Here is a 123,890-nt window from a genome sequence, read left to right as displayed (position 1 = left end):
GATTTAGATGCTGATAAAAAATCATCTGACACAGAATCAGGTTAGAAATACAGGCAAGAGAGAGAAGTACCAGAGGAGAGAATTGAGCTGTGGATTGAGGCAGGATTCAAAGCAAAAGCAAAAGATGGGCCTTTGACAGGAGAATGGAGGGAACATCTTCCATCCATGCCTGAGGAAAGTGACAGGGTCATTTGGCAGAGCAAAGCGGGTCTGTGAGTTTTGTGGTCAGGTGAGGGTACTCATGTCTGGTTGTCCCTGGATTCTCTTTGAATGATGAGTAAGAGCATCTCCTAAGGGTGGGAGGGCTGCTGGTGAAGAGGGGAGAAGCCATAAGGGAGCAGCTTGGAGCCTCTTTTGTGCACCTTTCCCCCTATCTCCCCAAGGCCTCTGTGCCCAGTGCTCAGTGAGTTCTGCCAGAATCCAGGAGAACAGGAAGGAATGGGAACTGGTCTCTCCCAGAGACTTAACCAAGCTGAGGCTAAAGACCGAAGCAAGACAGCAAAGAATCAAGCCCAAGAGATAAAATGGGAAAATGCAATGAGACATAGCCACATACATAGCATGACACAGAAAACTGAGTCCACTAACTGAGAAGACTCTCAGACTGGCCTTCCCTAGAAGGATCCAAGTATGGAGATGATGGGTCAGGGATTGAAAGTCACACTGGAAGGAATAGAAATGAGATGTAAAAAGACTGGTTTTAATTGAAGGGTGGAGACAGGACATGAAATGAGGCAACCCTGGCTTGGCTGTGGGCAGAACTGAAACTGGAGCAATGGAATTCGAAAGGGAAGGGGTGGAGACAAAGAGACAGAGGCCAAGGGTGGAAACAGTCAGAAAAGAAATACAAAAGACAGAAGAGAGAAATAGGCGGATGAAACAGAAAGCGCTCTCTCTCTCTCTCTCTCTCTCTCTCCCTGTCTCACACACACACACACACATAGTTTATACACTTATTCTGTAAAGAGGGTTTTTCTTAACAGCAAACTCTCAAGAAACAAGAGTAACTAGAAATATGTGTGGAGGGATTGAAGTCTCTGAGTTGATCTACCAGAATTCCGTGCCTGCATTATAATCTTTCCTCACCCATGGAGGCAAATGCCAAGGCAAAGTTCAGTATGCATCATCACCCCCCTGCTTCCAGGCCTGCCTAATAGAGGTAGGGGCTCCAACTCCAGACCATCCCTTCCATGCAAAGGTCCCTTGAAAAGGTGCCTTCTGGCCCCTATGGTGGTCACCATATTCTCTTTTATACTTTGGTCAGTTCTAACAAAGTTAGCATATGGGGTTGGTAAGTTTAAAGGTCCTCTTGAGATCGACTCCATACAGCCATTTGGAAGTATCCATCTCTGCTATGAGAGGCTGCCTTTTCTCAACAGTACTCCCACATGGCCTTGGAGGAGAAGGAGAACTGCATTGTCCCCAGTGACTTGGCAACTGCTAGCAAGATGGCGGTCAGAAAAACAGGCAGGTTGGCAAAGTACATGCACAAATCAGAATGGGAAATATCAGAGCTAGAACATTTCAAAGTCCTCATATCATTGGTACAGCTATTTAAACTCAAAACAAATGAGTTAAAATGCATGGTAACTTTGGCACCTGTGTGCTGCTGGAACACCACCACTCCATCAGTCAGGGAGTTGATGTTGAGGAGAATAACTATAATGGCTCCCAGTGCTTTGACAAAACTTCAGATGTATACCCTTCTGGCCAAGCCTCTGCAATTCCATACTGTTAGAGCATTCATTGTATCCCTTTGGGGTTCCACTCTTTTTTAAGTTTGTTGTGCCTGAGCCACAAAAAGAAGCGTATATGGATTTCTACAGAAATTTTGATTCCATGAAAGATTTTGAGATGAAGAAGGCAGGTGTCTTTCAGAGTGCAAAATGATATTGGAATATAAAGGTTTTATTTGGATTGAGTTCCACAGAAGTTTGTCACTGACCTGTAATCCTTAACTATGAAATATGAATATTGTACACTAAGGAATCACTTCCCTTGATAAGTAATTAACAAATAAGAAAAGGCATGGCAAAATCAAAAACAATAATTAAAATGCTAAAATTAGAATGTGTTTCTTAACTAGCAGAAGAACCTTAAGAAAACACAATCAGACAAATAACCACATTATAAGGCCAAATAGAAGTTAAAAAAAGAAAATGGAAAGTGTAACAAAAATAAACAATAAAATGTTAGAGGGGTACCTGCGTGATTCAGTCAGTTAAGCACCTGTTGAAGCCCCATGTCAGGCTCTATGCAGACAGCTCAGAGCCTGGAGCCTACTTCAGATTCTGTGTCTCTCTTTGTCTATGACCTCCTCCGCTTGTGCTCTGTATGTCTGTCTCTCTCTCAAAAATAAACATCAAAAAATTAAAAATATAATAAAATGTTAGAAATTAACCCAAATAATAGTCTAGGTATGGGAATCCAAAAAATTCAAATGTGGGCAGTTGGATTTTCTAAATATTTAGGTATATGCTATTTACAAGAGATCCTCCTAAAACATAAAGATATGGAATTCTTGAAATCAAAAGAATGGAAAAAAGATATATAAGAATACACTTATCAAGGGAAATCTGGTGTAGCTATATTTATGGAATTCAAAAACTAGAAGAATTAAAGAGTATATTACTTAGTCAACCCATATATATTTGAAATAAACCATAATTTTTAAGCAAATGATGTTACACACAAATTCAGGTGAATAGTCACTTATCAGGGTGGGGCGGGAAGGCAATGAGATCTTGGGCATGAGCAATAGGTATATGTAAAGCAGCAGCGCTGGATCCAACCCATACCAGCTCTTGAAAGCCAGTTGGCAAATTTTCAGGAATTTTGAGAGCCAGTTGTTAAATTTTGAGAGCCAGTAGCTTGAAATCAACCATGATAGGAATATCTATACTATGGAAATTGATAACAAAACTAGGGTCACTTTTTTTAAGGGAGCTGGTTGTTAAACATTTACTAGCATACCACTGAATGATAATATGCTAATACTCATGATAATATTACCTATTATAATGTTCTAATTTTCATAGTAATAAATTCTATTATATATAATTCTATTTTAATAAATTCATATTCTAATATATTAATTCATAATACTGCTGTTGATAATGTTCTAATCCTTGGTTTGGGTTGTAGGTCCTGTTCATCATTTTAAAAAATTAATGAATGTTCTAGTTCTTGGTTTGGATAATAAGTCCTGTTCATTACATTATTTAAAAAATAATGAGTGCCTCTTCCGGGGACGGCGTCTGTAGGCATTCAGAATGGTCCAGCGTTTGACATACCATCGTAGGCTGTCCTGCAACACAGCCTCTAACAAAACTAGGCTGTCCTGAACCCCGGGTAACAGAATCGTTTACCTTTATACCAAGAAGGTTGGGAAAGCACCAAAATCTGCATGTGGCGTGTGCCCAGGCCGACTTCGAGGAGTTCGTGCTGTGAGACCTAAAGTTCTTATGAGGCTGTCCAAAACGAAAAAACATGTCAGCAGGGCCTACGGTGGTTCCATGTGTGCTGAGTGTGTTCGTGACAGGATCAAACGTGCATTCCTTATTGAGGAGCAGAAAATCGTTGTGAAAGTGTTGAAGGCACAAGCACAGAGTCAGAAAGCTAAATAAAGAAATGAAGCTTTTTTGAGTAATAAAACAATCAAAGGCAAAAAATAATAAAAAAATAAAAAATAATGAGTGAATGAATGAATGGAACTAAAAAAGCAGTTCATGAATGAACCCAAGTGTCATGAACCAAAGAGTATGATTATTACAATTCTGTATACCTGCGATAGAAAAAAGAGCACTAAGTTTCTGGAGGACATCAAGTATCAAAAGAACCTCCACTAATGAGTGTGGTCCATGGACACCTGAAAAGAACCACCTCACTTTAAAGCAACACACTAGATGCAAGAATGAGAAGATGGGCACATCTAGCCCAATGGAGGTGATTCTTCTTGGCTCCTTCACTGGGAGAGCCTCTCAAAGGTCAGCTCTGGGCTACAACACTGGCCCAGGCAGGGTAGACTTATGTCTCCTGTGATATTCACAGAAAGATCTGGGGCCACCCTAAAGTCTCCTTTCCTGAAGTTATAAGCAACAGCCATATGGTCATGGTTCTTGGGCCAGGCAAGACCCAGCCCCTAAGCGTAGCTTAGGCAAGAAGGGCAGAAAAGACCCACGGCTAATATCATCCTCAATGGGGAGAAACTGAGAGTTTTCCCCCTAAGGTCAGGGACACAACAGGGATGTCCACTCTCACCACTGTTGTTCAACACAGTGTTGGAAGTCCTAGGCTCAGCAATCAGACAACATAAAGAAATAAAAGTCATCCAAATTGGCAAAGAAGAAGTCAAACTTTCATTCTTCACCAATGACAGGATACTCTACGTGAAAAATCCAAAGGACTCCACCAAAAAACTGCTAGAACTGATCCATGAATTCAGCAAAGTCACAGGATATAAATATCAACATACAAAAATTGGTTGCATTTCTATACACCAATAATGAAGCAACAGAAAGAGAAATCAAAGAATCAATCCCATTTACAATGCACCACAAACCATAATATACCTAGGAATAAACCTAACCAAAGAGGTAAAAGATCTGTGCTCTGAAAACTATAGAATTCTTATGAAATAAATTGAAGAAGACACAAAGAAATGGAAAAACATGCCATGCTTGTGGATCAGAAGAACAAACATTGTTAAAATATCAATACTACCCAAAGCAATCTACACATTCAATGCAATTCCTATCAAAATAACACCAGAATTCTTCACAGAGCTGAAACAAACAATTCTAAAATTTGTATGGAATCAGAAAAGATCCCAAATAGCTAAAGCAATCCTGAAAAAGAAAACCAAAGCTGGAGGCATCACAGTTCCGGTCTTCAAGCTGTATTACAAAGTTTGAATCATCAAGACAGTATGGTACTGGCACAAAACCACATAGATGAAAGGAACAGAATAGAGAACCCAGAAATGGACCCACAAATGTATGGCCAACTAATCTTTGACAAAGTGGGAAAGTGTATCCAATGGAATAAAGACAGTCTCTTCAGCAAGTGGTGCTGGGAAAACTGGACAGCGACATGCAGAAGAATGAACCTGGACCACTTTCTTACACCATACACAAAAATAAACTCAAAATGGATGAAAGACCTAAATGTAGGACAGGAAGCCATCAAAATCCTAGAGGAGAAAACAGGCAGCAACCTTTTTTACCTCAGCTGTAGCAACTTCTTACTAGACATGTCTCCAGAAGCAAAATGAAACTATTGGGACTTCATCAAGGGAAACAAAAGCAAAAATGAACTATTGGGACTTCATCAAGATACAAATCATCTGGGGGCGCCTGGGTGGCTCAGTCGGTTAAGCGTCCGACTTCGGCTCAGGTCACGATCTCGCGGTCCGTGAGTTCGAGCCCCACGTCAGGCTCTGCGCTGATGGCTCAGAGCCTGGAGCCTGCTTCCCAGTCTGTGTCTCCCGCTCTCTCTCTGCTCCTCCCCTGCTCATGCTCTGTCTCTCTCTGCCTCAAAAATAAAAACATTAAAAAAAAAGATACAAATCATCTGCATAGCGAAGGAAATGATCAACAAAACTAAAAAGCAACCAACAGAATGGGAGAAGATATTTGCAAATGACATATCAGATAAAGGGTTAGTATACAAAATCTATAAAGAACTTATCAAACTCAGGGCACCTGGGTGGCTCAGTCAGTTAAGCGTCTGACTTCACCTCAGGTCGTGATCTCAAGGTTTGTGAATTCCAGGCCATCAGGCTCACTGCTGTCAGCTCAGAGCCCTCTTTGGATCCTCTGTTCCCCTCTCTCTGCCCCTCCCCTGCTCTCTCTCTCTCTGTCTTTCTCTCTCAAAAATAGATAAACATTTTTTTTAAAAAAGAACTTATCAAACTCAACACCAAAAAACAAATAATCCAGTGAAGAAATGAGCAAAAGACATGAACACTTTTCCAAAGAAGACATCCAGATGGCTAACAGACACATGAAAGGATGCTCAACATCACTCATCATCAGGGAAATACAAATTAAACCCACGAGATACCACCTTACACCTGTCAGAGTGGCTAAAATTAACAACTCAGGAAACAACAGATGTTGGTGAGGATGCAGAGAAAGGGAAACGCTTTTGCAGTGCTGGTAGGAATGCAAACTGGTGCAGCCACTCTGGAAAACAGTATGGCGGTTCCTCAAAAAGTTAAAAATAGAACTACCCTATGACCTGACAATTGCACTACTAGGAATTTATCCAAAGATACAAAAATGCTGATATGAAGAGGTACATGTCCCCCAGTGTTTATAGCAGCACTATCAGCAATAGACAAATTATGGAAACAGACCAAATGTTCATCAACTGATGAATGGATAAAGAAGAAGTGAAACACACACACACACACACACACACACACACACAGGAATTATTACTCAGCGATCAAAAAGAATTATTACTCAGCGATCAAAAAGAATAAAATCTTGTCATTTGCAATGACGTGGATGGAACTAAAATGTATTATGCTAAGCGAAATAAGTCCGTCAGAGAAAGATAAATATGATTTCACCCATATGTGGAATTTAAGAAACAAAACAGATAAACATAGGGGGAAGGGAAGAAAACTAAGATAAAAACAGGGAGGGAGGCAAACCACAAGAGACTCTTAAGTACAGAGAACAAACTGAGGGTTGCTGGAGGGGTGTTGGGTGGGGGAATGGGTTTAAATGCATGATAAGCATTCAGGAGGGCACTTGTTGGGATGAACACTAAGTGTCATATGTAAGTTATGAATCACTAAATTCTACTCCTGAAACCATTATTACACTATAATTTAAATAAAATCTAAATAAGATTTTTTTAAAGGGCAGAAAACACAAGCAACTCTCTGTGATTTTCTGCCCCCCACCTTGGCATGAAGTCAAGGGGGTTGGCCAGGCCCACTGCGACTAGAATCTGAAGAATCTGGAGAGGCAGAAATTAAGGATGAGCTGAGAATAGCAAGCCAGAGAAAGAAGCTCTAGTGACCAAAACCAGGTGGAGGGAGGGAAGACCAGAAGCAAGTGTAGAAATTAAGATATGGATATCAGAAAATCAGAGAACTAAGAAAATAGCATGCCTAGCCAAGTAGTCAAGAATGAACTGGAGACGGGCAAATCTCACGTGTGACGAGTTGCCTGATCAGGCGGGCTTTTGACAGGGTGGGTAACCAGTTGGTGGGGCCAGGTTCCCTCCAGAACAGAGAACATTTGCCATGCAGGGAGGCAGGTATGAGGCTTGAGGTCTGTGACACTGTTGCTTTCAAACTGTGGCCACTGCTCCTCACCACCTCAGTCTGAAAGGGCATCCAGGCAGAGAGCCTTAACTGTGTAGTAGTCTAGCATAGCAAAGGAGCATCCTGGCACTAGTGGGTGGAGCCTGCGTAAGGTGCACAACTTCCTGAAACCTGCTGGCAGTGAGCAGAGACAAACTGTGGGAGGCAGCCTACCAGCCTGCCTGTGCCAGGCCCAGTCTACAGAAGGACAGGTGGTCGGCCACCAAGGTATGGTTCCTGCACTGCCCTGCCTCAATAAGTCCCAAGTCATACCTGCAGCGCTGAGCGAGCTTCGGGCTCCCCCTTGCGGCCTTCCCGTAGTTGGAGCTGTAGTCAGACCTCCCTTCACTCCAGCCAGTCATCGAAGAGGTGGAATGGGTTTATCAAGCTACAGTCCCCAATTTTAACATGAGCCTGTAGCTATGACCTTCTTTTCAGGAAGGACTATCAAGCATATTCCTCAAGATGACCAGGATCCCAGGTGTGATGGTTAATTTTATGTGTCAATTTGACTAGGGCACAGGATCTCCAGATATTTGGTCAAACATTACTGTAGGTGTGTCTTTTGGATAGGTTTAACATTTAAATTGATAGGCTGAATTAAACAGAATGCGATCCCTAATGTTGCTGGACCTTGTCCAATCAGTGGAAGGCCTGCATAGAACAAAGAGCTGATCCCCACCCAGAGTAAGAGGGAACTTCATCTGCCTGAAGGCTTGAGCAGGACATTGGTCTTTTCTAGCCTTCAGATTCAAGCTGAAACATAGGCTCTGCTTGGGTCTTGAGTCGGCCTGCTTTTGGACTAGAACTACATATTGGCTCTCTTGGGTCTCCAGCTTGTTAAGTAAATATCTTAGGACTTCCTAGCCTCTACAATCACATGAGCCAATCCCTTATTTAAATATATGTATATATTTAGGGATGCCTAGGTGGCTCAGTTGGTTAACTGTTCGACTTTGGCTCAGGTCATGATCTCATGGTTTGGGTTCGGGCCCCGTGACAAGCTCTGTGCTAACAGCTCAGAGCCTGGAGCCTGCTTCAGATTCTGTGTCTCCTTCTCTCTCTGCGCCTTCCCCACTCACACTCTGTCTCTCTCTCTCAAAAATAAAACAGACATTTAAAAAATTATATATATATAATTTTAACATATATATTTATTTATATTTATACATATTTAAAATATATTATATATACATATAATATACATAGTATATTATATGTATATTATATATGTATGGCATGCCTGGGAGGCTCAGTTAGTTAAGTGTCCAACTTCTGCTCAGATCATGATCTCACAGTACATGAGTTCGAGCCCCACATTGGGCTCCCTGCTGTCAGTGCAGAGCCCGCTTCAGATCCTCTGTCCCTCTCTGTCTCTACCCCTCACCCATTCACTCTCTCTCTCAAAAATAAAAAAATAAAAAACATTATATATATCTATGTATACATATATATATCTATATATATACGTATATATATCTATATATATACACGTATATATATAGATATATATATGTATATATATCCTGACCAGTACGCCATGTGCACAACACAATTCCCATATTCAAGGGGACAGCTCGTTTTTCTCTCTCCCCATGCCTTCTGCCCTTTCATGATGAACCTAGGCCTCAGAGTTTCTATTCATAGGGTTCAGCCTGCCTGGATCCTTCAGTCAGTGATTGAAAAGTCAGCATCCTGGATGTATGTACTTCCTTATCCTAGCTGGTCAGCATTCCTAGGAAGGCCATGCCAATGATCTCTCCCTGCCTGCCTCTTAGCCATGTGACTGGAGAAAAATACAAAAGCTAACCAGATCCTTGAGGTCTCCAGGCTTAGCTGGGCTCTCTCATAATTGATCAATGCCTTTAATGACTCACTCTTGGCCCCTCTTCCACTGCCCAAAGACTGAGTCCCACCCTTGCACTTCCATTCTCAACAGATCACCATGGCTCCACTTCCCTGAGAAAACTATCACTTGACAGGAGGTCCTGCAACTTCCCTTCATTCCCCAATTCAAAGTGTCTGATTCTTTTTTAAAAAAATTTTTAATGTTTACTTATTTTTGAGAGAGAGAGAAAGAGCATGTGTAAGGCAAGGAAGGGGTAGAGACAGAAGAAGACACAGGATCCGAAGCAGGCTCTACACTGACAGCAGAGAGCCCAATGTAGGGCTTGAACTCACGAACAATGAGATCATGACCTGAGCTGAAGTTGGACTCTCAACCAACTGAGCCACCCAGGTGCCCCATGTCTGCTTCTTCATCTACCCCTTTCTCTTTTCCTTCCAGAGAGAAAGGTCTTCAGGACATTGACATCAAGGTAAAGTTCTTGGTGATGAAGTATCCACAACCAACTCAAATAAGTAGATAGAGGTCCCAAGGGTCAGTTCGGAGCAACAACACCTCTTCATCACAGGTGATTCTCTCCTCTGGCCTTCTTCCCATGGGATGATCTCAGGGGATCAGCCCTTGTAAGGCAGACCCACTAGCACCCATAAGGGAGGCCACAGCCTGGGGCAGCCTCTCTTGCATGTCCCTCACTCTATGCAAGAACATCTCTTTCATTTAGACTTCTCTATTCAGGTCCTCTTTCCTCCCTTCTTTCATTAGATGGTTCTTCTCACATGTATATTCAATCTTTCTCTTTCCTCTAGATCTTCACCCTTAGTTTAAAGTACACTTAAAACTCTTCCAGTTCAGGGGACTGAGAAGTGGCCCCTTCTCTAGTCCTATTGTTCCCCTCTGCTACTGCCTTAAATGTCTCCTCTCCTTTCCACCAATTCTCTTGAGAGAGCAGCCAGCACTCACTGCCATCAGTTCCCACTGACCATTCTCTCCCACCTGAATTCTGATTTCCATGCCCACCCCACCATCAATTCCTCAAATACTGTTCTGCTAGAGTTGTTAAAGATCCCAGTTACAAAATCCAAGCCTCGAGGAGCCTGGGTGGCTCAGTCAGTTGAGCGTCCGACTTCAGCTCAGGTCATGATCTCACAGTCGGTGAGTTCAAGCCCCGCATCGGGCTCTGTGCTGACAGCTCAGAGCCTGGAGCCTGCTTCAGATTCTGTGTCTCCCTCTCTCTCTGCCCCTCCCCCACTCATGCTCTGTCTCTCTCTGTCTCAAAAATAAATAAAGCATTAAAAAAAAATCCAAGTCTCTTTTCAATCCTCCTCTGATAGGCTGTTCACCTGTGTTTAGGGGAATTAAAAGAAAGAACATATGTCTGCCCAGAATATTGACAGGGGAGCTGGATCATATAAATTCTAATTATGGAACATAGTTCCAAAGAGAAAGCAGCTCTTGGACATGAGAGTAAGGGCTGAGAAGTCCAACCTCACCCACCCACCTTGCCAACTAGCTGCCAGGACTTGACCTAATTAAGGGAGTTGATTGGTTTCCTAACAGGCAGATATCATCATTCCCATTGTACTGAGAAGGAAACTAAGACTCAGAAAAAATTATAGATTGCCCAAAGTTACATAGTACACTAGAATCAGAGCTCCTCCCATTACATAGCAGTGATAATAGCTACCACTTAATAATAATAACTGCTGGGGGTGCCTGGGTGGCTCAGTCGGTTAAGCGTCTGACTTTGGTTCAGATCATGATCTCATGGTTCATGAGTTCGAGCCCCACATCAGGCTCCCTGCTGTCAGTGCAGAGCCTGGTTCTGATCCTCTGCCACCATCCCCCGCCCCTCCCCCACTTGTGTTTTGTCTCTCTCAAAATAAATAAACTTTAAAATAATAATAATAATAATAACCGCTGTATATCAGGCATATGCTGAGAGATTTACAGAGGGTTACTCATTTAACCCTCTCCCAAGTATCTCCACCTGATCACACTACAGTTCTGCTTGGATGTCTAATAAACATCTCAAGGATGACACCTCCCAAATTGAACTTGGGATCTTTTCCCAAAAAACTGCTCCACTTGTAGCTTTTACTATCTCAACTGATGACAACTTCTTCATACTAGTTGTTCAGCACACACACAAAAATGGAGTCATCCTTGACTCTTCTCTTTCATACCTCACATACAATTCCTCAGAAAATCCTGTTGTCTCTATCCTCAAAATATGTCCCTAGTCTACCAACCTGTCACCACTTCCACTGTTACTGGCCTAGTTCCCACCACCGTCACCTCTCACTTAGGCTACCTGCTAATCTCCTAAAAAGTCTTCTTGCTCTTTCTCTCTCACCCTCCTCTCCTCAACAACCACCTCTCCCTGGCCCATTCTATTCTTCTCAAAACATCCAGAATGATCCTTTTAAAACTAAGACTGATCATGGCCTTCCCCTGCTCCAAACCCTGCAATGGCTCCCCTCCTCTCTCAGAGTAAAAGTCAAAATCCTTATCATGGCTTAGTACGTCCTTAATGATCTGCTCCCCAACTCCTATTCAAAGGTCCATCTCTGCTATTCCCCATCATGATATGAACACACCAGCCACCAAATAGTCTTCTCACATACTCCAGGCCTGCTCCTGTCTTTAAAGCCTTTGCATTGCTGTTCCTTCGACCTGAAGGCTCTTCTCCCCAATTATAGCCACCCCCCTCACCTCCTTCAATCAACTCAAACCTTGCATTCTCATTGTGACCTACCCTAACTTCTGATTCCCCCTTACTCCCCGCTAATTTTCCCTTTTTCATGGTTCTCATTATCTTCTAACATATTATATAATGTACTTATTTGTCTCCCTCCACTAGATGGTGAATTTTGGGAGAACAACAATCCTTGTTTCATTCATTGATATATCCCAAGGGACTAAAACAGCATCTGCCACATATTAAAACTGCTGAATAGAATAAGCCACCGCATTGTCTTCTTATGACTCTGTCAAGAAGTGCCGTTAAAGGCATTTTACCATTCACTATCCTGGGGTGCTGGGTGGCTAAGTCAGTTGAGTTTCCAACTTCCACTTAGGTCGTGATCTCACGGTTGAAGAATTCGACCGCCTCCGCTCTGCGCTGACAGCTCAGAGCCTGGAGCCTGTTTGGATTCTGTGTCTCCCTCTCTCCCTCTCCCCTGCTCCTGCTCTCTCTCTCTCTCAAAAATGAATAAACATTAAAAAAAATTTTTTTTTTTAATTCACTGCCTTTTTGAAGTCTGAAAACAGGAATTACAACCCATTCTCCGCTCTCTGGGTCCATCTGGCGGCAGCTGCGCAGACTGAGCTGTTTCCCTTTCTCAGCGGGGGTCCCAAGTTTGCTCGGAACTATTTAGCTCGCCTCTCACTGAGTGCTCATGGGACAGAAATTAAAGAGCACAAACTCAGCAGGAAATTGTAGTGCCGTGAGAAACATCATCAGTGACCAATAGGCACAAAGATCTGGTTCACGTGGTGCATATTCAGCCTATCGTGCCCCTAATATTCTTCAACTCACTCCCTTCCGTTCCTGGCTCCTTCTTTCTCGACAAGATGGCCACACCGGTAGCACCGGCGAGTGCGTCTGCCGCTACTCCAGCTCCAGCCGCAGCTCCAGCCGCGGCCCCACCCTCGGTCCCAGTCCCGTCCCCAACCCCAGCCTCAGCGCCAGCCCCGTCTCCTGCTCCAGCGCCGGTTCCGGCTCCAACGCCGGCTCCAGCCTCATCCTCAGACGCGGCGGCTGCAGCGGTTACGACCGCGGCTCCGGGCCAGACCTCGGCCTCAGCGCCGGCCCCAGCGCAGACCCCTGCGCAGTCACTGCCCGGTCCTGCTCTTCCAGGCCCCTTCCCCGGCGGCCGTGTGGTCCGGCTGCACCCGGTCATTTTGGCCTCCATCGTGGACAGCTACGAGCGACGCAACGAGGGCGCTGCCCGAGTTATCGGCACCCTGCTGGGTGAGTGGTCAGACACAATCGTCTGAATCTTCTTCCTCCCACCTCCTTTTTCTCTTGTTCCCCTCCCTTCCCATCCCCATTGACCTCTTACCTATTCTTCCATGCCACCTTCCTGCCGCGACTTACCTCCTTAAGAAACTTGAACTTCCCTGCCACATTTCTGTCACTTCGGGTGGCATAAAATACGTAAGCAGTAGTTAGTTACTGAATAAAAACCGTATGCGGAATGATTTACATTTTATTTTTAATCTGCCCAGTAGCATTTCAGGCCAAGTATGACCAAAAATGAGTTCAGATGCTGAGTAGGAAGTCAGAAACATTTGACTCCCTAAACCCAATGACCACGTTTTCCCCCCTTTCCTACGGACTAAATTTCTTTACTTTCTAGGTGTTTACAAAGACATTTTTAACCACTTGAGAAAGGAGTGGGGAGATCTGTAAAAAGACATCCCTTTGAACAAGTAAACCGGTTTGTCAGAAACTCGTTTAGGGCTTCAATAATCCTCTGTTTTCCTAAAGGTTTAAGCCTGATCTTTTTAATTTATTTGTTTATTTTTATTTATCTTTTTAATTTACATCCAAGTTAGCATATAGTGCAACAATGATTACAGGAGTAGATTCCTTAATGCCCCTTACCCATTTAGCTCATCCTCCCTCCCGCAACCCCTCCAGTAACCATCTGTTTGTCTGCCATATTTAAGAGTCTCATATGTTTTCTCTCCCTGATGTTATACTATTTTTGCTTCCCTTCATTTATGTTCATCTCTTTTGTATCTTAAAGTCCTGATATGAGTGAAGTCATGTGATATTTGTCTTTCTCTGACTAATTTCACTTAGCATAATACCCTCCAGTTCCATCCATGTACTTGCATATGGTAAGATTTCATTCTTTTTGATTGCTGGGTAATACTCCATTGTATGTATATAGGGGTGTATACATCTTTATGCATTCATCCATTGATGGACATTTGGGCTCTTTCCATACTTTGGCTATTGTTGATAGTGCTGCTATAAACATTGGGGTACATGTGCCCCTTTGAAACAGCACACCTGTATCCTTTGGATAAATACCTAGTAGCACAGTTGCTGGGTCATAGGGTAGTTCTATTTTTAACTTTCTGAGGAACCTCCGTACTATTTTCCAGAGTTAAGCCTGATCTTCTGTCCATTAGTCTCCCTAATATGTTAAAGTAATTTGTAAAATGGAGAAGCACTAGAGAGAGGTTACTGATAATGTGCCTCTTTCTATGGGTACTGCTGATCCCATCAAATTCATTTTCATTCCATCTTTGTCCCCAATTTTAGATACCTTTGTGACATGTAATAGTTCTTCCACCATAGAAGACAATTGGTGTATTGCAAAGAAGACAAGATTGTAGGTAGATTGCACCAAATATTAACCATGTGCCTTGGAACAAATTACCTAAAGTCTAGTTCTGTCGGGGGCGGGGGGGGGGGGGGGGAGGGGGGGCTACTTAGACTTGGGCTTTGCAAGAGCAAAATTATTACCAAGAGCATCTAACTGCTGGGACACATGAGCTACAAAACAGCCATTAGTTGCCATCCTCCACATCAGGGCTCTACCCCTGCAACACACAAACATAGTCTCTCTTTACTTATTTTTGAAGGTTTAGCATTTTACAGGAAATTTAATTGATCCATTGTCTTCCAAACATTGCCAAAGTTTTTCTGAAACCAAGACTTTGTATTCTCTTTGCCACAAGTGCCTTCCCTGATCTACCTCATTTGTTCCAAGTTCCACTCATCTTCCAGGTTCCCAGGAAAAGTGTTAATTAAGTATCAGTCCTTCATCCCATACCGCCACCCTCACCCCCACTCCTGACTTCCCAAAGTATAATAGCTTTCTGTAACCATGTCCTGCTTTGAGCTTCTGTAACAAATGATTTTTGCAACATTAACTTGGCACTTGACAAAGACTACTCTTTCAGCTGCACTGCCAAATTTTCCAAACTCACATGCATGAGCTATTTAACTAAAGAAACAGTTCTCCACTGAGGGAGAGTATTAAGTACCCCAGATACTATAGTGACCTTATTTAGTGACCTGTAATCTACATCTTAAGATTCTCTTCTGGACTGGGACCATGGTACAATGCTAGGTGTTACAGGGATAGTACTTACTGAAAAATGAAACAGACTCTTCTTACTAGGAGCTTATATATTTACTCAGACATTAATTCATGAAACATTTAATTTGGCTAAAAGAAGTCAGTGGTATCTTTTAAGTACCATAAAATTGTTTTAAATATTTGTAATTTAAAGTTTGATAAAACAACATCTACTCTAACCTTCAATTCAAGATGAAGATCTACCCGTTCAAATAATTAGAATACAATATGATAAATGCTCTAATAGAAGGTTATTATAGCGGCATGGAAATATAGAAGACTCAAAACTGCTTCAGAAGTCTGAAATGGTCAAGTCTATTGAATGCTGATGAGAGGTCAAATAAGAGAAAAAGTATTTACCCACTGGGTTTGCGGACGTAGTTTCACCTAAGGGAGCAAAAACCATAGTGAAGTGGAATTAAACAGACACAGGCGTGGGCAGCATTGTGGTCACTAGTATAGAGGGCAGGGCTTGAAGCCTGGTATGGGCAGTGCCAGTAGATTAGAAAAAAATGGAGAACCCAAGGGACCAGCAGTCTTAGGTCAAGAAACAAACGTAATGGGAGTAAGGGTATCAAAACTAGAATAGGAGTTTGTGGTAAAAGACTGATACTCATGTTTAAGGTTCACAGGTAGAAGGTTTCTGGATGGTGATGGGGCTAAGGTTATGACCATGGGACTAGATGACTGAAGGGAGGTACAGGTGAAGCTCCCTAACACTGTGCTTTGGGACTAGGCTACTGTATGGGTGCCCTGTGTAGACATTATTAGAATTTTCCAGGTAGTTCTGCAGATTGAATTGTAGGGAGAAAGTCTAGAGGCTGAAAATGAAGGTCATAGAAAAAAGACCTGGAGTAGGACTGGTAGCAGGATGGAACAGATAAGCAGAAGACCACCTTGTGAAGGAAGAATAGACCCCATATGTTGATGGCTAAAGCAAAGAGAGATCGCTTCAGAGCTTCAGCTCTCTGGAGAATCCTGGTCCCACTGATGCATATGGCTAACTTAGAATTTACGAATTCAATTTGTTCATTGACTTTGAGGAGGCCTCTGAAAGCATTTGGAAAGTGGTCGGAGGCTGCCGAGTGCCCTAGGGTCTTGTAACACGTGGACAATTCTCTCTCACAGGCACCGTTGACAAGCATTCAGTGGAGGTCACTAACTGCTTTTCAGTGCCACACAACGAGTCAGAAGATGAGGTGAGTGGGAGCTTGAGCTGCCACTGTGTGGCCTATAACTGTTTGCTAGGCTCTCCTTAAGGCTTCTCCTGCACAATACGTTGTGCTTCTATAACTAAAAGTTCAACAAAGAACCTTCTTTCTATGGGTACATACTTCCTGGGCCTCTTGTCTGCTGGGGTGGGCTCTGGCCCTTTTCATCCATTTTTTCTATGGACTTCTAGCTTCTTAGCTTCCTTTTCTGCTTTTCTTCTAAGGTGGCTGTTGACATGGAATTCGCTAAGAACATGTATGAATTACACAAGAAAGTCTCTCCAAATGAGCTCATTCTGGGCTGGTAAGTTGGAGTTGGGGGAATGGAAAGTGTTCGTGATTGCCAAGGTTTTTTGCTACCAAGCTAGTTATTCTACTCCCTTTTGGAGACAGAGTATTGAAAGTGTATTACTTCAGGGATCTGTGAATTTAGAGTGTCTTGCTGGCAGTTCTAATCTCATGAGGCCAAGAATATTTACTTTGAATTGTAGCTTTTACTGAGCCAAGTATTTTTGCCTTGCTGATGACTTGTAATGTTTCAAGAGCTCTGAGTCAGCCTTTGATTTGAGTTAATACAGTTTTCAGTGTAGTCTTTTTGCGTTTAGGTTGCACTGGGGGTAATGCTACCTAGAGACATCCATTTTACCATTGTGTTTGGTATTAATGTTACATGTAGACTTGAATCCACAACTATGTTTCATTTTCCAGGTATGCTACAGGCCATGACATTACAGAGCATTCTGTGCTGATCCATGAGTACTATAGCCGGGAAGCCCCCAACCCCATTCACCTCACCGTGGACACGAGCCTCCAGAATGGCCGCATGAGCATCAAGGCCTATGTCAGGTGACCGGTGTCTTGGGGCACAAGGCCATAAAAGGCTGTCTGGTTCCTACCATGCCTGGATGACACCCACCTCCACCCCAAGCAGGTTTAATCCTTCAGTGTATAACTCATTGCCTCATAAGGAAACCCATTCCTCCCTCTCCACAGTTATCACTAGAAGGGTTTTACTCTGAAACAAAATTTGTCCCTCAAATATCCACTTGCTGATACCAGTTGTACCCCAGATTTCTACTTATTTCTTTTAACCAATTTCAGATGACAGACCTTTAGGTATTTGAGCAAACTGTCATGTTTTTCCTGTCATCGTTTCTATAAGCTAACTCTTCACGGTTCCTATAGCTGATCCTCACTGGTATTTTGGTTATGTTCACTGCTTTTCTGAGTAACCGTTTGTTAATCATTATTCCTGGATACACAGGACTCAGAGTCATACAGATTAAAGGATGGCTGTCCTTTGTGACTACATCTATTACCCCAGGGTCGAGTACAGTTTTGGTGACAATAACATTATAGCATTGACACGTTGAGCTTGCAGGCAGTTAAAATTCCTGTTGACAGGGGAGGCATGCTGAAGAAGGGGCTGCTGGGAGAGTTGGAAGGATTATCTTTTCTGGTTAGAATGAAGGCATTTCTTAGCGTATCTCTTACGCTGTTTGATTTGGTGCACTTTCTGCGTGTGACCTAATGTAACAGACTTTGGTCCAGGTGAAAATATATAGTTGACATAGTAAAGGCAGTCACCTTTAGTGAGATTTCTTAAAGCACCTAATCTAGTCTTGGTGGGCTGGAGTCAATTTGCTTTTTTCAGTGCTAATGAAGGGCACAGTCTCATAGAAGACCTACGGGTGGATATCTGGGCAGCCAGCTCCACAGGGAAATGCAGCGTCCTGTTTCATCACTGATATTGCAGTGAGTGAAACAGTCCTCTGAAGGGACCAAGTCAGATCTGCAGGCTGAGTCCCCTCTCGCAGGCCAGGCTTCATTGTGTGTGAAGTGAGCTAAAGGAAAAATGTGACTTGCTCCCATGAGACCTCAGGTTCAGGTGGTTTCAGCCTTGTCTCAGAACCTTGGAACCCATAACCTTGGTATGACTGCTTTCCCAGCCTGGACTAGACATGGAAGCCCTCTCCCAAGGCTATTTATTTACCTTGACTTCTCTCTCCCCAGCACTTTAATGGGTGTCCCTGGGAGGACCATGGGGGTCATGTTCACACCTCTGACCGTGAAATACGCGTATTATGACACTGAACGCATCGGAGGTGAGTAACCTTCCCATACCCTCTTTTGAGGTCTGACACTTTTCAGGGCACAGGGTAGCTGCTCTCTAACAAGAATGGAGGGCTTTGGGTAGGTTGAAGAGGAACCGTTGATCTAAAGTCTGTGATGATTAAAGTCACAATCGTTCTCCATTATAAACGAACTTCCAGGAATTATTTGTGCAATTAGAATGGGAAATTATCAGCACCACAGGCTACGTGGCCATTCATATAAGACCAAAACCAGTGATTAAGCTCTAGCAGGTGGAAGAGAAGCAGCTAAGAGCAGAGCAGGGTTTCAGAGAAGTTGGCTGTATCCAGAGGGAAGTGAGAAAGTTAGCAGAATGATTAGAGATAGTCTCTTCCCTGATGGAATGACTGAAATGTCTGTGCCTCTTCTATCCCCCAACCTGTTCCCACAGTTGACCTGATCATGAAGACCTGTTTTAGCCCCAACCGGGTGATCGGACTTTCAAGTGACTTGCAGCAAGTAGGAGGGGCATCGGCTCGCATCCAGGATGCCCTGAGCACAGTGTTGCAGTATGCAGAGGATGTGCTGGTGAGGAGGGGGAAGGCGAGAAAGGAGGAGGGCATAGATCTCCACTCCGAGATCTCTGAGAGGTGTACTGGTGAAGTGACAGTCCTTGGTGGTGAGAATTAACTGTGCCTCACTGAATCTTTGTTTGGTGCTTAGTCCGGAAAGGTGTCTGCTGACAATACTGTGGGCCGCTTCTTGATGAGTCTGGTTAACCAAGTACCCAAGATTGTTCCTGATGACTTTGAGACCATGCTCAATAGCAACATCAATGTAAGTGCCATCCCTGAGCTTCTGGGAGCTTGTGTCTTCCCCCACCTCAGCTCATGCACACAAATGTGAAGGGAGATGACCTAGAGGGGAACAGAGGAGAAAGGGCTTTGCCGTTGGCCCCTTGCAGTCCAGGTTGGGAGGAAGGAAGAGATGGTACATGTGTTTGGGGAGGTCTTCTGCCTTCTCTTCTTTGATTCCATTGTCTCAGGAACTGCTGATACTACTGTGACTTGCTATCTAGATTCATGGTCAAAAGAAATGCTAAATTCAGAGGTTAACGAAAATGCAATTTCTTATTTTCCCCATCTGGGTTCACAGACTTCCCGCTCCCCATATCTTACCCCAGATCTTGGCTAAAGCACCCCACGTTTATAAGTGTATCAGTAAAGAAGAGAAAGTGTTCTCAAACATTTCATTCTTATCTTCCACCTTTGAGTCTTGCTCAACCTCTTCTGAGCTGTTATTTATCCAGGACTGCCCTCTACCCGGTGTTCACCATGGAGCTGGCCAACCCCAGACTTTCTTCTCCCTTTCTGCCCAACCCCTCTCTTATTGTGGCTTCTTCCTCTTCCAGGACCTGCTGATGGTGACCTACCTGGCCAATCTCACGCAGTCACAGATTGCCCTCAATGAGAAACTTGTAAACCTGTGAATGGGCCCCAAGCAGCACTCCTGCCAATCTGGGCCACCCCAGGACTCAGAATGGAGGGTCGTAGGATGGTTTCCTTGTGGTTTGAGTCACACTGAGTCAGTCAACTGCTTGTGACTCTAAATAAACATAGCCTACCTTTTGTAAATGAATCCATCTTATATGAGTTTACTGCTGGGTGGAGGGAGAGCTCATGCAAAAACCAGGAAGTGAATACTTGGGTAGAAGTTGGTTGTGTGTTGGTGACTTGCCATCAGTAGTTGCACCCATAACCCAAGTCCAAGCCACTTTTCACCTGCCCCCAGACCAGACAGCCTTCTTTGCACAGTGGTTTCACAGAGGTACTTTCTTCCCGCTCTTTTGCCTATGGTTAGAGCAAACTGGACCTTCAAAAAAACATTTTTGTCACTTCTCTTCCATAGTGCCTCACATGAATGACAGTACAAAGTGTTGCCCTATGCACAATTAGGAGGACCTAGAGCATGTGTTGGTGGGTGAGTGGAGAGGAACAAAGGAGTGGGTACAAATCTCAGTCCTGGGACCCATGAGTACATGCTGGTGGGAAGAAAGTCTTCTCCTGAGGATTAACTGCATTTTACCAAATTTTTCTTTTGGCTTTCAGTCTGGAAAGGTGTCCACTGGCAATACTCTGAACCATTTTTTGATGGATCATGTGGGGTTTCCACAGGAAGTGAAAAGGAGAATCCATGCAGGGAAAATAATTAAGGGAATTCAATGCTTGATCTGAACTGAAAGAGTAAAGAGTGTGGTCAGGGTCATAAACTACTTGAATAGTAGAATGGAGCTATTTGCCACTATGGTTCGCGGAGGCAAGTTTAGGATCTATAGCTTAAATTTAAAGAGATATCCCCCAAACTGCAAACTCCTTCAGTACTATGTGTAACTTGAAAGCACCATCAGGCTGTGTTGAGCTCTGCCAATGGCTGAATCTAAGCAAAGACTAGATGATATTTCCCAGGGATTTTGTAGACTTTAAACAGCCCTTTCATCTGATTGCTGGAGTGTTCTGCCTGGCCACTGCGAAATACCTTAGGTTGAGAAGAAATGGGTCATTATTCAGGGACTTACGGTTATGTTACGTGTTGGAGTGGAAAGGTAAATGAAAGCAAGTGGGTATCAAAAAGGCCCAGATTGTAATTCTGTTTCTGAGACATGTGACAAGTTCTGGGGGTCATAAGCTATGAATAGTAATGATACATTTTTACACGTAGGCATGAAATGACAATAGTTACGCCAAATTGTGAGGTTAAAAATAGCATGCACAATGGGAAGAGGGTTGATCAGAGTTCAGAGTGTTTGTGTTCTATTTTTGGGGTGGGTGGTTAATACCAACTTCAGTTTTTTTAAATATGCATGATAAAATTCCAGGGTTACTCACTGGAAATAATCTCCAAATGAAAATGATGGGAAATAATAGAATAAGAAAAAGGAAAGAATTTTTTTTAATTGAGAAAGCATGGGAAAACTGGGTAAAGCAAATAAAGATGGCAGATGTACATCCAAATATAGTAACCACACTAAATGTAAAAAGGATTAAACTAATGAGAGAAAAAAAAGATTGAAGTTAAAAAACAAATCCCACCTATATTTTATGTGTGAGATACACCTAAAATATGGACACAAAATTGTCATGCAACTGTAAGCAGGACATCTTAAAACATTGAATGAAAAAGACTAGTCTCAGAAGACAATGCATACTATAGGGTCAGAATGCAGAATCTAATCCTTCCTCTTTCCTTCGAGGCTGCCCAGAGCCTGGTAGCTTTGACCCTCCTGAGAAGTAGAGGACAGGGGACAAAAGAAATACCATCTCTCAGGAGGCATGCGGTCTTCAAGCCAAGGGCAGCCAAAAGCATCCCTTGTGGAATTGAGAGTATAAACTGCTGCAGAAGCCCAGAAAAGTCACTGGAGAAGATTTTCACCGACGAGGTAAACCTAGAACCCTGGAATGGAGCTTAAAGGATGACCACAGCTGTCCCTGGGGTGAGAATAAGCTGAACGAGGCAGAGATAGACTGGCCTGGACACAGTGAAGAGACATGGTGTGGCGGGTCTGTGCAAAGGACAGCTAGCAAGAGATGGTTGATGAGGGCTTGTCACCACCAGAATAGCTAAGGGAGACCGCAAAAAAGTTTCTGAAAGAAGCAGGAGTGCCTTTCAGGATGATGCCATTGGTCATCAGAAAGGTAGCTGGAGTGGTCCAAGTGAGGACTGCAAGTAACCTGAATTAGAACCATAAGAGGCCCAGGAAATGAAGCAGAACGCATGGGAGACCATGGCCTGACATGCCTTGGTTCAGCACACATCGAGGATTTTTTACCACCTGCCCCCCTCACATTACCATTCCATACTGAGTGGGGAGTGGGAGCAGTGATTCCCAGCAGTTCTGAGGATCCCATGATTGGGAGAAGCAGCAACAAGCCATGGGGGACAGTTAAGAAGTTACGGCTAAGATGGGACTTGTACAGTCGAAGCAAAAACGGAACAAGCCTACACCAGTGAAGATAATGCTCCGCAACTGGCGAGTTACCCACCCCACCCGGCCATCCTGTCACAAGAGGTTCCCTGTTCAGGGCTCTTCAACAATCTTTAGCAGAAGTCTCCCTTCCCCTACTCCTCAAACAACTTTCCAAAGAACCCCCGCTAGCGAGTTCAAAGCGTTTCCAGACTGCAACCTTCAAATACTAATCCATCTTCTTTATCCCCCAAATCCTGTCCAAACATTCCACAGACCTTAGCCACCCAAACTGATTAGTCCTTTCAATCAATCCAACAAACTATGCAACCAACTAGCCCTACTAAAGTGATGGCCCCACCACCTCTCCATTTCTCACTTACTCCCTCTTCCCTGCAGAAGCTGGGCAACACCAGTTACCCAGTGTCCATGAGCTTCATTCTGATGGTTGGTTTGATAGCATTAGCTTCTTAGACATAAATGGCATATTCCTGTACCTCCCCTGATGGGCTTCAATGAACATTCTGACCTTTGGAGAGTCCTTATCAATGGATGGCCTAACCCTAAATAAAGTATCCTGAGCCCGGGGACATCTTGATCTTAGGAAGAGATAGATCCCACAGGAATGCATCCTCAGGCACACTGAGCCTCTGGAGCATCTAATCCAATTGGCAGACTGATGCCAAATGGCAGTGAGTCTCTGAAACTATGTCGACACTGATAGTGGATAGTAACCCCGTGTACACTAATACCATTTGCTCTATATTGTTGACTCAAGCATTAAGTGTTTAGTATTTGCCAAATAGTATGCTAGCACTAGGTCAGTAAGTGTGCACTCCATGCTACTGGCATTAAGGAGTTCACATTTTGATGGAGAAAACAGAAGAGTAAGTAGTTGCAAAATAGAAAATGAGTGTGGATCTAGCCCTCAATGAGCACCTGTTCTGTTTCGGTCAGTCTTCTCTTCATATCACAGAACAAGCTGGGGTTCAGAGAAGTGGAGTATGTTACTCGAGGTAGGCTACACAATTAGGAAGTGAAGAAATGGGGTTTTAATTCAGGTCTGGATTTTTCTTTTTTTTTCCTCTGTAGCCCTCTGCTTCACAGTTCAGTGACTCAGTAAGATAATATGGCAAAAATGAAACATTACAGGAGCATATTACAAAGGTTGACCAGGTCTGTCCTAGGGAGTCTGGGAAGATTCTACCCAGGACATAAATACCTGGGCTAGTCTTTTTTTACGAGGAACTTGGGAAAGGATAAACAGGGCAAAGGAAACATGCAAACACCTGTTCAAAAACCAAGGAGGCATATTCTGGGGGCAGACCATAAGAGCCCTCAAGACTATGGAGGTTGGACATTATCCTAGAATTTGGGGGAGGAGGAGGCTGCATAATTTAATCAGGCATTTCAGGAAGATCCCCTGCTAAGGGAGAGAAGCAGAAGACAGGAAGGTGAATTGGGGCCACTGTGACTGTTCAGAGGACACGACAGTGGCAACAAGGATGGCGACAAGACTATGATTGAAGAGGATGTTAAGAGGCAGTCTCAGGAGGGCTTGGAGACTGGTTGAACTTGAATGGTGAGATACGGGAATCTAAGACGTTACCTGGTATTTTATAAAGATGATTAAAGGGATGGTATATGGAAAAGCTGGCTACTCCAGAGTGGTGGAAGCTTACAGCATGTGGAAATGTGTCCAGAATTAAGGTTAGAGGGATAGGTTGGGACCTGTTTTAAAAAGCCCAAAGTGAAGTCATTTGCCCCCCAAGATTTAATTAGTTTCAGCTTATCCCAGGAATGTCACCTTTTAACAGCCAACTATGAAATTTTCTGACCAACACTAGTGAGGTAGTCTGCATGATAAAAACCTTGCCAGTAACTTGCCCTCCTCCTTTCCTATGAGACCTTACATTTTGTACAACTCCTGGGAGCATCTCTGCTTGGTAGATGGGATGTTGCCCAATTTATGAATTGTTTAGCAAAGCCAATTAGATCTTCAGATTTGCTCAGGTGAATTTTGTTCTTTAGCAGACCAAATGGTGAGGTCTTAAATGCAACTAAGTAATTGTGACTTATTTGATCAACTATGGGGCTACACCAAATCTTTTAAGGAAAGATTGAAGAATTTACTCAATGGAGTTAATGAAGTTATTCATTTATTCATGTAATACCAAATGGCAGCAAGGTGCTAAGCAAGAATCCTGCTTAGAACCTTTTGGAGGGGCAAACAAGTAAAAAGATGATTGCATTGGGAGTCACGAGACATTGGAGGTCATGGAAGTCTTCCATCTAGGAAGTAAGATCCAAGCTGGACTTGAAGAATGAAGAAGCAACAGACTGAAAAAGGAGAGGGAAATTGCATTGTAGACACAGAAAACTGCCAAAGGCTCAAAGACTGTCGACCATGTGGCTCTTTCGTTGCTGACTCTTGGCTAGGGAGGTGTTTGTAGGGAAAGAAATACCCTATGCCTAGGTTGACAGAAAATGGATGATACTGGAACTCTTTTTTTCCTTACAGCCTGTGCTAATGTGTGCACAAGTTTGTTTTTACTGTGAATGTGTGTTCACACATTCTCTTTGTGTGTGGTTGTGCATGTGCTAGAAACATTTCAGAAAGGGTCTCGGTGAGATCATATGTGTCGCTTAAGTTCTAAGACACCACAGTTCTCTTATTTTTTCCTGTTCCCCTTTTCTGTGCTTCTGCTTCATCCTTCCTCCTCTGACCCTCCCTTAAGGTTTCATTCCCCAGGCTTCCATCCTGGGTCCTTCTCACAGTCTACACACTGTGCTGGGAAGGTCTCATAGAAGCCTTTGACTGCGATTATTGCCAGTTTGTTAAAGGTGCCCAGTCTTCAGCTCTAGCTCTGGCCCATATTCAGAGCTGATCGCAGACTAGGTAAATGAACACTAGATTTCCCCTGGGTGTCTCAGAAGCATCTTAAATTCAACATGTTCAATATTGAGCTGATTGTCTCTTCCTCCTCCACAACACCTGAATTTCCCTTCTCAGGTGATGACACATCAGGTATTCTGTTGTCAAAACCAGAAACATGGATGAATCCTTGATTCTCCCCTCCATGCTTCAACTAGTTCATTACTACTCTGCCTTCAGTCTTGCCCTCTGTGATACTGTACTAAAAATACAGAAACACATATTTGGCTTTTCATCCAGGTTCCTGGAACACAGCTTTTAAACCCTTTGGAATTTGTTTAAGTGATAAGAGCTATAAATGGTGTAAAGAGTCTTTTGTTATTCCTAACCAGACCCTTTCAACCACACCGAGTTTATGTTAATGAAGTGATTTGAGTTTGGAATTTTCAGCTTGGGGGGAGGGGAGAGGGGCTGAAAGTCACCAATTGAATTAATCACCAATGGCCAATGATTTAATCAGTCATGCCTATGTAGTGGTGTTTCTGTCCAACAGAGTTTGGAGAGCTTCTGGGTTGGTGAATAAGAATGTATCTAGGAACAATTACATGCCAGGAAGGTAGTATACCCCCAGTCTTCAGAAACAGAAGCTCCTGTCCTTTATACCCTTCCAGACCTCACCCTGTGTATATTTTCATCTGGCTGTTCATTCGAATCCTTTAATGTTTTTTAGTAAATCGGTAATGGTAAGTAAACTGTTTTTCTGAATTCTGTGAGGTGCTGCAGTAAATTACTCAAACCCAAGAAGGAGGTCCAATTTATATCTGGTGTGTCAGAAGCACAGGTGACAACCTGGACTTGTGACATGTATCTGAAGGGGCAGGGGAAGGCAGTCTTGTAGTAGTGAGCCCCTAACCTTGGAATCTGATACTGTCTCCAGGTATTTGTAGTGTTATTGCAGGATATTTTTTTACCACAATACCTGGGATTCATTGTCTTGCAGCTTCCAAGAATGAAGAGGTGGGCACAAAATGAGCAGCAGACAAGTTTATTAGCATATAAGATTAGAAAGGAAGAATAGTAGAAAAGCTCTCTTTACAGAAGGGACATTCACAAATAAATGCCCCAGGACTATAGGCAAGGGTCCTTGTTTTACAAGGTTCTGGTCAGCCCACCCCCATCCCTTTCCCCTTGTACCTTTTCAGGTTCTACCATTATTGGCTTGATAGTTCCAGGTGCTGGGTTGTCCATTCCTGATTGGCTCCTTTCCGCTGTGTGAGGGGTTATCTGTGACCATACTTAGGTCTTTTGTCAAATTCCAGAGGGGAAATCTGAGGCGGGGGTTGGGGGGCGGGGGGTCTGTTACATCCTTAAGAGGAACCTTAATGCCTCTTGAGGTCAGACACGCCCAGCATCGTTCCAAAATAGGTGTTTTTCCCCCCACCCAGGGACCTCAGGCCCTAATCTTACCCTCCCTGCCTACTGAATCCTATCTTCTATCATAGTGTCAGAATTGAGTTAAACTGTAGGATACTCAGCTGATATCTGGGAATTGCTTGGTGTGGGAAAATTACCTGCACATCTGGTTGCAGAATTGTTTGATGTGAGTAGTAAGTGTAGAGAAAAACAGTTCCTCTTCACTCTCTTTGATCTATTCCCCTCACAGCCCAGGATAAAGTTCACACTTCTTACTACAGCCTGTAAAGCTCATCATGGCCTTGACTGATTTTCCACCTCCATAGCTGGGAGGGTCTCATGGAGTATCGTGCTTCCTCTGCATTTGCTCTGCCCTCTGCCTAAAATATATGCCCCTTTGGCTCACTTCTGCTCTTCCTTTAGGTTTTGGTCTAAACCGAAAACCTCCTCTTGGAAGGTGCTCCTGTACCATGATTACATCTTAGCATTCATCTCACCATTTTGGACTTGTGTGTTTACTCTTGTTAGAAAGCAGAATTCAAAGGGATGCCTGGCTGGCTCAGTCAGAAGAGCATGCAACTCTTGATTTCGGGCTTGTGAGTTCAAGCCCCACGTTGGGTGTAGAGATTACTAAAAATAAATAAATTCAGGGATGGGAGAGGAAAAAAGTTTCAACTGAGTAAGTTTTAAAGATCTTGTTTGCTTTATTCAGTGATTCAGAAATTGGGCAGCATCCCATCTAGCAGATAGAAGGGAGCTCTGAGGGGCTGTACAAAATGAAATATAGGCAGAAGGAGGTGAGAACAAGGAAGTTATATTAGCAAGCATTAGATTGGTTGTGGCAAGGTCACTTTCCTTTAGGAGATGGCAGGGATCTGTCGGATTACCTCACTAGTGCTGACCAGGTGCTTCGGTTTTGGAGTCTGTTTCTGGGAAAGGTAGAAACCATAACTGAGTCTTGGTTTGGTGACTAGCATATGCTAAATGGGCTTGTGTAAGAGACTCTATTTTGGCCACTTTTTTTTTTTTTTTTAAATGTTTATTTTTGAGAGAAAGAGACCGCATGAGTGGGGGAGGGTCAGAGAGAGGAGGAGACACAGAATCCGAAGCAAGCTCCAGGCGTTGAGCTGTCAGCCTACAGCTGGACTCGGGGCGTGTATGGAGTATCGTGCTTCAAAGGATACAGCAGCCAGGAGGTAAAATAAGGTAGCAATAACAGCCGCGAGACAGATTGTTGTCCTGCTCCTATGTACCTGCTTACAAGTCCTCCCAAAAGTCATGTGGGGTATCTTAGAAGTTCTTTGAACCTACAGTCAACTTTGTGTTTTAAAAGTTTAACTGAATTTTATAAAATAATTTTTAAACATTGTAAAATAATGTCCATGTCATTAAATCTTCAAAAACCTTATTTTGAATAGGTTCATAAGTTTTTATTACGTAGCCAAACTTATTTATACAATTCTTTAGTGTTGGACACGTGAGTTTCCAATTTTGTGCTAATACATCATTCCGTGGTGAACAGGTGTGTGTAGACACAAATGTCTGCATTTCTATTTCTTTAGAATAATTTGCATCCCCTACTCTGTGTCGCACATTCTCACCTGAGAAACCATCCAAACCACTGCATGGGAAGGAGGCCATTATGAAAGTACATCTCCAGCTTCTGCTTACCCTCTTTCTACTGTGGAGGGAGGGGGTGGGAAGCTGAGAGGGAACCAGAGAAAATCTGATCCTCTGCCTTCTGTGGGTCCATAAGTGCCACAGTCCTGTCTGCCTCCATCAGCCTAAACTAGAGCCCCTGTGAAAACTCTAAGTAGCTTTGGAGAGCAAAAGGATTCTAGGGATGTTGAAACCTGAATGTGGTTCCCTTTAATCAACCCCAACCTATCTGCTCTCCTGAGCCTATAGGCTGCTTGGGTGCAAGAGAGGCCCTGGGCTCTGCTGGAGTCCTGAGAGAGGATTGCTTTAGGACTTTGGCTGTGGTGGGCCAGGGAAGTCTTGGGAGGCTGGTACAGAGGGGTCTCTAGCAAGGATCTGGCTCCTGCGGAGAACATGCTCCAGTGATCTGTGGACCCTTGAGGGAAGCAGATGTGGGCTCTTAATGGATTCTTGCTCTGGACAAGAGTAGTTGAACAGGTAAACTGAGTCTTCCTGTTCCCCTGAGGCAGGGAGTATGAGACAAGGGCTTCAGCAGGGGATTGGCGTCTTGCTTGGTTCTACCTGGCCCATCCTGGATGGCAAGACCATTTCACCTCCCAACACCCACAGAATGGCTAACAATAGCCAGACTTAACTCCAAAAAGCTTCACTCAGTCCTCCTTGAGGAATCAAGGGATCCATTCATACTCCAGTTGACTTCACAGCTTATTGCTGTGATATCAGGTTCTAGCATATCTGATGAAAAAAGTAGCATTTCTCCTACATACTAGCCATGGTCAGCATTTCCAAGAATGTTCAAACAGTGCCAAACTGCTGGAACTGCATTGCTTCTCATTGCAATGCCTAGGAATCCATGCATGATCAGTAATGCAATTCTTTACAGGGCTAACAAAATTCCAGTTGTCCCCGGCTACACCAGTGTGTCTCCCAGATGGGAAGATAATTGTTTGGTGGTGATCTAGGCTGTAATTAGGGCTGCTTGTTTCCTGATCTGTCCAGGTCTGTCTTCTGCTTCATTGGGAATGCCAGCCCCATGCTTATGTTTCTGTCCCATGTTGGTGGTCATCAGTTTAATAATGGTCTCTCCCACCATGTTGGTCCTTCTGTCTATAATGGATGGGCCAATAGTCCCATATGGAGCCCAGCTCTATGCCTGAGGCCTGAGTCAGGCCACTAGAGGGCTCCCTTGCACCACTTAACAGCCTTTGGTTGCCAGCTCACACTCCTTGTTCCTGGGCAGCTTTCTAAGGGCCTGGTACAGAAAAAGCACTTCTTGCCATGGAAAGACTAGGTTGGTGCAAAATGAGTGACCAAAGCTCATAGAGATGCTTCGCCTCCAGAACCACCTTTGGTTACCTTTGATGTGGTTACAGAGTGAAGACACCGAACTATCTTACTGTAGCCCCACCACAAAATCACTATAAACACATACTAGTTTTCAAAACATGGTTTAGAAACACAGTTTTATTTATTTATTTATTTATTTATTTATTTTAAATTTTTTAACATTTATTCATTTTTGAGACAGAGAGAGACAGAGCATGAACGGGGGAAGGTCAGAGAGAGAGGGAGACACAGAATCCGAAACAGGCTCCAGGCTCTGAGCTGTCAGCACAGAGCCCAACGCGGGGCTCGAACTCACAGACCGCGAGATCATGACCTGAGCCGAAGTCGGACGTCCAACCGACTGAGCCACCCAGGCGCCCCTAGAAACACAGTTTTAAATGAAACTCATAGGGACCATTCCCTTTCTAATCAGATTATAATATACAAGCCCTTCTATACAAAAATTCTGGAGCTGCCACTTCCCAGGAGAAACCCTGGCCCAGGCCCTAACGATCAAGAAGGGGTTTCTGGGGCTTTCTATCCAGGGAAGGGATGGTGCCAGAGCTAGTGTATAGCCCTGGGACCCCTAAATAAGATGGCCATTCTGCATGGTACTAGTTTTTGGCAGGTGAATGAGGAACCCTCGACAACTCTGAAGGTTGGAAGAAGGTGCAAGGTGGTATCCTGTCCAAACCATCCCAGGTAAGACCACTCAGCTGATTGAGAGAGCAAGAGAAGGATTGAGGTAAGGGTTAGCTGAGGGTGGAAACCCCAAATCCAGATCTAAAATCTCAGCTGGAGGGGGGACATACTTAATTTGGGTCCCCTGAAAGCAGAGCATGTGACAGGGACTTGGGGGAAGAAGGTAGTTTATGTGGAAGGTGATCTGTATTAGAAAAATACCACAAACTTACTGTCTTATAACAATAGAAATTTATTCTCTTACAATTTATGGAGTCTGGAAGTCTGAAATCGAGGTGTTTGTGGGGCCATGCTCCCTCTGAAGCCTCTAGAAGAGGATCCTTCCTTGCCTTTCCTAAATGCTGGTAGCCCCAGATGTTCCTTGGCTTAGAGCTGCAGCGCTTCGTCTCTGCCTGTCACCATGTGGCACTCTCCTTGTGCATCTGTGTCCAAATTTGCCTCTTATAAGGACACCAGTCATATTGGATATGGCCCACCCTAATGTTCTCAACTTGATTACATCTGGAAAGACCCTGTTTCCATGTAAGGCCATATTCGCAAGAACCAAGGTTTGGGACTTCAGCATATCTTTTGGGGGGAGACAGTCAACCCATAATATGATCCAAGAAGCAGATGTGAAGACGAGGGAGGAAAATCAATACAATCTAAGGTATTAAACTGGTTATTTACGTGCCACCGAGAACCCTCTAGGAACTGTGTAAAATATCCCTCAGAATTCTGAAAGACCTGAAAGCTGGGACATTTAATCAGTTCTTCCACTGGTTGAAGAATGTCTTAGAAGGTTAACTTCCTCCTACTTGTAGACTGCATCCACAGGTGAACGACCTGTCGTTTCCTGGCCGATAAGGAGAACTTGAGATAAGAGTAATATGCATGAAACTGTCCACTATGACCAGGCAGAAGAAAGGAGGCCACGTGCTATGACACAGGGCACCAAAAGATTCTGCAGAGGTACACCCCTTGCATTGCTAAGATCTGCTCCTGCCCCACATAAGTCCACTCTGTCATTGACTCTTTTAAGGCAGTGGTCAGCTGCAAGCTCTTTAAAAAAAAAAACAACAAACTTTCAACAGGAGGGTTAGTGGAATAAACTATAGTTCCCCTCCTGCAGCTTCTCCTAAGCCACAATTAATATTCATCATCTCCTTTCCCCACAACCCTAACATCAAAGCTGGTCTGGATGGCTCATCCTGAGGGGGTGAGCCCTTGTCTACCTTGCCATTATCAGGCTTTGTTGGCCGTGATTGCCTAGTTAGCATCATCCCCAGGGCTGAAAGCGCAAAGAGACACTCCAGCACACAGTTCCAGATGACTCTCCACTGATCCCACTATTCAGCAGCATCCTTAGCTCCTCTGGACAGTCAGGGATGATTGCTCCCTTCAGTATAATAAAACTCTTTTTACTTGATGGTCCACTGCCTTGAGGGGCCCAAAGTGGAAAAATCCTGTGTTAACCAGTTGACAATGTCTCCCTGAGAATCAGGATCTCAAATCCAACAGAGCCAGTCACAGAAATGGGAAAATGTTTCTGTAAGGATCTCACCAGAGTGATGATGAAAGGGACTAATCCTATTTTCACCACTTGGTTACTTGGCCCTGTGTCATCTTTTTTTTTTTTTTTTTTTTTTTTTTTTTTTAATTTTATTTTTGAAAGAGCACTAGCGGGAGAGGTGCAGAGAGAGAGAGGGAGACACAGAATCCAAAGCAGGCTCCAGGCTCTGAGCTGTCTGCACAGACCCTAACACAGGGCTCAAACTCACGGAGTGTGAGATCATGACTTGAGCTGAAGTCGGACGCTCAACCAACTCAGCCACCCAGGCGCGCCCCACCCTGTGTCTTCTAACTACTGGGGACATAGCACTATATGTCAGCTGTTCCACAGGATGTCACTCCAAAGCTGGCTTCTTAGCTAAGCCTTTAATTTAAAAGGCCATTCCTGAGGTGTCTGGGTGGTTCAGTTGGTTAAGCGTCTGACTCTTGATTTTGGCTCAGGTCATGATCTCATGGTTCGTGAGATTGAGCCCTGTGTTGGGCTCTGTGCTGACAGCACAGAGCCAGTTTGGGATTCTCCTTCTCTGCCCCTCACCAACTTGTGCGTGTGTTCTCTCTCTTTAGCTCTCAATAAACAAACATTAAAAAAATAATAATACAAGGCCATCCCCACTTTCTACCATTTGTTTCCAGGCAATGAAGTATATGATAAGACCCCTTCTTTTACAAAACCATTGTCACATGTCCTTTACCATAAAATGTACCCTTCAACTGATACTTCACGATACAGAATCCCAGGTTGATAATTAGATGTTCAATAATCCACTAGAGAAGCACGACAGGCACGGAAGATAAATCCATATTCCAAAAAGATTTCAGTTCCGGTAAGAACACATTATTGCCTTCTGCAGGGTGGAAGGAGTCTGATGTAATCAAATTACCACCAAGTGCTGGGGCAATCTGCTCAAGAAATGACACCATAGTGAGGATCCAGCCCCTGAGACTGAGACTGCAGGCTGAGCATTGAGCGGCTGCAGTAGATAAATCAGCCTTGGTGAGAGGGAGCCCCTGGTGGTGAGACTCTGCAGCACCTCCCTCTTGGCTACACCCCCACTCCATTCATGGGCCCGTGCACTTTGCTGGTTGAAACAGAAACCAGCAGACCAGTCATTCTGTGTACCTAATTATTGATCCTTCCTCTGCAGCAGAAGCTTTCTGATGAGCATTGACATGACACGTAAAGATCTGCACAATCTGACATCTCTCCTGTGAGTCCATCCATGCACCTTTTCCCTAGGCTTCCTTCTCCAGTACTCCAATCTTGCTTCATACGGTTGAGTTATTCTCTGCTGTCCAGAAGTCCATGTACATTCTTGCCTCAGGCCATGCCTCCCTACATGCGAAGTTGATGGACAAGTGTACTGCTCAGTAGAAGGATTTCCCTCACCGCTCACCTTTAGGACTTGTCCTGAGTATGTGGTACGGCTGCAATTCATTTTTGTTTTGTACCATTGTATGAAGTCAACCCAAACAGACTCCAGGCTCCACATTTTTTCCTCCTGTAACAGTGGTCGTAAGGAACGCCCCCACAAGCATGAATGTGAGTTGTGGAGGCAGGTTGGTCAACAGGGCTGTACACATAGAGTCATCTTTCCATGCAGCTCACTTCTTGTTCTGTCTGGATCCAATCCCAAATGTACTATTCCCATCATACAATGAACTGCCCACTTATGACTGGTGAACTAGTCAACAGAAATTACCCAGTCTATGACTGGTGGCCCAGATTACAGCAGACATTTCTAGTCATATAGTGTCTTGATATCCCTGCTATCAGGTATTCACAGACTCTGCTTGAGCCCTGTAGCAAACCATGAGCTGCTTTTTCAAACATGAGTAATTCTGTGCTGTGGAAGGCAAGGCTTAGCTCTCAAGCCAGAAAGATCTCATAGTGGAACTTTCCACAGACCCCATACAGTGTTCTTGTCCAACGGAGACCTCTGGCACTAATGGACTGTCAAGTCCTAGAACTCAAGAGTTAGGCAGCTGGCACCTCCTTCTTTCCACTCATCATTTAGCCACCAGAGGACAACTGCCACTTTCCTAGTGCTTTACTATGCAGAACAATCGAGTTTCCTTGTTGCCACTCTTCTGTGTAAACTAACTGGGACCCTTCCTATCATAACCAAAAGGCCCCATTCATGAGCTTTCAAGGAAAAAGAACCAGCTCCTCTGAGATGAATTCTGCCTGTCTGGGTATCTTTGGTGTAAAACAACCGTTTCTATGTCCCCACTGATTTTCTGGGTGAGGGCAGGGCACTCAAGGGTGACTTATCTCTCCTCCATAATGTTTGGGGCCTCAGCTGGGAACACTCAAGCATCTGGAAATGACTCGAAGGACTAGGGGCTATAATCTGCTGAAGGCTTTTTTGCTTACATGTCTGGTGCTTGGGTGACCTGAAGACTGGGCTCAGCTGGGACTATCCACTGAAGCATCTACATATGACCTTCCTTTGTAGGTTGGGCTTCCTCACAGCATAGTGGCTACATGGTCGTGGGACTTTTTTACGTGGCGGCCTTTCCAGTAAACTAAAAGGCCATCTATTACTTAACCTCAGAAATCACATAGCATAGAGATTCATGGTAAGGTAACATAACCCTTCCGGCTCAATAGGAGGAATGTCAAAGATTCGGCGACTGTACTTTAAACCTGCCACTATCTCCCCCCAACAGAATGCTGACACATGACTTCTGGAATTGATAAGGGTCAAAGGTCCATTCTCTGGGGCTTTGGTAGGCTCTTCCATCTGCCTAGCTCAGGGCTCATGTCTGGGATGCAGCTTCTCCACAGCTCTCAGCCCAGGCCTAGGAAACCTGACTTTGGGCTTCTTATTTGTACCTAAGGGTGTCAGGATTTGGAGATGCAGGTCTGGGAATCCAGTACACCTGCTACTGACTCTTATAGCTATAGAACTCTTGTCTTGCACCAAATACTTGGTTCCCTAGTGATGTAGAATAGGTGTTTATTACCACTGGCCCCAGTGACCTCCAAGGCAGGCTGCAAGGAAGGGCCTGGCAGCCAGTGCCCAACGTCAGCCCCAGTGGGTCTCTGTGAGCATGTGTTGGAGTGGGGTGATGCTGCTGGAGCAGGACTCCTCTTGTTGAGGGAATATCCTTCTTAGGTTCTACTGCTCTTCCATCAGTGTTTTGGGGAAAGAACATCCTTGGATGCTTGTCTGATAACATATGGGGCAGGAGCTGTGGCTTCTGGTTCTGCAGTGTCTGTGGGAGGTCCCACAAACACCACACATTCTCCAGATAGGAGTGTTCTCCCCTCAACTTTACCCAAACAATGAAATAAGGCTTCCCGCACTTGTAACGAGTTGATTCTGGAGTCCCAATCCACCACTCCCGTGGCCAAGAGACTCACCATCAAGATGTGGTTCTGAAACAGTGGTTCTCTTTGGGAGTCAGTCCATGCATGTCAGTCTATAAACCCCACAGGGGAGTGACAGTGTCTGCTTGCTATTTACAGCATCTTGCTGATCCTTGGTAAATACTGCTTAATGATGCATTTGCACAACTCTGAGGGCTTCGGGGAAACCATTGGTTACAGAGAGGACTGTTGCCCAGGGTGGCAAACTCCAAAGCTACAGGGACCAGTTATGTAAGTGGAAGAAACTGGCTGGCTGGGGCCTGAGGCCCATAGGAGAACACATTCTCCCTGTAAGGAGAGCAGCCACTTCTCGGCTGTATGCCCGCCATGCGGAAGGCCGGCCCAAGGCTTGCCAGATTTTCTTAGTTTTCAAGAGAGGACAAAAGTTTCAATCTATTAAATCTCTCCATTAATTGTTGTCAGCTTAGTCAATGAAAACAAACACAACCACATTTGTGGGCTGGATGCAACAGGTGTGCTGTCCCTTGCAAGCCAGGAACCCACAGGGTTCACAGAAGGTCTGGTTTCACAGAGTTGCCCCTGATCCTTGGATTAGTGTAGCTCAAAGGCTACTGTCCTGCGCTCCTCCTCCCCACCGCTGGCGCCTCCACCCTGACCCGGGTCTCAGCATGTTATTGCTGTCACAACAGCTGCACTGAAAGGTCCTTCTTAGGCTTCCGTGACCTCTGCAAGAAGATTATACCTGTAAATCCCCGCAGCCGGCAGCCAGGGTGGGGCAAGGGAAGAGAAGGAGGGGGCAGTCTTCCCTCTCCACGTCTGCGCCCCTCTCCCCATAGCCTTCCCTGGGCCTTTTTCTGCCGGGTGTAGATGAAGAAGACACTCTCCGCTAGTTGAGCCAACAAGGCTGGATTTTTTTCCAAAGAATTTTTAGTAGTAATGAAGGGAAAGCATAAGGAAAATAAACAGACATGGCCTAGAAATGGGTGTGTTTACAGAGCCCGGTCCTCGGAACCTAAGGGGGCCACTGTATGTTGAATAGCGGGGCCAAGGGAATCCAGTGGGGGAAAGGGAGGAAGAAGTGGCTTTTCCTTCGGGTAAGGAGGGGGCTGAGTCTCGCCACTTTCAGGCGAGGAGGACTCCGGTAATTAAAAGACTTACTAGGGGAAAAGGGGCTGGGAGATGGCGGGAGTACTCAAAATTCGGGGGATGGGGATTTCCATTCCTGAGAAGGGGGTCAATCGAAGCGGAAGGTTGAGAGGAGTCAATGCATGACACTCCACGCCAGGAAGAAGGGGGCGGCTCTGCAGAGGGAGCCTGAGTACGGTGAGCAGGAGAGGAGACAGCCTCTTAGCAATCCTAGTCCCGGGAAGGTTTGAAAGCAGCGGTGCCCCAGTGACGCCGGAAAAGATGGAGCGGTTGCCATGGCGACACGGAGCACACATCGGAAATAAATAAATAAGCCGTGAGGGCTGCAGCAGCCGCGCCCCCGCGGGACTGGAGCGCGGGGGAGGGGGCCCCGCGGGCCCGGGTCCCCGCAGCCCGCGCGTCCCAGCCATTGGCAGAGCCGGAGGGGGGGGGGGTCACCCCCCCGGAGGGGGGGCGAATGGTACAGTCCTCCGCCCGCGCCCCGGCCGGGCCCGCAGCGAGCGAAAGGCGAGCCCAACGCAGCCGCTGCTGCCGCGGCGGAGCCGGAGGCGAGCCCGGAGGTGGTCATGGAGGGAGTCAGCAGCCACCGGACCCTGTCCTACAGCCGCTGGAGCTACGACAGGTAGGGCGGCCGCCTGCAGGGTGGGCTCGCGGGGCTCTCTGCGTGGCCCTGCGTGGGCGCCCTCCCCTGCGCCCACCCCGGCGGGAGGAGCAGAGTTCCCAGGGAGCGCGGCCGCCAGCGCTCAGACCCCCGGCTGCACCCGGACCCTCGAGCGTCCGGCTCGTCGGTGCCGGGAGCGGCGGATATGCGAAGCCGGAGCAGAGCGAGGGTGTCCTCACACCTACGGGGCAGAGCCGGCGGAGGAGGGCACCGGGTCCGACGAGCTGCCTCCCCACCTCGCACCCCGCCTCCATCCCAGCCCGGCTGCCCTGCGGTGTCCACCCGCGCCGCAACCGCACGAGGAAGCGTGGAGGGGCCGCGGGGCGGGCGGCGCCGCGCGGTGGGGCGAGGAGGGGCCCTGGGGCGGTGGGTGAGGACTGCCGGCCGGCCGGAGCGCCCCAGCTTGCTGCCGGGGACCTGCGGGTCGCCGCGGGCTGGGCGGAGCGGAAGGGCGGCCCGGGGCGGGCTGTCTCGGGGCGCCCGCAGTGTTGCCAGGCGCCCCGCCCGCCCCGCGGGCACCCGGAGAGGCTGCGGGCGTGGGCGGCCGGGAGTCGCGCTCCCCACGCACCCGTCCTGCCGGGAAGAATCATCCTTCCAGGTGAAATGAGAAAAATGAGGACAACAGAATGAGTCGGTCATCAAGCCGAGACTCATTCTGAAATTTTTGTCCTTTCTACCTATTTTTGGTGTGTTAAATGTCCCCTCTCTTTTAAAAATGAAACCATGACGATAGTAGACAGTAGATTGTTGCTGTTGTTAAAGTTCACAACCCCATGAGGATCTCTGGAGTTACATTTTCTGATCCATGGTCCTAATTGGGGAGGGCTGGAAGAGAAACTTCATTAACTGGGCTGCTCTCTTCTCCCTGAAGTCCTGCTTCCTGTGCTCTCCTTCCCTTCACTGCTAAAAGCCTTCCTGCATCTTTGACACCCCTACCTTCGGAGATTCAGAGAACAGGGTCCCCCTAGGACCCCTTTAACTCGCCCTCCAATTGATTCCATCTTTTTCCATTTTCACCATTAATTCTTAACTGGCGATCTCTCAGCCTGTAAACCTATTCAAGTTTGTGACGCCTCCCTCAAAGAGGGGTGCAACTGGTCCACCTCTCTGCTTTCATCGCCTTCTTTGGGAGAACATGTCAAAATTGGTTGATTCTGTTTCCTCACCAACCCTGCATTGCACAGTCCTAGCCGTCTGCTCGCTGTCCAGCTCACAACTGCAGCGAACGTGCCCTTTTTAAAAATAGTGTTTCCTATGGAGAGGAACTCTAAAATGATTGGAGTATTCAACTTAAAATAACAAACCCTCTGAGCTTGCCTTCAGAGCCCAAACCACACATGCATTTGCTTATTCTGCAAACATGTATTGACTGCAAACTGTGTGTGGGGCCCTGGAGATAAGGAGATAACAAGACATAATTCCTTCCTCCAGAGGAGCTCCCAGTCTAGATCCTAGTAGAAAGAAGTGGCAACATATGCCAAGGACCTAATACGTGTATAGGAGGGAATTTTTAAATTGAGACAATTCTATATAGTAACTAGACTTTTTTCCTGTAAAAACAAACAACAGCAAGACACTGGAATCAGACAGCCTGGGTTCAAATCCAGACTCCACCTAGCTCACTTGCAGCAAGTCATTTTCCCTTTCTAGGCTTCAGTTTTTTTCTTCTGTGAAATAGGAAGTAATATAAGAATTAGATGGGAACATAGTAATAAGTGGTATCTATCACTGTTGTATTAATAAATATTGTAAATGTCTCTGAGAACCCTGTCTTCCATAGATGCTTAGTTTGAAAAGCAGTGTTCTCCTTTTTAGACCCCTAAATAAAGACCTTTCCTGGGGTTCTACCCTCAGAACCTTTTTCTTCTCACCCACATCATCTCAACACCTGGGGAGCCATGGGAAGAAAATAGCTTCCCTGGTCCGTATCCAAACTAACTGAATCAGAATCTCCAGATGTGGAACTCAAGAATCCGTGATTCGGATACAGCTGGTTTGGCTTTTACTCTGGAACCATTGGTCTATATCACCTCCATTTTCCAGTTAGCGCTTAGTCTTTAAAACATAAGGATTGAATTATTTTAAAATTGCACAGTCCTCAGTAAACTTTTAAAAACACTACATAAGCTACACATATATGTAGTCCCCATATTAAAAGTGAAATTCTGTGATTGTGCTGTCCCTGTCCCCACCCCTAACCCCTAGAAGCAAACACAGTTAACAGTTAACACTTTCTGACTCTGTTCTTTCACTTCTGCCCCCACCACATCTCTGAACATTTGAACTCTCCTTCACACCCCCCTAGAAGTTGGCCTCTCTCCATTATATAGTGTGTTCTTTTTAATCTGTTCCCCTCTTTGCTTTTCAGGTCATGTATGTATCGGTCATCTATTGCTGTGTAACAAATTACTCTTAAGTTTAATGGCCTAAAATAATAGTTGTTCTAGTTAACTCGAGATTCTGTGTGTCAGCAATCTGGGCTGGGCTCGGTTGGGCAGTGTTTGTGGTCTGGCCTAGGCTTGGCTTCTCTTGGCCGTGCTTACTCACGTGTGTGGTGCCTCAGCTGTGAAAGCTAACACATCTGAAACTTCTCTCCCCAAAAAGAGAGAAATCCTTTCTCATCTTCCAGCAGGCTCACTCAGGTTTGTTCACATGCTGGTAGAAGTTTCCCAGTAAGAAAGCAGAAGGTACGAGGTCTCTTGAGGCCTAGGTTTAGGATGTGCACATCACCCTGTGGCACTGTATTGGTCAAAGTGAGTCAAAATGTCAGCGCATGTTCAGGATAGAGGAATAAGCTTCACCTCTTGAAGGGAGGAGCTGCAAAGAATTCATGGCCATTTTTGCAATCTACCACAATATGAGGCCTGCATTTCTTTAATTGCTCACTCCTCTTGGTCCCCACTGTCCCAACGTGAGCACATGCCAAAGCTCCCCTCTCTTCCGTTCTGCTGTGTTCCATTCTATTCTCAGGCTACACCCTGGTCCCAGTTATCACCTCAGTGCTTTTAACACGGAAATCAATATCTTCAACTCCACTCTTTTTGTCGAGCCCTAACCATGCCTCTAAATGCTTGTAAACATCTCCATGTGGGTATTCTGTAGATATTCCACCAACACCCCTAACTGAATGGGTTCAAAGCCAGATCCTTCACTGGTAACTCTGTATTCTCTATCCAGCATCCCTCTAGCCAATGAACTCCTCAAAATTCTGACAGTGATTTTGAACTCTCCAAGTGTAACCATTCTGTCTAATGTATATCACTGATTGTTATGAAGATAAAATGAACTGACTATGAAAGATGAGTGGCATGGAGTGCATATCATCAAGTCCCTGTGTTCTCAAGAGTTTGGCACTTGGTTAACCATCTTGCCTCCATTCAAGCTCTAGTCATTATCCCAAAGATTTCAGGGTTTATGTAAATTACCAACTAGCCCTCTTCACTCACAATTTCTGGACCTTCCCATTCTAGAAACTTCTCTTCAGCTATTCACAGAATACACTCCTACATGTTGGCTCCAGGGATCACCTCACCTCTGATATCATACACACTACTATCCCAATCTCTGGCCTCATGCGTCTCCCTCATATATTCTTCCCACCACATTATCGAGTTATCTAGTGCTTTCATGTCTGCTTTTTCTCCTGCCAGCCTTTTCCTGGCCTCTCTTCTTCCTTTCATATCATGGACCACCTGGCAGATTATCTGAACCACTCACTACCATCGCTTTCTGTTTCCTTGCATATGCTTGCCACAACTCCAGCCCCCTGTGGGCCAGCGTTAGGATCCCCACCCCCTCTCTTATCGGGGGCATCAGAACACTGCCACAAAAACTGCAGGACCGTGATGATCATCGCCATTTTCTGGGGCTTCATCTTGAGCCGTGCCATCAACAGTCTTTCCCTTCTCTGGCTTAGCATCACTCCCATCCCCCACAGCAGTTCTTCTGCATCACTCAGGGCCCCTCTTACTTGACCCTTACTCCACACCCCCAGGCCCTAAGCAAATGATATTGCCTCCTGCTCCTTTGAGAACTGTTCACATGGGGCTCAATCTTCTGTAACTTCCTGATTCCACATCACTGCCACGCCACCTCAGTCACACCCTTTGGGGGACTTTTTTGTCATCTCCAAATCTCTTGTTATAAATAATTCCACAGTAGACAACCTTATATACGTAACATTTTTTCCTCATATCTGGTTATTTGATTAGAATGAATTTCTTGAAGAGGGATTGCTAGTTTCAGATTTGGGTGACTGTTGCCAGATTATCCTCTAGAAGGAGTGGATTGATGTGTATTCTCACGCTCAGAGGCTCTAACTGCATTGTTTCATGGTGATCTCTTTGTTTTGAATCTGGCCCCCCAGACTCTGAGACAGTGTATACAACTTGCTTGGAACTTGGATTTTGGAGTCACAGTGACCTGACTTTGAAGCCCAGCTCCCTCAATAATTGGTTGTGTGACTTTAGACAAGCAACTTAACTTCTGCATACAGAAAGATGATAATAATGATACCTGCCTTTGAACGTGGTCCATTCACTCAATATGTATTTTCTGAGCACCTCCTAAATGCCAGGCAACATTATAGATGTTGGAGACAGAGCCGTGAACAAAACAAATTCCCTAGTCCCACAACTCTTACTGTCTAGTGGGGGGAGATAGACCCGGACAAAAACATGTATATAATATGTCAGTGCTAAGTGATTTACCTAATATGCTAAGTGCAAAGAAGAAAAATAGAGCTGAGCAAAAGGAAGAGAATCTCACTACATGGAGGTTGGGGTGGAGGTGAATATGTTGTATTATATTATCTGGTTGGGGAAACTCTTTCTGATAAGGTGATATTTCAGCAAAGACAGGTAAAAAACAAGGGAGTGAATGGGGAAGAATGTTCTATAGAAGGGAACAGCAGGTGTAAAGGTTTTAAGGTATAAGTGTGCCTAGTGTATTTCAGAACAGCAAAGAGGCCAGTGTATCCTTGTTTCCCTTTATAATACTTCCTTCCTCCTCCTCCGCCAAACCCTACCCTCCTCCTATCCTCAGGGAACCACTGATCTGATTTGTTTGCATATCCTAGAATTTTATATAATTGAAATCATTCAGTGTGTATTCTTTTTTTGTTTTTTGGGTTTTTTTTCTTTTGGTCTGGCTTCTTTCATGCATCCATAGTTATTTTGCTATTTCTCCATGTTGTTGCATGACTCGGTCATTCATTTCTTTTTACTGCTGATAGTACTCCATTATATGGAGATACCACAGTCTGTTTAGCCATTCCTCTGTTGGTAGACACTTGGGTTGTTTCCAGTTTTTGGCTATTACAAATATAACTTTTGTGATTGTTTATGTACAAGTCTTTGTATGGGCATATGTTTTTATTTCTTTTGGGTAAATATCTATGAGTGGGACGGCTGGATCACATGGTAGGCACATGTGTTTTCTTGGTAAGTATGCATTTAACTTTTTTAAAAAACTGCCACTTTTCCAAAGTGGTTGTACCGCTTTACATTCCCATGAGCAGTGTATGAGAGTTCCAATTCCTCCACATCTGTGGGACAACTTCGTATGTTCTGTCTTTTAAATTTTGGCCATTCTAATAGGTATGTAATCATGTGTCATTGTGAGTCTATTTGCATGTCCTCAATGATTAATGATATTGAGCATCATTTCATGTGCTTATTTGCCATCTATGTATCTTTTGGGGGGGAAGTATCTGTTAAAGTCTTTTCCCCAATTGTTACTGGGTTATATGCACCCTTATTATTGAGTTTTGAGAATTCTTTGCTTATTCTGGATCCATGTCCTTTATCGGATATGTGACCTGCAAATATTTTCTACAAGTCTGTGGCTTTCTTTTCAGTCTCATGTATTTTGAAGAGCAGAATTTTACATTTGGTGCAGTCTAATTTAACAGTTTGTTCTTTTATGGATTGTGCTTCTAGTGTCTCATCTAAGAAATCATGGCCTAACTCCAGGTGAAAAAGGTTTTCTCCTAGGGATTTTCTAATTTAGGCTTAATATTTTAGGTCTGTGCTTCAGTTGAATTAACTTTTGTATGTAGAATGAGGTTCACTTAAAAACAAAAGCTGTGGGGTGCCTGGGTGGCTCAGTCGGTTAAGCGTCCGACTTCGGCTCAGGTCATGATCTCGCGGTCTGTGAGTTCGAGCCCCGCGTCGGGCTCTGTGCTGACGGCTCAGAGCCTAGAACCCGTTTCAGATTCTGTGTCACCCTCTCCTGTTCATGCTCTGTCTCAAAAATAAATAAACATTAAAAAAATTTTTTTTTAAAAGTTTATCTAATTGTTCCAGCACCATTTGTTGAAAGGACTTTGCTTTTTTTGCACCTTTATCAAAACTGGATTGTCGTTGTATTTATTTCTATACTCTCTATTCTGTTCCACTGATCTATTTGCCTTTCTCAATGCCAACACCACACTATCTGGGTGACTATAGCTTTGCAAAGAGTCTTGAAATCAGGTAGCTTAGGATCCTCAACTCTGATGTTGTTGCTGTTCTCCTCCTCCTCCTCCTCCTTCTTCTTTTCAAATCCAGAGACCCACTTATTAACCTAGAATTGTGAAGATCTCTTTGTAGTTATTGCAATGTTGGCGGCCCTGCACAGGGCCCATCCCCAAGCCAGAATCAAGCTACTTGGCAAGTAAAATCCAAAGGTTTCTGGGTGAGTGTGGAGCCAAAACAAGACAAAAGAAATGCCTGGGAGAGGCTGTTTCATCCAAGCACTGGAGAAACCAGGATGGTCTTCAAAGCTGTTTGTCTCTTCTGGGTCCTTGTTAATTTCACATTCCTTTTATAATGAGATTTTCAAGTTCTGCAAAAACCAAAAAAGACAAAAGTCTGCTGGGATTTTGACTGGGATTGTGTTGAATCTATAGATCAATCTGGGGAAAGTTGACTCTTGGTAATGGTGGGCTTTCCAACCTATAAACATAATGTATCTTTGTGTTTATTTAGATCATCTTTCATTTCTCTCAAGCATATTTTGTAGTTTTCTGAGTATAAGTCTTTCACCTCTTTCATAAGATCTATCCTAGAGTATTGCATACTTTTCAATGATATTGTAAATGTAAATGTAAATTTAAATATCTTTAAATTCAGTTTCCAATAATTAATTGTCAATGTATAGCAATACAGTTTGTATCATTGTAGTAATATATATAACATAAAATTGGCCATGTTACTAATTGCTAAGTGTACATTCCGAATGTTGTGTGACCATCACCACTATTTCCAAAACTTTTTCATCACTCCAAACAAAAACTTCATACTTATCAAGAAATAACTCTTCATTGACCCCTCTCCCCAGCCCCTGATAACCTGTAATTTCCTTCCCATCTTTATGAAGTTGCCTATTCTAGATATATGCCTATAAGTGGAATCATACAATATTTTTGCCTTTTGCAAAATATTTAGCTATTTCACTTCCTGTGATGTTTTCAAGGTCTATCCATGTTGTAGTGTATATGAGTACGTCATTCCTTTTTGGACTGAATAATATATTACATGCATATACCACATTTTGTTTCTCCATTACTCTGTTGATGGACACTTGGGTTGTTTTCACCTTTTGGCCATAGTGAAAGTGCTACAGTGAACACTGGCGTACAAGCATCTGTTCCAGTCCCTGTTTTCAATTCTTTTACGTGGATCGTAGGAGTGAGATGGCTGGATCAGATACTAAGTCCACGTTTAGCTTTTTGAGGAACCACCCAACTGTTTTTCACAGCAACTGCACCATTTTATATTCCCAGGAGCAACACATGAGTTTCCCATTTCTCCACATCCTCGCCAACACCTGTTATTTTCTGGTTTTAAACCATCCTAGGGTGTGTGAAATGGTTTCTCACTGTGGTTTTGATTCACATTTCCCTAATGACTATTCATGTGCTTATTGGCCATTTGTGTATCTTCTTTGGATAAATGTCTGTTCAAGTCCTTTGCCCCCATTTTTTTTTTTAAAATAAACTCTTTATTGAAGTGTATGACCTCATATGAAAAAGCACACAAGTCATAAGTGAAGAATTTGGTGAATTTTCACAAAGTGAATACACTCTTATAATCAGAAACCATCCTATCTCTGCCCTCTAATTCGAGGGTTACCATCATCCTGACTTCTGTTAGGCTGACTTCGAATTGGAGAGGTTAGTTTTGCTGATTTTTAACTTAAGAGTACCAGGTGTACTCTTTTGTGTCTTCCTTCTTTTTAAAAAAATTGTTTTTAATGTTTATTTATTTTTGAGAGAGAGGGTGAGAGAGAGAGAGAGAGAGAGAGAGAGAGTCAGTCGGGGAGGGGCAGAGAGGGAGGCAGACACAGAATCTGAAGCAGGATCCAGGCTCCAAGCTGTCAGCACAGAGCCTGACACAAGGCTCAAACCCATGACTGTGAGATCCTGACCTGAGTCAAAGTCGGACACTAAACTGACTGAGCCACCCAGGTGCCCCTGTGTGTTCCTTCTTGAGTTTAACAGTGGAGTCATCTGTGTTTCTGCATCAAGTTGCAGTTAGTTCATTCTCACTGCTATGTAGAGTTCTGTATGGATTTACCACAATTCACCCATTCCACTACGATGCATGCTTGAGATGTTTCCCAGCTTTGGTTATTATTAACACTGGACATTTGAGTGCATGTCTTTCTTTTGGTTGGTATTTCTTGGTGGCTTTTTTTTCAGCTTCATTGAGGTATAATTAACACATAGGAATTTTGTATATATGTAAGCATATACACACATGTACATGTAAATATAGACTCTATAAATATATATATTTAAAGAGTACTACTTGATGTTTTGATACACATATACATTGTGAAATTATGGCCACAATCAAGTTCATGAGCATACCTATTACATCACAGTTACAATTTTCTTTCTTTCTTTCCTTTGTGTGCGCCTGCACGTGTGTGTGTGTGTGTGTGTGTGTGTGTGTGTGAGTGAGAAAACTTAAGATGTATCCTCATAGCAAATTTCAAGGATACAAATAGTATTGTTAACTATAGTCCCCATGCTGTACCTCTGATCTCCAGAACTCATCCGTCTAAGATAACCAAAACTTTGTACCCTCCGACCAACATCTTCCCATTTTCTCCATCTGCCCAGCCCCTGGAAACCACCATTCTATTCTACTCTTCACTCCTATGACTTTGACTAGTTTAAGATTCCACATAAAGTGATATCGTGCAGTATTTGTCTTTCTGTGTCTGGCATATTTCACTTAGCACAGTGTCCTCCAGGTTCATCCATGTTGTCCTACATAGCAATTTCCTTATTTCTTAAGGCTGAATAATATTTCAGCCATATATATATATATATATATATATATATATATATATATTACATTTTCTTTATCCATTCCTCTGTTGATGGACATTTAAGTTGTTTCCATATCTTGGTGTGAATAATGCTGCAGTGAACATGGAAATATCCCTTTGAGGTCCAGATTTCATTTGCTTTGGAAGTATGCCCTGAAGTGAGATTGCTAGATCATATGGTAGTTCTGTTTTTAGTTTTTAAGAAACCTATGCCATTTTCCATAGTTGTTGTACCAATTTACAGTCCCACCAACAGTGAACAAAGGTTCACTTTCTTGGTAATGCCCTTTAAGCACAAGTTTCTAATTTGGAGGAAGTCCAATTTATCTATTTTTTTCTTTCTTTTTTTTAAATGTTTATTTATTTACTTTTGAGAGAGAGAGCAGGGAAGGGGCAGAAAGAGAGGGAGACAGAGAATCTCAGGCAGGCTCCATGCCATTAGCGCAGAGCCTGACAGATGCAAGGCTTGAACTCACAAACCTTGAGATCACGACCTGAGCTGAAATCAGGAGTCAGACACTTAACCGACTGAGCCACCAGATTCCCCTCTATTTTTTTCTTTTGTTTATACTTTTGATGTAGTATTTACACATTCATTGCCAAATCCAACGATTTACCACTGTTTTCTCCTAAGTGATTTTAAGGTATATATTTAGGTCTTTGATCCATTTTAAATTCATTTTTGCGTGAGATGTGGGTCCAACTCTATTCCTTGGCATGTAGAAATCCAGTATCCAGCTGTCTCATTGCCATTTGTTGAAGAGACTATTGAATGGACTTAACACTCTTGTCAAGATTCAATTGTCCATAGATGTATGGATTTATTTCTGGACTTGCAATTCTACTCTATTGGTCTGTGCATCTATCCTTATACCAGCACCTCACTGTTTGATTAATTGCAGCTTTGTAATAAGTTTTGAATAGGAGAGATGGGCAAGGAAGCAAGACATGACCTGTATTAAACATGTCTAGGGAGGGCTGTGACTCCCAAGAGACTAGGTCGCCAAGATGGCACAGAGGGTGCAGTAGAAAGAGCTCAGGCTTTGTTATTAGTCAGACCTGGTTCAAATCCCAGCCCCACCTCTTATTAGCTGTGTACATGTAGCACAGTATGGGAAATCTTTATTGTTTTGGTTGATTATAAAAATCCTATGTGCCATTTGTAGACATAAAAGAAGCAAAGTCTAAACAGTTTAGAAGTGTGTCAAGTAGCAAGTTACTTAATGTCCTTTAGTCTCAATTCCCCTGTCTGTAAAATGGGGGTGATGATTTTCTTCTAGCGAAGGGTCATGGTGAGACTTGAATGAGATGATGTTTGTATACCCTTTCAGGTAGGCTGTGGATTAGAAACAGACCACACACATACCCACTCTAGGATTAGGTAAAATGAAGTTCCTAATTTAACTGGTCCAGAGCTTATTGGTGACCAGGGACCACACCGGCCAGGAGTCTCCACAGCACATCTTGCTGCGATTTTCTTTTGGCCCCTTGGTTCCCACCCAGGGCGTGCAGTGCTGGCCGACATTCTGTGCACAGGCAGGTTTCTGCCAAGTTGAGAGAGTACCCAAATCCTTATTGTAAAAGTAGCCCTTTGTACTTACGGCTTACTTCATCATTCTGAGAGTACTTGACCCTAACAAAATATATTCTGTTTTCAAAAGGTAGACTCTCTTGCCACTAGAAAAAAATGTCGAGGCTCTCCTGGTTCTTTAGAGCCAGCAGCTTGGTGTCAGCAGAGCCACCAACTTTTGGCCAGGACGAGGCTGAGGTGGAAGGGGAAGCGAGTCAGTGTCTGGACGTTCCCGAACAATGGCTCTGGCTTCTGTCCCCTAACGTTCCAGAAAGTTGTTCCTTCACAGTATTCAAATCACTTGCACAGTGTATGTGTGACCTTGGGAAAGCTATTTAACTGCCATGAGCCTCCATTTCCTCATCACTAAAATGGAAGTAATAGTATTAGAGGAAATAGTACCTACCGTTGTAGGGAGTAAATGACTTGATGTTTGTAAGGCTTGATAAATGTAGAGTGCCCGGGACAGTGCCCGCCACATGGTGAGTGCTATTTCTGTGCTGGCTGCTGTTATTACGAGCCAGCACAGAACGAGATTCCTCTACTAATATCGGCATTTTCCTGTCCAGTTGAATCTGAAAGTTAGGCCATTCCTAGATACAGGGATAGGTGCCATGGCCCAGGCAGGCTCTGCCCCAAGGTGGAGCTGTGTGAGGAGAGTGTAAGGGCAGGTAAGGGAAGGAGGCCGAGGTACCTAGGGAAGCGGTCCAGGGACTGAAGAGGCATGGCTGATGAAGACCAGCTGGGACCAGTTGGGTGAGAGGGGCATAGTTGCAGGACCCCCGGGCTAGGGATGAAAAGCGAAGTCAGATGAGAACTCGGGGGGTGGGGACCTTAGCCAGTGCCTGAAGTGTGGGTGACAAGGTCTAGCTTCCTCAAGGGGGCCAAGCATTTAGCCCCAGTGGAGAATTCACAAGCGGATCAGGACACTGAAACAGCCCCTTCCCTTAGCACTTGGACTCAGGCCACAGCTGTTGAGAGACTACACAGAGGGAACCATAGGGATAAGCCAACTAACTCCAGTCCCTACTGCTGGTGGGTCAGAACCAGCAGAGAGGCTGGGAGAGACAGGGCAGTAGCAGGGAAGATCAGGCTTGGGCACAGCCAGACTGACCACTGTGGTATGTAAGTTCACAAGCAGCTTCTTCTGAGACAAAGTGGTGATGCTTTTACTGTCTGTACACTGAGTTTTGTTTTTGTTTTTGTTTTTTTTTTAACATTTATTTATTTTTGAGACAGAGAGAGACAGAGCATGAACGGGGGAGGGGCAGAGAGAGAGGGAGACACAGAATCAGAAGCAGGCTCCAGGCTCTGAGCTATCAGCCCAGAGCCTGACGCAGGGCTCGAACTCACAGACCGTGAGATCGTGACCTGAGCTGAAGTCGGACGCTCAACCGACTGAGCCACCCAGGCGCCCCATGTACACTGAGTTTTATGAAGCAGGGAAAGATGTTGGGAAAAGCACTGTGCAGGGAGTTAGGAATCGAGGATCTCATTCTGGCTACTCCATTAATTTCCATTCTGGCTCTGGGCAAGTCACTTGCCTCTCTGGGCCTGTTTCCTCTGAAGTTGAAGAGGCTGGACTGGTTGACTGAGAACTCTTATAGTTCTGGTATTCTGTAAGTACATGACCCAGGGCCTTCTATGTGTTCTGTGATTGGAAAGGCCAAGGTGCAGGGATGTGAATAGGGCAGGCTGGGATTGGAGGTCCTGGCCAAGGCAGTGCCAGCTTCCAGGGTGCAGCGGGGTGGGGGGGGGGGTGCTGGGGTGGACACCAAAGCCAGGTGGTTGGAGGTCCTGCTTTGTTCCAGAACTTTTGGAATATAACTATCCTTTTGGCAGATTTATAGCAGTGTAGGACCAAAATGACTGTACTGGGAAGGCAGTCAAATGAGAGTGGTGGTCTAGGGTCAGTGAAGCAATAGTTCTGGGGGAGGGTGGAATGTGGGGGGTGGTCTGTCTCCCATGCAGTCGGCGTGGTTGGGGCTCAGGGTGATAAAGGATAGAGAGAAGAGCAAGTCATGGAGGTGAGACAAAGATTTCTCAAGTCTTTTGGGACTTGTCCACACTGAGGTTTGAAGTCATCAGGCAGTGTGGCTTCCCAGGTAGGATGACAGGATGCTTTTAAACAAAGGTAGAAAGACCCTGGAGCAGTGACATCATTTCTGTGACCAAAGGTGGAGAGAGGGGCACAGTGTGGAGGACAGTTGCTAAGCAGGAGCTCATAGGAACCCACTGATATCTGACTCCTTCGTTCTGAAAAATCCTGAGCCCTGATGATAGACAAATGCCGAGCCTGGCTCTCATCTGGGGCATTCTTACCCAGCATGTGCTTGGGAGAGACGCACACCTTTTTCCTCCATCCCGGGCAGTGTGGGCTGTGCTGCAGTTGGAGAAGTTAGATCTCCTAGCTCAGGTGTGTGTTCCCAATCAGCCTCACTCTGATATTTTGGGCATATGTTTTGGTCTCCTCTAATCTGAAGATTGACAGAGCAAATCCTAGGGTTCTGTGTATGTGTGTGGGTGGGGAGGGTCTGTTGATGAGTGCCAGGCCAGGCTGTGGGGAAGTTAGCAGGCGTTAGGGAATAGCTTGCCTGTGCTGTTGCCAGAGGAGGCAGACTTCTGCACGTGAACAACGTGAGAGAGCTGTGCCGGCTGATTGGAACCTAGCATCGGAATGAAGGGCCCAGAGTTCAGGCCAGGCAGATGAGGGCCTAGCATCTAAGAACCTTTGGAATCAGGCAGAGCCTGCATCAGGGTAAGAGGGACCCAGTATTATCTTCTTACAAGGTCACATTCCTCAGCAAAGATTTAATCCCAACCTGGCTTTGCCTCTGTGCCCTCTCCAGCACTGCAGACCAACTAATCGGGCCAGGAATTCCACAGTGCACCAGGAGGGCACTGTCCTTGCACCTGCCCCTCCCTCCACAGTCTGGTTTGCCCTGGGTAGGAGAGTCTGGGTGGCATTCCCTTCTCCCCATCACCAAATGTCAGAGAGCAGATGCAGTGACGGTTTGGGCTCCTCTGGGAGAGGGCTTCTGCCAGTGTGTTTTTCATGCAGCTGAGCGTGTGCACCAGTAATTGTGTATGTGGGCTGTAAACGTGTTGTGCCGGGGTGTGTATGCACCACTGAGCTTGTGCACCTTTGAGGGAGGTGCACATGTGCCAACAAGAGTGGCTATGTGGATGTGTGTGAGTGGCAGGTATTTGAATGAAAGCAGGTGAACTGGAGAGAAGTGACTGCAAGAGGCGGGAGGGAGAGACTGGCTTGCTCTCTCTGTCTTCTTCCCCTGCACCTTGGAAGTGGGGGTGGCGGGAGGACAGGTACACTGCCCTTCTCCCAGTGCGAGATAGGCGTGGTCAGGGTCATGAGCCTGCCCCACCCTGCCTGGGCAGTTTCTTCAGGGGTGGAGGGCTGCAGAAGCACCTCTGGAGAGTAGGAGGGGCCAGTTAGATCTCGGAGCTGATAGCTGTCTGTGTGACCCTGCATGATGAGCTGTGCGGGCAGAAGACCCTGCCCTACCCTCCTGGATCGCCCCAGAGGAGCTGGGAGCAGGATCCCCGCCTCTGCCACGAGGGGCTCCTGAGGCAATCCGGGGCCGCATCAATGTTGGATGAGCCCACGCCGCCTTCGCAGGGCCTCGATACCATCTTCCTCGGTCTCACTTTTAGTGTAACTGGAGAGCCCAGGGACCAGCCCCGGCCTGCGACCGCGATCTTCTCGTGACGGCGCCACCTGTGGGAAGACTACAGCTGGGGTGGGGAGGCCGGCGCCAGCTGGGGTAGACTGTCCCGGGACGGGGTTGGGGCCTGCTGGCCCGGCCTCTCCGGACAGGGCCGTTGGTTCCAGCCTGGCCTCTCCTAGGCCCCTGGATCCCAGTGCCGGGTTACACTTCCTCCCCCCTCGGGCCACGTCGCCCTCTCCGGGGTGTCATCTGTCTAGTGACCTGTCCTTGGGGCAGTTCAGTCCCATCCCCCCTCCCGGATTTGGGGGTTTCCTGCTCAGGAACGGGCTGGAGGGGCATCAGCTAGACGGACAGAGATCCCCTAGGGGAAAGAAGGGGAGTAGCGGCGACTGGGCAGAGCCTCCCGCTGCAGGTGAGTGTCGGGAGCCCTGAGTGCATGCTGGGAAAGGGAGAGGGCAGGACTGAGGTCTGGGGGTCCCGGCTGGCCATGCTTCTCACCACCTTGACCTCTTCTACTCCAGCCCCCACACCTTACCCCTTGTGACACCACACCCAGCCTGGCCCTGCGAGGCAGCGGTGGTCAAGTGGGCTGGTGGTCCTTAAGCATCTGGCACAAGTGGGCAGTCACTGGGCTGTGGCCTTGGGTGGTTGGGCCTGGGCAGCCATTCTGGTGGGTGGTGAGGTTGAATTAGATTAGCAGCCTGTTTCTGTACATAGTTTAACGGAACACAGGCCTGCCTGTTTGTTTACATACTGTCTTTGGCTGTTTTCGCACTACAACTCAGAGTGGAGTACAGCTCAGTTTGCAAGCCTAGAATATATACCGTCTGGCCCTTTAAGAAAATGTTTGCCCCCCCACCCCTCAGATATTCTCCAGTCCTTGCTTCTTTTCACCCTCTCCCTGAGCTGGTTCTTGCCTGCCTCCCTCTGCATGCCCCACACCGAGGGCTGGCCCAGGCTGAGTGCTCTCCACACCTGGGAACACAGACTTTGGGGACCGCTACCTCACATCTTGTCACTATCACTTTCTCTGGCAAGAAAGGAAAATAACTGGGGGCAGCAGGTATTCCCAAATCCAATAGGATATCTGAGAGCTGAGGGTGGAGCCCCTACAGCATCCTTGCCTGACCCCAGACTGAAAGTGAGCCCCTTCCTAGGTCACAGGAGCAAGGTGGGTTAGCTGATGGTGAGCACAGTTTTCCTGGGACCACTAAGTCTGGCACCTGAGAGGCTGAGCAGACCAGTTCTTGGTAGGGGCTTCCTGTTACCTCTCCCTGTGGGCCAGGAGCAGGTGACAGCTGAGGTCCCAGTGGAACGGTGGGGAGACAGTGCTGTGTGAACAGATAATTATAGGGCACCAGAATGCTCTGGAGGGAGCCAGGGAGCTCCGGATGCCGGGCCCCTCCCCTGCCTGCTGTCCTGTAGCTTCCAGACCCTGGGGCCCATTGTGCCCTCTTTAAGCCAAGCCTCAAGCCTTTGTGAACAAAACTGAATCCTTTTCCTGAGTTCCTGCACAGCTGAGTTGAGGGGAAGGAGAGGAGCAGAGGGAAACAAACCCCAGGGCCTGAAGACAGCTGCATTTCTGCTGCGCCATCACTAGGTGGCACCCTCGAGGTGCCAGCTCCAGCTGGGGAGGGCTGAGTGTTCTGACACTTGCCCAGTCTAATTACAGCCTGAAAGGCTGTGGTCCTCCACATTCTGAATCGCACCAGGCCTGACCAGCTCTGTCTGTCCACTGAGGCAGCTCATCGATACCTCCAGACTCTGTACTTCAGGTCATTTTTACCTAAGAGTCAGAAGGGATCATTAGGGATAACCTGCAGTCCTAATGATCTGTCATTATCAGCCTACTTATCCTCCTCCCCCACAGGGCTCCCTGGAGGCAGGGATTGTCTTATTCTCATTGTCACAGCAGAGAGGGTGTTTGGTGGTGAGTGATGTGAGCCGGACAGAGTGTTGCCATCACTGCTTCCTGCTGCAGTTCATCTAGTGAATGCTTTTTTAGTATCCAGCAGTCCTATCTGCTGGGAAGCTGGGGGTGTGTCGGGGGGAGGTACCCAGGCACATGTAGACCCTGGGAGGGGAGCTCGTTCAGACACAGGAGTAGCCTTTCCCCTCTGGCCTGGTTCTGCTGGTGCCAGCATTCTAGGGGGCCTCTAGAGAGGAGGAGGTGCCGAGGGACACAGGCTAGGGCTATAGGATGCTGCTTGTTTCTGGGGAGAATGTCCAGGCATACCTGGCCTTGTCTGGCACTGGGAGCAGGCACACGCTCGTCAAGAACAGAGACAGGGGCTGGGAAGGACTCTAGAACCTATGGTGGTCCTGCCCCTCTCGCCTGGCCACAGCTCATGCCATTCAGGAGCCTCCTGGTGTAACAGGGAGCAATTGTGTGGTCGTACGACCTAGGGTCCTGATGGGGATTTGGAGGGCTGCATCTGTTTTGGGGAAGAGAGCCACCCCCTCCCCGAGCAACTGCTTCTGATAGCCAGGGATGATGTCAGCAAGGGACCTCCACCCAGCCCAAGGACAGACGGACAGTGTGAGTGAGGTCTGAGGTCTGGACTTTGCCTAGAGACTATGGGTGATTGTTGAGCGTCCCTCACCCACTGTAGTTCCTAGGAAGAAGGGTGGAAACTGTCCCACTGAGTCAGTGGAGGCCAGGCCAGCCTGTGCTCTTGGGTGTGACCCTGGGAAGGGGCCCCTTGCAGAATCCTCTCCCTGATGGACTGACACTGACATGCAGGTGCCATTTCCCTGCCTGGAACAGGCTCCACAGTAAGACTGGCATCGTTCACTGGGGTAATTACTGGTTTGGGTTCGATTTCCATTCAAAACAGTAATCCCAGCCTGAACTGGGTGTCAGATCTGAAGGTTGATTATTAGTAACATTTATCAACAGCCTCTCTCAGCTTCAGGCAATTACAGCTAATCTGCCTTTCCTGCTCCCCACCGTGCAGAACTGCCAGCCTCTTCCCTGCCCGCCCCCTCTGTTCCCTCTTCCCGTCTCTTCTTCTCCCCTCCTCTCTCCTAAGCAGCCAGACTGAGGAAGGGCAGGAGATGGGAGCCACCTTCTGAGTCACCATCACCCCGATATGTAGGGGCCCGTGTGCACACTGGGAATCTGTGCTGCTCAACAGCAATCTTTGTGTTGCAGAGTCTTGTGAAATCTGAATCTGATTCTGTCAGAACTGAGAGGAATCCCTGCAGTTTGCAGACAGGAACTCATGTGTCCTGGCTCCTTGTCATATGATGTATTTTCAACTGCATGAGGGTCCCTCTTGCCCCCGATTCCATCTGTCCTCCCCTTCAGGCCTGAGACTAGGGTGAGGCAATTGAGGCATTTACCTCAGATACAAAATTTAAGGAACCACCAAAAAGCTCAGTAATTGATGTAACTAATATTTCAATGCAATACTCTTTTACATATTTATTTATTTTTGAGAGAGAGAGAGAGTGTGTGTGTGTGTGTGTGCATGAGCAGTGCAGGTGCAGAGAGAGCGGGGCAGAGAATCTGAAGCGGGCTCTGTGCTGACTGCAGGGAGCCCGACGCAGGGCTTGAACCCATGAAGCATGAGATCATGACCTGAGCCAAAGTCTGACGCTTAACCGACAGAGCCACCTAGGCACCCCTTCAATGCAATCCTTTTTAAAAATCAGAATCAATGCAAAAACATCCCTAATGAACAAAATCAAAACTTTAATAGAGGATCCAACCCTTGATTGCAGGATTTGGCCTCACTTGCCTTACTCTAATTCCAGTCTCACAGAACCTGTCTTTGTTTAAAATTTGAATGTTTTGCTTATCAAGAGTATTTTTACATTCAAGTTGACTTAAATGTTATCTTGATCACTGAGTTTTGGTACCTCCTTAAATTTGGCTCCTCATTCAACTCCCCCTCACTATTAATTGGGCGCTAACCCCTGCTCCCTCCATTTTAGCTTCTCTCTGAGCTGGGACCCCCACCAGAAGCTGGCCTTCCTGGGGCCCTTCCTCCACTGCATCCCTCTGGACTTGCTTCAGCCTTCAGATCCCTCTGAGAGGCCGCAGGTTGCCATGGTAACTGCTGCATTAATGGGCAGACAGAACGTGCAGGTCTTGCTTCTGTCCCAGATCGGGTCCAGCCAGGGCTGGATAAGCGCAGGCATGCCTGACAGAGTCCCTGATGCACGAATCTCAAAGGCAGCTAACACACTGCTGCCTGTGTATAGGGATGGAGAATGTCACATGTTTCCGAATCCCTCCCAGGGAGAGGACAGCAAGTCACTAAAGGAAGGCTGTGATGATCTGTTTGTGACAGGGAGGCAGAGGGAGCACTGAAGAGCTCCTGCAGAGCCTCCTGCAGAGGACAGGTCTAATTCCCGGCTTCTGTTTTGCTGAGCTGGACGTGAGCTCAGGTGAGCTGAGGCGCACCTTCACCAGAGGATGCCGCCCTCCCCTGTCCCTTCCCCCAGGCTGTGCTCGGCTTGTCGAAGGGCTAAACAGACATTTCAGGAAAATCAATGTGGAAGAGGTGCCCAGGATGCCAAATCGTATCCGGGACTTGGGGTGTTGTCACGTCAAGGTCCAGGCCTAGGGAGCCAGGCCACTCAGTGTCCAGTTGCTGTCACTGAGGGTCTTGGAGGTAATGTGTCAGAAGCGCCCCTGCCCTTGGTCCTCTGCTCCACGAGCTCTCTCCACAGCCCCACAGAGTCGGCACACTCTCCATCACCCAGACTGGCAGTCTGCCATCCAGTGCCCGCTCTGGGCCTCAGTTTCCTCTTCTGTGATATACCGATGACAGTGCCCTCCCTAGAGGGTTGTGCTCACCATTAAGAGCTAACATATGTAAAAGTGCTTTGAGCTGCAAAGCACCAGGACAGACAGACTAAAAAGTCACGTTCGGTGGGGCCCTGGAGGTCAGAACTGGAACCAAGGGGAAGTGTATTTGGGGTTGAAGTGAAGAAGAAATTGCCAGTCGCCAAGAAGGAGGGACCACTCTAGGAGTGAGCGCACTGATGCTGGAAGTGTGCACGGAGACGTTTCATAATCACCGGTCCATCCACTTTGCTTCCAAAGGACTTCCTGCCCCTGGCTGTGACCTTGACTGTGACCTTGACTGTGACCTCTCCCAGGGTGTCCTGAAGCTGCCCCACTCCACCCCAATCCCCATCACCCTGGAAATGAGGAAGCTGGCTTCTCTTACAGTGGATACGGCTTTTTCCTGTTCCATGTTCCCTGATTTAACGTATGGACCAGTGTATAAACCGGAGAACTTGGGCAGGCAGTCAAACGGGGGTGGGGGGGAGGGGGTGGGGGAGTGGGGGAGGACCTAGTGTTTGAGAAAGTGCTGACCTGAACATTGGTTTAAGATGCCCTTTGACTCTGACTGGAAAGTTCCATTCTGCCCGTAGTAGGACAGAAGACTTCTGAAAGACAAGTTATAAGAGATGGAGGGATGAGGTCTCTAGTTCCAGGTGGGCACCCACATATGCTCCCCTACCTGGAAACTGCCACCTGCAACACATCTGTGCATGAACCCTTTGTGCTGATGGCCCATGCTGGCTTTGGAGCTTTGTGGCACATGTCAAAGTGGAGAGAACCGCAGGCCAAGAGTTGGGAGACGTGGCTCAGACACTTCCTTCCCCTGAGCCCGATTTGCCCATCTGTGACATGAAGGGGAGGGGTTGAGGTGCCCTCCTCAGCTGATGGTCTGTGATTCTCTTGCCTTCTGGAGGCCATGAGATCTGCCTCTCCTCCACAGCTACTTACGGTGTTTCTACGAGTCTTTGTCTGTCTGCTTGGCACAGCTAGGGGCTGAGGTCTTCAGATCTAGTCCGAGTGGGGTCAGCAATGTGCGGTTTTTCATCTAGACATCATTGCCCTTCAGATATTTGAAATTACATCCCAAAGATTTCTAATTGTTGATCTAGGCACTCATTGGAAGTCTGGGTTCATTTTCGCAAGAACTTGGCCAGGGTTAGGCAAGAAAGGGGAAGAGGTGGGGTGGGAGTAGGGGGGAGAGAGGCAGAGGTGACATGATCCGGGAGTTCCAGTAGGCACCTGACCGCGGGGACACTGGAGGGGTTGTCAGGACTTGGCAGAGTACATTGGCTTAGCTTCTGTCCTGAGTCAGTGGGGAACTTCTGGAGGGTTCAAGCAGGGTCGGGAGACATGATCAGATTTGCATTTAGAATGCTCACTCTGACTCCAGTGGAGGAGGGCCCTTATGAGAGGAGCAAGTTGGAGGCAGACACCATCCTGATGCCAAGATCCAGGTGACAGGGACACCCTGCTGAGGATGTGGACCTAAGGAAGGGGGTAGAGTTGAGAGAGGCTTGCCAGCTGGCAGCAAAGGGCTTGATGATCGCCTGCCGGCCTTGGCAGGGGAAAGTGGACAGGAAGAGCTGGAAGCTATGCTGGCACCTTGGGGACCAGATGTGTCACTCATGGAGACAGAATGGAGAAGATAAGTGCTCAGACTCACAGGAAGTCTTAAGCTACATACCTCAGTGTGAGCTGCTGTAGGACATCTGGGGAGATGTGTCCAGAGAGCGGGTGGAGGGAGGGTTCTGGAGTTTGGAAGAGGGGTGGGCCCACAATGCAGGCAGTGTATGTTCTTGATAGAATTGTTGTGGGAGGTGAGGCCCTGTGAGGGGGAAGATCACTCACGTGCCCTTTAGGTGGAGTGAGAAGACAAGAGGCTGAGGACACAGACAAGGAAATCCTGGATCCCCCACTAGTCCCTCAAAGACACAAGGTGGGAGACCGCCAGCACAGAGACTGCTACCAACACAGGGCAGGCCACGGAGAGCAGCAGTGGATGTGTTTTCCGGCTGTGGTTCCTCCAGATGGGGACTTTGTCCTCAGTGCACCTGGCTCTGCTGGGGTTGCTATAGCAACCACAGAGGCAGGCACACTTGGTCTCTGTGTTGCCATGGAAACGAGCGGTTGGGTGTCCCTGAGTGGCAGGGCCATGGAGGCCTTGGGGAGTCAGTCTGGTCCCGAAGGGCTTGCAAGGGGGACTGTGACCAGCAGAAAGGGTTTCTGTGCCCTAGTGAATCAGTGACGGTGGTTGTTAGTGTGACTGTTGCCACAGTGATGGGGGGAGACACCGGTGCGAGCTTCAGTTCGGAGCTGAGTACTATAAGGAACTGCAACAGGCTCCAGGTCTTTGTGTGCCGCCTGAAGCAGCCCCAGCCTCCAGACTCACCCCATCGTCTGGCTGCCATGGAGGGAAGGACCCTCTCCTTTCTTTCTGGGTTTGCACTCTTTTGCCGAGACAGGGATTTTGTTCCCAGGAGGCACTCCCCGGCCCATGGGATCTCAGCATTCAAAGCAACACAGGATACCTGGGCCCCTGAAACGGGGCCACCGAAGAGATCGGTAAGCACTCAACACCCCTGCCTTTAGCCCGTGGACCCCACCCCCAGGTTCACCCCACCCACCTACCCTCACCGACCTCACCCCTTTGCAGTTCCAAGACCTTCTCTTCCCCATCACCATGCCGGGCCCCCACAGCCCTCCCAAAGCCTCAGGCGCTAGGCAGGTGAACAGGGAGGCTCTGCTCCTCCACCTGCCCCACATCAGAGGGGCTTCCTCCACCATGGGGGTGAGGCCTCTGCCCTTGGCAGCTCCACACTCCGGCTCTCTGCCTCTTTTGGTGGGCTTCTCCTCCTGGTCTGCATCTGGCCCCCTGTTTTGTCCCAGGTCTCATTACCGCCCCCATTCTGGGCTGCCTGCTTGCTGTCCCAGAGCTCTTCCACCCTGATCCTGTTGAGTCCCCATCTGAAGTGGCCAAGACCAAGGCCCTGAAAGAGGCCTGAAAGACCTGGTCTGGCCAGGCAAGGGGCAGGAATGATGAAGTTGAGGCAACAGGGCGTGGGGTCACACCTTCTTTTCCCCCCCCCCAGGAGAACAACCAGGAGGAAGTACTGGAAGGAAGGAAGGGAGATCGCTAGGTGAGCTGGCAGGGGAGGAGGGAGCGCTGGCTTCGAATGGGCCATTCACGGGAGACTGCAGGGAGGTGGTGGGAAGGACATGAGCAGCTCAGGGGCTATGGACCCCATATGTGCTGAGTGTGTGTGTGTGAAATGGGGTCCTGGGGAGGGGTGACCCCTCCAAAGGCTGCACTCACTATGGCTGTTGTGGCCTTGGTTTGTTCCTCTTAGATTCTTCTGGGGTCTTTTTGCCCTGACTCTAGCCAGCTGCCTAGAGGGCCCAGCTCCCCAGCCTATCCTGGGACTCTCAGCCAGGCCTTTCCCAGAGAGGAGGTGTCCTCAAGGTGTGGCCCAGGACCACTGAGGGAATTCCTTCCCACTGTCCACATCCCCAGACCCACATGCTACCTGCACCAGGCTGACATCCCAGGCCTGTCTTCTACAGTCACGAAATGGGTCTTTTCCAAGACTCTTGACAGGACCTCATTTGTTCTTCACTCATGACAGGAGCCCTAGGACATACTGTTGGTCCAAACGATAGGCAGAAATAGCTGCCTTGTGAAAGAGGGGGCTCAGTGCTGGGTGCCGATAGGCAACATCATGGGATCCCCTCACCAGCATCAGCACGGGGTGCTGAGGATCCCTGGGACCCGAGGAATCTGCCTGCCTCCCAGGGACCAGGCCAGACAAATACGGTAGCATCTGGAGCTCTCATGGATGTTGGTCCTGGATTTCTGATGGAGTTTGTGATGATGGTGCCCTAAGAGGGTAGAGAGCCAGTGGTCTCTGGTATGGCCCCATGGCTGGCCTCCTATGTTCTTCTTTTCAACACAGAGCTTCAAACCAGGTAGAGTTTTTAGCTTAAAGAAAATCTCATGAAGAGGAAGATGGGAGGCATGGAGGTGGTGGTATGTATCCCTTGAGCTTAATTCAGAGGCTCTCAGGAAGGAGGAAGAGGAGGATACAAGGAGTGAACCCTAGGGGGAGGACTATACAGTATGACTCTCATGAAGCTTGAAGACTTCAGCTCATTTGTTTTCTGCAGCTCATGCATCTTGAGCTCTGTGAGCTGATGAGCGTCTCCTTCCTGCACCCACAACCCACAGACCGTCAAGGCTGCAAGAAGCTTTGAGATCCCACAGCCAGTCCCTTGTTTCCCAGCAAACCGAGGCCTCAGGGCAGGGTCACACTGCAAGTTCATGGCAGAGTCAGGACTAGAACTCAGGCCCCCTACTCAAGGCTCTTTCTCTACACTGCAGGCCAGGGAGCCAGCCTCACTGTATGGGAGTCAAGGGGCTTACTGGGAGCATGTGGTCTTTTGGTTATGACCTTGCTTCATGTGAACAGAAGCTCTGAGCATACTGTGACCATCTATCTACAGCTGATGGCTAGCTAGCAGGGACTTCTGGTCATACGGGGTTTCTGGGATGGCTAATTTCTGGGATTTGGTGCCTCTACTTTATACAGGGCTCTCAGTACCACTCTGGCTCTTCCGTGTTTAAAGGCTCTGCCAGTATTTCTTAAAGCTGTGTAATTCAAGATGGTGCCAGCAAACATGATGTTTCACCCATGCTGACCAGTCCTGAAGGGCACACAAGGCTGTAACTAGATGAACAAGGGAGGTGAGGACCCAGGCAGCCTCAGGGATGAAGGCTGAGTTATAAGGACATATTTCTGCAGGTTGGGAGTAGTCATAATTAATGGCAAAGTTAGATGGTCCAGCCACCTAGGGACCCAGCCAAAGCAAAAGAATCTGGTCCCAGTGTTTATATGCTAGGTTCTACCATCCTACCAGGAGCTTCCATATCTGTGAAAACAGCTCTTCCAAACCCTGGTTCTGAGGTACTTGTCTTCAGCTCACTGACTGTCACCTCTATTTCAGTCATCCATTACCGTGATCTTGTCATCATTTGAAACCATTCCACCTCTGAAGTCTTAATCTCTGTGTCCCTCCTATGCTGTCTGTCTCCCTTGCCTCTACCATGACTGTTTACAGAGACCTTCAAGCTCCTGCCTCTTACTTTCTCCCCTCATCCTGAATCAGCTCTTGGTCCCCTCCAATCTGGATGTTATGACCTATAACTTGAACTGCTCACCATTCACTACCTGGCCCCTCAGCCTCCGACCTCACCCCTAGAACATGGTAACTGCCGTCCTTCTTTAGTCCGGGCTTATTATAGGGCTGAGGTGGTGGGTGGAAATCCCTTCGTGAATTGATGCTAGTGCAACTTCATGGTCCAGCTGAGCCCTCAGCAGTGCCAAGCAGTCCTGCTCCAAACTCCACCCCCCAGCCGTTTCAAAGCTCTCGCATAACCCTCTTCTTTTCCACACCACAGCTTCCTCACTCACTCTCAGCAGCCAACCCAGACTCTCTCTTTACAAGGAAAAGAAAATTTTATAAGGAAAATTCAGGAGGGAATTTCTTTAACCTCTGCCCTGGGTTCCAAATTTACCTGCATCCATGCCCATCCATGCCTCTGGGCCCCATTATACTGAGAGATAGGTGTCCCTCTTCCAGTCAACCTCTCCCCCAGAGATCTGGTAACCCTCCCCTTGACCCCTGCCTGACTACTTCCTTCTGTTGCTCATTCCTTGTCCCCTGTGTCTTCTATGACTCCACTCTCCTGGCTCCTTCCATTGTAACCCAGTTAAAATAAAAAATACCTTGACTTTACAACCTCCTCTCTCTCCTCCTTTTCTCAGCCAAGCCTATTGAAATCAAAACCAGTGCTTATGATCTCCATCTCCCAGGTCCTGCTGCTGAGTATGCAATCTGCTACAGGCTGGTTTCTGCTCCCACTACTCTACCCATGCTTCCCATGCCCATGTCCCCAATGATTCTAACTGTAAATCCTGGTGCAGCCTGTGAGGTCCTACTTTATCTGTGCAGCGTTTGATGTAGCTGAGCACACTCTGCCTTTCCAAGCATTCTTCCCTTGAGCTCCATGACCTCACACTCTCCTTTTCTGCCTCCTATTCTGATAGGTATTTCTCTGTTTTCTTCATGAGAGTTTTTTCTTCTGTTCACCCTGGTGATGCTGAACTGGTCCAGAATTCTGTCCTGATCTCTTTTCTCCCTTAGGCTTGTTTCTGCTGATCTACTTGATTGCTATGGCTTCAACCTCTATCTCGAAGCTGATGACTACAGCTGCTACCTAGACATTCGTCCTTTGTTTTATTTTTTCTTTTCAGGTCCGTTACCTTGTGCATCATGTGTATTGAAGCTCTGTTCTAGGTGCATAAACATTTAAGATTGTTATATCTTCTCAAGACCTTAACCCCTTCATTAATACGAAATGTTCTTCTTTATCCCTGGTAATATTTCCAGTTGGTTTGTGTAATCACTCTTGCTTTCTATTGACTAGTGTTTGCATGGCATATCTTTTTCTATCCTTATCTTTTTAACCTCTCTGATTTTATATTTAAAGAGGGTTTCTTGGGGCACCTGACTGCCTCAGTTGGAAGAGCATGCAACTCTTGATCTTGGGGTCATATGTTAGAGCCCCATGTTGGGCATAGAGATTACTTAAATAAAATTAAAAAAAAATAAAGAGGATTTCTTTTAGAAAGCATTTAATTGTGTCAGTTTTATCCAATATGCCATATTTGACTTTTTAATTGGAGTATTTAGACCATATACATTTAATGTTATTATCACTATGGTTGAGTTTAAGTCTATCATCTTGCCATTAGTAGTCTATTTGTCCTACTTGTTCTTTGTTCCTTTGTCTTCTCTTCTTTCTTTCTTTTAGATTGGGTGTTTTTATGGGTCTATTTTATCTCTATTCTTAGCTCATTAGTTGTAACTCTTTTTATGTTCATGTTTTATTTGTTTTTATTAGTCATTGCTCTGGAATTTACATGATATATCTTCACCTTTTAAATAATCTGATACCATTCATGAGTATCATAAGAACCTTACGATAGTATGATTCCATTCCTCCTTTCTGTCTTTTGAACTGTTGTCATGTATTTTGCTTTTATTTCTCATACAAACCCAACAATACATTATTATTTTTGTTGTTTTAAACAATTCAAAAAATTTTTTTAATGTTTATTTATTCTTGAGACAGAGAGAGACAGAGAATGAACAGGGGAGGAGCAGAGAGAGAGGGAGACACAGAATCCAAAGCAGGCTCCAGGCTCTGAGCTGTCAGCACAGAGCCCGATGCGGGGCTTGAACTCATGGACCGTGAGATCACAACCTGAGCTGAAGTGGGATGCTCAACCGACTGAGCCACACAGGCACCCCAGTTGTTTTTTTTTTAAAGTAACATCTTTATTGGAATGTAATTCATATACCATACAGTTCACCTATATATAGTGTTCCATTTAATGGGTTTTAAGTTGTGCAACCCACACTATAATCAATCTTAGAACATTTTTATTACCTATACCCCCCACCACCAAAAACTGCATACCCAGTAGCAATCACTCTCCTCTCTTTTACCTTCCCCCAGCCCTAGGCAACTGCTAACTTATTTTCTCTATAGATTTGCCTATTGTGGAAATTTCATATGAATGGAATCACATACTATATGGTTGTTTGTGGCTGGCTTCTTTCCTTAGCAGAATGTTTTCAGGGTCCATCTATGTTGTAGTATGTCTCAATGGTTTATTTCTTTTCATTGCCAAATAATATTACACTGTATGGACACACACATTTTGCTTATCTATTCATCAATTGATGAATATTTGGATTATTTTCACTCTATAGCTGTTATAAATGATGCTGCTGTGAAGATTTATGGACACATTTCATTTCTCATGGGTATATACCTAGCAGTAGAACTTCTGGGAAACTCTAATGTTCAGCCTTTTGAGGAACTGCCAGACTGTTTTCCAAAGTGGCCGCATCATTTCACATTCCCATCAGCAATGTATGAAGTTTCTAATTTCTCTACATCCTTGCCAATAAATGTTTTATCTGTGGTTTTTATTATAGCTATCCTAGTGTGTGTGAAGTGGCATCTCATTGTGGTTCTGACTTCTATTTCCCTGATGACTAATCATAACTAATGATGTGCCTATAGGCCATTTGTATATCTTCTTTGGAAAAATGGTTATTCAGATCCTTTGCCCATTTTTAAAATGGATCATTTGTCTTTTTATTATTGAGGTATAACCATTTGTTAGGTATTTAGATACAAGTCCTTTGTCAGATAATGACTTGCAAATATTTTATCGAATTCTGTGGCTTATCTTTTCACTTTCTTGACGATGTCCTTTGTAACACAAAAGTTTTAAATTTTGATGAAGTCTGATTTATCTATTTTTTCTTTTGCTGCTGGTGCTTTTGGTGTCCTAAGAAATCATTGCTTAATCCAAGGTCGTGAAGATTTGTGTCTCGGTGTTCTTCTAAGAGTTTTATGGTTTTAGTCCTTATGTTTAGGTCTTTGATTCATTTTGAGTCAATTTTTGTGTATAGTGTGAGGTAGAGGGTCCCAGGTCATTCTCATTTTAGATACTCAGTTGTCCCAGTACCATTTGCTGAACAAAACTATTCTCTCCTCTCCTACATGGTCTTGGCATTCTTGCTACAAATTGATTGATTTATACATGAGTTTACTCCCAGACTATAAATTTACTGCCTTGATTTACATGTCTGTCCTTATGCCAAGACCACACAGTCTTGATTATTATAGCTTTGTTGTAAGTTTTTGAATTCAGGAAGTGTGAGCTCTCCAAATTTGTTCTTTTTAAAGATTGTTTTGGCTATGCTGGGTGCTTGAATTTCCGTATGAATTTTAGGATCAGCTTGTCAATTTATGCTGAGAAACCAGCTGGTATTCTGATGGGGATTGTGTTGAATCTGTAGATCAACTTGGGGAATATTGCCATCTTAACAGTAGTTAAACTTCTGATCCATAAGAACAGGATGTCTTTTTATTTACTCAGGTCTTCTTTAATTTCTGTCAAAGAAATTTGTAGTTTTCATTGTAAAGTCTTACACTTCTTTTTAAAAATGTATTCCTAAATATTTTATTCCTTTTGATGCTCTTGAAAATTGAATTGTTTTCTTAATTTCATTTTTGGATCATTCACTGCAGGTGTATAGAAATATAACTGATTTTGTGCATAGATCTTGTATCCCATATGTTTGTGGAACTCATTTGTTAGCTCTAATAGTTCTTAGGGTAGATACCTTAGGTTTTCTTTATGCAAAATCCTGTCATCTATGAAGACAGATGGTTTTAATTTTTCCTTTTTAATCTGCATGTCTTTTATCTCATTGTCTTGCCTGATCACCTTGGCTAGAACCTCCAGTACAGTATTGAACAGATTTGTCAAGAGCAAGCATCCTTGTTTTGATCTTAGGGGTAGGTAATACATTCAGTTTTTCACTGTTAAGTATGATTTCACCTTTTGGTTTTCCACAGGTGCCCCTTATCAGGCTGAGGAAATCCCCTTCTATTCCTAGTTTGTTGAACGATTTTATCATGAAGAGGTATTAAATTTTTTCAAAGGCTTTTTCTTTATTGCCTAGACAATTATGGGATTTTTATACTTTATTCTTTTGATATTGTATATGATATTATTGATTTTTTAAAAATTTTTTAATGTTTATTTACTTTTAAGAGAGAGACAGAGTGCGAGAGGGGGAGGGGCAGAGAGAGACGGAGACAGAATTTGAAGCAGGCTCCAGGCTCTGAGCTGTCAGCACAAAGCCTGACATGGGGCTTGAACTCATAACTGTGAGACCATGACCTGAGCCAAAGTTGGACTGTTAACTGACTGAGCCAGCCAGGCGGCCCCCAAGATTCATTTTTAGATAAGCCAATTTTGCGTCCCTGGCATAAGTCCTCCTTGGTCAGATGTATAATCTTTTTTATATATTGCTGGATTCAGTGTTTTTTGTTTCTTTTTTTTGTGAGAAAAAAATTTTTCATGAGTACCTACATATTTACTTTTTCTTAGGCTCTTCATATGTGTATGTAAATTATCCTCTAGTATCATTTTCCTTTTCCTTGAAGGACTTGACATTCCTTATAGTGCGGATTTGCTGGTGATGCATTCTCTCAGATTTTATTTGTATGAAGCAGTCTTTATCTTGCTCTCATTTTTGAAATATACTTTGACCAGGAATAGAATTAAAATTGACAGGGCTCCCCACCTCCTCCCCCCCCCCCCCTCCGCCCTCCAGTACTGTAAAGGTGTTGCTGCACTGTCTTCTGGTTTGCATCATTTCATGAACAGTGTGCTGCCATTCTTTTCTTTGTTCCTGTTGGCAGTGTGCATTCCCTTCTCCTTTTCTGGCTGTTTTTTTTTCCATATAAAGTAAAATTTATTTATTTTTAACGTCAGTCCAAGTTAGTTAACATATAGTGTAATAATGATTTCAGGAGTAGAATTTAGTGATCCATCACTTACATACAACACCCAGTGCTCATCCCAACAAATGCCCCCTAATGCCCATCACCCATTTAGCCCATCCCCTACCCCAACATCCCTCCAGCAACCCTCAGTTTGTTCTCTGTATTTAAGAGTCTCTTACGGTTTGCCCTTTTCTGGCTGCTTTTAAGCTTTTTTTCCTTATCACTGGTTTTCAACAATTTGGTTATGAGGGATCTTGGCATAGTTTTCTCTATATTTCTCCTGCTTGAGGTCTTTTGAGGTTGTTGGACTTGTGGGTTTATAATTTTCATCCAGTTTGAAAAGATTTGGGGCATTATTTCTTCAAATATTTTTTTCTGCCTCCCTCCTATTTCCTTCTTTTTTTCCTGGAGCTCTATTTACGTGTATGTTGGATAGCTTGATATTCCACAGTTCACTGATACTTTGGGTTTTCTTTTTTCAGTACTTTTTTCCGAGTTTTATTTCGGAATATTTCTATTGCAGTGTCTTTGAATTCATAATCTTTTCTTCTGCAGTGTCTAATTCTATGCAGTGTACTTTTGTTTTAGGTATTGTGTTTCTCAACTCTGCAAGTTTGATTTGGATCTTAGTTACGTCTTCCATTTTTCTCCTCATTATAGGCATATTTTCTTCTACCTTCTTTGCTCTATGGAGTAAGTTTATAATAGCTCTTCTAACATTCTGGTCCACTAATACTATCATATTTGTCACTTCTACGTATGCTCCTTGTGATTGATTTTTCTTCTAACTATGTGTTCTAGTCTGCTTTTTTGCATGCCTGGTCATATTTTATTAAAGGATAGGTGCTGTGAATTTTACGTTTTTACATTGTTGGGTGCTGGACTCTGTTTGGGGCTTTGTTCTGACACAGTTAAATTATCTAGAATTTGGATCCTTTTGAGGTTTTCTTTTCATCTTTGTTAGGGTAGGTCCAGAGCAGCCTTTAGCCAGGGGCTAATTTAACCTCGCTACTAAAGCAGTATTCTTCTGAGGACTCTGCTTGATGTCCTACGTTTTAGGAGGTCCTTGCAGTCTGGCTGGTAGGAACACAAACTATTCCCAGCTTTCTGTGAGTTTCTGGGAATCTTTGGCCTGCTCCTCCCTGGTGATTCGTTACCCAGCCTCACATAGTCCCCTCACATGCATGAGCTGCTCAGCACGGAGCCAAATATTTGATCTCTTCCCCACCTGCACCAGTCCTGCAAACTCACATTCTGTCTTCCTTTTCAGGCCTGTACCTGTGGTTCCTTCCCCATCTTCACCTGGTAAACTTCCCATCATGCTGAAGGACTTAGTACCACCTCTGCTAGGAAGCTTACTCAGTTGTCCTAGTCACACACAGTGCTAAATTCTATCCTAAGTCTTACTCAACTTTAATCATGGGTTATATCCAAATATGCTACTTGGCTGTGACCTCTCTGAGGGTAAGGGCCTGTCTTGCTTGGCTCTGTACCGGTAGCAGAGGGCTATGCGTAGAGTAGGTGTTCTGTATAAGTGCGGGGAATGAATGAAAGCTGGGTATGGAGCCATGGCTGGTGGAAACAAGGAGACCCGAGACCAGCTGCCTTCCAATGATCTGGATGTCCCCAGGCTCTCTGGCCCAGAGCAGAAGGGCTCAGTGTAGGATAGCCTTCCTTCCAGAATTGGACAGTACTGGGCTTGAGGGCTTAGGCTATTTCCTTGCTCTGCCACACAGGGGCTAGACGTATGTGAGCATTCCAGTGGCTGCATTTGTACCTGCTTCAGAGGGAGCCCTGTGACATCATCCCAGCCAGTGTGGGTCCCAGGGAGGGTCTTGGGGTGGGCTGGACTTTTGGCTCCCCACCATCTCCTGCATGGTGGTCAGAAACTATGGCACAAGAAGCCTACTGTGTCACAGGAAATTCTTATTGAAAAGAGGTTTTGAATAGGGTGTGGGGCAGGGCTTTGATGACTGGGATGTGTGGCCATGCAGTGTAACTCTGTTGGGAAAGGTCCTGCTTGCTCAGCCACTTAAAAAAGTGTATACTGTGATTCGATTGTAACTTCCATGAAGGCAGGGGCCATGTCTGTCTTTTTCATTGTTGTGTCCTCAACTCACTGAGAACTCATAAATAATTGTCAAATGGATAATAACAGCTGAAATTTATTGAGGGCTTACAGCACATCACAGATGGTTCTAAGCCTTTTACATATATTAGCTCATATAATGGTAACAACCACCCTGCAAGGTACACACTATTATCATTCTCATTTTGCAAAAGGAGAAACTGGGACATGAGTGGATAAGTAAGTTGCCCAAGGTCACATTGTCACGTAAGTAGATCCTAAGGGCTTTGCCTAACTCCCTGTCCTGTAGTCTGGCTGAAGCAGGGCTACCTTGGGCTTTCCCAGCCCTACCAAGAGGGACTATGGGTGCCCCAGGGAGCCTTTCCCAGCCCCTGTCCAGCAGGGAGAGCTCTTCAGATACTGTGGCACATAGTCCCAGTACTTTAGAGCATGCGGGGTGCCATATTAGAGCCCATCCTAGATCAACTGAATCCAGATCTCTGGGAGCAGGGTCCTAGAAACAGAATTTTTAAAGAGCTCCCCAGGGAACTCTGATGTCCAGACAGATTTGGGAACTACTGGCCCAGACTCCGGAGAAAGGAAGTAGATACTCCTCAGGAAAAGAAGTGATAGCTTCTTACCCAGAACAACTTCACAACACCTTTTTTAGAAGCATGGTTGTATTATGTGGTGTGAACATATATTATAAAATAACATTAAAATATTTTAAGAAGTATTGTAGTAAATTTGGAATACGTGAACAATATAAGGAAGAAAAATTAAATTATCTATAATCCCAATATGTAAACATAACTCCTGTTAACTTTTTATTTCTATCTTTTAACCTTTCAAAGTATATATGGTATATATAAAAACACAAATTGGGGCGCCTGGCTGGCTCCTAATCTTGGGGTCATGAGTTTGAGCCCCACATTAGACCTAGAGCTTACTTAAAAATAATTTTTTTAAAGCACATATTTTAGGGGCACCTGAGTGGCTTAGTCGGTTAAGTGTCCAACTTCAGCTCAGGTCACGAACTTGTGGTTTGTGGGTTCGACACCCGCATCGGGCTCCGTGCTGACAGCTCAGAGCCTGGATCCTGCTTTGGATTCTGTGTCTCCCTCCCTCTCTCTCTCTGTTCCTACCCCACTTTTGCTCTGTATCTCTCTCTCTCAAAAATAAATAAAGATTAAAAAGAATAAAGCACATATTTTAGTGCACAGCTTATAATGCATTTCCACAGCTGAAAACAGTCATGTTCATAAAACCCAAACTAAGAAACAGAATGTTGCCAGCACCCTAGAAGTTTCCTTTGAGCTCCTTTTGGTGACTGCCCCCTCCAAAAGCTGTTTCCCTGACTCCTAATATCATAGATTGATTTCGCTTGTGCTCAGCATTTATATAAATGGAATAATTCCCTATATCCTGTTTGAATGTGTCTTGCTTTGCTCAATATTATATTTGGGAGATTCATCTGTGTTAGGTATATACTTACACGGTAGTTCATTTTTTGCTGCTATATAGAATTTAATTGTGTGACGATAGCACAATTTATATATTCACCTAACTGTTGATGGAATTTTGGAATTTTAAAGTATTTGGCAATCATCACATGGTGCTGCCAGGAACAGTCTCGTACACGTCCTTTGCACATGTGTGTGCATTTCTGTGGGGTATATACCCAGGAGTGAAATTGTAGAGTTTTGTGTTCACCTTTAGTAGATGCTGCCAGAGTTTGCCAAAGTGGTTCTATAGATACTCTTTCACCAGCAGTATGTGAGTCCCGGTCACTCCACATCCTCACCAAACTTTAGGTTTTTCTGTCTTTTTATCTTAGCTTATTCTGGTGAATGTGTGGTATTGATTGCGGTATTGGTATTGCATCTCCTTGGTGAATAATAAAGTTGAACATCTTTTCCTTCATGCATTTTTTCTTTTTTACCTTTTTTTTTTTTTTTTTTTTTTGTAGCGAGAGAGAAAGAGAGAAACAGCATGAGCAGGGGAGAGGAGCAGAGGGAGAGAGAGGGAGAATCCATGCTCAGCACAGAGCCTGCCATGGGGCTTGATCCAATGACTCTGGGATCACAACCTGAGCTGAAATCAAGTGTCAGATGCTCAACCAACAAAGCCACCCAGGTGTCCCCCACCCCAATGCTTTTTTAAAGATTTTCTTTTTAAGTAATCTCCACACCCAACATGGGGCTCAAACTTACAACCCCGAGATCAAGAGTCCCATGCTCTTCCAACTGAGCCATCCAGGCACCCCTCATGGATTTTTTAAAAAATCCTTTACGTATGTGCCCACCCTGGAAACCTCTAGTTCACTAGGAGGGGGTAGAAAAAGAAAAAGAAAAAGGAGAATGAGTAAGGTAAACCATAAAGCAGAAGCATCTGGGTAAAGTCGTATGCTCCTCTCCCTTTCAGTGGGCTTAAAGTAAGTTTAAGTAACTTACTTAAAAGTAAGTTCTGTCTAACTTAGACCTTAAAGAAAAGATCTGGTCTGCTCTTGTTCTGTCTCTTAGCTCTTTCTTCCTAATGGCTTTTCTCAGCCATTTAGTTTTTACTTGTTCTGCCAACAGCATCAGGATTGTTGGGGAGGAGGCGTTTTTATGAACTTTGCACAGATAGTCTTCAGAGAAAGGCTGCTGTCACAAAGGAGAAGCTTCCAGTCAGGGTCAGGAAGGGCGCCTCGGGTAGCTAATGCCCGGGTCTGGTCGCAGGTGCCAAGCTCCCTGAGTGGCAGGGAGCTTCCCAGAGCCGAGCTGTAAGCCTTGCAAGGTACATGGCAAGAGTGAGGTGGTTTAGTATTGTGTTGTTGCTGCAGCAAATTCTTCACTAAAAAAATTGGGTTTCAGTTCTGTCAAGGTACTATTTTGTTTTGTTTTGTTTTTTTACTTAAAAAAACTTTTTAACATTTATTCATTTTTGAGAGAGAAAGAGAGAGAGAGAGGGAGAGAGAGATTAGGGGAGGGGCAGAGAGAGAAGGAGACACAGAATTTGAAGCAGGCTCCAGGCTCTGAGCTGTCAGCACAGAGCCCGATGTGGGGCTCGAACTCACAGACCCCAAGATTATGACCTGAGCCGAAGTGCGGCGCTTAACCTAAGCGACTGAGCCACCCAGATACCCCAATATATCATTAAATATTGTTAGACGAATATTGTTTTGATGGCTGTATAATAGTTCTTTTTATAGACTTATCGAAATTTATTTAACCATTTTCCTGTTTGGATTATTTCAGTAATTTCAAAATCCTCAATGATGAACATCTTTGTACATAAATTTCCATGCTTACCTGCTTGCTTACTTAGACTAGCTTCAGGGAAGTGAAATTCATGGCTCAAAAGGCCTGAGTGCCTCAAAGATATTCAGTAAAGGTCTTTGATATGTTCCTAGGATCACATTTCCTTCCAGAAGGACTCCCCATGAGGACATCTCGCAGCAAGTGCCTGCAAAGTGCCTCCCTCAGTGCCGTCTGCCATCTTTACATTCAGTTCAGTTCATGGTGCCTCTTGCCATATAGGACACTGTTGCTCTTAGCTTAATAAATCTGTGTGGCTTCTGGATTTAGGAACATGCTTAGAAGAGCTCCTACACATGATTGGAGGAATATTCTCCAACATTTTCTACTTGTAGTCTTCTTGTTTTGTTTTGTTTTGTTTTGTTTTTGTTTTGTTTTCTTTACAAGAAGTCTTTAATCCATCTGTTAGGTGTTTTTGTGAGTCACATGAGGTAGGGGTATACTTTTGTCCCCCCAAGTGGATAGCAAGCTGATCTTGAAACCATATACTAAATAGTGTAACATTTCTTCAGAGTTTTGTGAGGCCAGCTTCATCATAACCCAATTTCTTCTGCAGACGTGGGTATGTTTACACATCATATGGGCCTGTTTGATCATTCTCGAGCTAGTGCTGCTGTTTGGGTCATTTCAGATTCATAGTACAGTTTCGTAGCCTGTATGGCAAGTCCTTATTCTTTTTCTCTTACTGCATTTTCTTGGTTATCTTGGAAAATTGACTTATTTGGAATAAATTTGTCCCATTGAAAACAGAAATCCTACTGCACTTATGTTTAGAATGGCAATTGAATCCATAAATTCATTTGATCAAATGACAATACCGTACAGGAACAGAGGGTGTGTCACTTTTTATCATGGGTGTTCATATAGGTAAGATCTCTAGTTTGATTTATTAGGATTTTAGTGTGCTTTCATATATATCTGAGATGTTTCTTCTGAAGCTTCCCAGGATATCTTATTTCTTCTGTTGCTTTTGTGGGTAAGATCTCTGGTTGTTTTCTTTTTAACTAGATGTTTCTGATATGTAGGAAAATTATTTAGAGTCAGTGTGTCAGAGATGAAAGGGCCAGAGTATAGTCTTACTCTCCCTGAGCCCCAGGGACACTGAGGCTAGAGGACTGGGGACTTGCTCCAGGCCAAAGATGAGTCATGGCCTAGCCAAGTCTGAAGCCCAGACCTAGATACATAGCCCGTGTCCCCTTGAAACCCCCCAAGCTAGGCAGAGGGAAAGACTTGTAACACATCAATCAGGGAACCAACTACTGTTGCCATGGAAACCTGAAGGCAGTGTCTTCTGGGAGGACCAGGATGCATTGTCCAGAGAGAACAGGCTGCACTAGGGTGGGCCAGTCTAGGGATGCCCTGTCTCTGGGCGTGTGTGTGTGTGTGTGTGTGTGTGTGTGTGTGTATGAGAGAGAGAGAGAGAGAGAGAGAGATCACATGGATGCAAGAGTGAAAATGAGTACATGCTTTCTAAAGAAGGAGGTGCTCACCCCATCTTTTAAGGCCTGCTCTGTTACTCCTATCAGTGCTGGGTGGTGCTGTAAGAAGAGGCACTGTGCCATTAAATGGCTTCCCTGTGTTCATCGGGGTCCAGTCTGAGGCTGCTCTCAGAGTCAGCTGGAAGAAGTCTGGGAGGTGTGCTGACATCTGCCCATCGTGTGCCCTGGAGCCCACCTGGCATCTGCTGGACACTGGCTTCTCTTCCTCTTCACCTGGGGTGTTCCAGGAGAGAGGACTTCACCCAGGCCATGTAGACACTGGGGTGATGGGACCCTTCACCCCAGGACTCCCCTCCGCTGCTGGTGGGCCAAGTGGCAAAGACAGTGCAGGAGTACAGGCTGATAGTCAGATGGACTGGACAGGCCCCAACCTTCAGATGGAGCTCAGAGTTGGGACAGCCAAGGACAGGATGTGCCTCTGCCACTACCTCAGTCTAGCAAGATATGAGAAGGGGACATGGCCTGGAGTCCTGAGAGTGTCAGCGGGGTTTGTAGTTGGGAGTCCTGACTTCCCTGTTTGTCTTCCTGCCAGCTGTCCCCCGCCCAGGATCCTGTGCCTCTTGCTTCCTGATCCCTCCCATGAGCCCAGGAGAGCCTGAGCACAGCCTCTGAACAAGGCCCACGTATCTCCATGGAAGCCTGCTGTTGCTGGGTGTGGGAGGAGCTTCCAGAAGCAGGTGGGGCATTTTTGTTTGGGAGTGGGGATGCTGGAGAGAGCAGCCAGGAGGTGGGCTGCTGGAGCCCCCCCATGGTGCCTGAGGCTGGGCCTAAAGGAAACCAAGGTGTTTAGCCGGCAGTCTTTGTCCCCTCCCTCCCACCTTACGCCCCTCTGCCTACCAGTCCTGTTACTTCCCCTGAATCTCAGACCAGAGCCTGACCCCCAGGAAAGCAAACTGTCACCCAGGGAAGCTCACCTCAGCTTTCCCAACTCCTGCTGCCTGGATTCCCCTCATGCTCCTTGATCCAGGGGGTAGGCTTAAGGGCTGGTGGGGGGGGTCTTCCGTCTTGGAACATGGAGGTGATATGGGGACGTGTTGAGTGTATGAGCTCAGCATATGGGGTGGCATGTGTGGGTGCCTGTGATATGTGAGTGTGGAGAGGAGTAGAGGTAGGTGATGGTATATATGCATGCATGGCGTGTGTGTATGTTTTGTGGAGGCTGAGAACTGTGTGTGGTAGGTCTGGAGTGATGGGGGCCGCGTGGTGGGTAAGGTGACATATCCATTGATACGTGAAATGCCCTGAATTGGGGGGTAATAGGTACTTGCTGGGGGGGTGTGCATGTTTGGAGCATGTGAAGGCATTTCAAGTACGTGCGCATGTATGAGTATTGTGTGGTGGTTTGGGCAGGTGGATACTGGGTGTGTATGAGACACAGCTGGAGGCAAATATGTATGCGGAGTGTCTGAGGTAATGGATGGGAGGCAGCTGTACACACGTAAACTTGTCTGCACGTGGCATAGGAAGGGCTGACATGTTAGTGTATGTGGTGTGGCTTGGAAGGGGGAGGGCAATGTGTGGGTTCAAGATATGTGCATGGTACGCCTGAGGCGATGTGTGTGTGTGTTGGGGGGGATGCAAATGAGTTAGTATGTGAGTGGGCACAGTGTGTGTGGAGAAGGGGAAGTGGGCGTATAACCCTCCCTACACCTCAAGAGTTGGTGGGCATGGTTTTCCCACTAAAAGTTGAAGAATCTGAGGCTCACACAGGGGACCCCATCTCTGGCAGCCCACAGCCTAGACTCTAGAGGGTGGGGGTTGGGCCTGGCCCCTCTGGTGGCCTGGTGGGTTATGGCAGGTCACGTTCAGTTCTTCAGGGTCACTGTCCTGCAGCTGGCCCGCGTACCTCCCCAGCCGTAAAGGAGAGTTTGTGCAAGCCAGTTGTTAAACGTAGCTGCTGTTAAGCTTAAACTATATAAACTTAAATAAGTGAAAATATAAAATTAAGATCTAAAACAAAGGTGACAGATACACAAAGCTCACCCCCCTTTTTTTTTTTTAAACTGCATTTGACTACATCTGTGCTCTTGAGGTGATTCGTGCCTGTTGTATCTGTGCAGTAGAAATAATCTGCCCAGCTCTGCCTTGTGTCACACAACTGGCCACAGAGGGTGTATTTACTCCATAGTAGTCAGGAAATGCTACAAATGAAGACCGGAGTTGTTTTGTTGATTATCTAGATCTACGAAAGAGATGGGGGGAGATGCTATGAGAGCAGATGAACTTCAAAGTGTATCTTGTCTGTGGCTGCTATATTGTCTTCACTTATATTGTAGTTTAGTAGTCTCTATACCCAGTGTGGGGCTCAAACTCACCACCCTGAGATCAAGAGTCACATGCCCTTCTGAGCCAGCCAGACATCCCTAGATCAGTAAAATTTATAGTAAACTTACATATGTATGCATGCAAACATGTTTTGGAGAGCTGAGTGTTAAACATCACCGTTGAAAGCTCTCAGTAGGTCCTAGTTACTCACAAGCCCCCAACAGGTCTCCTTTATCCTACAGGAGGTGAGGTGAAGGAGGGCAGGTGCAACTTGCAAAGGCATTGGAGCAGCTTCCAGAAAAGCTGTGGCTTGTCACCAGCTCATCTGTGACTTCGTCCTGGTCCTGGGCCAGGTGGTCAGAGCTCACCTACAGCACATTCATTCTGTGCTGGCTTCCTAAGCCCCCTCCCTGTGCCCGGTGCTGGGGATTCACGGGTAGGGGGAAGAAGTGCTCACTGCCTGCCTGGAGCCCATGGCCCGGGGGAGGACACACCGAGTCACAGCCAGTCATTCCCTGGAGAGTGTAGGGCAGGCAGGATATACCTCGCCCGGCTGGAGAAGGAAGGAGACTGGGACAGGTTAGTTGGGCTGGGAGTGTGCCACCTGGGGCAGTGGTCCTCGGCACTGAGTGTGTAAGGGTTCTCTGTTAAACATGCAGAGACTCTTTTGGCACGTCTAGACAGGGAGGTGCCCAGGAGTCTGCAGTATGCTAGGGCATGGTGAAGGAGGTGGCCCTTAGACCACATTTGGAGAAACATTGTTCCAGTGAACTGAGAGGATGAAGTTCCTTTGGGAGGTCGGGGTGGCTGGAGCAAACCAGAGGCTGGCCAGCCTGGTGGGAGGGCAGAGAGGAGTAGGCGACAGAGGCAGGCAGCAGGCCGCGTGAAGGGGGTTGGAGTCTATCCTGTAGAATGAGGGGCCGTCGAAGGATCCTTGTCAGCAGACATGTGATAGGCTCAGATTGACTTTGGAAGGTGTATGCTCTTAGAGAGGGCAGAACTGGAGGCAGGGAGCCTGGAAGAGGCTGGAGACACATGAGGCCTAAACCCAGAGGCATCAGAACAGGGGGAGGGGACCAAAAGAGGGCACCGTAGGTCCAATAAACTGGGCTAGAAGGAAGAGGAGGTAGGGTGAATCTGGGCTTCTGGGCTGGTGATTGAGTCGATGGCAGGGCTCATAATGTTGCTGGAAACAGCAGAAGAGCAGATCTGGGGTGAGAGACATTGCGGTTTGGACCTGGAGACTTAGTTGGTGGTTCTGGAGGAGCCCAGAGGCATTAGGAACTCAGAGGAGCCACCAGGAAGTAGATTTGGGAGCCCCTGCAGATAGGTGGTGGGGCTCTGGGAGTGGAAAGGTCGCCTGGGAGAACACAGAACGAGAAGTGTCTCAGAGAGCCATCCAGATTTGGTCTTGAAGGGCCAGGAACCCAGGTGTTTATCTTGGTCTCATTTCTGGAAGAAGGTGGGTGTTGGGGGGCAGTTACCAGTCCTCCATGCAGGAGAGCCGAAGAGTGGGCTGGAGAGGAGGAGGAGAAGTTCAGAACTGTGGGCAGGCAGCTGGCTGTCTTCTGTGAAGAGCTGGGAGCCATGATGGTTAGGAGTCACAGGGCCCCATTTTCAGCTCCAGTCCTGGCTCTGCTATCAACTTGCTGTGTGACCTTTGGCAAATCACTACTCACTCTCAGCCTCAGCTTCTCCATCTGCCAAAGAGAAGGTGGGACCAGACCAGTGACTTTCAAATGACATTTGGAGCTCCAGGGCCACCCAGAAGTATCCCCAGGGAAGTGCTGGGGGGAAGGGGAGCTCTCGGTGGGGCATTCCCACCCCTGCCCCACCCCCAGCTTCATCCAGAGCCACTTGCTTTTATGTTTTCTATGTTGGCTGCCGGCTGAAAACCACTGGGTCAGAGGATCCCAAGTCTGAAGCCTTGTCAACATAGACACTGATGGAGAATGAAGAGTAAATAAAACACAGTGAGGAAACCAAGTATCCTCCTACAGCACTGTGTGGGCCTCAGCACCCATTCGCCATGTAGCAAAGTCATGGTCATGCCTAGTCACATAGGACTCAGCCCTGCCTGCTTGTGGATGATTTCAGCTGTCAGTGCAGTTCAGTTTACTTTCTCCTCCTGGCTGGCAGGTCACCAGTCTCAGCCATTAGTGTGTCCCTAGAGGAATCTGTGTGACACCAGCCCTTCTCTACTGCTCCCAGGGCAAATGCAGTGTGAGGTTGGCTGTGAAGCAGCATGTCAGCTTCCCTGTCCCTTGATGTGCTCTGTCCATGGTCTCTACCTAGACAGAGCAAAGGTTTTTAGAACAGGACACAAAAAACACTTGGGCTGCTCCCAGAGCTTGGCTTCAGTGATGATGCCCACTGTTGTGCTGGAGGCCTCAGTGGGTATTGCTCTGACTTCCCTCCAGCCCCACCCGGCATCCCCCAAATGCCCTTGACAGCCAGGTACTATCAGCAAACTGGAGGCAAGGCTGGGTCCAGACTAGTGGGGCGGGGGGGCAATGAGAGGGGAGACCCTCAAATGGGAACAGGATGCCCTTCTAGTGCCTCCACGGGGGAAACAGGCCTGTGTGACTTCACATCCCCGAGAAGCCCAGGCATGGCTCCCCTCCCTCAGGGTAGGAGCTATGGAGGGGCAGCTGCCCCACACCTTGGTTTTGGCATCCTGCGGCAGGGGGTGCAGGATGGGGGGCAGCCAACTTAGAGGAGCCAGAGATCCCATGCCCCTTCAGCCCAAGCTCTTGTCCCAGCATATACGCCCCTCCCATTGCTGGGAAGGTGGTTCAGCCCCTGACCCTACCCCCTAAGGGAGGGGCTGTGGTCTGTCCCTCAAACTAGAGCACACGGGGTTCCAGGCTCAAACTGTGCCTTTGGGGTGCTCCAGGTTCTGGAGGCTCTTGCTACCTTAGGAACTGTTTGGGGGAAGAGCTCAGCAGAATGGCTTCCTCCCTGTGCTCTCCTTAGTATCCTAGATGGACTCAGAAAGTTTCTCCAAGGCTCCTGAGAAGAGCCCCCTCCAGCCCACCCTGGAGTCCCTCCCTGTTCTTGCCCATGTTCTCAGGGTTCCCCAGACCACAGGGTCCACTTCAACCAGTTCTCGCTTGGCAGGGTGGTTGCATGGGGGCAGGGGTGACGACTCTCGGTGTTTCCTGACAACAGGCTGGGGGACTCAAGCACCAATGTGAAGCTGAAGAGTGTCGTGGAGACAGGGGGCGGTGAGACGGAGTCTGCCCAGGCCACGCCCGTGGCTGGGGTGTGGCCCTGGGCCTGGGGAGGGTCGCTGTTTGAGAGGAGGACGCAGCTTTATAAAATGACTCCGTAAGTATGGCCTGGGCAGGCGGGGCCACAGGCCCCCACTGCCCCACTTGGGACATGGGCAGGGACCAGGAGCACCTGCTGCAGGCGACCCTGCAGCAGGGAGTGGGGGACCCTGGAGAGATGGGAGGCTGCTGGTGTCAAGGAAACACAAATCCTTGGGCCAAGGCAGAGGCTGGCTCTGGGCCTCTGGGGAATGGGGGAGGCCAGGTGCTCCCCAGTGTTCAAGACTGCCTGGCTGAGGTATTCCCTTGAGCATTGTGTGTGTGTGTGTGTGTGTGTGTGTGTGTGTGTGTGTTCACACACATGAGGGGCTGTGGTATCTGCTATGATTACTGACTCCATTGGCCCAAATTAAGAACCCTCTGAACTCAGAAGCCTAGGAAGGCAGGCCCATGACTTCTTTCTTAGACATCAAAGTCTCTAGAAAAGTGGTTTGTCTCATGTGAACCTATGAGAGGGTTTGAAAAATACATATCCCAGACCGTACCACCAGAGTGTCTACAATGCAGCCCAGGAATCTCCATTTTAACCCCCCGCCCCGGTGATGTTGATAGACTGCTGTAGCTGAGTGAGGAAACCATTGCTCTGGAGGGACGCCTACCCTGGGCCAGTCTTATTTTAGGTGTGTGGTGGCTCGGGCCTCTGCCTACAAAACCGTTAGACACTCATGCTTTGACCCTTACAGATGCTCTGACAATCCAGAATCTCACATGAGGGGAAGACCCCACGTGCTTTTCAGTACCCTCTTCCTGGAGCACAAGAAGAGAAAGCATGGTGAATGGGGCGGGCCCTTGAAGGAGAAGAAATTTCAGGAAGGACTGGTCTCAGGAGGAAGGACCCTTGCATCCCAGTGTCTAGGGCTACGTTCACGGACCGGTGGCTCAGAGCTCAGGGCACCCATGGGGCAACCCCTGCATGGTCCCCCATCCAGTCCTGTGGACGAGCCTGGCTCTTTTAGGACAGACACAACTAAGAATAGGGCTCAGAGAGTGGACTTCTAGAAGGTAGGCATGCCCAAGGATAGTTGTGGATTTTAGTTGGTGGAGTTGCTTTTTAACATGTTTAGTACATTAAAAAAAAAAAGGAATCCACTTAATTTAAAATGACCCTTAAAGCCCTCATCATTAACACGAAGTTTACTGACTTCACTGAATGGACATGAGGTAGCTTCCAGGACATTCGCATGGTGAAGCTGGAGTCGGAGTTGGTCTGAGCCCATTTCCTTCCTGTCCGGCCTGTCCAGGGGCATGCATTCACATCACCCCACGCTGCACACTTCCCGGCCTCCTGGCTGTGGAGCATCTGAGGTGCTCACTCGACCCAGTTTGCTGCATCAATCCCCAAGTGCTGAACCTCTGGGCTCCTTCCAGTTCCTTGCTATTATAAATATCACTGCTATGAATATCTCTGGGCAAATTACTTTCTTAGTATTTTACTGGGAAGCATTCCCCAAGTGGAATTACTAAGTCAAAGGGCACAAGCAATTTTATAGCTCTTGTCACATATTACTAGATGGTTCTCCAGAAATATTGAGCCTGTTTACCATGACACCGATTATGTATGGCTGTCCCTACAGCCCTCCAATATTAAGGTTCATTGTTTTTACTTGTTGGGAGCTGTATTACTTTGTTTTGATTTGTCCCCATTGTCATATTGGTCAGGAGTGGCGCTATAACCTTGTTTTCAGTGTGATGTTCCCTGGAGGACCCCGAGAACCTGATGGGCATCATTTGCTCTACAGGAATTACAGTGCGGTCATTTCAAAGAGCTGGCCCGGGGCCTGGAAACAAAGTTTTGGTTCTCCAGACTTAACTCGGTTCACAGCCCCCAGCAGGAGGCCAGCATGCACCCCGGGACCACTGTTCCAAACGCTCTGATGCTGGGTGCACTTTGGAAGCAGAAGCACTTGTCCTGGGGAGAAGACTGAAATGAAGGGAAGAGGGAAATCCCGTGGCCCTCTGCTTGTCGCTGGCCTGGCATGCTCTGCTGGGGGGAACTACACAGCCGCCTGCCTGGCCGTGGCCTCGTGGGTGCACAGATCGCCATGCTGTGCTTGCGGCTGTGGGCATGGAGATAAACCAGGTGTGGGGCTTTATAGCACACTCGCCTGTTGTCTTGATCCTGAAGATCATTGGGGAAGCTGCACCCAGAGTTTGTCCACTGCCTGTCAGACCAGGATGTTGACCAGAGGTCAGCTGGGTAAGACCAGGAGTGTTTATTGAGGTCTGGGCCCTTCGGTCTTGGCCGAGGTCCAAGCACGGGGAGTTTGGGACAAGATAGGCATTAGGGAACATTGCCTCATCTCAGCATCCCAGACTGTGGCCTGAAGGTAATGCAGACAGGGTCAATGCAATCATCATGCAATCAGGGACTCAAGCGAGGGACAGTGAGGTTCAGGGCACAATACCCAGTAAAGAAATCGGGATGCCACAGCTGTCACAGGCAGGGCCACGGTGCACCCTTTGATCTCGGAACAGGCCAGATGAGGGAGGAAGATAAGTCTGAGCAGATGTGGGTGGTGGGCAGTGGCAACTTGCATAGCACGTGAGGCTGAAGTCACAGTGTCAAAGGACTCAGAAAACCTGAGAACAGAGAGACAGATATGGACATTCCAGGGTATTCTGGGCAGACTGGAGCAGTAGCAGTAGGCAGTTTGTACAACCACGGGGGTTCAGTTTCTGTACTAAGGGCCTCTCCATGGGGAAGCAGGATGCTGGGGGAGGGTAGGACACAGGGTCAGTATACGGTACAGACAAGAGGGCCAAGCTTCTTAGAGGGGAATTGGCAGAAGCTGGCCAGGGGATCCACTTTCCAGCCCAACAGCTGTGTTTGGCCAGGGCTCCTGTCTGCAGAGGGCAAGCCCAGATTGTGGGCATCAGGCTGAAGGTAAGGCAAGCATCTCATTGGGTAACAGGGAGATCTCCTGGGTCCACCTAGGTCCTCCAGGCTTTGGGCAGTCAGCAAATCCCCTTTCCCTCTCATTCCTGGCCTGCTGCTCATGGGGCCAGCTTGGTGGGGCTGAGGCAGGTGCTAATGGCAGAGGAGACGTGCAGGTACCCCAGAATACCCAAGTGGCAACTAGACAGAGTTGAGAAATGCTTTGGTGCAGCAGAAGTATGGACTTCAGATTCAAATAAGTTGGTCTAATCCTGGTACTACACATGACTTCAGTTTAACATCTCTGAGCCTCTGTTTCCTCTTCTGTGAAATGGAGATACTCATTACAGCATGGTTGAAAAGATTAGATTAGCAAAGAATACATGAGGGTGCCTGGGTGGCTCAGTCGGTTGTGTGTCTGACTTTTGATTTCAGCTCAGGTCATGATCTTAGGGTCGTGGAATCGAGCCCTGCATCAGGCTCCACACTGAGCATAGACCTGCTTGGGATTCTCTCTTTCTCTCTTTCTCTCTCTCACCCTCTAAAAAAAAAATATATATATATATATACTAAAGTGCTCAGCACACATAGTTATTGCTCAACAAATGCCAGTTTCCTTCCTTTTGCCTCTTCACGTACCTAGAGCAGGTTGAATGTCTGCTAGGCCCAGGTACACCTCCTCCCTGGGCCAGGAGGTCCTCGGGTGGGGGAGTGAGGAAGCAGGGGGGCATGGTGGAAGGGGCAGCATGCTCCCTGCTAAGCTGGAATAGAACCTCAGCTTCCGGGTTAATTTGACCTGGGGCTCAGGTTGGGTGTACAACATGGGAAGCAGCAAGTTGGTGGGTTAAATGCTGGCAGGTTTCTGAGCCTCTATTTCCTTATTTGAAAACCGGGTATATTCACATCTCACTTCCCAGAGGTTGGGTGAAGAGTAGCCAGAATACATGTAACCACTCACTGGCACCACTCACGCACATAGCAGGGGCCCGTACTTTCGTGGCAGTGTGGTTTCTGTGGCTGCTGACACCTCTGTTGACTCCAGAATCATATCGACTTGGGGAGTTTCTCTCTGTGACCCCGAGCCCAGCTTGGGGTCTGACAGACATGGAACAGGGCACATGCATGGTGGTTAGTGTTCGCTCTGCCTGATCGTGTCATCCTAGAGGTGGCTGAGGAGGGAGGACCCAGGAGGAAGCTGCCCTGGAGTCCTTGGAACCTGTGGGGGCCCAGGGGACACTCAGCAGTTCTCTCTCACATAGGGGATTCTGACGGTGGCAAGTGCCAGCTAGTCTGCTCAGGCGCTGGGCCGAGATCTGGTTTGGCACCTGGTGGGACAGCCTTTTCCCTGCAGGAGCCGTTACCAGAGGCAGGCAGCAGAAAGGTGATGGATTTGGGGAGTGCCCAGCACAGGTCAGGAGTAGGTGAGGATAGGGCCACCTACTAGGTGCAGGTCCAAGTCCGTGCAGTCCAGAGGGAGCTGGCCCTGGGCTCTGTCTCTGGACGCATCATCTGCCAGTGCCCTGGGCCTGACCCCAGACCTGGTGCCTCACTGTGCACAGGGGTTGGACCTTACTCCTCTCTGGGGGCAGGAGGACCATGCAAAGGATGCAGATGTTTGGAGAGTCAGGCCCTGAAGCGGCTTCAGCCTTCCCCCAGGGCCACCTTGCTCTAGGCACCAGGGCTGTGGGGCAAGAGGATTCCAGGTTTCTGAATCCCATTCCGTCACCTGCAAGTTGGAGACCTGAGGCGATCTAGCCTGTCTGACTCTTTGAGTCCCTTTCTGGAAAATGCCCGCATGTGTCAGATGTTGTGCTTGTGCTGGGCGTGCAGCAGGGGGCAGAGCTGGACCTGGTCCCATGGAGTTTATGGTCTAGGAACTAGACTTCTTGTTACACCAATAATACCAGCAGTGTTCGGGACTTTGGCTGTGGTCACAAAACTACTCTGAAGGCATGTAAATCTGCCTGCACAAGCTCGGTCCCTGCTGGGTAGACAGACATGCACCTTGCAAATGGCCTCCTGTCTCCACCTCCTGGGAAGACCCAGGATCTTGTGGGCTCCCTGGATCCCCTGACAGCATGTGCACACCTGTACACACCTGTGCACAGCTATCCCCGTGGAAAGGTGGGCCTCCTTGCTCTCACTGTGTTGCTGACGTCCATTCTGAACCTGGAACCCCAGCAATCTCTTCTCCCACTTCCTCATCTGCTCCCCATTCGCCCAGCATCTGGTTCCAGGAAGACACTGGTGTGTAAGTCTGACACTAACTAGGTCCTTCTTCTTCAGCTCCTGCTTCTGGCTCCTTCCTCCACCAACAAGATCAGTAACACTCATTCTTTACTGAGCACTGGGGCTCTAGCACAGTGGGATTGTCAGCGAACTCTTTTCTCCCCAGATTCCTTCTTGCTCACCCGTGTCAAGGAGAGCACCTACAGGGATCACATGGCCCTGGGTTTGGACCCTGCTCTGCTCCTTACTAGCTGTGCCAGAACTTGGGCAAGTTGTATCACCTTCTGGAACCTGTTTCCTGATGTGTAAAATGGGAACCTTCTCTGTAGGGCTGCCATAAAGATTAAATGAGACCTTGCACATGCAGCTTTTTAGCATAGTGCCTAGCACATAGTAGGTGTCTAATACATGCTAGCTCCTGTTATCACTCTGTGCCTAAAATTTGGAGTGGGTGACTGGAACAGTTACGCTCACTTATTCACTCAGCAACTTTTTATCAATCTTCTACCTTGTTCCAGGCACTATCCCAGGTACAGGGGATACAGCGGGGAGCAAAACAGGGAAGATGCCTGCCCTCAGGGAGCTCCGATTCTTCTTGTTTCCACAGTTACAAACTCAAACCTCTGCCGTCAGCCCTCCCCAGCTCTCAGTCTGCACCTTCCCCCACGACTCCCTGAATTTCCATCTTCTGACCCCCCCCCCCCCACACTAAGCTCCGTGTCCTATAGGTGCTGGAACCTAGTACATCCAAACAGGGACTCAAACCTGCTCCTCCCACCACATTCCTGGAGAGGGTCCCCATGCACTCCAGCCCCATCTCAGATATGCAGCTGTCCCCTAATCATCACCATTATCAGGGCATCACCTCTTACAGAGCGCTTACTACGTCAGCATAATTCTGAAGGCTTTCTTTTTTTTACATTAATTTTTAAAAATTTACATCCAAGTTAGTTACCATATAGTGTAATAATGATTTCAGGAATAGAGGTTAGTGATGCATCACCTACATATAACCCCCAGTGCTCATCCCAACAAGTGTCCTCCCTAATGCCCCTTGCCCATTTAGCCCATCCCCCTACCCACAACCCCTCCAGCAGCCCTCAGTTCGGTCTCGGTATTTAAGAGTCTCGCGTGGTTTGTCCCCCTCCCTGTTTTTATCTTATTTTTGCTTCCCTTCCCTTATGTTCATCTGTTTTGTATTTTAAATTCCACATATGAGTTCACTCATACGATATTTGTCTTTCTCTATAAAATCATTTAATCTCCTGACATGCCTAAGAAATAGTTCCCATTATTTGCAGATGAGAAAACTGAGGCCAGGATGGTTAAATAAATAGACCAAGACGCCGTTAGTATAGGGCCAGGAAAAAAGCCCATGCAATCTGGCCTCAGAAATTGTCTCCAAAGGCTGTGATTTTCCTACCCCTGTGTAATCCTGCCTTGGTCCCGCGGGCTCACCTGGACCCTCCCCCCCCCCCCCCCCGCCCCCTTCTCTGCCACGGGCCAGGCCACTCTGGAGTGGTGAGCCCGCTCCCGGATCCCTGCTCCAAGGGCTGCTGTGAACTTCTCCCTCACAGAGCTAGACGATGTCATGTCCCCAGTGCTAGCAACCCCTGGGGTTTCCCATTGGTAAGAGATTCAAGGCCAAGCACTCAGCCTGGCCCCAAATAACCTCCCCTTTATCCTCCCCCTCAGTTCCTGCTCACGGGTTCCAGCCACACCACCCACCTCAACACCCTCCTGCCTCCTGTGTCTCCCCCTTTACCTTTATATTAAACTTCAGTCTGGGGGCATGTGGGTGTGGCTCAGTTGGTTGAGGGTCCGACTCCTAGTTTCAGCTCAGGTCATGATCTCACGGTTCATGAGTTTGAGCCCCGTGTCAGGCTTCTCACTGAGTGTGTATGGACCTTGCTTGGGAGTTTCTCTCTCTCCCTCTCCCTCTCCCTCTCCCTCTCCCTCTCCCTCTCCCTCTCCCTCTCCCTCTCCCTCACCCTCACCCTCTCCCTCACCCTCTCCCTCTCCCTCTCCCTCTCCCTCTCCCTTTCCCTCTCCATCTCCCTCCCTCTGCCCCCTTCCCTGCTTGTTCTCTTTCTCCCTACCATAAAAAAATAAAATAAAAAGAATACATTCTTAAAAACAAAAAAACAAACCAAACATAACTTCAATGCAGCCTCAAATGCCACCTCTGCTGCAAAGCCATGCCTGATACCCCCCACCCCGGCCAGACCCCACCGCCCTCTCCCCTGCGCCCCCACAGCTCTGGACCTTCACTGGCCCAGACCTCCGACTTCTGTCCACCTGGGATTATCCTCTGTTGTGTCTGCGTCCACCCGGGCCGTGTCCTCCACTGCCCTGTGGGCTTCACACACTGGCGCCGTGTCTCATTCATCTCTGGGTCCTGGTGACCGACAGGCTGGGTGCCGAGTGAGCCCCAACGCTGAATGAACAGAGCCAGCCTATGGCGTCACTTGGTGATTTGGGTCAGGAAAGGGCCAGACATCTTTCTGTTCTCCCATCGAGTCCTTCTGCAGAAACCAGAAATGGGAATGATTCCCACCTTGTCAGGTCCCAGAATGGCTGAGCTGGAAGGGCCAGTAGAGGTCATCTGCGTTAATCCTTTATCTTTGCAACGTTGGACTGAGGCCCAGAAAGGGGGCAAGCCCTGGAAGCTGGCAGCATTCAGAGCCCGGCCTCTGAGCCAGAGTCCTGGCTGTGTTGCTGAGCTGCTGTATTTTCTCTTTGCTCTTTCTCTACATCAGCCACCTGCCGTAGTAACAGCAGTTACCCGTCTCCTTAGAGCGGCAGCGTCCTCCCAGCTTTCCAGATAACTGCGTGCACATTCACCCCTTTGTTGTCACCACTGGGCGTTCTCATTATCTTATTGAGTGTCCTTTTTCGGGTAACTGGCGTTTAAATTAAGTTCTTGGGGAGAATGGGGTGTGTTTCTGGGTTACTTATTTTCTTCCCTTGAAGTTTGCTGTGTGATCTGTGTCTATCACCACACAGTTTGAGTCGTGGTAGCTTTAGCATGTATTTTACTATCTAGTGGAACTGGTCCTCCTCTCGTTAACTGTCATTATCAGAATTTCTTTGTTTTCTTACCTACTTTTGTTTTGGCTTCCAGAATATCTTCACCTGGGTTTTCTAGAGGAATTAAGGGCAGTGACTACTTTATCCCAGGCTGCCCTAATCTGGAGTATTGACATAGGTCAGTTGAATTGAGCACACTTTAATAATTTTTTAAATGTTTATTTATTTTTGTGGGAGGGGGCAGAGAGAGAGGGAGAGGGAGGATGCAAAGTGGGCTCCACGCCAAAGCAGAGAGCCAGACGCGGGGCTCAAACTACAAACCATGAGATCATGACCTGAGCTGAAGTCAGATGCTTAACTGACTGCACCACCCAGATGCCCCTGAATTGAGCACTCTTTTTTTTTTTTTAAGTTTAATGATTTAATTTGAGAGAGAGGGAGAGAGAGAGGAGAGAGAGAGAGAGAGAGAGAGAGAGAGAGAAAGTAGGGGAAGGGCAGAGAGAGAGGGAGAGACAGAATCCCAAGCAGGCTCCAAGCTGTCAGCACAGAGCCCAATGAGAGGCTCAAATTTACAAACCGTGAGCTGAAGTCGGACACTTAACTGACTGAGCCACCCCGGTGCCCCTGTATTGAGCACTCTTAGCTCATGTCTCTGAAAATGGAAGAGGCCCCTTGACTGGGTGAAACAGGCAAGCAAGGAAGTAGTGGCACCAGCTCTCTGACTACCCCCCTCCCCTCACCATCGTCCCCTGTTCTGCTATCCTGGGACTGTGGCTTTTCCTGAGACTAGGACCCCTTGGGCAGCCTCTTGTGTAGTGGGGAAGTCTAGGGAGCGGGCCTGGCTCACGGGAGCTCTGCACATGCACCGCTGTCTCTGGCCACATCCCCACCTCCCCGGGCCCGGGCCTGACTTCCTGATGAGTCTGTCTGCACCCCTCGATCCTTTTGCTTTGGTATGAGGCTCTGCCTCTCACTGCCCACTCTCCCAAAGGGCTGTTACCTTTCCTCTTAAGAGCCTGTTACTGCTAAAAACACTCAGTTGAGGTACAGAGTGGACACCTAATTATATCACCGACCCAACTGCTTTGTGAGACAAAATTTAGAAACACCGTTGAGTGACATTAGCAAGTCAAGGCGGGGTGGGGGGGTCCCTTGGCTTTCTTATCATAGAGCCCACGTTCACAAACCAGCTTGTTCAGCCACCTTTCTTTAGATCACCATCCAAGGGAACCTTAAGAAATCCCTGCACCTTATCAAGTTCCAGAATCCCCTTGGTATTTTGCTTGGAACTAAATGAAATGTAATTTAGGAAGAAGTACTGTCTTTAAAATGGTTTTCTAATCACATAGGAATATACTGAGAATCTCCATTATTTTGTCATTTTCTTCATATGAATCACAAATAAGTCTCATCAATATTGTTTTAAAACCCTTTACACACAGTCTTGTCTTCATTATCTCATCTTCATTATCATTCTGTTAAACTTTATTATTTTGTAATGATAACAGAAATGTTATTGGCTTTTATTTTTTATGTATTTTTTTAAAGTTTATTTATTTTGAGAGAGACAGAGAGACAGTGCAAGAGGGGGAGGGGCAGAGAGAGATCTGAAGCGGGCTGTGTGCTGACAGCAGAGAGTCCGTTGAGGGGCTTGAACTCACAAACCATGAGATCATTACTGGAGCCAAAGTCAGATGCTTAACTGACTGAGCCACCCAGGTGCCCCTTTTTGTCTTCTTATCTGGCAACTCTATTGAACTTTCTGATTCTAGAGATTTTCTCGATGATCCCCTTATGTTTTTTCAGGATCCCCATACAGCATATCACTTGTCATAACATAAATTATGACTCCTCCTTTCTAATATAGTAGACTAATGACTATTCATCAGTGTTGCCCTCAGGAACTTTTAAAAAATACATAACCACAACCTTGGGCTCAGCAACAGGGCCCAGGGCCCGGGAGCAGTGGGGTGAGAGGTAGATTCCAGACCAAGGAGATGGCACCTGCAGGCCTGGAAAGAGCATGAGCTTGGCTTGTCTGGAAGCAAGCCAGTATGGGGAACAGAAGCATGATCAGCCTGGTAACACTTTAAAATTTTTGGTCTGTGAGCAAGGAAGTCAGTAAGGATTTTAAGCAGCAGGTGCAATGGCAGATTTGCTCGGTGAAAAGATCACTCTTGCTGCCATGTGAGAACAGACTGCAGGGCGGCCAGAGGGAAAGGGGGTGCACAGCATTATGTAACAACAGCTAAGTCACACGTCTCCTCACTATGTGCCAGGCGCTGTTTGCGGTGGCTCATATATATTAACTATCAAGTTCCCAGGCACGCAGGTAGTTGGTGGTTCAGCCTGGTCTGGAACCAGCAGACCCGGCTCCAGGGTCCACTCTGAAGCACCACAGCTTGTCCCATCCACAGACAAAGTAGTTTGGATGATGGTGGTGGCATTGGTGGTGGTGAGAAGGGGACCAGCTAAAGAGATACTTAGTACTTAATATCAGCGGGACCTGGTGATGGATTGGATATCAGGATGGGGGAGATATCAAGTACCCATTCTACCACACGTTCGTGGCCATTTGGAGTTTCTCTGGGACATGGATGTTCACTTTTCCACTGGGTTGTTCACATGCACACTTCACCCCTACTTATTTTCATGGGGAGGGAGGGAAATCGGACTCACTTGCCAGGGTGCATTCTGCACCGTCCGTGTGTCTTCTGGGCATGTGACTGGATAAGGGATAGGTGTCTGCTCATCATACCTTTGGCTCGGGGGGTACGAGATCAAGGTGAGCCTGATCTGAGTGTTCTCTACTCTCCAAGGGCAATTGGAAATGTGTGTCCTTTTCATATAAATTGACTGTTGGGGCCCTAGATAATGGAACTCTAGTGATATTGAAGGCCCCGGACATTAATCTCACAAATTGATACATTGAGGCCAAGAAAACTGGGACGGGACTTGTCTGGTGTCATAGGAGGCCAGGGACTGAGCCCTGGAACTCCGGTTTCCCAACATCCAAGACATTAGTGGCATCTTCAGTGCTACTGAGGGAGCAGCAAGTGTCTGTCCTGGTGGGGGGCCAGAGGAGGATCCCGCAGTGTGTCACAGCCAAGAGGTGGGGGTGGGGCAAATCTGAGGACAGGTTGGTGGAGCCAGAGAAATGGGTACCAATAGCTCATGAAAACCAGACGGGCTGAGGTGTGGGTATGGGGAGCTGGGACACATTATAGAGACCTGGGGGATTTTGGAGCAGGTGGTCAGGAGGCTGGGGCAGAGCAGAGGGTGACTGGGTGTGTGATTGGGCACCTCTCAGGGTCCTGCCCACTGGGGAATGGAGACCTCTGAAGTTCATTTGGAGGGCAGGCCCAGCTTGTCTTCAGAGAGACACCTGAAGCCCTACAAATGTGAGAGCCAGGACAGGGCCGACTAACCTACGATGACCAGGTCAGAATCCAGGGTATACAATTGACCCTTGAAACAGCATGAGTTTGACCTGTGTGGGTCTAGTCATACACAGATTTTTTTCGGATATAGTATAGTACTGTAAATGTCATGTGTAATAATGCAAACGTATATGATTTTCTTGACATCTTTTTTCTCTAGTTTATTGTAAGAATACAGTATATAATACATATAACATACAAAACATGCATTGACTCCTTATCAGTAAGGCTCAACAGTAAGCTATTAGCAGTTAAGTTTTGGGGGGAATCAAAAGTTATATGTGAACCTTTGCCTGTGTGGAAGGTCAATGCCCCTAACCCCCCATTGTTCAAGAGTCAACTGTAAGGGTGCCTTGGTGGCTCAGTCGGTTAAGCATTCAACTTCGGCTTAGGTCGTGATCTCATAGTTTGTGGGGTCAACCTTGTGTCGGGCTCTGTGTTGACAGGAGTCTGCTTAGGATTCTCTCTCTTTGCCCTTCCCTCCCTCACTCTCTCTCTTTCTCTCAAATACAATTTTAAAAAGTCAACTGTAAAAAAAAACAAAACAAAAAAACTCCAAAAACGATGACGTACAATGACCAGGTCAGAATCCAGGGCCTCGTGCTGCTGAGTGGAACCCCTGTCTCCAGGGCCCCGCTCCCTGCCAGCCTCAATGTGGCAGGATCAGGAAGGCGCAGGCTCTCTGGCAGCAGGGAGGGTGGTGCCTGCAGAGGAGACGTGCAGGAAGGTAGGCTGTGGTGGGGACTAGGAATCAGGGAGAGATGAAGAGAGAGATCCGAAGCAGCCTGGAGTTGGAGAAAGGCAGCAATGGATCCTGCCCCGCCCAATGCCACCAGCTCTCCAGACTTCCCCTCATCGCCTGGAAGGGGCTACACATGGCCTCCTCCCTGCACCAGAGCTGGGCAGTGCCGGGGGGGGGGGGGGGGGGGGGGGGGGGGGGAGGGGGGGGGTAGGCGGCCCGGGCAAAGCAGCCGCCTCTGGGACTTCCTGTTCTCATCCTCAGCAAAGCCTGGCACGGGCCCTGAGGCATAGTTCTTTGGCCTGGACTGAGTAAATCCTCGCTGTTCTGAGGGCCCGGTGGCCCCTCGGGGTTGCTGTGAGCATCAGTAAGAGAATACAGTAACACTTAGCACAGTGCCAGTCCCAGGTGAGGGCTCAGCAAGCAGGAGCTCTAATTACTAACTGTTGGCACCTCTTCATGGTGCTTTGGACTTTCGACCCAGCGGTCACAGGCTCACACTCCTCTCAGTTCAGCCTCACACACCCTGTGCAGTATAAGACATGCACTTAACAGATGAAGAAACTGAGGCAAGTCTGGGCCCGTGGTCCCTAGCTACCCAGTGAGTTAGCACTACAGAGAGGACAAGAGTTTAGCTCTCCTAAGTCTAGCATATGTTCACTTTCTTCTATAAAATATAAGACTTTAATCCTTATTTCAGAGTAGAGCATAACCCTTTGTCTGCTACCAGTCCTCCTGTAAAGTCAAAATATCAGAGAAATTTAGTACCGGAAGGTAGCCTTCAAAATGGTTCTACCCACTGATTTTCATGAGGCACAGAGAGGCTACATACTCACTCAAGGTCACACAGCACAGAGCCAGCACTGGAACTTAAGGTGTTCTTTCCTCTATACTCGCTACTATTATAGGTCTTGGAACTTTTATCCCCATTTCAGAGATGGGAAAACTGAGCCATAGAGGTAAAACTATTGACTCCAGTCCCATAGCACTGCCTTTCAGGACACTGCTTCTTCAGTAACCTGGTGGCTCTAGTCTGATATTTGTGAACCATCTGCAGCAAAAGGGAAGGCCATGGAGTGAAATGTTGCTGTATTGGAAGTAAGATGCTTTGCAAATTGTTTAAATTGCATTTCAGGGTCTGATTCCTCTTGCTAGAGAGATTGGTTTATGAATTCAGAGTAGGATTGTTTAAAATGCATTTCACATTTTAAATAACCATGGTTTTCTTAGGTGAGAAAGAATAACAGGTCAAAAACGCACACTCATAGGCTTTTCTGAAAGGTTACAATATAAAATGTTCTTTGCTGGAGGATATGAAGGCACTGGCTCTCTGTTTGACAAAGGAGAGGGCTCTGCTAGATAAATCCTGCATTATGAACAAATGAGAACTGTGTCCCTCTCTTCCTGATCAGCTTAATTCCTTGTTGCTTATCTGCAAATCCAATAATGCCAGTAAAACAAACCCCTTGGGCAGGCTGAGCTCAGGGGCCTGGACGCTCCTCCTCAGAAGCCTTTTTGTGTTTATAACTTCAGTTCCTGCTCCCTGGAGAGCAGGGCTCAGAAGCCCTGTCAGAAAGTGGGCAGGAGAACTTGTCTGGGAGTGACAGTTTTCCCAAGATGGGTCTCCCGGCCCCCAGCCCCAGTCCGGGGCCCTCTGAGCAGGAAACTCTCTCCATTCTCAGGGCAGAGCCAGGGAACTGGGGACCGAGCAGGTATTAAGATCCAGCATCCTTCCCGCACATCCCCTGTGCCCCTGCAAGATAAACAACCTGGCCCCAAATTGCAGGCGTTTCTTGTGCCTGCATGCTTAGAGTGTGGTCACCTGGGTGTCATCTTGCTGCTATATCATACTCCACTAGGTGACTAAGGATATTTCAACTGCACAGCTTTTAAAATATTATTTATTTGTTTATGACATCCATGGTGCACTGACAGTATTTATTTACTGTTCATTTCCCCCAACGGGGGCAGGGGTATTTTCTGTGCTCTTTAGGGGTTACTAGGCGCTCATGGGAGCTGAAACCCAGACCTTATAGGAAACCCAGCACCTGGAAAGAGGAGCCACGTGTCAAAAGGTTGTGGTCCTAGGGTGGCCTAGCTGATGGCACTAGACTGTGTCTCTCTCACCCCGGGCAACTTTTTATGAGACCATTCATGTGTGTGCCAGCACGTGGAACTTCTTTATAGGACATTATTTCCTGCAATAGCGGATCCCATCCCATAAACCTGTTCCTCTGTCGTTAAAAACTCCCCATAAAGGGTGCTTAATGATCCCTCCTGTGAACACAGAATTCTTTACTTAACCGAGTCCCAACTGATAGACATTTTGTACCCCCAACTCCTGCCAATTTCTCCTATTAGAAATAAAGCTGTCATGACTATCTGTACATAAATGTAGCAGGATTCTTGCACAGAGTCGTGACACCAAGGCTTTTCTTTCCAGGGAGCAACTTTATTCGTGCCGACACCACTCAGTTGGGTTCGTCCCCGAAGAACTGAGCCCTGAATGCCACGTGGCATAGTTTTTTATACATTTTCTATTTTTTTGTCTCCCATATATGGTAACACACAAATATGCAGTCTGATTAAGTGGTCTCATGTTACAAGGTTGTGAGGAATGTTGTCACATACATGAATAGTCAGGTTGCCTTGAGGTTTTTTTTTTTTCTTCTTTCCTTAGGGAGGTGACCCTACCACACAAACTTTTGATTCCGTTGCATATTTCCCCTGGCTAGATTTCTAGAACAGGAATTAATGAGTCAAAGGGCTAAGGCTCTCATCATTTGGTTTTCTCTAGAGGATTGCAGTTAAGCCTGTGGCTCTAGAACTCTCTGGTGCCTGAGCTTGAATTTGAACTCTCCCACTTATTGTCTGTGTGACTTTGAGCAGGTTATGTAACCTCCTGTTTCTTCACCTGTAAAATGGGGATAATAATAGTACCTACCTCATAGTGTTGTTAGGATTCAATGAGAGGAACCATGTGTGTGAATAGGCATGACTCATGAGACGTCATCATAAAGCAAACTTTATTTTTGTCTCCCACGGTCTCTTTAATTTTATTCTATGGGGCTGCTCCCCCCTCCCGCCCCCCCGCAAACCTAGATGAAATTATTGAGGGTAAGTCCCATGACTTCTCTGGCCACTTTCAGGGAACCAAAAGTTGTCCTGTGAATAATTAATATGTCCTGTCTATTGCAATAAGCAAATCTTAAATTGCGGAGTTACCCATCATGATCTGCTGAAAGCCAGCTGCCTGCAGGAGAGGGTCCAGTTTGCAGCTCTGACTCTTTCTAGGGTCTAAAGTGAAGGGAAGGAGGGGAAGAAGAGAGGAGAGGGGCAGGAAAATTCTTCCTCCTCTCTCTCACGTGAGTGCCTTTTGAGGTTCTTGGAGACCATTCCATCGTTTGGGGTGTCTCCGTAAGCACAGCTTCCTCGATGTGAGTGATGCTTGCTCTCTATCCTCCATAGGACACTCTGGTTCCTTTCTCAGGCCCTGGGAAGCCCGGGCCTGTCCGCTCTGCCCACTGTCACCTCCTCCCACAAGGGGGGGGGGGTCCTCTTGACTGGGATCTAAGACAACCACATCTGGTCCTCTTGCTGGGACCCGCGTGGGCCCCCCGAAATACTCACATATCCTTTGCCCACAAACCTGACCCTGAGTCAGCAGAGCCCTCTTGGCCATCAGGGCAGCCACCCCCCACCTGCTCTCTGGATTTGTAGGCGTGAATCAGTTGCCTGTGCCCCATGGCCTCAGGACAATTATGGCCACATATGAAGCCATCCTGGGGGCGGGGGGTCTCCAAGCCCCACTCCCTGGACTTGAGGCAAAGGCCATGTACCCTGCTGTGCTCCCACTGAGAGTCCGCTGGACCCCGAGGCTCCTTCTAAAATTCCTCCTAGACCTCCAGCAACATTTTTTGCAGACTGGCATATTTTTTTATGTATTAGAGGCAGGTGATGGGCACCTGGTCACAGACCCAGGTTTTCACTGCCTCTCTTCCAAGTCCCATTTGGGGCTATCCCACCTCACTTTGGTATGTGGTATCTGTTAACGCGGAGCCTCGACTGGAGAGTTGCATTTCATCATTACCTACTGCCCTTATTTGCTTTTTATGGAACATGTGGAGAAGGGCCAGGCACATAGCATGTACTCAACAAGTGATGGTCTCGTGTGACCCCAGCTCACAGGCTCCCCACTTACGTTCATTTCATCACTATTCCTTTTGACTTTATCCCTATTACCTTGTTTTATGCTTTATTTTTCCTGTGGACTGTGCTGGTTGTGGTGATGTTGGTCGTGATTTTAATTTGCTATTATCTTCTGCAGTTATTTGGAAAAATATACGTATTGTTTTTATTTTTTCAAAGTTTATTTATTTTGAGAGAGAGAGAGAGAGAGGGAGTACAGGTGGGTGGAGTAGGGGCAGAGAGAGAGGGAAAGAGAGAGAGAATCCCAAGCAAGCTCCACACTTTCAGCATGAGCTCAATGTGGGGCTTGAACTCACAGACTGAGATCATGACTGGAGCCGAAATCAAAGAGTCAGACGCTTAACTGACTGAGCCACCCAGGCACCCCTACACATTTTGCTTTTAATTCTTCTAGTACTTACGCTGCATTTTTTCAAATATGTCAGTAAGCCTATCTGCCTCACTTTAATCGTGGAGAAATGGGGCAGTGGGCACTGTCCGGCTGTCCACATATGCTACCGTTTTGCCATGATGTCTACCCAATGGCTTTGAAAAGACACTGGGCTCTGGTCTAGCGTCCGCTCATTTCTGTCCTGGACTTTCCAAATAGCCCGCTAGCATTTGCCAATACCTCTGGCCTTGTCTCCCTCTGTCCGCCATTTTGCTCCCAGTTGTCTTTCTAAAAGTACATCTGGGAAGGTTACTCTTGGCTTCAAACCCTCAGTGATGCCTCATTAGCTCTAGAATAAAATCCACACTCCTCAGTCTGGTGTCTAGGGTGCCAGGGGATCTGGCCCTACCTTAACTTTCTAGGCCCTTCTCCTGCCACGTGGAACAGCTACCCTCCATGCCACCACACGGGTTTGCATTTTGGTTTTCAAGTGCATCGGTCACATATTCTCATATCCTGATGCCTTCGCTCACGTCATCTTCTCTGTCTGGAATGCCCTTTGGTCAGAGACCAGCACAGCACTGGGCCAGTTGTAAAATCTCAGTAACTGGTAAGCTTCCCCCTTCCTTTCTTATTAGTCTCTCAGAATCCTTCAAGGCCCGATTCCAATGTCATCTTTTTCACTCTCAGGACAGATTTGTCCTAACCTGACTTCCCCTCCCTCTGGTACCACTGGCTGCCCCTCCTCTGTGCCCCCAGTACTTTGTACACCTGTACTGTAACCCCAGCACCTTGGTGCTTTCAGTCCCTCCTGCCAGATGGAATGCTCCCCAAGAGCAGCACTGGACCAGCCTGACACCTGCCCAAGCCCTGCGTGGACCTGCGAGCCCGGTCGGGTCCAGTCGATATATGATTGATTCGAATTGCCTTCCTCACCCTGCAAGGATGCAACACCAAGCTACTACGCAGGGCACCTTGGGACTTAGTGCCCAATCTAAATAGGTATTCACTTATTATTCATATCCCTTTGTTTCTAAAATTGATTAGAGGTGAGCCACACTCAATAAAACTGTTAAATTAGAAACAGAAAATTTAAGACTTCACATGGAAGTAGCAAAGTGCCAGAAGAAGGTGCTAACTTTCTTCCCTGGCTGAATGAGTGTCGCTGAGAGCAGCTTGCACTGGGGTCCTTCGGCTGGGGTGGCAGATATAAGGGTCTCCTTGGGGCTAAACTCTTTCACTCCCCTCACAAACCATGGCCCTGTCTGAGAATGCCTGAAAGGCAACAAGGAGAATTTAAATTCACAGAAAATATCTCACCCTTGCAGGATTTGGACAGTGGTGAGGAGGCCGTTGGGGGTTGCTACATGGCAGCATTTCGATAGAGATCACCTTGTTCCGCGGGCTAAATTTGAAAAGCTTAGGCCCTTTCTCAAGGGTCATTGTATAGCAGTTGTATTTTAACCATGGCCTAGTACAGTATTCCTCATGTGGCTTTCTGGAGTGGCTTTTCGATGGAAGCCAAGGGCATACACATAAAATGTCAACCAGGGGAGCTATTTGAGCAGGAAAACCCATTGGCAGTTCTCAGTTGAGTGTGAACTCTCACATACCCCTTTTAACTCACAGAAGCACACACTTAGATCCTCCCCATGCACACACATCAACACACCATCCAACAAACATTCTTGTGCAGACCCATTCAGATGCAGGGACACCTTACCACACACACACACACACTCTGTCTCTCTCCCGCACACTCATACGTACATGGCACAGTCCCACTGGCTCCCACACATCCCATGGGCACACACAGCCTCTATAGGACATGGGGAGCTGTCTTATTTCTGCACCTCACTCTGCCTCCAGATTTTACTCCCTTAGGACAGAATCTACAGTATCTATTTAATAGATTCAATTACTTCAGGCTCCTGAGATCTTCCAACTTGATTTTGATTGCTTTAAGGTGTCAGATAATTTGGGAATGGAGGAAAGCAGCCTCAAATTCTTGAAGGGAAAATCTTCTAGGCTCTAGTCATCACCAAAGTGGCAGCTGCTGATGGAAGTTTGGGGAACATGGTCTGGATGGTGGGACCAGCCTCTTGTTGCTGGGCAGGGCTCCGTCCTCCAGTCCTACAGGACAGAGGCCCTCAGGGTAGTGCTTTGTTTGGCCTCCAAGGCAAGGACCAGTCCCTTTCTGCTGACCTTCCTGGGAGCCTGATCAGCGGAACCGAGGCCTATGCCAAATGTCCCAGCAGGCAGGGAAACAGCCCTGCTTTCTGCCCCCTTGCACTCACTCTGAGGTGATTTCTTTTGTCTGCCCTCTGTCCCCTGTGACAGGGATAGCTCTTGGAGGTTGATAAATAATCAGAGGTCACAGCCTTCAGAGAGTGTCAATGCTGTACCAGACAGAGATGGATCTAACCTGTCGTGCGCTCCAGAAACCAGAAGAAAGAGGCTGGGTGTGCATCCATGTGCACTGCACGAACGGTGATAGGGAGGAAGGAGGCGAAAGGCAAGGGCTGTGGACCCAGACTGCTGTGTGTGAATCCTAGCTTCACCGTTGAATAGCTCTATGGCTTTGGGCAAGATCTTTGCCTTCTGTGTGCCCCAGTTTCTTCTGCTATAAAATGGGTATGATAATAGCATCTCCCTCCTGGGGTGGTTGTGAGGATGAAATCAGTTACAGTGTAGAGATAGCACCTGGAGCTCAGCAAATGCTCCACACATTTGGTTATTGTTTTTATAGTTGATGGGCAAGGCCGCCAGGAGGAAAGCCTGGGAGAGTCCTGGGATGGGAAATCCTGGCCGTGGACCTAGGGCAGCAGGATGGGGCCCTCCTTCAGCGGAGCTGGTTCTTCTCATACTCTCCACCTCCGACACCCCGCCCCCTCTCCCCGGTGTGGTGGAGTCACCACACAGACCCTCTTCTGGCATGGTTACCGGGGTGTGTGCGCTGCTGAATCCAGGGCGCACATGAGGACACCCACATGTAGTGGGAAGAAAGTGCCCCTCAGCAGACCGCTGCCAGATCACCTGTCCTCGCTTCCCTGCTTCTGTCAGCGGGCTGTGGATTCACTAGCCTTCACCTCATCATGCCACGGCTTGCTTTAAAGTTGGTGTGAGTCACAGCCAAGACTTCCTCAGCACTCAGAGACTTTAAGATGACCTTTGTTAATAAGTTTTTGCCTCCTTTTAAGTGTATCCCCTAGAAAGAGCTTTGGAGGACAGAGACCCTGGTTCTATTTCAGCTCCATCGCTTTGTAGCTTTCTGTCCTTGGGCATCTTAGCACTATTGAGGCTTTATTCTCCAGAAATAGAAATAAAACACTTGCCTCTCAAGGCTGTTGTGTAGCTTAAATAATATAAATTCATAAGGGTTGGGAATGCAATAGACGGTTTATGTTCTCCTTGACTGCTATAGCTTAGAGGGGAAAGACTACTGCTGCTAGGAAGCAGCTCCTTCACAGAAAACCAGAGGTTCCCCGGGGACCTGTGAGGGGGTGGGGAGGGTGGGGAAGTGGAAGGGGCCAAGAAGGGAAGGCCAGCCTCTAGAGTTTGGACCAGCGGGTTCCCTGGGACCTCTTCTGTTCCAGACCTCAATCCTTTCCGGCACCGAAGGATCCCCTCCCCTCCCCCATCCCTCTTCCCACCCCCGATCTGAGCAGCGGTTCCCATCTCTTAGCGGAGATAGGTATGCTAGGCAGGCAGGTAGGAGTTAGAATTATCTCGGCTTCACAGAGGAAGAAACTGACGCTCGGAGGTCTAGGGACCCGCCCAGCGGCTTTGGTCTTAGCCTCGGGTGGGCGCGGGCGCGGTCACGTGTGTGGAGCTGGAGCCCCGCGGCTCCCGGGAAGGCGCGGGGGCGGGGGCGTTCGCAACGCCAGCGCCGGCCCGGGGGTGGGGTCTCCGCCGGGGGGCGGGGCGGGGCGAGGGGGGAGGGGGCGGGCCGCCACGCAGCACTCCGGCGGTCGGCGCGGGACCGAGCCCCTTTAGCAGCGCCGGGCCGTGGGGGCCGGCCTCTCCCGCCTCTACGCGCGCGCACGCCGGTCCGCCCGCCCGCCGCGGCCCCGCGCACTCCGCCGCTTCGCCCGTCGCGCCGCGCAGGCAGCCGCTCGCCGAGCCCGCGGCCGGGGCCCTGGCGTGCAGCGCGGGCCTCGGAGGGGCCCAGCGCCCCGGCCCGGGAGGATGCGGCCCGGGGCGGCCCGGCAGCTGAGCAGGGTCCCCGCGCCGGCCCCCGCGGGCCCCGGCTTCCAGAGCCGCAGCCGCCGCCCCGCCCCCGGGAGACATGACTTCCAAGCCGCATTCCGACTGGATTCCCTACAGGTACGCGGGAGCCCGTCCCACCTCCCCTTCGGCTCCGGGACGCGGGCCCGGCCCACTACCCTCCAGCGCTGAGGGCGAGGGCGCCCTCCACCCCGACCCGGGGCGCAGGGCTCCCATATCCATCCCATCCAACACTGCGGGCGCGGGCTGGAGGCGCTGGGCCTTCCTATCCCAACTTTGGGCCCCGGGCGGACTGAACCTGGCTGCCCTGCTTCATCTCCCGTCCGCCGGGGTTGCTGAAAGGGTCCAGAGCTCTGGGCCTGTGTGGGCCCTGGTTCGGTCCGGCAGCGCCATGTGGCCGCCTGGGGAAGGAGCGCACTGCTCTAAGCCCCCTCCTAGGCCCAGCGCACCGGGTCACATGCCAGTGTAGCCGTGGACAGACCCCCCCGTACAAGCTGCAGGCATGCACCTTCCGTGAGTGCATCCAGCCAAAGATGCTCCTGTTGGTCGGTTCACACACTCAAAGCATGAATTCCTGGAGACAGTTATTCTGAACCAAGATCACCGGCTGCTCATATACACATGCACCCTGTACGTCTCCCCACACACTGATTCTTTGGCTCACACGGGTGTACTACTATCTGTGCACATACACATCCTGTATGGGACGATACCTGACACCTGCTACCCACTCACAGATACTACTCCTATCTTTCAGAGACTCAGAAATCCATTTGCTAACAGGTCCATACCTGGACGCACACCAACTCACAATACATAGAACTGCCTTTACATGCATAAGAACACTCATGAAAACACAGAAAGCACAGCCACCCTGTGTTCCCAGACTCTGGTCTGTCCCAAGGACAGCTGGGCTTTGCTACTTGTGTGGAGGTCCGGGTGGGGAAGGAGTGTGGGGGGTTTCACACAGGTGCAGGCCTTTCCCCCATGCACTCCATTCTCTCCCTTACCACTGGAATAGATCTCATCGTCATGGCAGCGCCAGATCCTTGGCCACCTATTGGCTCCTGGTTGCCATGGGCTACGGGGCTGTCTCTAGGCCTCCCAGAGAGGCATGTGTGTAAAATAGGTGCTGGACTGCTAGGGTCCACTATGTTAGTGTCTGCTTAGGTGCACAGGCCCGTGGGTTGTAGGAACAGACCCTCAGGACCCGCCTTGTAGCAGCCAGCTCTTGGGGAGGGACGGACCTGAGTCCAGTCACTGATAGGAAATACTTCTGACCGAGCTCTTCTATAGTCTGTCCAGACAGCATCCAAAATGGAAACCAGCTGAAGCCGCCTGAGGCTTGTTAAAAGCAGATCCTTCTGCAAACGAGCACCTGTCAACTGGCCTGGGGATTCAGGGTTTCTCTTAAGAACTGTTGTCTCTAATCTCAGCTCCTTTGGGGGCTTTAGGGTTTCCCAAGTTAGAATTTGTGGGTGCTCCTCCCACCGACATACCCACGTGCACACATACACAAGTCACTCCTAGGATTTCCTGTAGACCTAATGCAGTCACACCTCAGAGTCTCCCATATATCAGGGAGATATTTCTATCAGGAAACTGGGGCTTTGCTGACTCAGAAGAGCTGCTACCCTACACTGGGCATCCAGGCTAGGGGCACAGGTAGTTTCTGGAACATCCTGGCTTTCTTGACACACCTGTACTGAGGGGGTGCAGCCACAAGGAGTATCCTTAACCTTTTCTAGCCACCCAGCAGAGGTGCCTGGGGTAGTGCCTGTGGGCTGAGTGGCCTCCAGTGCTGTGGGAGTACGAGTATGGAGGAGCAGGTGGCAGGTGGTGGCCACAGACTAACTTCGGAGGGAGGGAAGGGACAGCACTTACAGACACGACGGTGTGGTTAGGGTCTGGCCGACTGGGGGCTGGGCCAGATCGTGGTTCAAGGAAGCCTCTCCCAAGAGCCAAAGACCAAAGACCAAAGACCAAAGCAATGCATAGAGTAAGTGCATAGGTCTTAGAGAAAGTCTGTCTCAAATAGGGGAGACTTAATCCTGCCCCTAGGAAAGGGGGCCCTGGAGAAGTGGGGTTGTCTCTGGGAAGTGGCATTGTCCTCCAGCAATCCCCAGGGCACTGGCATCCTTCAAGGAGTGAGTTGGCACTTATTCCAGCCCAGGTCCAACCACTCCATTGCCCATCCCCTTCTTGGGCCCGCACACTGCACCTGGAGCACAGAATCTTATCACCCTGGCAGACTACCCCTGAGGAGCAGCTTGGCACCCTTGTGGCCCTGCCTGCTTGCTGTCCCATTGCTCTGTCACCCCTGCCTTTTTGCTCTGTGGCCAAGAGGGTGGGTCTCAAGCTGGGAGCAGGCTATAGTCAGAAGTTGCCCGAATCTCTCGTGCCTTGTTGGGGTCTTTCTGAGCGTGCACCGAGCCTGGGACGGCACTGGACTTTGGGTGTAGACTTCCAGAATGGGGAGGCCTGGGCTGAGAGGAGGAGATGCAAATTGCCTCCTTGGGTTAACTGGGCTGCTGATTGCAGTTAAAGCCACATGCCTGTGTGATCACAGAAAACTGGGGCAGAAGACTGGCAAGGCAGTTTACTTGCAGATGAGGGGGATGGACACGTGTGCACGCGCTTTGGTATGAGGCTTCCCCCTGATGTCACAGCATGTCAGAACTGGAATGTGTTATTTGGTTTGGGGGAGAGAAGCCGGTCGATTTCTTATTAGCTCTCCTGGTGGGGGTTTTATTCCCTCTGTGATGGTTGCACCTGCGTTCCCTAGGCCTGGCTCATTTTCTTCTAAGCGACGCCAGTTGGTGATAATCTTCTTAAGGGTAATTGTGGCCCAGTTTACAATGATTACGGATTAATCTCACATTCTGACTCAGAAGGGAGCCATTTAGTTTATAAAGTTGAACAATTAGAAGAGCGTTTTGCCTTTTGATATGTTTCTGTTATTACTACTAATAATTTCCACTTCTGCCATTTTCTGTCCGTCTATGTTGTTCTTGAGTATTAAATGCCCTTCATTCCTGACTTCACAGCCTTCGATGAGCTGCAGGTGGAGTATTCAGAGTGGGGCGTGCTGGCCAGCCCCTGTACTCAGTGCTCTGTCCGCATGGTCGTGCGGCCGTTGTCTGGTGTGTCCCCAGCCAGGCCCTGAACTCCTGGAGAGCAGGGACCTCATCTGGTTCTTGGCTGTGTGCCTGGCATGAGCCAGCATAGACAAGATGCCTGCTGCTTTGAATCAAAGAGGCATCCCCAGATAGCTTTTAGGACTTCCCGGCTTTCCTGGCTCCACACCCAGGTTGTCAGCACACCCGAGGGATGTAGTACTCCCCTCTCAGAAAAAGGAATACTTCTGGAAGAGTGTGGGCCTAGGTTAGAGAATGAGAAGCTCGGCTGGAAGGGCCCTTGCTGTCCAGTCCTCAGTGCGAATGCTCTGTGCAGTAGCCTGCCATCAGATGGCTATGACCAGTAGAAAGTTCTTCCTTGGGGTGAGCCTCAGCATGCCTCTGGGTGTTCCCTCCTCTTGGCTCTTTTTGGGGTCCTCTCACCACTTCCTCACTATGCTTTCTGGAGAGTGGAATGGCCGCTGACCAAGCAAGACCTGACTCTTTCAGTTCTGCCTGTGTGGGGAGCCTCGGGGCGCCCTGGATGCTGTGGACTGCTGCTTCGCCTGTGGCAGCAGGAGCGAGGAGCAGAATCTCTCTCCACTCCCCGCCCAAACCCCCCTGGGAAGTCTTCCTGATGTTGCTTAGGGCAGAAGGAGAAGGAAACACAGGGGTGTAAGAGTGGACTTGGGGAGCAGGCATCCTGTTGGTACACTCAGATTGGTCTCTTCCCTCCTCCAGCACAGGCCTAGAGGCACCTGCAGCCTGCGGGGTGTGGCCTGTCCCACAGCAGTGGAGGGAGGCTGTTACTTCCTGGCCCGGGGCCGTGGCTGACCTTGAGTCCTCACAAAGCCTCCCCTTTCGGGGAATGGCTTTGGCTCAACGACTAGTCACCTTGAGGCCTCTGTAAACAGAACCCTGAAGTCTCATCAGGCTGATGTCAAGCCCTGTCTCCCCCATTCTGCCTGTGTTGGGAAGACCTAGGTTCGGGGACCCACATGTGAGACATGACCTTCTCCTGTTAGGTTTCTGTTAGTTAGACTCTGTTAGCTCTCCAGTGTCTTCTGAAGTCCTACTGTCTTTTTAAAAAGAAAAAAAAAATTTTTTTAATGTTTATTTTTGAGAGAGAGAGAGACATAATCCGAAGCAGGTTCCAGGGCCTGAGCTGTCAGCACAGAGCCCCAGGATCTGTAAGATCATGACCTGGGCCACCCACGTGCCCCTGAAGCCCTACTGTCTTAATGAACAGTTTAGTATCGCTTCTACTTTGCGTCATTTGAAGTCTGCTGAGAGGCCTGCCTTGTCTTTAGGTCATCAGTAAACATGCCAACCAGGGCAAGCAGGATGCTAGAAACCTTCTCTGACTATGGCATGCCCTATTGTTGCAAAGATCTTTGAGTGTCTGTCTTACTGGAGAAGCATGCCACTCACGTGGCTTTGTCGTGCCCGTGGGTGACCATCACTGGTCCCTTCGAGTCCGTGTGGAAGCCTGGCTGTGCCGTCCTCCCGTTTTCCCTGATAGGTCTGGGGGCATGTGCCCTGACTTGCCAGTGGCCTGGGCTTGCTCCTGGTGGTCACTGGGTCTTCTAGCTGCTCACTTGGCCTGTCCCGTGATCTTAACCTGGGGCCTACATAAGACTCGTTGATCTGCAGGCTATAATTTCTTCCCCCATCTGAACATAAGGCTGCATTTGCATACTTCCAGCAACTCTCCAATTTCTTTTTTGTTCTTTAGAGAGCACCAGCTGTGGCTCATGGTCCTCATTTGCATGGCTGAGCATTAGAATCACCTACGTTTCTTGTTTTAAAAGAGAGAGTGCGGTGAGGGATTGACTCTGGGGTAATTTCCCCAGCAGTTCTGAATTACCAAGTCAGGCCCTCGTGCCCATAGCAGTTTTAACGCACCTGCTAAGTTTGGGAATCAGCGGTTGGAACGGAGAGGGTCCATCCGGGGAGGCTGGGACTCTTCTTCCTTCTGGGGCTCCCTCTGTTCCCAGCTGTACTGTTTCCATGATGTTCCAAGCAGCCACTAAGCAACGAAAGCACAGATCTGAATGTGCCGGGGTGGGGGTAGGGGAGTCTGGCATTGGGTACAGGGGTTGTGGCCTGGCCCCCTGGGTGGTCTTTCCTCCTCTGGTAGGCCATTTCCCTGATTCCCTGGGTCCGACAGGGGCAGTTTCCACTGTGATTGAGTGGAAGGAATGAGGGAGTAAAAGGGGAGAGTGAATTGGCCATGGAGTATGGGCCTGTCCCTGGGTAGCCTGGCCCCCAGGCCTCTGGTCAGCTCTGGTGGGTCAGCTGAGCATGTAGGGTGGCGTCTGAGATGAGAGGCAGGGAACCGGCTTCCTAAATGTGTTGTTCCTGTCTGGCCCTTCCATCCCATGGGAGAAGTGCCCCCACTCTCATTTGTTGTCAAGCACGGTTTTCTCTCCAGATATCTGTTGGGCATCTCGGAGGGAAGCAAGAGGGTATGGAGGGGCTCTCCTTGGAAGGTGAAGGGGCCACCTTGTTGGTCCTGGGCAGAGTGGATGGATTGATGGACACCACAGCCTGGGTTTCTCTGACCCTCATGAGCCAGTGTGGCTCATGGTCCTCATTTGCATGGCTGATGATTAGCATCACTTACGTCTCTTGTTTTAAAAGCAAGGGTGAGGTGAGGGATTGACTCTGGGGTAATTTCCCCAGCAGTCCTGGATTGCCAAGTCAGGCCCCAGTGCCCATAGCAATTTTATGGTGCTTTCCTGGGTCTCCCTGGTCTCGTCCCCAGCAGGAGAAGCCTGTAATGAAGGAGCCACCAGGGTCAGCTGGAGGCCCCATCCATCAGTGTCCTGTCTCCTGTCCGAGGCTCCTGGCGGGGCTGCAGCTGGCAGCCTGGGCTTGGCAGTGGTTCCATAATTGGAGCCCAAATTGTTAAAAAGCCATTACTGTCTCCTCTGTGGTTATCATTTAATGCTGCCTAGAATAGTGCCCATCAGAGGCAGTGTCGGTGAGAAAGGAAGGTGCTGAAGCGGGAGCTGAGAGGCAGGGCTGTCTGGAGGGGTGGGGCCCGGGCCTGCTGAGGAGGTGAGAGGGGTTTCCTTGACTCCCTGGAGACAGCCATCCTTGTTGTCATTGTGCTCCTCAGCAGCTGGGGTTTGCGGGGATTCCGTTATCCACCAGGGACGGGTGTCATGTGCCCCGGATACATTGCGGCTAGGCAGTGCAAGCCTATCCCTGCTGGGGGACCGTGGTTCGCCTCGTGCCTTTGTGGCTTTCCTAGAAACAGTGCTGTGCCAGGAGCTTGTTCACTGTACCTGCTGCTGCCTGCTGTCGGAGCCACTCCATGTAGGTGCATTAATTGCCGGCCCTCCTGGGTGGGTCTTGCTCAGCCAGGCACGTTGTGACTCACCGGGCACAAGTTGCTTCTCCCAACTGCCGCCCCCAGCCTGCATGTACCCGCCCCCCGCCCCCACGGCTGCTCCAACAGGCATGGTGGATGGCTCTCTAGGCACCTCCAGGCCGAGTTTCTGGAATCTCTTCAGAAGCCTACCCCTAGTTCATCCATCTTTCTGTTCATCCGTCCGTCTCCGGTGGTGAAGTCCATTCTGCTTATAATCTTATCACTGTTGCTAAAGCTGCTAAAGCCTGCAGCTCTTCATCTTTCTCCTCCATCAGGGAAAGGAGATGGGGCCAGAGGAAGAGCAAGGCAGCTTCCTTACCTGGGTGTGACTATAGAATGACCGTGGCAGTGGACAGTAGCCTGGGGTAGGAATGTACCCTCCTGCACGGATAAGGACATTAGAGGCACTGGGCAGCAAGGCCACCATGGCTGGAGCCACCTTTTGTCCATCCGGCTGCCAGTGTGACCCAGCAGTTCTGGAGGTGGCTTTGCTAATGTCAGCTTAACTCTCAGATGGATGTCCCCTTTTCTTTAAAAAAAAAATTTTTTTTTTAATGTTTATTCTTGAGACAGAGACAGAGCATGAACAGGAGAGGGGCAGAGAGAGAGGGAGACACAGAATCTGAAACAGGCTCCAGGCTCTGAGCTGTCAGCACAGAGCCCGACGCAGGGCTCGAACCCACAAACTGTGAGATCATGACCTGAGCCAAAGTCGGACTCTCAACTGACTGAGCCACCCAGGTGCCCCTGAATGTCCCCTTTTCTAAATGACCCTAGATTTTAGTGTCAGCACCATGGGAGGCATCTTCATTGCCCTGCTCAGCAAGCCCAGTGCCAGGATGACCCAGATGAGTGCCCCCTGCCCTGCCCTGTGAAAGTACGAGCGACTTGCATCATCCCAGCAAGCCATGAGACCGCCTCTCCTGCTGCCTGCTGGAGCCGGCAGTCTGGCAGAGGTGACACGGGTGCCTGTAACCAGGCCACTGGCACGTGACTGAGATTACAGGCCGCCCCGTGTGCACCCAGGCACAGAGCTTGGCAAGCAGAGCATGGGTGGATTTCAGGCCCGGTCGCTTCTGTCAGCCAGGTGCCACATGGAGTCCAGACTGCAGTCTCCATCTGTATCTGGCAAGTTATAATTGAATATGCATTGCTCGTGCAGCAGCCCAGGGTAGACAGTGGTGTTTGTGGACTGACCTGTTGAAGTCTGTGGGAGCAGACGCTTTGCCTTGGTGTTATTCAGTCAGACCACTGACTTAGGTGGAGAGACCAGTGGCAGAGATGTAGCCTCTCAGACCTGGCAGGGCCCCCAGGCATCTTGCTCACTCTAGTACTGTCATCCTTTCTTCAAGACCCTTGCTGCCACTCTCCCATCATGCCTGATTTCTCTGATGGGGCACTCACTGGCCCAGACAGCTTGCGTTTTTAGGAGCTGCTTCCCTGTCCTCGGCCCTGGCAATGCCTTCAGGGAGTCCCACATGCAGCTCTAGAGTATTTTAGGTGGACTGAGCCCTTGACTTCGAGCATGTCTGTTTAGTAGTGTTTTCTCTTGTGCTCTGGCAGCCAAGGATTTTGGTGAATAAGGCTGTGCATGGCCCCAGATCACAGTTGGGGCTCCTCTTGAGTGTATAGCAGTCCATGGGTATCAGGAAAGGCCTTCAAGTAGGTAGGACAGCTGCCAGTTAAAAACATGCAGTCGTTATAGGTTGTGGCCAGGGAGGTGTGTGCGTAAAGCCAGAGGTGGGCAGTGAGCTGTGTAATCCATGGACTTCCTGCCCCCCCCGGGCCGGCTGCCCCAGCACATGGATGCACAGGTAGTTTGAGCTGAAGGGTCCTTTCAAGTCAATGACTGGTCCAGCTAGAAAGAGTTGCTGTTGTCAGGAGGAGGTGGAAATGGCTTTACCTTGTCTGTGGGGCGACTTGACCTCATCTTTCCCCCTTACATGCACACTGTACTCACCTGCACACAAGCACACCCACTTCTTACGCAGGTGTTTACATGCATTGATATCCAGGTATGTGCTTATCCACGTAGATGTACTCCTATATTTGCACACATCCCAGTGTGTTCACATGCGTGAGATACTATCACTTAGAGCTTCACACACAGACCTGATGCACTCAGGCAAGCCTGTGCAGGTGCCCACACAGGTCTGGTTCAGGGGCAGGCTCCAGCATAACTGGGCCAGGGCAGCCTGGGGATTCCCAGGGCTCAGATCCTCAGGCTCCAATCTTACCCCTTAACCTTGGCTTTTATAGAATTTGGGCTTGGGTCTCATGTATGTGTCTTGGACGAGAAGGAAGGCTAAGTGGTTGGAGCTCGCTGATTATGCTTACCTTCCTGGGAGCCAGGTCTGGTGTATGTGAGGTGATGCTACCTGTTCTAAGACCTTAGGGACTCAAGGATTTGATGCCCTGGTGCCCCCTGTGCCATATTGGCGCCATATTGGCTGGTTGCTGGGCTATGCGCTGACATGCTGTGTCTGTTTGCAGACATGCCCACCCAGCCCTGCCCTAAGGGACTGGTTGGTGTTTTAGCTTCACTCTCCCAAATGAGGGGACCCTCAACCCTCTTTAAGTGGGGAAGGGAAGTGGGCAGTGTTAGCACCTCCATTCTGCCACCCGGAAAGCCAGGAGTTTGAACAGAAGGGGAAGGTGTCTGCCCCAGAGGATCCAGCCTCCTCCAGAAAGGATGGAAAGAGAGGGGAAGAGCTGGTGAGATCCGAGAGGCACCTGGAACGGACGGGCGCCTGACTCTGAAGCCCAGCCTTGGGCCCGGCTTCTGCCTGGTGCCTTGGGACAGGTTTCCTGGATCTCAGGCATGTTCCTGCTCATGGCCGCAAAGGGAAAGTCTCCTCCTGTACTTACTGGGGCCAGGCTGACTAGGAATTCCTTAAATCAGCAGGGATCCCAGCAGGAGAAAGCTCTAAAGTGGCTAAAATATGGCTCACACCTTTTTGTCTGGAGCCAATTTCCAGAGGGTGGCTCCACCCTTCCTCCCTCTCCTATGTACCCAGGAGTCATGACAGGAGGGGTTTAAAGAACGCAGATGTGCTGGGGGTGGGCTCTGGGCTCCATCCTGGCACGTGGTAGGCAGGCCCTGAGTGCCGCTCTCTCCCTCTGCAGTGTCTTAGATGATGAGGGCAGCAACCTGAGGCAGCAGAAGCTTGACCGGCAGGTGAGTGGGGCTGGGGCCAGGTGGAGGCATGGTCAACATTTGCCGTCTTGGCCTGAGTCTCCAAGGGTGGGGAGGGAGGACTGTCTCCCTTCCTGGGGTGGCTCTGTCTGGGGAGGAGGAGGCTCTCACAGAAGACAGGCAAGCCCTCTCTGCCAGCTCAGCATTAGCATTGCCCCAGAACCCAGGGCTTCTGTGGGATAGGCAGCTGGACCACTGCAGGTGGAACCCTGGACATCTGTGCTGGGGTCCTGCCAGGGAAACTCCCCGGGCTCACTTTTGCCTCCTTTTCCTGGACCCTGAGTCTCAAGGTACCTTGGTCCGGAGTGCGCTGTGGATCCCATCGCAACCTCTAGAACTGAGCTGAGTGAGCAGGGCCTTCTCTTTGATCCCAGTTGGGAGCCTGCCCTCTGGGCGGAAGTGATAGGCTGCCCTCTCAGGGCCTGCCAACATCCCTGCCTGTCCGGTGCCTCTGTAGCGGGCCCTGCTGGAGCAGAAGCAGAAGAAGAAGCGTCAGGAACCCCTGATGGTGCAGGCCAACGCGGATGGGCGGCCCCGGAGCCGGCGGGCCCGGCAGTCGGAGGAGCAGGCCCCCCTGGTGGAGTCCTACCTCAGCAGCAGTGGCAGCACCAGCTACCAAGGTATCTGCCCTTGGGTCAGCCTGCGCAGGCCCCTGTGCTGTGGCTTCATACCCTGGCTTTGCTTTGGGGAGCCCCTCAGGGACTTTCTGCCTGCCTGCGCAGGCGAGGGGCTCACCCCATCAGGGTGTGCTCAGGCTGGTTGCGGCTCCCAGCTCAGGTGGAGGGAGGCGGGCCGAGGGAGGCTGGGGCCTGGGGCCTGGATCCTGGGGCCCCTGCATGTGCTCAGGCATCTTGAGGCTTTGGGAGTCTCGTAAGTCACTGCCATGCAGCTGTTTCAGCAGCTGTTTTCTTGAGTACAGATTGTGTGCCCGGGGCAGGGCCAGGCCCGCAGAAGGACGGCAGCCCTTCCGGAGGGAGTGTGCCTCCCATGTGACAAGACACAGCTTCTGGTCGCACCACCATAGGTCACCTGCTCACTTGTGACTGTGAGCAAGTCATTTCCCCTCTCTGGGTCTGTTTTCTCCCATTGCAAAGTGAGGATAATTCTGTTTCTCGGGGCTTTGAAACATTAAAGCGGCCATGGTGTGTTCCACAGTAGTCCAGTCTGCTGAGTGCTGTTCCCTGCTGAGACTCGAGACCAGGCTGCGTGTCTCCTGCTGCCCGGGAGGGCCAGTGTTTGCCCAGCTCTGAGCAGCAGGCAGGGCCCCAGGAGGCGGCCGTACAGGTGACTGGCTGGCCTGGGCTGGAGATGTCCTAGAGTACCTGCCACCCCCACCTGCGGCCCTAGCTGTCTCCCGCCCTGCCCTCTGCTGGCTCTTGGTGTTAAGTACAATGGGATCGTTTCCAGAGGATGATTGGGGAGTTTGACGTAAATCAGAAGTGTTTATCCCAGCAAGTGGTTTTTGATTTATTGGCCATGCTCGTTCATGTTAAATATTTGTTTCTTAAATATATTTTGAGGGCTTGGTTTATGTTAAGCTCTGGATTAGAGGCTGAGGGTCCTGGGTAAGCACAAAACAGGTGTGGTCTCTGTTCACGCATGAACCTTAAGGTCTCGGAGGGCAGAGAGAGTTAAACAGATAGTCACAGGTGTATTTTGCAGAAAGAAACCAGGCTCTGGGAGTGAATGGCAGAGAGCCTACTCCCAGACTGGGGTCAGGGAAAGCATCTCTGAGGAGGGCACAGGTTGAGTGGGAGTTCAGTTGGGGTTAGGGGACACTCAATAGTGAGGGCAGTTCAGGCAGCTGGAGCAAGGCTTCTGTGGCAAGAGGGAGGACCGGGTGCACAAGGCACTGAAAGAGCCTGGTGTGGCTGGGACTTGGGTCTCCTGAGAAGTGAGGAGTGTGAGATTAAGGCCAAGGCCAAGTGGAGGGGAGCTGGAGGGGCCAGACTCACAAGAGAATGTTGGTCATTTTCATGTTCTGAGCATTGAGAAGTCATTCAGGGACTTTGAGCAGGTTGGGGTCCTGATGTGTGGAGACCGTGGAGGCCATCCAGCTGTGATCCTTGTGAGGCCTCTCTGTCAGTGTGTGCAACTCTTCATGTCCCAGACTTATTCTCCTGCCTTGGGGGTGCTCCAGCATCCAGGCTCCTGTGGACTTGTCCTGTGAGGGCCAGCGCAGGCTCCCCGCCGTGCTTGTCCTGCTAGTTCTGGGCTCTTCTAGGAGATGCAGCCTTTTCTGTCTTTACCATTTTCAGTGACCCACATTCTCCCGGATCTTCTCCCTCCCCCTGCCCAGGCTCAGAATGTTTGCTGGCCCAGAGACTGACTGCAGTGCTTCTTGATGGATCATGGTGTGGGCCAGCTTGCTGTGACTTTATCACACTGGAGTGGGGGTGCCACCTCCTTCCGGCCCAGCCTGCCCTGGGCCCCTGTGCCTTGTCAAGATGGGTGGTTCAGAGGCCCCAGTGGGGCTCAGGTGGTGGTGCAGCCCTGGGAAATGTTGTGCTGAGAAGTGAGTTCCACTTGGACCTCTGCTCTCACCTAGATCTCACCCATTGCTCTCTCTCTGGCTCTCTCCTGAGCAGTTCAAGAGGCCGACCCAGTTACCAGTGCACAGCTGGGAGCTGCCCGCCCAACAGCACCAGCCTCAGCCAAGAGAACCAAGGCAGCCGCAGCAGCAGGAGGCCAGGGCGGGGCCTCTAGGAAGGAGAAGAAGGGGAAGCACAAAGGTTGGCTTGCCTCCACTACAGCCCTCCTCAGGAGGCCTGGCTCCCACTGAAGGGTTGGGGGGAGGCTTCTCCTCCAGACTTGGAGGTAAGGGACAGGGCGGGAGGCCTCCACAAAGGCCCAGAATGGCACTCAGGCCCCCACCCAGCTGGCTCACAGGCTTCGTCTAGCTCATGGGGTTCCTGCGCTGGCCTGTGGGTGTGGGCAAGCGCTGCCTGCTGCCAGAAGTGACGTGCATCTCACGTCTCCCAGGCTGGGTCAGGCCTGGGAAGTCCCTCCCTCACCCGGCCCCAGTGCCTGCCTGGCCAGCTGCCTGTGTCCTACCCCAGGACGCTCCCTGCAGCAGGTGTCACAGCCTCCCGGGCCACCTGCCCATCCTTGTGCAGCGCTCATGGTTGCCCTGTGGGCTTCCTCCACTCTCTGCTCAAGTCCTGACTCCACCCTCCGGGCCCACAAACCAGTCTGTTCTCTGTGCTCCTCTCTCTCCAGAAAAGATCCCCAGAGATCGAGGACAGTTTTATACTGGCTCCTGCCACGAGTCCTGTCTCTGCTGGCTAGACACTCTGTGTCCTCAACCCTTGGGCAGGGGCCAGTGATTGCCAGGCCTGTGGGCCATGGTTGGACAGTGGTGTGTCCGGGTTCCTAGGCTTCTGGAGCTGACAGCATTTGGCGCACAGCCCAACCAGGCAGGGCAGCTGCCACCTGTGTGGGCCAGGTCTTCTGTTACTTGGGCACCTGGGGCTGGGTGATGTGGGACGGGAGATCTTCCATGTAGGAAAGCGAGTGTATGCCAAACCCCACCTTTTTCAGGAGGCCCCATATGTTTCGAATGATGTCTATGAGTTACTGTGTGTGTGTGTGTGTGTGTGTGTGTGTGTGTGTGTGTGTGTGTGTGTGAGAGAGAGAGAGAGAGAGAGAGCGCGCGCGCGCGCATGAGCGAGCGAGCAGCACGGGTGTGTGTGTGTTGGAGAGAGAGAGAGAGAGAGAGATCAGCACTGGTAACCAGGAGCTGGTCACGTCTGTGAACGAGTGGTGGCCTTGGGTCTGGTCGCAATCGATCTTTGTTCTCCATCTTGTCCTTTTCACTGTGCAGTTGGTTTTGTAGATGGCTGCTTTTCCATAGGGATGTGAAGCATTTCAAACCAACCCTCGGCAGCTAACTTGGGGGAACAGCAGAAGAAACGAAGTCCATGTCCCTTCGTAGCTTACCGATCATTAAGAGGCTGGCAGCAATCATTAGTTTTTTTTTAAAGATCAGTTTTGCAAATAAAGTTTTGCAGAGAGTCTCCCCACTCATCCCTCACCCACTTTAAGGATGTCTGAGAATCCAGACTCTCCCTCCCCCCCGAATCCCCACGGAACTCAGGAGTGTCCGTGGCCTGCAGGCACCAGCGGGCCAGCAGCACTGGCAGAAGACAAGTGTGAGGCCCGAGGCCCGGTGCAGATCCTGACTGTGGGCCAGTCAGACCACGCCCAGGACGCAGGGGAGACGGCAGCTGGTGGGGGCGCACAGCCCAGCGGGCAGGACCTCCGTGCCACGATGCAGAGGAAGGGTGAGCCCTGTGGGGTTTCAGTGACACCCCCGAAGCTCAGTCCCAGGTTCATAGATGTACCTTTCTGGAGGAGCATGGTCCTCCTGTGTCTGTTGCGGTCCCTCCTAGGCCCTGGTAGGGGGGCGCAGTTGGACACCAATGAGAAACTTGGGTGTAGGGGCCCCTAATAAGGCCAAGTTAAGGGAAATAGATGTGAACTGAAGTGAGCAACCTGTCCACAGCCCAGCCCTCTCTCCCTACTTCCATCTCCTGTCCCCAGGGAGGTCCGGGTTTGGAGACAGATTTCCTTTCCCTTTGGTTCCTTTGAAAAAGCTCCTTTTGCACATTGTTTCCCCTGTACCTGCTCAGCTCGGGGAGCAGAGCCAGAATGCCAAGAGGCAGGGCACATCCTCCCGGGAAACCTGCTGCCCAGAGTTGCACCTCCGTGAGCCCTGCCTGAGGGAGTCCCTGGCACACGGTGGTAGAGGGAAGCCTGGCAGTGCCACATGCTCCAACAAGTCAGATCAGGGCCGGCTTCCTGGAGAAAGGGCCACTGAGGCAGCGTGAGGCTGGGGACAGCATTCCAGGTGGGACAGCATTCCAGGTGTCCAGGTGGACAGCATTCCAATGCGTAGACAGAAGGCCGCAGACAGGCTGGGAGGGGAGTCGGCAGCCCCTGCACATCAGGCTGGGTGAGGAACTGGGCCTCCCCCAAGCAGATGCCATTGCCTGTGCCAGCTGAGACCTCTGGTGGTCATGAAGGCCTCCTGCACAGGGTCAGCTCTGCTCAGGTCTCACTACCCAGGAGTTGGGCACTGTGACTGGGGGTTTGGGGGAAACTCATGGGGGGACTGAGCTAAAGCTGGGGCGGGGTCACACACTGTGAGCATCCCCAGCTCACGCATGCACTTGAGAGAATGTGTCCTTGCGTATATTTGGGTGTGTGTGTGTACCCACGTGTGTACGTATGGCTGTACGTGTACGGGTGGCTCAGTGCTTCTGAACAGGTGTTTGTCCAGGGGTGTGTATGTGACCCCTTGGCCCTGCCTGCTCCCCTGCCTGGCCCAGGTGTCTCTAGCAGCATGAGCTTTGAAGAGGAAGAGGAGGATGAGGACGAGAATAGTTCCAGTTCTTCCCAGCTAAACAGCAACACCCGCCCCAGCTCTGCTACCAGCAGGAAGTCTGTCAGGGTGAGGCACTCTCCTGCCCAGCAGGGGTGTGGACGGCAGTCTTCGGAGGGTGATCATCCGAGCTGCAGGGGAACGGGTGTGAAGAAATGATAGTTGGCCCTCCTGGGACTAGGCCTAGGTGCCCACCAGGAGCTTCTCTGGGCCGGGGCTCTTCTGTCCTCCTATCCTGCCTCCTCCCCAGTCAGGCCAGGAGCAGGGGGCGGAGGGGGGGGGCTTGAGTTGGACAGGATGGCCCTGAGAACCTTCCCACATCCTCTGTCTCCACCCTCAGGGACAGCTGAGGTGGGAGAAGGGCTGAGGTGCTAGCTGCTGACCCCAGGGCCAGCATGGCCAGGCCCATGTCCCAAGGACCTTGCCCCAATTCCCACCACCACCACCTCAGAGGGCAGCTTTGGATCCCAGACTGCTAACTGCAGCTGCTCTGGATCTCTGGGGCATCAGGCTCCTACTCTCTCTCTGGTAGGAGGCAGCCTCGGCCCCCAGCCCAACAGCCCCAGAACCCTCGGCGGATGTTGAGGTCCAGGATCTTGAGGAGTTTGCACTGAGGCCGGCCCCCCAAGGTATCACCATCAAGTGCCGCATCACGCGGGACAAGAAGGGGATGGACCGGGGGATGTACCCCACCTACTTCCTGCACCTGGACCGAGAGGATGGGAAGAAGGTGAGGTTGGCCTGCACCTGCAGTTCTGCTGGGGGATGGCCTGAGGTCCCGGGGCTGGGATGTGACAGGAAGCCTCAGATCCAACACTGACCTTTCAGTTCCCCCAAAGGGACAGAAGCCTCCATACCTGGTCGGTGCATACCTTTGTGTCTGCTGGTGCACACGTGTGCGTGCACACACATATGTTCAGGAGCTGACGCAAGGGAGAGTCGTGTGTGTGAGGGGCACCTGTAATTGTGACCAGAGGCTGGGCCTGGAACGTGACTTTGCTCCATTCCCCAAGGTGTTCCTCTTGGCGGGAAGGAAGAGAAAGAAGAGTAAAACTTCCAATTACCTCATCTCTGTGGACCCAACAGACTTGTCTCGAGGAGGGGACAGCTACATCGGGAAACTGCGGTACTAGCGCTCCCCTGGGAAGCAGGCAGGGGTAGGAGGGAGGGGCAGGGCCAGACCCTGGACAGGCCATGTCTTGTCCCTGAAGGAGCTCTAGGTTAGGGGTCAGATCCGCTCATGGAATTCCGTCTGTCCATCAGATTCAACCACAGGCCCAGGTCTGTGCCAGTCTAGAGCCAGACTTGGGGATGGACCTTGCGCACCCTACCCTAAGCTGCTCCCAGGCGAGTGGGGCACAGGCCTGCCAAGAGTGGTGGATCAAAACCTCAGGAAGTCATTGAAGATGTAGGCCACCATGGAAGAGCTGCTGTGGCCCCATGGTCTGTGCTAGAGCCCTTGAGGGAAGAGAATGCAACCTTGGGATCGGAGAAGGGCTCTGAGCTAGGTCTTGGGGAATGTTTGCTGAGGAGCAGAGTGCCAGATCGGGGAAACAGAAGTCAAGCTTAGAGATGAGGAGGTAATGCTGGAGATGGGGCTGGACCAACACCATGGGCTGGATGGGACAGAGGAGTTCATCTGTGATATCCACTCTCTACAGGATGTTGAGTCCCCTTTACAGTCTTGCCACATGCCGTTGTGCTTGCTCACCTCCCATGAGAGGAGCACTCCTGTTCCTTGAGGGAAACTTGTGGATCCCAGATTTACCTCCTGGAATTTCTTTCACTGAACTAAGATGCCCTTTGATTCTCTTCAGAGCAAATCCAGGCCTTGTGCCCATGATCAAACTTGGGGATTCAGTGAGCAGGGTCCCCCCACCCAGGTCTGTTCCTGGCTCAATCCAGTATGTCCTGCAGGCTCCTCATGGGACAGACTGAGCTTTTCCCTGCCATAGGGCAGAAGGTGCATGATCCTTTATCGATTGCCTGTCCTTCAGGTCTAACCTCATGGGCACTAAGTTCACCGTTTATGACAATGGAGTCAACCCTCAGAAGGCATCATCCTCTACTTTGGAAAGTGGAGCCTTGCGTCAGGAGTTGGCAGCTGTGTGCTATGTGAGTCCTGCATTCCTGGCCTCTAGTCTCCAAGTTAGACATGACACTGAGGACTTGCCCAACCTGTGGGCTTTCCCATCTTGCTTTGTGAGTAGACAAAACTGTACAGAGTTGGGCTGCTCTCTGTTGGAGTGGCCCCTGCCTGTCTTCAGAGCTCAGACCACAGATGGCCATCTGGCCGGGGAGCCTTGGGAACCAGGTGAGCTCTATATAGCCCAGCCTGGGAGCCTCCGGGAAAGGAGACAGGAGGTCTGGGTCATCCCTTATGTCTTCCCTTTGGTATGTAGGCCCTCATGGACTACAAGGCTCTTGGCATAATCATCTCCCTGAATGTACAACCTAAGAGCTCAGTCTTCTATTTTTTATCATATAGATGAAACTGAAGCTCAGAGGTTGGGTCACTTGTCAGTGTCCTATAGATTCTAAATGACCAAACTGGAATACAAATACAGGGGATTTGTCTCCATTTTAAAATGGGGGATTGGTATCCCCTTCATCTGGGCATGGATACTTCTAAGGCGGCCACTCTGGGAGCTCTGTAGCTGTTTTGTATGGTCCTGTGCTGCCACCTGCTGGTCACCTTTGGGGAGGCAGCCCAAAACTCCAAATGCTTTCTGAGCCCCAGCTGTGTTGCAGGTACTGTTTGAGGCACTGAAGATACAATAGTGAAGAAGAGAGATGTAAATTTATACCTTAAACCTCTGGTAGGGGAGACAAGCTATAAAATATATAAACAAAATAAATAATGTTCCTGATGAATGTGAAGAGGAAACAGCAAAGCAGGGAAGAGGGATATGAAATATTAGGTGTGTGTAAGCTTTTAGGAAGGATGGTAGGGAGGGTCTCCCTGAGGTAGCACTTGGGTAAAGCCCGGAAGGAAGTTGGAGCCAGCCATGTAGGTGTAGGGGAGAACACAGCCAGTGCTAATGTCCTGAGTGACTGGCATGTATGGGGAGTAGCAAGGAGGGCAGAGTGAGTGCAGAGGAGAGCAAATGGTGTGGAGAGGAAAGTGATGGGGCCATACCATGTGAGGCCTTGTGGTCAGGGTAAGGCCTTCAGCTTTTAATGTGAATGAACAGTGGAGGCAAAGCATGGGACTTGACTGCTTGCTGCTGTGTGAAAAGATGGGGGGCAGGGAAGGTTGGAAACAAGGAATCCAGATAAAGGTTATTACTGTCATCTTGGTGAGATGTGATGCTGGTAGCAAGTGGTTGAGTTCTGGATATAATTTGAAGGTCGAGTTGACAGCATTTGCTGATGGATTAGAAGTGGGTTGTGAGTGAGAGAGAGGAGTCAAGAATGAACAAATGGAAGAATTGAGAGACTGTAGGTGTTGCTGGTTTAGGCAGAGTGGAGATTGGGGAGCTTGGTTCTGCATGTGTCAAGTTTAGAGACGCCTGTTAGACATTCAAGTGGAGAGGCTGGAAACGAGCTCATCATCTTTATTCCCTCTCCCCACGCCCCTGCCATCTCTCCGTGAGGTAAGTAGAGTCCTCTCCAGTGTTGAGTTCTCGCTCTGTGTTTGTTTCCCAGGAGACAAACGTCTTAGGTTTCAAGGGGCCACGGAAGATGAGTGTGATTGTCCCAGGCATGAACATGGTTCATGAGAGAGTCTCCATCCGGCCCCGAAACGTGAGTCTCTGCCCACCCCTTCCCCGTCATCCCAGCCTCTGCATGCACTTCTGTGGACAGAACTGTAGCTGGCTTGTGTCTGTGGAGGAGACACAGTGTAAGAAGCCCTGGAGGTCAAGGTGGAGGTCTAGGGAAATCTAAGAACCCCACCCCCAGGGCACATCCCTCTTCAGGGTGGTTGTGGTGCGGTGGCACAGGGCTGGGCCTGGCTCAGGAGAGGCTGCCTTCCCAGGAGCACGAGACGCTGCTAGCACGCTGGCAGAATAAGAACACGGAGAGTATCATTGAGCTGCAAAACAAGACGCCTGTCTGGAATGACGACACACAGTCCTACGTACTCAACTTCCACGGGCGCGTCACACAGGCCTCTGTGAAGAACTTCCAGATCATCCATGGCAATGACCGTGAGTGTTTCTGCCCTTACTCATTATCGTCCACGTGGTAGCCATGGCCTGTAGCTCAGGATTCACTCACCCAGCCCAGCCTTTACAGGCCAGAGCTTAAGGACCTGGGTCATACGGCTTAGGTCAGATGTCAAGAGCTCTCTAACCAGAATGACGGGGAGGCCCTTGGAAGAACCTTCTTTGGAGCCCTAACCCTAGTCAGCAGTCTCAGGTGTGGAAACACCCTCTGAATGGACTTTTTCTCTTCTGTCTTCTGGTTTTTTATATGTCTTTTTGTGTCATCTGCTCCCTCTTTCCCACCACTTCTCCCCCATTGGTCTGTGTTTTACCTCCTTTGGGATTTCCCTTGGCATCTCGGCTTCCTTCTCTTCCCGCTTCCTCATCTCTACTATCCCTGCTCTGTCCTCGCTCTCTGTGCACACTTGTGCCTGCCTCCAGCGGACTACATTGTGATGCAGTTTGGCCGTGTAGCAGAGGATGTGTTCACCATGGATTACAACTACCCACTGTGTGCGCTGCAGGCCTTCGCCATCGCCCTGTCCAGCTTCGACAGCAAGCTGGCCTGCGAGTAGAGGGCCTGCTTGTGCCCGTTGGGGTTGCCCAGCCTGGAGTGGAGCTGCCTGCAGAGACAGCCCTGCCTACCCTCTGTACATAGGCCTCCTGCCAGATGAACCTTCTGTTCTCGGTGGCTCCCTGGCCCAGCCAGCTCAGACCCGCCTCCACTGCTGAGACAGAGGACTAGATGGGGGAGATGTGTGTGAATGGACCAGAATGAATTCTTCCTGCGCCCCAAGGGCCACACACACACACACCCCCAACTCTTGGGTTAGTATCCTGCTGCAATCATGTTTGCCAAGCTGGGTGGCCTCTTCAGCCTGAAGGTAGGAAGACGTGTAGAGGGAGAGGAAGCACAACGCAGGGCTCCTGTGGCCCAGCCATCCCCTTAGCCTAGGAGTCAGGGGACAACGGGTCCCCCATAGTGAAGGGCACAGTGTTTGTATGTGTGTGTTGGGTACATCAACTTTACACAGAAGGGCAAGGATCGGCTACCAAGTCCTTTGCTAACTACAGAAAGGCTTCTGGCTTCAGAAGGCCTCAGCCAGGCTGGGAGGAGTTATAGGGGTTTGGGAAAGGTGAGTGGCAGGACCTTGTCAGGACTGTAGGGGCCTGGCTGTGGGAGGTTTTCTCCATGTGCACAGAGACAGGCAGTAGGAGGCTGGGCCTCCAGGCCAGATGTCTTAGAGGATGGGGCCTGTAGGACACAGGTCCACGTGCAAGAGGTACACGGAAAGGCTCCCTGGACCAGGGCGATCTCGAGCGTTCTGTCAACTGCCGGAGGAGCTTTCTACTGAGCAGTTCCCGCACAATCCCCAGTAAATGTGGACGGGGACCAGATTGTCAGCCTGAGTGCACACAGGTAGGCGGGCCTGGGACTCTAGTGGGCAGAGCACTACTCCTGAACCCTGGCATGCTCCGGGAAGAAATTCCAGCTCAGTGCTCTTAGCCGTGCTTCAGCTCCTCCTATGGTCAGTCTAGGTGTGGTTCTTCCTGGGGGGGAGTGGGGCAGGGTGAAGAAAGCAGGGAGTATACAAGAGCTCAGAGATGGCAGGGCCTTTAGAGATGAACTAGTAGTACTTTAGGTGAATCATAACAGGAATGGGACTTGCACTGGGTCACCTGGCTGGTTAGTGGCAAAGTTCAGCTCCCTTGATTTGTTCCTACCATCCCCCCAAGAAACTGGTTCTCTGGCCTTCCTGGGACCCAGTCTGCATACCCTCACCCTTTTGTCTGGTTACAGAGACTGAAAGCTGGCTTTGTGGGTATCACTCTGATTGAGACTGGCTTGTGTTTGGCTCAGGGGGCAGGCCTTAGCAAGGCTACTGCCCCTTTCTCTATTCGGGTGTGATGGGTGGGGCGTGAGTGTTCCAGGGCTGGGCCTGATCTCCCCCCTCCATCTAGTAGATGGGATGGCACCATCTACTCTGAAGACTTGGAAATGCTAAGCCAAGCCCTTACCTGTTTTGTCATTTACCCCCCCCCCCCCCCCCCCCCCCCCCCCCCCCCGCCCAGGCTACTTGCCCAGATGGAGGTCAGAAGTCAATGGGAAGCAAGCAGGAATAGCTTCTCCCTTCAGAGTAGGTCTGCTTGGAAAGGTGGTGTAGAAATTTTTTTTTTTTAATAAGTCCTAACTACTCTAGTGAGGTTCTGTAGTGAGGGGGAGTTGTTCTGACCTAAGTGTAAGGTACTGAGTTCCTATTTCCTTCTAATCTAGGATTTCCTACATTGAGTGCTCATAGCAAGGGACACCTATTCTAGTGTGAATATGTGCGAGGCCCTTCCACTGGTCTAGTTTCTGGACCACTCTTGAGGGCACGAGACTTTTGTTTACCAGGGCTGATCCACTTCTTGATGAGGTACTGTGGGGCCCTCCTCCTTTCCATAGTTCTAGTTTGGCTCTTCTCCTCACTTTGGGAAGAGACCTGCTGACAGTTGGGATGATGAAAACTAGATCTCCCAAGTCTGGGTCAAGTGGTGTCTCTGATTTTAAAGTAGAATGAGTTGTTTTAGATCCTAGGGAGGGGGGAATCCAGGTGGCCATGTGGAAAAGGTAGAAGCCCAGTGGCAAATGTGCAGGAGAGCAGGGTGGTTGGATAGTCGGGTGGGGTTGGGAACTTGGTGTGGCCTGGGGAAAAAAGCTGTGGTGAGCAGTGGGTGATGGGTGCTTGAGCTCCAGCCTCACAAGGTCTTTTCTTAAGGCCCCATTCCTGGTGATGCTGGGTTTCCCTGTCCACTCACCTCTCCATGGGCCCAAAGACTCAAAAAGCTGCCAGGGCCCCTGGAAACCATCTGGGCTCAGCATCTCCCACGGGAACAGCTCTTGCCCTTCATACCCTCTACGTACCTGGTCCTTGATGGGCAGGGGACTGGATGATGAAATGAGCAAGCCCTGAGGGTGGTGGGCAGCTGGGACCTTCGGCAGCTCCTCTGTACTGCTCCTGGGGCCACACCCCAAAACTCTACTCCCTCTTCCCCCAAACAGCTCTTCTACAGAGCAGTGATGTTCACTTCCCCCCTCTTCTCCAAATCTAGCTTTTCTTTCCTTCTGGCTCCAAGGTGCTCTGTGTCTGTCTGTGTGTGTCTGTGTCTCTGTGTGTAACTGGGGAAAAGGGCAATCTGCAAATCACCAACTGAGGTTTCTTACTTCGATCATATTTCTAAGGATGAGTAGGAAAGGAATAAGGATGTTATCACCTGTGGATTTTTTTTTTTTTTCATTTCATGCTCTTTGATCAGAAAGTAGACCTGGGAAAGTAGCAGCTCCTTCTCCCAGGGGTTCTGACTGGGAGGATACCATCCAAGAAATTTTAGTTTCAGTTTCATTTTGCATTACCTGAAGAAAATGAGTGTTACATGCATGCTTTTGGATGAATCTGAACATACTCTAGTGAATGTGCCTTAAAAATCACGACACTAGTTTAGGAGGAGCAGGTAAGGTCCAGACTCATGCTGAGGACAGGCACTGGAAGCCAGCAAGTGTAATAATCACGAGCTAGAAGAGGACCTTCGGAGCCTGCATCCTTCAGTGACAAAAAAGGGCAGCAAAATTTAGAAGCAGAAGCTTGTCTTGGGTCTGGAAATACTTAGAGATAAATGCTCTGCCAGTTTACATTTAGAGGCAGTTCTAAATTTAATAAGCAGCAGTGAGGACTTCAAACCTAGTAAGTACATGCTTTCCTCACAGTGGGGTCTGCAGTGAGCCATGACCATGGCTCTGTTATGCAAGCACAAATGACATTTCTTATCTGGAGTCCCTGCTTTTCCCTTACTGGCCTTCCCTTTCTAGAATTCTTTGCTAAGCTATACCTGTGACCTCAGGATACCAGGTGGCCCTCAGAGCACACTTTTCCAGATAGCTTAAGGAGTCTGCGATCTTGTGCCCAGCAATGAACTATAGCAGCCCCCAGGAACAGGCCAAGGGATGGGCTCTTGTTTTGAGTTTACTGGTTACCTGTACCTCCAGTTTGCAATTCTGTCATCTCAGGATTAGGGGGAGGGAGAGGCAATACCCCAGAAGTACTGGGGATAGGTTTAA

The 123,890-nt window shown here is 48.6% G+C and overlaps 2 protein-coding genes, 1 long non-coding RNA gene and 1 pseudogene across 7 annotated transcripts; all 4 read left to right on the top strand.

The window, feature by feature from the left end:
* The first annotated feature begins 3,272 nt into the window (after positions 1–3,272).
* Positions 3,273–3,662, top strand: LOC132662450 (large ribosomal subunit protein eL34 pseudogene; annotated as a pseudogene).
* A 9,051-nt stretch (positions 3,663–12,713) lies between these two features.
* EIF3F (eukaryotic translation initiation factor 3 subunit F) lies at positions 12,714–28,209 on the top strand. Of its 2 annotated transcripts, XM_060605917.3 has the most exons (8): positions 12,716–13,140; positions 16,397–16,467; positions 16,704–16,783; positions 17,188–17,325; positions 18,493–18,584; positions 19,004–19,140; positions 19,276–19,389; positions 19,964–20,190. In XM_060605917.3, the coding sequence occupies exons 1-8, from the start codon at positions 12,741–12,743 to the stop codon at positions 20,039–20,041; spliced, it is 1,110 nt and encodes a 369-aa protein (XP_060461900.2). In that variant the 5' UTR covers positions 12,716–12,740; the 3' UTR covers positions 20,042–20,190. The 2 variants fall into 2 exon arrangements, with proteins under 2 accessions (XP_060461901.2, XP_060461900.2); XM_060605918.3 differs by lacking the exons at positions 19,276–19,389; positions 19,964–20,190 and adding an exon at positions 20,661–28,209 and having other exon boundaries at positions 12,714–13,140.
* Positions 28,210–36,837: 8,628 nt separating this feature from the next.
* Positions 36,838–121,970, top strand: TUB (TUB bipartite transcription factor). 4 transcript variants are annotated; one of them, XM_060605919.3, is made up of 12 exons: positions 36,838–37,141; positions 110,194–110,245; positions 110,721–110,883; positions 112,852–112,995; positions 114,379–114,546; positions 115,594–115,715; positions 116,179–116,376; positions 116,660–116,772; positions 117,644–117,761; positions 119,295–119,393; positions 119,626–119,797; positions 120,236–121,970. In XM_060605919.3, exons 1-12 carry the CDS (start codon positions 37,086–37,088, stop codon positions 120,367–120,369), a joined length of 1,539 nt encoding a protein of 512 aa, XP_060461902.1. In that variant the 5' UTR covers positions 36,838–37,085; the 3' UTR covers positions 120,370–121,970. The 4 variants fall into 4 exon arrangements, with proteins under 4 accessions (XP_060461902.1, XP_060461906.1, XP_060461904.1 ...); XM_060605921.3 differs by lacking the exon at positions 36,838–37,141 and adding an exon at positions 100,265–100,671; XM_060605922.3 differs by lacking the exon at positions 36,838–37,141 and adding an exon at positions 106,741–107,012.
* On the top strand, positions 58,787–75,745 carry LOC132661416 (uncharacterized). The gene is made up of 3 exons (XR_009602211.3): positions 58,787–59,120; positions 59,648–59,695; positions 74,389–75,745. It is a non-coding gene; the product is annotated as an uncharacterized LOC132661416 (long non-coding RNA).
* Positions 121,971–123,890: the final 1,920 nt, after the last annotated feature.

Source organism: Panthera onca, chromosome D1 (assembly GCF_046562875.1).
Source record: "Panthera onca isolate mPanOnc1 chromosome D1, mPanOnc1 haplotype 2, whole genome shotgun sequence".
NCBI lineage: Eukaryota > Metazoa > Chordata > Mammalia > Carnivora > Felidae > Panthera > Panthera onca.
Note: the sequence above shows the minus strand (reverse complement) of the source record. Positions and strands in the feature narration are given on the sequence as shown.

Bases quoted from the DNA above. Each gene is read 5' to 3' on its own strand.
- EIF3F (XM_060605917.3), top strand. From the start codon at position 12,741: ATGGCCACACCGGTAGCACCGGCGAGTGCGTCTGCCGCTACTCCAGCT. The intron at 16,468-16,703 runs GTGAGTGGGAGC...TTTTCTTCTAAG, and splicing joins ACAACGAGTCAGAAGATGAG to GTGGCTGTTGACATGGAATT. The intron at 17,326-18,492 runs GTGACCGGTGTC...CTCTCTCCCCAG, and splicing joins AGCATCAAGGCCTATGTCAG to CACTTTAATGGGTGTCCCTG.
- TUB (XM_060605919.3), top strand. From the start codon at position 37,086: ATGGAGGGAGTCAGCAGCCACCGGACCCTGTCCTACAGCCGCTGGAGC. The intron at 37,142-110,193 runs GTAGGGCGGCCG...CTCCCTCTGCAG, and splicing joins AGCCGCTGGAGCTACGACAG to TGTCTTAGATGATGAGGGCA. The intron at 115,716-116,178 runs GTGAGGCACTCT...TCTCTCTGGTAG, and splicing joins CCAGCAGGAAGTCTGTCAGG to GAGGCAGCCTCGGCCCCCAG.